This window comes from Lepidochelys olivacea (genome assembly GCF_965140295.1).
Source record: "Lepidochelys olivacea isolate rLepOli2 genome assembly, chromosome: 23".
Taxonomy (NCBI): domain Eukaryota; kingdom Metazoa; phylum Chordata; order Testudines; family Cheloniidae; genus Lepidochelys; species Lepidochelys olivacea.
Window position 1 is genome coordinate 900,684 of NC_140433.1, and position 132,406 is coordinate 1,033,089.

At 67.2% G+C, this 132,406-nt stretch overlaps 6 protein-coding genes and 2 pseudogenes across 18 annotated transcripts; 4 read left to right on the plus strand and 4 right to left on the minus strand.

The window, feature by feature from the left end:
* The first annotated feature begins 2,728 nt into the window (after positions 1–2,728).
* Positions 2,729–15,374, plus strand: LOC311511704 (cdc42 effector protein 2 pseudogene; annotated as a pseudogene). Of its 2 annotated transcripts, none has more exons than XR_014714611.1 (2): positions 2,729–2,949; positions 12,676–15,374. The product of XR_014714611.1 is annotated as a cdc42 effector protein 2 pseudogene (transcript). The 2 variants fall into 2 exon arrangements; XR_014714612.1 differs by lacking the exon at positions 2,729–2,949 and adding an exon at positions 4,426–4,502.
* Positions 15,375–20,974: 5,600 nt separating this feature from the next.
* Positions 20,975–28,828, minus strand: PPP1R14A (protein phosphatase 1 regulatory inhibitor subunit 14A). 2 transcript variants are annotated; one of them, XM_084612298.1, is made up of 4 exons: positions 28,550–28,825; positions 23,410–23,490; positions 22,695–22,727; positions 20,975–21,375 (listed from the first exon to the last, which is right to left on the minus strand). In XM_084612298.1, exons 1-4 carry the CDS (start codon positions 28,754–28,756, stop codon positions 21,283–21,285), a joined length of 414 nt encoding a protein of 137 aa, XP_084468424.1. In that variant the 5' UTR covers positions 28,757–28,825; the 3' UTR covers positions 20,975–21,282. The 2 variants fall into 2 exon arrangements, with proteins under 2 accessions (XP_084468424.1, XP_084468425.1); XM_084612299.1 differs by lacking the exon at positions 22,695–22,727 and having other exon boundaries at positions 28,550–28,828.
* A 6,739-nt stretch (positions 28,829–35,567) lies between these two features.
* Positions 35,568–48,296, plus strand: SPINT2 (serine peptidase inhibitor, Kunitz type 2). The gene is made up of 8 exons (XM_084612297.1): positions 35,568–35,724; positions 43,096–43,266; positions 43,721–43,780; positions 44,862–44,912; positions 45,373–45,534; positions 45,827–45,997; positions 46,256–46,297; positions 46,518–48,296. Exons 1-8 carry the CDS (start codon positions 35,613–35,615, stop codon positions 46,682–46,684), a joined length of 936 nt encoding a protein of 311 aa, XP_084468423.1. The 5' UTR covers positions 35,568–35,612; the 3' UTR covers positions 46,685–48,296.
* A 634-nt stretch (positions 48,297–48,930) lies between these two features.
* Positions 48,931–69,555, minus strand: YIF1B (Yip1 interacting factor homolog B, membrane trafficking protein). 4 transcript variants are annotated; one of them, XM_084612978.1, is made up of 11 exons: positions 69,438–69,555; positions 61,267–61,490; positions 60,932–61,036; positions 60,197–60,275; positions 59,620–59,677; positions 58,480–58,635; positions 57,986–58,079; positions 57,490–57,641; positions 51,367–51,498; positions 50,143–50,187; positions 48,931–49,741 (listed from the first exon to the last, which is right to left on the minus strand). In XM_084612978.1, the coding sequence occupies exons 2-11, from the start codon at positions 61,453–61,455 to the stop codon at positions 49,720–49,722; spliced, it is 1,032 nt and encodes a 343-aa protein (XP_084469104.1). In that variant the 5' UTR covers positions 61,456–61,490; positions 69,438–69,555; the 3' UTR covers positions 48,931–49,719. The 4 variants fall into 4 exon arrangements, with proteins under 4 accessions (XP_084469104.1, XP_084469102.1, XP_084469103.1 ...); XM_084612976.1 differs by lacking the exon at positions 69,438–69,555 and adding an exon at positions 62,905–63,012; XM_084612977.1 differs by lacking the exon at positions 69,438–69,555 and adding an exon at positions 62,905–63,012 and having other exon boundaries at positions 50,103–50,187.
* Positions 50,774–55,826, plus strand: LOC311512006 (immortalization up-regulated protein). Of its 3 annotated transcripts, none has more exons than XM_084612982.1 (4): positions 50,774–51,003; positions 54,268–54,332; positions 54,564–54,632; positions 55,540–55,826. In XM_084612982.1, the coding sequence occupies exons 1-4, from the start codon at positions 50,883–50,885 to the stop codon at positions 55,642–55,644; spliced, it is 360 nt and encodes a 119-aa protein (XP_084469108.1). In that variant the 5' UTR covers positions 50,774–50,882; the 3' UTR covers positions 55,645–55,826. The 3 variants fall into 3 exon arrangements, with proteins under 3 accessions (XP_084469108.1, XP_084469107.1, XP_084469109.1); XM_084612981.1 differs by lacking the exon at positions 50,774–51,003 and adding an exon at positions 51,525–52,247; XM_084612983.1 differs by lacking the exon at positions 50,774–51,003 and adding an exon at positions 52,964–53,520.
* Positions 69,039–75,977, plus strand: KCNK6 (potassium two pore domain channel subfamily K member 6). The gene is made up of 3 exons (XM_084612980.1): positions 69,039–69,696; positions 73,966–74,361; positions 75,601–75,977. Exons 1-3 carry the CDS (start codon positions 69,387–69,389, stop codon positions 75,837–75,839), a joined length of 945 nt encoding a protein of 314 aa, XP_084469106.1. The 5' UTR covers positions 69,039–69,386; the 3' UTR covers positions 75,840–75,977.
* Positions 75,978–78,281: 2,304 nt separating this feature from the next.
* Positions 78,282–82,321, minus strand: LOC311511904 (HHIP-like protein 1; annotated as a pseudogene). Its single transcript, XR_014714614.1, has 5 exons — positions 82,021–82,321; positions 80,493–81,127; positions 80,102–80,236; positions 79,454–79,774; positions 78,282–78,501 (listed from the first exon to the last, which is right to left on the minus strand). The product of XR_014714614.1 is annotated as an HHIP-like protein 1 (transcript).
* A 662-nt stretch (positions 82,322–82,983) lies between these two features.
* On the minus strand, positions 82,984–121,199 carry LTBP4 (latent transforming growth factor beta binding protein 4; the record flags this gene model as incomplete). Of its 4 annotated transcripts, XM_084612246.1 has the most annotated exons (33): positions 82,984–84,052; positions 84,785–84,925; positions 85,213–85,659; positions 86,958–87,110; positions 88,240–88,389; positions 88,551–88,679; positions 89,138–89,206; positions 90,327–90,530; positions 91,814–91,957; positions 92,190–92,315; positions 92,512–92,643; positions 92,931–93,062; positions 93,440–93,562; positions 94,053–94,178; positions 94,251–94,376; positions 95,394–95,513; positions 96,170–96,295; positions 96,981–97,106; positions 97,272–97,397; positions 97,913–98,038; positions 98,161–98,289; positions 98,467–98,538; positions 98,946–99,095; positions 99,351–99,515; positions 99,889–100,011; positions 100,629–100,703; positions 101,149–101,251; positions 102,224–102,435; positions 102,641–102,856; positions 108,962–109,137; positions 110,631–110,853; positions 111,509–111,579; positions 120,979–121,199. In XM_084612246.1, 33 exons carry the CDS (start codon positions 121,197–121,199, stop codon positions 83,898–83,900), a joined length of 4,917 nt encoding a protein of 1,638 aa, XP_084468372.1. In that variant the 3' UTR covers positions 82,984–83,897. The 4 variants fall into 4 exon arrangements, with proteins under 4 accessions (XP_084468372.1, XP_084468373.1, XP_084468374.1 ...); XM_084612247.1 differs by lacking the exons at positions 108,962–109,137; positions 110,631–110,853; positions 111,509–111,579; positions 120,979–121,199 and adding an exon at positions 106,838–107,090; XM_084612248.1 differs by lacking the exons at positions 97,272–97,397; positions 108,962–109,137; positions 110,631–110,853; positions 111,509–111,579; positions 120,979–121,199 and adding an exon at positions 106,838–107,090.
* Positions 121,200–132,406: the final 11,207 nt, after the last annotated feature.

Sequence of the window (132,406 nt, forward strand, 5' to 3'; positions counted from 1 at the left end):
CCCCTGGGCAGCAGATTAAGCCCTGCGCTGGGGAGGGGACCAGTGAGGACGCCGGATGCAGAGGGTGTCTGTCACTTCTGCGGGTGTTGCTCTGGGAATAGAAGAGTTGCAGGCCACCCCCCAGGCCACCCCCGCCCCTCCAGGCCACCCCCCGTGCCCCGCACTCTCCCTTGGCTGGGCTCTAGTAAAGCTAGACTAAGCTCTCCCTTGGCTGGGCTCTCCACGGTGCTGCCAACTCTCACCATCTCTGGTGTTTTGTGAAAGCCCCAGCTCCTGGAGCCCTGGGATGAGGCAAGAATCTCGGTTTAACTGGACAGGGCTCGTTTCCATCCCTGCTGGCTGGGGAGAGAAGCTAGGAACGGGGACGCCCAACGGTCACTAGGAGGCGAAGAGGCAGTGCTGGCTACGATTCAAGCCAGTCTTGTGATTTCAGGGACCTGGATCGTGCTGTTTGGCATGGGGGGTTGGACTCAAAGGCACAGGCCTGGCTGGGGGAAGCGGCTTGAGCCAGTGACCTGAGCCAACGGCATGGCTCCATTGTGAGTGGGGCCGCTGCATGCCGTGGGGAGGCATCCACCCCAGCCCGGCATCAAGAGCTGCACGGGGCGGCTGTGAGGCCCCGTGTTGCGTGGACCCCCATGACTCCACAGGGCTCATTGGCGGGGGGCAGTGAGAGATGCTGGGAATCATAAAAGCTCTTTGCAGCCAGCTGAGATTGGAACATGGGCTGGTTGCAAAGACAGAAATCACAGCTATAGGGTGTGGGGGGGTGGCAGGGGCTGCGGGTTGGGAGTGAGGGGCACCAGCAGAGCTGGGGGGCAGGGCTGGGCTAGCAGGGGCTGCGGGTCGGGAGTGAGGGGCACCGGCAGAGCTGGGTGTGGGGAGCCCTGGGCTGGGATTGCAGAGGTGTGGGTCAGGACTGAGGGGCACTGGCAAACCTATGGGGATGGGTCTGGCCAGTGCTGGGAGCTGGGATCAGGGTTTTTTGTTTAGTTGCAATTTAATTTTCCTGTGAAATTTCCTGTTTTATTTTGTCAGGAAACTGCCCCCTCCTTCTCCTCCCCCTCCTGTCCCCATGGGGTGATTGTGTGTGTGTGGGACGGACGGACGGATGGACGACTTCCGGTTCCTGGGATTCCTCTGCAGGAAACAAAGAAGGGAAATTCCTGCAGTTCCCAGAACAATCTCTCCCCGTCCCACACAGATTAACCCCCCCACCTCCCCGCCCCATAGCTCCACACAACATCAAACTCTTCCCATAGGACACCCCACCCACACCTTCCCACTCAGCATCCCCCAGGGGATTCCCAGTTAGAACACACTGGGGCCCAGGGTCACCCGGGGCCTGTTCTGCCCTGGGGGGTCCAGACAGCCCTGCCCCCCCCCGGCCCCAGTGTCAGGGCCTCACACTCTGTCCAAACTCTGCTGGAGCTGGGGGGCTTAGTGCCTCTTCCACTGGATTTGAAGGTGCCACAGGGGCTGCGAGGCCAAGAGCGGCATTCGACTCCGCGCCCTGCCCCGACCCAGCAACACGCCCCACACATCCCAACCCCAGCCCATGTGGGGCGGGTGTGGCGCTCCATTTGAGAGATGGGGAAACTGAGGTGCAGAGGGATGATTCATTATTGCCCACCGAGTGAGTGACAGCGGGGGAGAGAACCCAGGAGTCCTGGCTCCCAGCCCCCTCCCCCCATCACTAGATTCCACTTCCCTCCCAGAGCCAGGGATATAACCCAGAAGTCCTGGCTCGCAGCCCCCCCCCCACCAGACCCCACTTCCCTCCCAGAGCCAGGGTTCGAACCCAGGAGTCCTGGCTAACAGTCCCCCCCCACTAGATCCCACTTCCCTCCCAGAGCCAGGGTTCGAACCCAGGAGTCCTGGCTAACAGCCCCCCCACCCCACTAGATCCCACTTCCCTCCCAGAGCCAGGGATAGAACCCAGGAGTCCTGGTTCCCAGCCCCACTCCCGAACAGACCCTACTTCCCCCCCAGAGCCAGTGAGAGAACCCAGGAGTCCTGGCTCACAGCCCCCTTCCCCCCCCCCCACTAGATCCCACTTCCCTCCCAGAGCCAGGGATATAACCCAGGAGTCCTGGCTCGCAGCTCCCCGCCCCGTCCCACCAGACCCCACTTCCCTCCCAGACCCAAGGAGAGAACCCAGGAGTCCTGGCTCACAGTCCCCCCCCCAACTAGATCCCACTTCTCTCCCAGAGCCAGGGAGAGAACCCAGGAGTCCTGGCTCCCCCCACAATGCGCCCTGCTTCATTCGCCCATTATTAGCTGAGTGCTGACAGGGTGCGTCTGTCTGTCTGTCGGGGCGGGGGGGGGGATCCGTGTGTTACACAGTCACAGTCCCTGACTCACCCGCGCTCTGTCGCCCCCCACTCCCAGGGGGGTCAAAGACTCAGGAGGGAGAGGAAGCCCTGACTCATGGAACAGTTCTGCAGATAAATGGGTCTGTGTGACCCCCCATAAACACAGCCCCGCACTCTGTGCCCCCCAGATCTCCCCCGAACCTGCCTGTGCCCCTCACAGCCCCCCACCTGCAGCCTGTCCCTCCCAAGCCCTGTCTAAACATGCCAGCTAACCCTGCATTCACACGTCTGCACACTCACAAGTTTGCACACATCGCACGCTCATTGATTTGCACGCCCACTGCACAATCACGTGGGCACACTCCCCCATCCGCACGCGTGTGCACAGACGTTTGCACACGCGCGTACCCTGCCGCTTTTGCGCCGTCACGTGCTTGCACGCACACGTTTGCACTGACATTGTGCACTCGCGGTTGCACACAGAGCTGCACGCGCACTGTGTCACTCTCGGGCGGCCCCTCCCCGCCCGAGCCCCCAGCCCCGGGATCTGGGGGGGCAGCGGCGCCCGAGTCCCGGCTCCAGGCTGCGGAGCCAGCCCCGCGCAGGACGCGCCAGCCGCCGGGAGCGGCCCCAGGCAAGTGCGGCGCCCATGGGGGCGGCGGGGTCCCGGGGGGCAGAACGGCGCCAGCCCGGGCCCCGGGGCGGGGGGAGCTTGGGGCCGGCCAGGGCGCGCGTGTCAGCGGGTGGGTGTGTCCGGGTGTGCGTGTCCGTGCCCTGCGTGCACGGGGCGTTAACACGGGGCAGTCTGCGGCTATAGATTTTGCTGTGGTGTGTTCTGCGTGGGAGCCAGATGTGTATTTGTGTGTTGGCGGGGGGTGGTTTATTTCGGGGGGGGGGTGAGCCGGGGTTGCCCCACGGAGTTTGCGCCCGTGAACCCCTTTCCCTCCCCGTGGCACAGGGCAGGGGGGCTGGCCTGGGCCAGGGGCTGTGGCCGGCGCGGGGACAGGTCTGTAGCTCCGGGTGCTGCCAGGGGCAGATTTCCAGACCCACGTCTCTGTTTGCTCCCTTCACGCCCCAGAGCCCAGAATGGGGGGTTTGCCCTGGGGGCAGGATTAGTCCCTAATCCGGACGCCCTCCCCCCGGCCCTGGCATTAAAGGGGCTCTGCTCCCGGGCGTGCGGTTTATTTATAACCCAGCGTGTCACATCCTCCCCGGGGGCAGGGGGGCCTTGCAGTGTTACACAACGCTGGGGTGTGTGCGGAGGGGGGAGCACCAAGGCCGGCTCTTCTCGGCCAGAAGGGTGGACGGGTGCAGAGGCACCAGCCGGAGGCATCCTGGGGCTCGGCTGCCCTGTGGCGCGACCCAGGGCTTGGCGGGGTCCCTGCGGCCTGGCCAGGGGGTAGGTCTCGCCCAGAGGCTCGTGGGAGGCGCTGGGCCTGGCTTGGTACACCGCGGGTGGAGAACGGTGCCGGGATGGGCCTGGGCGCATGGGGACCAACACGACCGGGGAACGGGCCCAGGGCAAGGAGAGCTCAGCGGGGCGAGGCAAAGGCCGCGTCGGACGGTGGGTGCCCAGCTCGAGATGCAGCGGGGCCTGGCTCCCAGGCAGCATCCCCCTCTGGTGCCACTGGAAGGGCAGGGTGGCGCTCCGCGCTCTGCTCGGCTGGTTCAGCGCCCCCCTGCCATTCCTGGCTTCACATCTGACGGCCAGGCCCCCCTCCCCACTCCTGTACCGGCCCTGAGCCGGGGTCAAGCCCCCCACCCCACTCAGCCAGGAACATATGCCCCCGAGGAGGCAGGACCAAGGGGGGAGCCAGGTGGGTCTCGGCAGGCGGGGGCCCCTCCCCATACATTGGTTAGGAGTGAAACTGGGCTGGGAGTTTCCAGCCAGTCCCTGTTCCCAGGTCCTTGAACCTCAGGGCTGGGGGTCCTGAGCCCCGGGCTTGTCCTGGCAGCTGCAGGCTGGGCCAGGCAGGGAGGAGCGGGCCAGGGATGCGGGGGCCCTCGCACAGGGTGGTGACGGGGTCGGTCAGGGATGCAGGCGACTTGGATTCTGTCCCAGCTCTGCTGCAGACCCCTCCCAGGCAAGTTGCTGCCGATGGCACTAAACCGAGGGGAGAGAGAAACAAAGCCGAGCCCGGGTCACTGGCACAGAGCGATGCGGATCTCTTGGCAAGCTGGGCACAGGTGAACACTGCGTGTTTTAATGCGGCTGAATGCAAATGTAGATGGCTAGGAGCAGAGAACGGGAGCCGTACGCCCGTGCTGACAGGGGAGGGATGCTGCCGGGGGAGCAGGGACCCTGACAAAGGTTTGCGGGTTGTGGTGAGTACTCAGCTGGACATGACCCTGTCTGGCGACCCTGGGCCCCGGAACAGGGGAATCTCCAGCAGGAGCAGAGAGGTGGTTTCCCCTGTGTTTGGCCCTGGTGGGACGCTGCTGGGAGCCTGGGGCCGGTTCTGCGGCCCGCTGATCAATCGGGGGGTCTGAGAAGAGCCAGGAGAATGACTGACAGGTTCGGAAGCTCCTGGGGGCGACAGACGGCAGGAGCCCCGGCTGCTTAGCTGAGCACAGAGACAGTTCAGGGGTGACTTTATCCCCGTCTGTAGCTGCCTGCGGGGAACAAATGTTTCCTGGCCGGCTCGCCATGCTTGCCGGCTGGGATTTGAAGCTAGATAAATTCAGCCGGGAAACAAGGTGTAAGTTTTGCTAGTGAGGGTAATTAACCACTGGAGCAACTTCCCAGGGACCTGGGGGATTCTCCAGCACTGACCATTTGTAAACCAGGGTAGGAGGTTTTCCTAAGAGCTCTGCTCTAGTGATTCCCCTGGGGCAGTTCTCTGTGTTATACCGGGGTCAAGGGGTGTCAGACCAGCCGGTCACCATGGTACCTTCTGGCCTTGGAATCTGGGAATCTCTCTGGGCCTTTGTTCCCCATCCATAAAACCAGGGTGATGAGTCTGCCTTGTCTGATAGGGTTGTTGTGAGCTCTTCAGCATGGAGACAGTCTGGGTGTGGGCAGCCCCCGGCGCGACAGGTCCCCAATCTTGGCTGGGGTCTGGGCAGCGCCTGGTGCGACGGGGCCCTGAGGCTTTGCTGGGATGATGCTCCAGGTGGTATGGACGGGAGTGTAACAGGCCATCGCTCGGGGAACATGGCTCTCACCAGGCAGCGCTGTGCTGTCCCACGGCTGCCCAAGGCCGGGTTCCTGGCACTTTCCTTTGGAGCTGCTGGGCCTGGCTGCAGTGGGAGGCAGGATGCTGGCTGGGTCTTGTGTGCAAGGGGCTGCTCTGGGCCCCTGCTGCAGGCTGACGCTGGGCTGTGTGGACACATCTCCGGCGCCGGGCAGGTTCCATAGGTCTCAGAGTCGGCGGCCTCAGGGAAGGGCCCCCTGGTGAATCTGGTCCAATCTGCCCACCATCTGCGCCACCCCCAGGGTCGAGGTTTGGCCTCGATTTGCCCTGGGCGTGGGACGCGCGAGGGCAGCCCTGGGCAGGACATGGCGCTGAATGAATCCACTGCTCTGCTGGTGCCTGTCGCAGCTGGAGGACTCCGTGTGCCGTCTGCTCTGGGGTGTCTCCTGCACTCAGTCGCCTCCCCTGTTAGATGGCACAGTCAGTGAATCTAACCACCAGCCCCCACCGCCCTCCCAGAGCCGGGGAGAGAACCCAGGAGTCCTGGCTCCCAGTCCCCCCCCCCGCCCTGCTCTAACTACTAGCCCCCACCCCCCTCCCAGAGCCAAGGATAGAACCCAGGAGTCCTGGCTCCCAGCACTAACCACTAGACCCCACTGTGTGTCTCCAGCCCTACAGCACAAAGGCTGGGAGAGGGCGGGCTGGGCCCTGCTGTCCCCAGTGCAGAGATGGGCGGGGGGGGGGTTCCTCCCCCTTAATCTGCCCCGCTGGGTCCATTCCCGGCAGGAAGTGGAGGCAGCCTGGCCATTTATGGTAACAAAACTAGGGACTGGCTGGAGAGCGGGAGCAGGACGGAAGGAGCCGGGTGGCCAGGCCCCCGGGGAGACATGTGTGCACACTTGCACATGGACACACACTCACACATGCACACTCACTCACATGAACATGCTGTCACCGAGTCCCCGGGCGATGCTCTGGAACTGCTCCCTACGAAGCCAGGCAGGGCTCTGGGGGAGTCTCCTCTCTGGGAGCAGCCTGTCTGCAGGACACACAGCTCCCCCGGCTTCCCCCTTCCTGGGTCTGACCCTGGAGCATTCAGCCTCCTCTGCCCCTCCCTGCGCTTCCCACAGCCAGTCCGCCCAGGTGGGGTCCTGGGGAAGCCAGAGGGTCCTGCCCCCAACTCCGCAGTCAGACGGGACTCTCAGCCAGCCAGTAAAACAGAAGGTTTATTAGATGACAGAACATGGTCTAAAACAGCTTGTAGGTGCAGAGAACAGGACCCCTCAGCTAGGTCCATTTTGGGGGGCAGGGAGCCAGACAACCAGGTCTGCACTTCACTCCATGTCCCAGCCAGCCCCAAACTGAAACTCCCTCCAGCCCCTCCTCCTCTGGGCTTTGTCCCTTTCCCAGGCCAGGAGGTCACCTGATTCCTTTGTTCTCCAACCCTTTAGCTCTCACCTTGCAGGGGGGAAGGGCCCAGGCCATCAGTGGCCAGGAAACAGGGTGTCGGCCATTCTCTGTGTCCAGAGCCCTGCACACACCTGCTCTCTAGGGCTCTGCAATGATCAAACACCCTTATCCCACCACCTAGATACTCAAGATCTGCCTAGGGGAAACTGAGGCACCCCACACTATTCAGAGTAAACATTAAGAACAGTCCCACTTCGTCACATCTCTCCCCCCTTCGAGATCGAACTGAGCGGGGTCACTTTAGCCGGTGAACTGGGGAAGTTCGAAGCCACCAACGTTCCCGTGGATGCCCCAGCATCTCTCCCATTCCTTGGTAGGAGTTACACCAGGCCCTTCCAGTTTCAAGCCCTCCCTTAGGTCGGGGGGGTGGTCGATAGCACTCGCAGGCCGCATGTGGGAAGGTTTATGCGGCCTGTGCCCTTTGGACACCCCAAAACTCCAGGGGGTCAAACTGGGATTGGGTCTTCTCCCCAACAAGCTGGCCAAACACAGCCACTTGGTTAGAGGACTGTTTAACTTCCTTAACAGCTTTCACTCCATCTGAGACCTTCTCAAAGCTCTCCACACTGGGTCTTTCAACAGGAAAGTCAGTGGATCCATTCACAACAGAAAATTTCTGGCTGTTAGGAACTGAAACTTTCTTGTTTAATGACAGGTTTCAGAGTAACAGCCGTGTTAGTCTGTATTCGCAAAAAGAAAAGGAGGACTTGTGGCACCTTAGAGACTAACCAATTTATTTGAGCATGAGCTTTCGTGAGCTACAGCTCACTTCATCGGATGCATACTGTGGAAACTGCAGCAGACTTTATATATACACAGAGAATATGAAACAATACCTCCTCCCACCCCACTGTCCTGCTGGTAATAGCTTATCTAAAGTGATCATCAGGTGGGCCATTTCCAGCACAAATCCAGGTTTTCTCACCCTCCACCCCCCACACAAATTCACTCTCCTGCTGGTGATAGCCCATCCAAAGTGACAACTCTTTACACAATGTGCATGATAATCAAGTTGGGCCATTTCCTGCACAAATCCAGGTTCTCTCACCCCCTCCCCCCCTCCCAAAAACCACACACACAAACTCACTCTCCTGCTGGTAATAGCTCATCCAAACTGACCACTCTCCAAGTTTAAATCCAAGTTAAACCAGAACATCTGGGGGGGGGGAGGTAGGAAAAAACAAGGGGAAATAGGCTACCTTGCATAATGACTTAGCCACTCCCAGTCTCTATTTAAGCCTAAATTAATAGTATCCAATTTGCAAATGAATTCCAATTCAGCAGTTTCTCGCTGGAGTCTGGATTTGAAGTTTTTTTTGTTTTAAGATAGTGACCTTCATGTCTGTGATCGCGTGACCAGAGAGATTGAAGTGTTCTCCGACTGGTTTATGAATGTTATAATTCTTGACATCTGATTTGTGTCCATTTATTCTTTTACGTAGAGACTGTCCAGTTTGACCAATGTAAATGGCAGAGGTCACTTTCACACCCTTCAGTGGCAGTAAACTGCTTGCAAAGACTCCAGGAGGATTCCTTTCCCTAGGGCTTTTCTATGCAACAAGTCACCCCTCACAGAAATTCTGCTCTTACCCTCTTTCCCTAGGGCTTGCTCTAGAGGAACGCTTTCCTGAGCAACAACAGACTCTTTCTGGGTCTCCCTTACATCCAGAATTACCTCTGGTCCATCCGGCGGATTCCTACACAATCCCCTTTCAGGCAAACTTACAGACTTCCTAGATAAACGGTCAGAAGCATTCTCCTTCCCTTTGCTACACACAAGTTCAGGAATCTTTTCCTTCTTGCTACAGGTTTCCACACCCTCAGTAGGTAACACAATCACACACCTTCATGCTCTCCTTGTGCCCTGGCTAGGATCTCACCCTGATTAGACAGAGTTGCTACACCCTTTCCCAGCCACACACTAGCATCAGGCAAAATACAAGCACCCAAATTGTCTGGTCTCTGGGATTTTACATAGACACTAACTGGATGCGACCTGTTACAGGGCCATTCTCCCGAGCAGACACAAACTTAGGACCCTTCCCTTCCCTTAGGACCCGTCCCTTCCTGGACTTTAGCTGAATCCAGAACCAGCTCTGAGACAACTGCACTCCCCTCAACCATCACAGGCTGAAAGGCCCCTTCTGTCTGCTCCATAGACAAAGAAGAGCCCGACACACTTTCTCCTTTCCCAGACACACAGCTTGGGATCTCATTCCCCTTGTCCCAGCACACAAGGCTGGTCACAGACAACTGCTTGGAGATCAGGGTAGCTCCCTCCACAGGCAAGTCAATACCCCTGACAGACACAGACACGTTTCCTTCCCTGTCACAATTCTCCACCCAGGTAAGGTCCAGGGACACTCATCTTCCACTCTCCTCGCCTTCCCGCCCTGCTGACTAGACACAGCCATCAGCTCACAAGGCTGCCTAGGCTCATCCAGACTTTCCTTACCCAGCATCTTGCCACTCCCAACAGCTCCCCTGCCCTGCCTGTGTCTCCCCCCACTCAGCTGGGGTCTCAGCTCCCACTGTGCTCAGCGCTGCCCTTGCTGTCCCAGTGGGGGTAGGCAGCGAACTCGCTGCTTTCCTCACTGCATCAGAGCCAGGGTGAGCCCCCTGAGGCTCCCCGCCCCCCTTGCACACCAGAGAGGGGGAATCTCTCTGTCCCACCCAGCCCAGACGGTTACAGGCAGGCAGGTAGCCTGAGCCTAGCCGCTCCTCCCCCCTGCCAGCCAGGTCATCTGCATTTTCACTGACCATTTCCCTCTCCACCGATTGGTTCCCTGGATTCAAATTCAAACCCTTGGCCATTACAGGAGCAGGGCCTGGATCCTATCCCAAAGAGATACAATCACCTCACAACAGGGTCTCGCAGCTGGGGTCCTGGAGAACCCCAACGGCCGGCCAGCCAGCCCCACCCCTCCTGGGTCTGCACAGGGATCTGGGCCATAGGCAGGGCGAGGGGCTTCGTCCCTGGGACCCTCACCCAGCTCACACAGCCCCTCAGCATCTGAGGCTGCACCACCCAGGGCCTGACACCAGTTCCCTCTGTCCCAGGATCTCGCCACCCCAGGAATGTCTCCCCATTGACCATCACCTTCCGCTCCCACTGGGGGTCCGAGGGGCCTGACCCCAGGGAACTCCACACAGACATACAGGTTGGGGTCAGGAGTGGGAGCCTGTCCACCTCCCCACCCATCTGGCTGACGGAGTCTGTGGCCTTGGGACCCAGCAAGGGAGCTAGACACCGGGGCTTTTCCGCAGGGTCCCCCTGGTTCAAATCGCCAGCCTGCTAAAGTCAGTGAGGTGGGCATCCACACACCCCCCCCTTAACCAGGGGCAGCAATTTAGTCTCGAGGTTCCCTGCGGAACTGGCCCCCTAGGGTCTATCCCCACTCACCCCTGGGGGGTCCCCTAGGCCTCTCCACTCCCCCACCGCCTGTTCATGCTGCTGCTGCTTCTGCAGCTCTTTCTCGGGCTCTCGCTGTCTCTCACAGTCCTCTTGCTCTCTCGGACTCAGCTCCAATCCCGTCCGTCTCCAATCCCCGGATGGGGAACCCGATCGTGAAGACCCTCGTCTGGTCGGGGACAGGAGTCTTGGGGGTGCCTGGCTCCCGCTCCAGCTGCTTCCAGATCCTGCTATAGCCCCATTTGGGTCAGGAATCTGTTCCTTAGAGCGGTCATCCTCCTCCAGCTGCACGATTAACTGTGCTTTGGTGAACTTTCCAAGGCTCAACCCTCTCTTTCTGCACAGGGTTACAATGTCCTTCTGAAGGAGACGGTGACAGGCCATCACTCCGCTCTTCCCAAGTTGTTGTGGACTCACAGGCCCGTGTGTTCTCAGCTCCCCACGGTTTCCAGGGAGAACCCCTCGTGTGCCAGCCCTTCTCGAGGTCATCACCTCTTTGCCAGGGTCAAGCCGCAGACTCCTCCGCCCCTTGGACCGCTCACTGCAATCCCCTGGGGGCCCCTGTTACTGCAAAAGTCCTTATCTGGTCACACACTCCCAGGGGTTAACCGCCCCCTGAAACTGTCTCTCTCTGAAGCTTCAGCACACCTGGTCCGAGTCAATCCCCCTTCGTTTTACTGCTCCCCAGTCACTTACTGCAGGAAGCGCCATCCACGGGGTGCAGTACATCCCACCGCTGCCACCAGTTGTCACGGAGTCCCTGGGCGATGCTCTGGACCTGCTCCCCGCGAAGCCAGGCAGGACTCTGGGGGAGTCTCCTCTCTGGGAGCAGCCTGTCTGCAGGACACAGGGCTCACCCGGCTTCCACCTTCCTGGGTCTGACCTCGGAGCCTTCAGCATCCTCTGCCCCTCCGTGCGCTTCCCACAGCGAGTCCGCTCATGCGGGGCTCCTGGGGAAGCCAGAGGGTCCTGCCCCCCAACTTCGCAGTCAGACATGACTCTCAGCCAGCCGGGGAAACAGAGGTTTATTAGACGACAGGAACATGGTCTAACACAGAGCTTGCAGGTGAAGAGAACCAGACCCCTCAGCTGGGTCCATTTTGGGGGGCAGTGAGCCAGACAGCTATGTCTGCCCTTCACTCCATGTCCCAGCCAGCCCCAAACTGAAACTCCCTCCAGCCCCTCCTCCTCTGGGCTTTGTTCCTTTCCCGGGCCAGGTGGTCACCTGATTCCTTTGTTCTCCAACCCTTCAGCTCTCACCTTGCAGGGGGGAAGGGCCCAGGCCATCAGGTGCCAGGAAACAGGGTGTCGGCCATTGTCTGTGTCCAGACCCCTGCACACCCCTGCCCTCTAGGGTTCTGCAACGATCATACACCCTTATCCTACCCCCTAGAGACTTAAGAACTGCCTAGGGGAAACTGAGGCACCCCCACACTATTCAGAGGAAACATTAAGAACAGTCCCACTTCGTCACACATACGTGCACTCACACTCACACACACAAGCACACTCACACATTTGCACATGCACACACGTGTGTGCACTCACACGCACTCACATGCACACACTTACGCATGTGCACTCCCATGTGTGCACACACTCAGCGCCCCCCCCCCCAGTTGAAGGCTCTTGGAAAGCTGCCCCAGGGAGCCCTGGTGGCCCGGGTTGTAGCGGTGCCCGTGGATCAGTCCACGTGCCCGTGGGAAGGATCCCGCTGGCTGCCCAGCGCCCCGCATTGGGGTCCCTCAAGCACAGCCCAGCCCAGGGTTCCCTGGTCTGCTCCTGGCCCCTTGGTGGCTGCAGTCGGAGCCTCGCGCTGCACGGCGGAAGTGGAGCAGGGCCTGACCCCCCGCGGCTAGTGATGCACGTGCCCCGGGCAGGGCAGGGGGCTGCTGGTGGGATGGGGGGGTCCGCACGGTGCTGGGAGCTTTGTGTGTGTATGCATGTGGCTGTCAAGTGTGTGCGGTGTACGTCATTGTGTGTGGGGGGGTGTTTGCACACGTGAAGCCGCTGCTAACCCATCCCACTGGGGACAGCAGGTGTCTGAGCCCGGAGCGCGTTAGGCCGGCTGGGTGGAAGTGGCCCCAGGAACCAGCCCCCAGGGAGGGGGTCGTTCTCGCTGGGGCTGGGGCTGCTCTGTAGCCGCGTCCCTGAGACCCAGCAATGCCAGGTCTCGGCTCTGCAAGTCCCAGCCCCCCCTGCTGCCTTGGCCCGTCTCTGGGGGAACCCAGCCTCAGCCCCGGCCCCACACTCCCTGCTGCGTGGTTCGCGAACACCCCCCAGGCTGGGTGCCCCAGGCAGCGCCGTGGCCCCCCGGTAACGCTCCCTGCTCTGGCTGTTACAGGTGGAGATGCTGCCCCCCGCGGCCGGCTGAGGGGGCGAGAGCGAGGGCGGTCGCCCCGACGCCGGGATCCTGAGTTGGCGTGCCGACCGGGGGTGCCTGCGAAACCCCAGAGGAAGGGGACGTCCTGGGCCGGTCCTGCTGGTGGCTGAGCTCCCAAGGTACCATCCCAGCCGGGCTCCGGAGAGCACCCGCCAGGCCGGGGAGGGACTGGGCCTCGGGGAAGTGCCTGGCCCCCGGGGGCGCCTGCCAGGCCTCAGAGCCGCCGGCCGCCCCGCCATGCCCGCCAAGACCCCCATCTACCTGAAGCCCTCGACGCCGAAGCGGGGCCGGAAGCTGCGGCTGCGGGACGTGCTGTCAAGCGACATGATCAGCCCGCCGCTGGGGGACTTCCGGCACAGCGCCCACATCGGGCCGGCGGGCGAGGGCGACATGTTCGGGGAACTCTCCTTCCTGCAGGGCAAGTACGACCTGCTGCCCCCCCTGGGCCGCCGCCTGGCCTCGCAGAGCGCCCAGGCCGTGGGCCAGGAGCTGGCCCGGGGCCCCGCCGCCAGCGGCTACCGCAGCCTGCTCAAGAGCGCCGTCTCCCTGCCTGTCTTCAGCGGGGCACCGAGCCCGGAGCAGGCGCCCCCCAAGCCGCCCCGGCTGCACCTGGAGGAGCTGCCCAGCAGCCAGCGCTCCATGTCCGTCAGCTGCGGTGAGGGCTGTTTCCACAGCGGGCAGGGCCTGCCCTTCTCCCTCCCGCACTACGACCAGCTGCCCTCCTCCGTCTCCTTCTCCGCCGACTCCTCCGAGGGCTCCTTCCCGGGCCCCTGGGGCCTGGGCTACGGCACCCGGGCCGGCACGGACACCCAGGAGCCCCCGTGCTCCCCCGGGGCCTCTGTCCCGCGCTCCGAGTCCCTGCTGGGGCTGGACCTGGACCTGGGCCCCTCCATCCTGGACGACGTGCTGCGGATCATGGAGGAGTACAAGCTGCCGGGCGCCAAGGCCCTGTAGATCCGTCCTCCACGCCATGGAGGCTCCTTGGCCCGGCAGCCCCCCGCCCAGCTGCAGGGTGCTGCCCACTCAGAAAACGCCCTGACCTCTGAGCCGCCCACGGCCTGGGCCCAGGAGGGGCACCGTGGCTCGAGCAGCCTGGGGTCTGTGGGGAGCTCCCCAGCCTGCTGGGACTGGCCCCCAGAGGGGACCGAGGGGCACGGCTTAGCCCCTGACCCATCGCGGCTCAGGAACCGGCCTCGGGGGTCGCCTGGCTGGAGGGGAACCCGGCGCACGGACACTCGTTCCGGCTCTGCCTGTCACCAACACCAGCTGGATTTCAGGAAGTTTCAGGCCCTCAGCGCTCCCTGCCCGGCTCTGCCCCGGGGCGGGCTTGGCTCTGGGCCGGCGAGGGTACGGGCTGAGCCGTGCGCTGAGCCCCGGGCTCCTCGCTCTGCGGTCCCGCCGCTGGGTTTTCCCGCAGCTGGAGACTCGCGGGCCCTGTGGAACGGGCTGGGACCCAGCTCGGGGATGCGGGATCCTGCCCCACTGGGCACAGAGCCCAGATTTAAACACTAACCCCCCCACCCAGCCTAACCGCAGACCCCTCCCCCAAACGTCCCTGCTTCCTGCCATGGGCCTTGGCTGGCTGCTGACCCCGGTGGGGGGGCTCCCGAATGTTCTGGGGCCAGGGTGACCCATGTGACGCTCCACAGCAGGAAGGTCTGGGCATGTCCCCGCCCAGGCACGCAGCAGCATCCTCACCTCTGACCCCCCTCCCACAGGGAGGGGCTGCCCCTGTCCAGAGCCCTCCCCCACGTCCCCCCACGTCCCTGCGCACGGAGCCCCGAGGCCTGGGGGCCGCCAGGACGTGAGGTGGGAAAGGACGGGGAGGGTTGGTGGCCGGGAAGGGGAGTGGGGAGAGACACACACACACACCCCTGCCCCCCCACATACACCCCTACACTCACGCCCCATGCTCACACACTCCATACACACAAACCCACACACCCCCCCATGCTCACACACTCCATACACACAAACCCACACACACCCTTACACACACCCCTAGAGACAAACCCACACACCCACCCCTACACAGACAAACCCACACCCACCCCATGCTCACACACACCCCCACACACCCCTCACACCCATGCACACAACCCCCCACACACCCCTACACACACTCCATACACACAAACCCACACACACACCCCTACACACACACACACACACCCCTAGACACACTCACTCATACTGTTCTTGGGTTGTTTGCTGCCAGCACCCAGCGGCTCCTGCATCTCAGCCAGCGGATGCTGCTGCCCTTCTGCGGGGGCCAGGCTGAGGGATGGAGCAGGCCGGGGGAGCACCCCTGGGGTTCAGGCACCAAACCTTCCTGCCCCCTTGGGAGGGGGGCCGCCCCACAGCCACAGCCAGGCCCCCCAGGTTCTGCCCTGGGCCCCTGCAGAATCCTTGGCAAATCCCAGCTGGTGACGCCTGCCCCTCTAACCACAGAGGCTGGTGCGTGGCTTCGCGTGGGATCGTCTGGCTGGCGTCTAGTTCTGGCCCTTCAGCAGCTCCTGCCCCCTGCAGAACGGCTCCTGCCCTTCCCTCGTGAGCCCCCTGCAGCGCATCCCCCCTCTGCCCATCACTGTGGCCTCTGAACCCCTCTCTCTCCTGCCACCTGGAGTCGTGTGTCAGCAATAAAAGTGTTTCGTCCCCAGCGCCCGCTTCCTGTGATGGCGCCCGGCCCCCACGGGCGCCACAGGGCCAGCGAGTGACCCAGGCTCCCGACCGGCTGGGCCCCCGGGCGTGCCCCAGCCCCACAGCTCTGCATCCTCAGCAGCCAAACAGACCAGAACCCCAGGGGTGCCTGGGAAGGGGAGAGCCCCTCCGCCTGGGCAAGGCTCGAAACAGCCCCCCCTCGCCGGGAGGGTCGGTTTCCCAGGGCTCTGTCCTGTGCTCCGGTTCGTCTCTGGCCCCCATCACCGTACAGCTGCGGCGTTGCCCTCACTGTGCCGGGTGAGGCAGGGCCACGCAGTTCCCTGGAGCCCGGACTTGGCCCAGGTCTCCCGAGTCCCACGGCAGAGCCCTGACCACTGGGCCACCCTCCCTCTCCACCCCGCTGAGAGCGCCCAGAGGGTTTAGTGCCTTGGTCCCTGTCGCAGCACCTGGGCGGTCACCGCTGAGCCTGAGGGGCAGGGCTTGGCACCCGGGGAGATGCCAGCACAGGGATCTGGGGGAGACAGAATCAGGCTTCATGAGCCACATTTGGCACCAAACTCCCAGGCCTGGTCTAGCCCTGAAGTTACACCAGGCTCACCGACTCTGATTCTTCTACAGCTGAGGACAGAACCCAGGAGTCCTGGCTCCTGGCCCCACCCCCGGGAATTTGAACCGCTGCATTCCAGAGCGGGCGGTGAGTGTCACTGTGGGTGGCTGTTTCCAATGGGTGACCCAGGGCCCTGGCATGCAGCGGATGTGAAAGGCCGCGCACCACATCACCAGCCTGGCATTCCTCGCTGCCCAGCACGCAATCTGGCCCTGTCTGTGCCCTTCACTCGCTGGGGGGGCCCACCTCCTTGTGACCGTGAGAATCAGCCTGGCCGCCCCAGTGTCCTGGGCTCTGACACACTCAGACGTGCCCCGGTGCACGGTGACAGCGTGCGAACTGTGCACAAGTCACCACAGCTACGGGCCCTGCGCTGCGGGGCTGAGACATCCCAAATAGCCTGCGCTGTTATCGTAGGGTCTCCCGTGAGCCCCCCGGGCTGCACACATGGGGCTGTTATAGTGGGGCCTATTACAGGCTGGTGACCCTTTGCAAGGAGTGGGGCTCAGCCTGGCCTGTGAGGGGGCAGTTGGCCCCCAGCTGATCCCGGTCTGAGCAGTAGTTAGCACTAACGAGCCCAGCTGTGGCAGGTTCCTGGGGAGGGCAGCAAATGAGGGGAAGGGGCTGAGTGAAGGAGCCGCAGGGAGTAGCCAGGCCGCAGGGGAGGTCCAGGGACAGCCTGTGAGAAGCAGGGAGGCCGCCGACTGGCAGGCAGGGCCCCAGGGAGCTGTACCCCGCCGGGGGGCGAAGCAGGAGCCCTGCAGCACCCAGGGGTGGGGTGACGAGCAGGGAATGGCCACGTCGCCTGCGGGGGCTGTGCTGGATCCGCTCCTGGGGCTGACCCCGACCCGGCTGGGCCCGGACCTGTGACCAGAGACCAGCTGGCGGTGCAGGGGTTGCTGGAGGTGGGGACGCTGGTGCGCCAGGGGGTGCTCCAGGGGTGAGTTTGGTCTCCCATTCGTCTGGGCTGTTTCTGTAGGGTCTCCCTGGTCGCTGCAGGCCCGGGGCTGAGCAGAGCAGTGTGGGGCTGGGGCTTTCCCTCGGGAGCGTTTGTCTCTGCCCCAGCCTCCCCGCCCCCCCCCCCCGTGCTTTGACCCTGGCTCTGACGGCTGGCTGCTTCCCAGCGACTGAGTGGGCAGGGGGCTCCGCGGGGCTCCCCAGGAGGTACACAGACAGCACCAGCCTGGCCTTCCTGCCCCTTGCAGAGCGCAACGGCAGCCCTGGCCCTGGCACTAGCTGCAGCCCCCCCCACCCGCTAGGCCCCACTCCCCTCCCAGAACTGGGAGAGAACCCAGGAGTCCTGGCCCCCAGCCCCTGCTCTAACCAGTGGGTGCTTTGGGCTGAAGTGGGACTTTCTGGAATGTCTCCCTCGTGTTGGCCCTGTGGCTGAGGGGCCGAGGTTCACCCAGGCCAGTTTAACCCTGGGACGATTTAACAAACCCGCTGGGACCTATAGCTTTAGAATGGCCCATTCCTGCCTGCTCCATCTGCACCCACAGACCCGGCCCCCCGTACAAATTCCTGGGGCTTGGCAGAGACCTGGCCTGGCCGCCAGGGGGCAGGTGCCCCCTCGCCTGCCCGCTGGGCTCCCGGACAGCTGCTTGCCCCACTCTGCCTGGGCGCCTGGGGATTCCGGGCGCGGGAACCAGAACGGAACAATGAAGGTGGTCTGAGGCCCAGGAGAACGAGCCCCCCGTGCCCCCTTCACTGGGCCTTGCCAGCCTGGCTCCTTCCCCAGGCATATTGCAGGGCGGCCTCGGTCCAGAGTGTAACTCACCAGTGGTGTGTGGGCGTGGGCGGGCGTGTGCACACGCATCTCCCCGAGCAGCCCTAGGTCCTAGCCCAGGCTGTGCAGCTCTCCGGCTATCGCTGCAGGGACCCATCGCTCACCCCCTTGGTGGGGAAGTGGCCAAGTCTGGGCCGTGGCTCCGAGCACAGAGCAGCTTGTGCCCCCACCCCTCAGAGGGGGGGCGGGACCCAGGACACCTGGGTTCTCTCCCCAGCGCTGTGAGGGGAGTGGGGGCTAGTGGTCCCCCTGCCCATACCAGACTCTAATTCCCCGTAACACTTTCTTATTTTAAGTCATTTATTTCAGCCCCCTTCCTCTATTAGCAATGTCCAGGGGCGAAGGGGAAGCAGTACCCCTGTTCTGATCTACGTTCCCCCTCCCCACCCCCTCACAGCAGGCATGACAGCTGGGTGCCTCCCCTGGCCCCGTGCTGACCCCAGACCTGGCTGCAGGCTGGTGCCCTGGGGCTTACAGACCTGGGTTTAGATGCTCTGGGGATTTGGGATTCCTGCTGCAGCCAGCCCTCGTCTCCATCCTGCGGCTAGGCGGGATCACTCGGCAGAAGAGGGCTCCTTCCCCCTGCGGGAGGGGGGTTCGGTAGCTGAGTTCTCAGCCCAACTGCTGCCAGGACACAGACCGAGCCCCCTTCCATCCACGCAGACCCTAGTGCTCAGCATGGCCGGGGGGCGGGTGTCAGACCATGCCAGGGCAGCAGGGAGCTAATTACCCTGTGCGTGACAGTAGCACCTACGGGTCCCGGCCGAGACCAGGGCCCCGTCACGCCAGGCAGGACGCAGCCCAGACCCCGGCCGAGACCAGGGCCCCATCGTGCCAGAGCCCCCTCACCCCTCCCAGCCCGCCTGCAAGGACCCCAGTCACCAGGACTTTGTTTCCTTGTAGACAGCCCCCGTTGGTGCCTTCCGCCGAGAGCAGGGGAAGGACGAGTCCTGGCCAGAAGCTCCCAACACCAGGAGTCCCGGTAAACAGCTGATTTGTGCCAGCTGAGGGCCTGGGCCCACGGGTCTAAGGGCCCCCCCGTGACAAGCCCCTGGGTGTGTTTCCAGCAGTAGGTGACCTGGCTCGAGCACGGGGCTTCCCCCCACCCCCCTCAGCTGCGTGACAGTGATAGGACCCCAGAAAGCAGGACACACCATGTAAGGCAAAGTCTGACACGCCCCCCGTGACTGTGCCCAGCAGCGCCTGGCGCACGGCCCCCTGGGGATCGAGAAGGTCCTGGGACATGCTCTGCCGCCAGGAAAGCGCTGAGAAGGGTCAGATAGTCCAGAGCCAGCGGCCCCAGCAGAGCGGTTTACTCCCAGTGTTTACAGGGAGGTATAAACACCGGATGGAGGGTGATTGCCTGATCCCCAGCCCCGCACGCCACCAGCCACAGCTGCTCAGGCCTAAGCAGGGATCCCGAGCAGCGCACGGCAGGCTGCTTTCACCCCTAGGGCAGAGGGCACATAAGAGCAACGACAGCGTCCATTCCACTCACACACCCCCAGCTGCGCCCCGCAGCCTGATTTACTCACAGGATTCGCCTTCACTGGCGGCCCTGCTTTGTCGCTGTGCAGCTGCTCGACCAGCTGCCTCGTTACACCCCAGAGGTGGCACCATTTCAGTGACTAAGCCAGCCTCCATCTGGCAGTGGGAGGCCCTGCTGTGACCTTTGGCTAAGGTAGGACTCCAGCCGGGTGGCTCTGGGGGCCAGGCCCTCTCCCCCCTCAAGTGGAATTGTACCCAGGTGGCTCCCAGGGGAAGGCCCAACTTTTCCAGCTGGCCCTGGGTTCCAGGCAGGGCCACATTCCAAGTCCCACACGGGAGGCAGAAGGGGGAGCATCCAGTTGTGCCAAGGGCCCCGCAGCCAGGCAAAGAGAGGTGAACAGCTCAGGTGAGGTCCCTGCCAGGTGCTCCAGCTGCCCCGCTCCCACAGCCGTTCCCTGCAACTCCCGGCTGGAGCTCGGCTCCAGGCCCGCCCAGGAATGGCTGCCAGGCATGCCAGCTGTCTGCAGGATGGATAGGACCACCGGGAATGCCCAGCACATGGCTAAATATGGAGCTGACCGGGGCTGGCCCGGCCCTTGCTCACCAGCCCAGCTGAGCCGCACAGGGCACCTGGGCGGGCTCCTCGGCAGTGCAGGCTGGGCGGAAAGCAAAGAGGGAGCAGCAGCTGGCTAGGGGAGGTGCAGAAACAGGTTCCTGCACAGTGATGAGCCTGGTACTGGTGCACCACCCAGCCGCCTCGCCAGCGAGGCACCGGCCTGAGACCCGGCCCAGGGAGAGCCGCTCTCCCCAGCGCCACCGGGCGCTGCCCCAGGGCAGGGAGCTACAGCAGCTGCTCGGCCCCACGGAAGGGGGATTTCCCCCGGCCCCTGCCCAGCACCCTGCCAGGCCACGTGCCATTGGCACTGTCCTGTGGGGAGCAGCCCCGCCCGGGGCAGGGCAAGGGAAAACAGGGACAAGGTGCCCTATTGCCGCAAGAGGGGTTCCCTACCCTGCCCCGGAGTCAGAGGGGTGGGGCTTCACCCCCCAAGCTGCCCCCACTGCAGCCTAGCCCAGCATGGCCCCACCGAGGCTGCTGGCTTGGGAATCCCTCCTGCAGCCCGAGAGAGGAACAGAGGGTGCAGGCAGGGCAGCTCCCCCAGGCTCAGCTGAGCGTGCCCCAGGCCCAAGGCCAAGTCCCCGCCAGGTCAGCCCAGCCCCGGGGCTGGCTGGCCGTCTAGACAGTGGCTCAGTGCCGGCAGAGCCACAGGTCCCGAAGGGCCCGGCGCCCGCGGCAGGGACCAGGCCCCCGCGCCCAGGACCGGCTCGAGGCACCAGCAAAGCAAGCAGGTGCTTGGGGTGGCCCCTTTCCAGCCCGCCTTTTCCTTCGGGGCAGCAGCTCTCTTGGCGCTGCGCCACATAGACGGGGCGAGGGCGCCGGGCCCCCGGCCGCAGCGGGAAGGGGAAGCCCCAGCCCCGGGCTGCTGAGCGGCCAGGGCCCAGCCGCTACCTGGGGAGGAGAGGGCGAGTCCTGCCGGGGAGCCAGGGCTGTGCCACCTTGTGCCACCCCTTAGATGGGGGCTTCTCTGCGCGGCCGGGGGGGAGGAGGGAAGCCCCTGCAGGCGCTGGGGGAAGGTGACGTCACTCCCTCCCGTTCCAGGGCTGCCCGCGAGCCCCAGCCCCACCTGAGCGGGGGCAGCAAAAACCCCAGAGCCGGCCCCGAGCGCGCCAGAGCAAGGCTTTATTACAGACCAAAGGCACCTGCTGAGCCCCAAGCACCCAGCTCGTCCGAGATTTACACAGGGGCCAGTCGTAGGCCGGGGGCAGGGGGATACTGTCCAGGGGGCTGTGGGGGGGGGCTCTGTGCACAGCCAGGCCTGTGCCACCCCCGGCTGCAGGGGCACAAGCTGTGGCGTCAGGAGGCTCCGCCGAGCGGCCCCAGGCTGGATTTGCGGGGCCTCGCTGGTCCCATTCCTCTGGAGGAAGCTGCCGCTGCCAAGGGCCGCGGGGGGCCCCCCCCGGGCAGGGGTCACGCTCGCTCCTGCGGCTCCGGGCTGGGCCGCCGCAGGGCCTGCTGCTTCTGGAGCCCCCGCAGCTTGAGGAGTAGCTCCTGCACGAAGGCCTGCGGGAGAGAGAGGCTGCAGAGCATCCTTCCCTGGTCACCCCCCTGGGGGAAGGGAGCCCCGAATAAGCCTGCCCCACATCTCCCCGGGAACACTGCTGCGGGGGGCTGCGGCACGGGAGCAGAGACTCGCTGGAGGCCGATCAGCGCTCCTGCCAGAGGCTTCCCAGCTGGGCCCAACAGCCGGAGGAGCTGACGCGGCCCTGCCCCGAGCCAGCGGCTCTCACGCCACCCAGCCCCTCACTGCCTGGGAAACCCTGGGATGCCAGCTCCCGGGAGCCCCAGCGTGCCCGTCACCAGGACATCTGGGTACCAGGCGTGGAGGTCAGTGCCAGCAGGTGCTGGGGCTCAGGGCGTCCCTAAGAGGGGTAAGATTTTGCAGTCTAGGTGCCCTTGCAGTACCAGGAGGGAAGGAGCCAGGTCTGGGCTGGGAGGAGACCGTTGCTGGGAGAGCAGGGCCCCAGCACCGCACGCTGCAGCCCCACAGCGGGAGGGGCCTGGTCGCAGCAGACACAGGAAGGCTCCAACCCCGACCCCCGGTGCTGCAGAGGCCCCGAGAGTGTCTGGCAGAGCCCGGAATAGGGCCCAGCTCCCCCAGGCTCTTAGCCACAAGGCCAGATGTGCAGCAAGGGGGCGGCAGGCCACAGCTGGGTCTGAAGGGGGAGCCCTCAACAGGGTTCGGTGCAGGGACTGTTGGGGGCAGGGCAGGATGCCAGCCCTGGGCCTTGCACCCCCCGGTCCCTGGAGCTGCCTGCCCCCCACCCGGAGCACTAGAGGGGCCAGAGCTGCCTCCTGCAAGCAGCTTGTCGCCAACCTGGGGGATGGGGCAGCTGGCCGAGCCGGAGATAAGCGGGGGTGGGGGAGGGGAGTTCCAAGGCTGCCCCCCGCCTCCCCCACCCGTTCGCCCCACGCCACCAAGGAGGAAGCAGAGGGACGAATGTTTTTCCCTTTTAAAGCCCTGATCGGCGGCTGTGGTGGGGCCGCGATGCTCCGGAGCAGCCAGGTCCCGTGGGAACCGCTGGCCGGGGTCAGTGCTGGGAAGGCTGTAACTGGAGCCAGCACTGGGCACGGTCTGGGAAGGGAGCTCCAGCCTGCTCCCTTGGGCTGGCTGGCGACCAAGCCCTTGGCTTGAGCTGGGCTGGGGTAGATTCAGGGCCCAGCCCAGGGCTGGCAGCAGCCCTGGGTCCCTTTGCTGGGGAGCTGCGGGCTCTCCCCCAAGGCGGCAGGGCCCCCGTGGGCTGCAAATGAAGATACGGGTGCTGGGGCCCCACCAGGATGGGAGCAGTGACGCGGTTGGGGTCTCGGCAACCGCCACTCACCTGCGTGTTGTTGTGACAAGACTTCAGGATGCCCTGGAAACAGAGACAGGTGGACCTGAGCGTGGCGCCCGGGGTCCCTGCTGCAGATCCATGCCCCGACCCATGCGGGAGGATGGGACCTGCCAGCTCCGGGCCCCGGCAGCCACGGGACAACCCACCCCAGCTCAGGACCTGCCCCCCAACTGGCACGTGCCCTACAGCGGGGGGGCTCAATCCTTCCCCAGACTCCGGCATGCCAAGCCAGGAGGCCTCGAGGGGCAGAGCCGTCCCCCTCACTTGAGAGTGGAGCAGCTTTCCCCATCCCTGTGCTCTGGAGTGATTCCAGTGTAGGGGGCCTGCCTCACCGCAGGTGGCCACTGGCGGCCCAGAGGCAGAAATGCGGCCTGCCAGGCACCCAGGAGAAGGTCTCTCCCTGGCCCTGTCAGCGCCGGCTGTTTCTCTGTCTGAATTACGCAGCCCCTGGGGGGCCCCGCTGGTCAAAGCCCCACACAGCTCAGAAGAGAAGCCGTGGAACAAGTCCTCTGACAGCAGTTGCAACCCATGGCCAGCGCCACCTGACCCCCCCGGGCACCACCTCCGTGCCAGGACAGAGCCCGGGCCATGCCCCACAGTCCTGCAGGCAGCACAGGGCCAGACGCCCCCTTGACAGACAGGCCCCAGGCCAGAGCCCCGAGCCGACAAGAGGGGAGGGGGCTGGCCGGACCCCAGCACCCACCTGCAGCTGCGCGGCCCGTGCCTCGTCTGCGTCCAGCTCCAGGAGTTCGTCAATGTTCACTTCATCCGGCATCTCTGCCTCCTGCAATGAGAGGGGGCTCAGGAGGGTGGTGGGGGGTGTTGCAGCCGTGGGGACATGGCCCGGGGCACTGAGCAGCCCAGACAGCCCCCCCACTTCCCTAGAGCTGCCAGGTCTCTGCTGTAATCTCCTCCAAGCTGCTCTGTGCTGGGGAGTGGATCCCATGCCAGCCCACAGGAGAGCCATGTGCAAGGGGCCCTGTCTGCCCCAACCTCACCCTGGGGCTTCCCTCCCGCCCTGCAGGGTCTCCCAGCACCCTCCCCCCCACTGAAAGCCGCCCTTGCCAGCTCCGGGAAGCTGGGGCCAGAGGATTCCTAGCTCCCGAGGCCAGAAGAGACCCTTGTGCTCATCTCAGCTGACCCCACAGGGCCCAGCCCCCCCAGTAACTCCTAGGGCAGAGCTGCTCTCGCTTTGAGCTGGGGGGTGATGGAGATCCCCCCACCCCCTGGTGAACTGTTCCTGGGGGATTTCGCTCGCCGGAAATAAGGTGCAAACGTTTAAGAGTCTGCATCTGTCTTGCTTCAGCCTCCAGCCTGTGGCACGTCAGATCTTCCTGCACTAGACGGACGAGCCGAGGATCCAGTATTGGTCCCCCGGGGCCCGTAGGTACGGATCAGCTGGGCTCCAGTCACCACAGCCTTCTCTTTGCGAGGCTAAACGGAGCTCGTTCCAACCCAGGGCAAGTTTTCTGACCCTTTGCTGGTTCTCGTGGCTCTTCTCGGACCCCTCCAATTGACCCAGCTCCTCCATGAGTTGTGGGCACCCGAGCGGGATGCAGGACCCCAGCAGCGGTTGTGGGTTGGAGCAGGTGGCAGGAATTTGGGCTCCAGACCCAGCTCTGCCCAGATCTGCAGAAGCACTGGGCACCCCCAGAGCCTGTTAAACCCTGCGCCCCCCAGCCCCGGAGCGCCAGGCTCCAGCCCCTCTGGCAGGCAAAGCCGTGCCCCGTGCACATTCGCGGGGGCCTTCGGCTCTCACGGTGCCCAGCCTGCATGTGACCCCAGGCCAGGCCCTGCTGTCACTTGGGATCTCCTCCCTCCTGGCCCGTTTGCTCATTCAGCACCAGGAAATGCCAGCAATCAGCCTGGGGCATGCAGGCTGCTTCCTGCCAGAGCCCGATACAAGAGCAGCTGGCCCCGGTCTGGCGAAGGGAGCCGGGCCAGGCCCCAAGGCCCACATCAGCTGGTCCATCCTCACACCCAGTGCCAGAGCCTGACCCAACAGCACCCACAGGCACCCAGCCCAGCGGGTGAGGGCAGAGAGCTCGGCCCCGTGGTGGGGTGGTTTTAAGACCCCTTTGTTCCCCCAGTTCTGGGGGAGCCCTTCCCCCCACGCCCACCTCTCCTAGCCTGGCTGGGGCAGAGCCCCCTCCACCATGCTCTCCTGGCCTGGCATCCCGGACAACCTGCCGGAGCCTTGCAGCCCAGGGGCCAGCCCTGCACCCCCTTGAATTGAGGGGCCTGCTAGAGCCTGCTCCTCTGCACACCCCACACCCCCCTGGGCACTCCCACCCCAGCTGGCAGCTGCCCCCTCCCTCGGGTCCAGGGCCAGGCTGCTCCGGACTTGCCCGGTACAGAGCCCCATTGTCCTGCTGGTGCCCTGCGCTGCCAGGTTACAAACCCTGTGCCCGGCACCCCCCAGCCCTACCAGTCACCAGACAGGCTGCAGGCCCCTCCCCCCACACTCCGCTCCTTCTGGGCCATACGCAGCTCGGACTGACCAGCCCACAGCTCGGCTCGGGGGCTGCTCTGCAGGGACCTGCCGGTCCCCCCTCCCCAAGCCAGTGTCCAGGCCCGGAAAGAGGCTCCCATCCCCCACCAGCAATCAGCCCCCAGGAGGAGGGGAACAACTCAGGACAATGGAACAGCTGTTCCCAGTCCCACCCCATCTGGCCTGGAGAAAGGGAGGCTGGGGGCGGGGGAAGCCTGAGCCGGGCATGTGAAGGGTTAAACCAGAATTTCCCACACACTTACAGCCAATGGGATCGAGGTACCACGACCCCTCACCCACCAATGCAGGTCCTTATGCCCCCCAGTGCCCCCCCCACTCTCCAAGCTGGGTGCAGGCCATGGGCAGTCGTGGCGCAGAGCCTGGCGCTGCTCTCGAGAAGGGGCTGGGCGTTGCACCCAGGTTAACAGCGGGATACGTGGAGCAGGCTCCAGCCCTGGGTTTTATGGCATCTGCCTGAGAGCTGGGCCAGGCTCTGGGCCATCAAAGCCCCCCCTTTCACCCCCCCCCCAGCAGAGGATGTGAACGTGGAGGTGGCTGAGGAAGTCTGAGCCATGCCTCCAGCCACAGGCCACCCATGGATCCACTTCCTGATGTGGAGAGCCCAGCCCAGAGCACCTGCGCCTTGCCCAGCCAGGCATCTGCGTGGGAGCCAGCTGCCAAGCCGCCTCTTCCTGCCGGCCCCCGCAGGCTCCTGCCCCACGCGCCAGCTAGAGAGGTGCGTTCATATTGCCTGGGTTGGCGAGCCAGCCCTGCAGAGAGGGATGAGCTCCCTGGACCTGACGGGGGGTGTCTATGGATTCCCCATGGCTTTCCCCTGCGACAGGTTTGCAGCCATTCCCCCTCCCTGCCCGAGCCAGCACCCGGCCTGAGCGCCAGGGGCCAGTCCCTTGCAGGCTGGGCAGCACCAGGCCTCACGTGCATCTGCAGGGAGCTTTGCCTCACCTCACCCAGCACCCAGCCAGGGCGAGCCAGGAGGGCCCCGCTGTCACAACACCCCGCTGCAGCTGCTCCCCAGCATCTGGAGCTGAGCCTCGCTGGACTCTCTTCCAAACAGCTCCCTCAGCGCCACGTAGGAGCTGCCTCAGGGATCCCGTGCTGGGGGCTGGCTTCCTCAGAGCCCTGGCTCGAAGCAGGGGTGAGTTAGAGGGAACAGCTTGGTCTCGCCTACTGGCCCCTTCACACCCCAGGCAGCCGCGTTAACAGCTGCCTTCTCCAAGGCCTGTTCTACGCTGCAGTGGGGCAAACCCTTCCTGCAGACGCTGCTCCGGGGTGGCGTGACAAGGCTGCACCCGTGCACGGCTCATCTGCACCAGGTACCTGCAGCTCCCTCGGTGGGAGAAGAGCCCTGGGCGAGAGCAGAGATCTCCCTTCGCCTGGGAGGGAAACGCAGCTGGAGCTCTCCAGGCTGCCCGCACCAGCTGCTCTCTCCTTTCATGGAAGAGCTGAAGCAAAAGGGAAAGTCTGCTATTTTTGTAGCTGGAGATTCCCGACTCACAGCACTTGAGGCTGCAGGTTCCCCAGGCCGGCCAGCCGGGCGAGGGCGAAAGTGTTTTAGGGTTTGAACACTGAAGGAGAAATTAAAGAGCAGCCTCAAGGTGCATTTCAGGGCTTGGGGGAGGCAGCTAGCCCCTGATTCTGCACTTCCTTGGGCAGCCACGTCCACCTGCGCAGAGCGGAGGGGGAGCGTTTGGCCTGGATTCTAGCGTCTGCGCTGGGTGCAGGACAGCAGAGAATCGGGCCCAATATTCTGAAGCGTGAGACGCGGCTGCTTGTCCCCAGAGATCGGCTCAGCTTGGCAGAAGCCCCGGCGCATGCAGCCCGACATGCTGAACGGACCCCAGCAGAGACAGAGCCAACTTCAGCCTCTCGCCACAAGGGCCAGGCCTGGCTAATCCTAGCCCCAGAGGAAGGCAGAGGTGGGAGCCCAGGTCAGCTGGGCTGGGGAGGTACGTGCTGACTGCAGACCAGCCCCCCAGCTAGAGACATTGCAGTGTTAAACCAGCCCCTGGGGCAGCCCAGAGCGGGCAGCCTGGGCCGGGCGTTCTGCACGAGTACCGGTGCCAGGTGTGCAGCCGCACTAGGAATTCAGACAGTCACGTCCCTGACCAGAGAGACTCGCGTTTCACACAGCCACACACGGGCACCTGGCCCAGGCCCGACTGGGCGGCACTTCGGTCTTGCCCGGAGACACTTAACAGAATCAAACGGCCGATCTCGGGGGGGGGGGGGGGGGATCAGGAAGAAATGGAGAGCGCAGCCAGTTAACAGCTCAGCTGAGCCAGGAAAGCCTGGTGCAGGGGTCTAGCCCTCAGGCCAAGCCCTAGATTGGAGATGGCTCCAGGGGCTGTCAGAGCCCCAATTTGAGACCCCTTGCAGGGCCCTGATGACTTTCCAGACAGCACTGAGGCTGGGGCAGCTCCTGGTGGGTCCCCCACACTCCCTGGTTGCTTTGGAAAGTTGCCCCTAGCCCCTCCGAAGTTCTGTAGCCCTTTGAGAAGCAGCAGGGCAGTGAAGAGACCCACAGGGCAGCCGGGGATGCAGCAGCCCTGTGGAGCCCCAAGAGAGGGAGGGAGCCCCGAGTCTCAGGTCTCCATTCCTTGTTCTCCATCCCTACACCCCAGACCCGGGACAGCCGGGGAGTCCTGGCTAATCACGGCACCAGCCCAGCCCAAGGCAAAGGGTCTTGTCCAACCTGTGGCTAGTGGCCCCAGCAGCCAGCCTGGCCAGGGGCTGCCAAGCCGGCCCTCCAGAGCGGGGCTGACTGCAGTACATACCCAGCGTGCCCCATCATGGCCCCCGAAAGCAAAGGGCTGGGGAGCCATTAGCCTCGAGCTCAGACACAGCCCCTCCAACCTCACAGCCAGAGGCACCTAGTCAGCACACCCCCGCCAGCCGCTGTGCACCCCTAGGAGCTGCGGGCTGCTGTCTGCGTGGGGCGCAGCAGAGACCCCTCCCCCACATCGTTAACAGACCCCCTGGCAGAGGGTGCCTCATACCCAGGGTCACCCCAGCACGGAGCCTGGCTCTCAGGGAAGGAGGGCCCTGGCAGCAGCGGGAGCTCCCCTTTCGGCCACGGGCTCTGGGAGGAGAGTGGGATCTAGTGGTTAGAGCAGGGGGGCTGGAGCCAGGACTCCTGGGTTCTCTCCTGGCTCTGGAAGGGCAGTGGGGGCTAGTGGCTGTCCCATGGCCCTACCCATGGATCTCCATCCAGCGCTAGGCAGGTGCCAAGTTCTGTCCCGAGCTCTGAGAGAAGAAATTCTGCGTGCCCCAGCGCCCCCATCTCGGCCCCGGCGCTCTCCCGTCCCGTCCCGTGCGCCCCGGCGCAGCTCACCCGGCCCCGGTACAGCTCCTCCAGGCGCCCGTCGATCCATTTCTCGGTGTCCAGCCGCCGCTGCAGCTCCCGCCGGTCGTACTTCACCGTCACCCGGGCTTGGCGCTTCTGGATCCCGGGGCTGCGGGCCGGCTCCGCTCGGGTACTCCCCGGAGAGCGCGCCGGGGACCCCCGTCCCAGCCGCCTGCCCACCCGGTTCGCAGCCATCCCTGCCCTGCGCCGCCACGGGAGCCGCAACCCCGCTCAGCCGGCGGCTTATGGCGTGGGGCGGGGCCGGGCGGGGCTTCGGGCCGGGCTAGGCACTGCCCCTCGGGAAGCGCACGGCCCGGGGGCACGGTGCGTGGGGAGGGCGCGCAGCGCGATGGGGAAAGGTTAGCCGGGCACCGCGCGTGGGGGGCACTGGGGGGCAGCGAGGCACGGGAGGGAGGCAGGGCAGAGGGGCAGCGGGGCAGGGCCAAGGCGGCACTGGGCTTGGGGGAGGCAGGGCTGGAGCCTGGGGGGCACTGGTGCTTGGGGGCACACGGCGGGGGGCTCGGTGCGAGGCCAGCGCACTGCCTGGCCTGGGGTGCCCACGGTCAGGACCCAGGCGCTGGGGGAGGGGTTTTCCCAGGCTAGGCCCAGGCACTGGGTGGCAGCCCCCCCCAGTGCATCAGCCATCGGCCTCTGGGCAGGTCTGATGTGGGAGGCTGGCCAGGGTTCTCGGTCAGGCTGGGCCCTTGCTCTGCCGTGGCTCCCGGTCTCACCAGATCCCGTGCCCTGGCAGGTGGGGAAGGGAGGCGCGGGAAGACAACCCTCAGCCGGCGTCAATCCACGCTCACTGTGTGAGGACACTTTGCACCAGGGAGGGTCTGGGCCCTGGTGACTTGCCCCAGGTCACACAGCCAGTTTGGGGAGGCGGGGAATTGAAACCCGGCTACCTGCACCCCAGGCCAGCATCCTAACCACTAGACTGTGCTTCCTCTCCGCAGAGGTTGGTGTCAGGTGCATGCCCAGCGTCGTGGCAGAGCTCGGGGAGCCCCCAGTCCTCCCAGGGAGCACTCAGTGGCCCTACACCTGGGCACACCCCTAGAGAGGCAGGGCCGTGCCCACGGGCAGGCAGGGCAGGGAATCTGATCTCGGTTCCCCGTGGCCCAGGTGCGTGCCCTGACCACGGCCCCACCAGTGCTTCCCCTGGGCTGGGTGAGCTGCTCAGGAATGGAGAAGTGGCCTGGCCCCAAACGTACATTTGCATCGAGACGGCTCCGCTGCTTCCGTCTTTGCGCCATTTTCTCCTCTCTTCCCCCGACCTCGGGAGCTGTGAGCGTCTCCGGGGACTTCTGCAGTCTTCGTTTTTCCACCCGCATCACTAGCGCTCCTCTCCTGATTTCCCGCTCCCTGGCACAGCATCGGCTCCGGGTCGCTCACAAAGGTCCGAATTCCGTATGCCGCCTGCAGTGCAATGAATGGGCCAGAGAGTCCCTGGCGTGACGGGACCCTGGCACCACGCAGAGTTACGCCCGGGGCAGGGGTTTGCGCAGGGAGACACAGCCCGCTCAGTCCCCTGGCAAAGGCACCGGTCCTTGTTTATAGCCTTTTACTACGGAAAAAAGAAGGGCGAATAGTTAGAGCATCTGTCGGGCTTTTGTTTTCCCAGCACCCCCGATCCCTGCGGCTGCAGCAGCGTGCACAGATTCAGAGACCGTTGAAGAGGGTCTCAACCGTCCCTCCGCTGTCGTTAAAGACCATCCCTGCTTCTCCTACAACTAAACAAGCGAAGCCCAGGCAAAGGCAGAGAAGAACAGCCACATGAGAGAGGGGCCCCGGCGTCTGTCCCCACTGCTGACTCTCATATGCAGCCTCAGCGCTGGAGAAACAGGGGCCCGGGCCATGGTCTGAGCAGCCGTGCCAAGACCTGGCAAACTCATACCAACATGGGCTGTTTAGGGCGTTGCTTTTAACTGCCTCTCTGGGCACGGGCTCCCAGCAGCCCTGGCAACCAGACAGGCCCGGCCGGCTCAGATAGGAACCAGCGAGGAAAAAATACACTGAGGAAGACAAACGAAACCAAGGGTGGGCGTGGCAGCTGCAGGAGCCCCCGTCTCGTGGCCCAGAAGGCATTGAGAGAGTTAGCCAGAATTGCTGGAGAGGACGATCTCATCAAGGCCCTTTCTCTGGCCTGGCCAGGACGTCCCATGACTTGGACGGTGAAGGTGCCATGGCGGATGGGATCCTGGGGCCCAGCAGATAGATGACAAAGCTGCTTCTTTCCACCCTCCCACCCCATCCTCACATGGTGGTGTGACGAAGTGGGACTGTTCTTAATGTTTCCTCTGAATAGTGTGGGGGTGCCTCAGTTTCCCCTATGCAGTTCTTAAGCATCTAGGTGGTGGGGTAAGGGTGTATGATCCTTGCAGAACCCTAGAGGGCCGGTGTGTGCAGGGGTCTGGACACAGACAATGGCCAACACCCTGTTTCCTGGCCACTGATGGCCTGGCCCTTCCCCCCTGCAAGGTGAGAGCTAAAGGGCTGGAGAACAAAGGAATCAGGTGACCTCCTGGCCCGGGAAAGGGACAAAGCCCAAAAGAGGAGGGGCTGGAGGGAGTTTCAGTTTGGAGCTGGCTGGGGACATGGAGTGAAGGGCAGATGTGGTTGTCTGGCTCCCTGCCCCCCAAAATGGACCCAGCTGAGGGGTCCTGTTCTCTGCACCTGCAAGCTCTGTGTTAGACCATGTTCCTGTCGTCTAATAAACCTTCTGTTTTACTGGCTGGCTGAGAGTCCGTCTGGCTGCGGAGTTGGGGGGCAGGACCCTCTGGCCCCCCCAGGACCACGCCTGAGCGGATTCGCTGTGGGAAGCGCAGGGAGGGGCAGAGGAGGCTGAATGCTCTGAGGTCAGACCCAGGAAGGTGGAAGCCGGGTGAGCTGCGTGTCCTGCAGACAGGCTGCTCCCAGAGAGGAGACTCCCCAGAGTCCTGCCCGGCTTCGTGGGGAGCAGTTCCAGAGCATGGCCCTGGGACCCCGTGACAGGTGGCAGAAGTGGGATGCTCTGGAACTACTCCATATGAAGCCAGGCAGGACTCTGGGGGAACCTCCTCTCTCTGAACAGCCTGTCTGCAGGACACGCGGCTCACCCGGCTTCCCCCTTCCTGGGTCTGACCTCGGAGCATTCAGCCTCCTCTGCCCCTCCGTGCGCTTCCCACAGCGAGTCCGCCCAAGCGGGGTCCTGGGGAAGCCAGAGGGTCCTGCCCCCCAACTCCGCAGTCAGACGGGACTCTCAGCCAGCGTAAAACAGACAGGTTATTAGTCGACAGGACCACAGCACAGAACAGAGATTGTTATTTCAGACATCAGTGACTTTCAGCCAAGTCCATCTTGGAAATCCTGGGCCAGAGGCCCTGGATTCCCCCCTTCCAGTTCCCCCACGGAGACTGCCAGCCACCAGCCACCCGATGTCCGACCCCCCCCCCCCGTTGCCCCTCCTCCTTCTCTTTGTCTCGCTTCCCGGGCCAAAGGTGTCACCTGGTCGCACCCCCCCCCCCCGCCTAGGTCTCAGGTGACAAAGCTGCAAATAGCTGGGCAGCCTCACCTGCCGCGAGGGCCTCCGCAAACTCACAGCCCCAATTCCCACCCCCGAGGCATTGGCGCAGCACACAGGGACACTAAGGCACGCCCTGTATTCGTATAGGACAGTAGGACTCCCATGTAACAGAGCAAGACGAATAAACCCCCCACTTCGTCACCCCCCCCATCATTTCAACCCTCCCCCCCATCTCTTGCCGAGGACTCCAGAGGGGGAGTGGGCGGCTTAGTCCAGCCTCCTCGTTATGTCGTCCGCCAATTAAGCCTAGGTTTCAGAGTAGCAGCCGTGTTAGTCTGTATTCGCAAAAAGAACAGGAGGACTTGTGGCACCTTAGAGACTAACCAATTTATTTGAGCATGAGCTTTCGTGAGCTACAGCTCACTTCATCGGATGCATACTGTGGAAACTGCAGAAGACATTATATACACACAGAGACCATGAAACAATACCCCCTCCCACCCCACTCTCCTGCTGGTAATAGCTTATCTAAAGTGATCATCAGGTGGGCCATTTCCAGCACAAATCCAGGTTTTCTCACCCTCCACCCCCACACACAAATTCACTCTCCTGCTGGTGATAGCCCATCCAAAGTGACAACTCTTTACACAATGTGCATGACAATCAAGTTGGGCTATTTCCTGCACAAATCCAGGTTTTCTCACATCCCCCCCACCCCCATACACACACAAACTCACTCTCCTGCTGGTAATAGCTCATCCAAACTGACCACTCTTCAAGTTTAAATCCAAGTTAAACCAGAACATCTGGGGGGGGGGGGGTAGGAAAAAACAAGAGGAAACAGGCTACCTTGCATAATGACTTAGCCACTCCCAGTCTCTATTTAAGCCTAAATTAATAGTATCCAATTTGCAAATGAATTCCAATTCAGCAGTTTCTCGCTGGAGTCTGGATTTGAAGTTTTTTTGTTTTAAGATAGCGACCTTCATGTCTGTGATTGCGTGACCAGTGTCCCAGTGTCCTAGTGTCCAGTGGACCAGTTTTGGTCCATTCATTTTCCGCCCCGTTCTCCTTTGTTTACCGAACCCCGTCTCCACACCGCCCTTGGCTGGGACCCGGGTGGCCCAACCCAGTGTGCGGGTCTCCCTTGTGCACCTCGCCCCGTCAGCCTTTATTGTTACCGGTGACTGAGCCTTTCGGCGGCTCTCCCCATCCGGGGGGCCCGGGAGACCCGGTGAGTGGCACAGGCCGTGACCCGCACCGGAATCCAGGGCCCCTTTGCTGGGTCGGGCCCTGCGTTGGGGGCCGTTCCACGTGCCCAAGGAGAACCCCCCTGCTGCCCCCGGGTGGGGGAGGGAGGTCACAGCGTCGAGACGGGCCGGAGCTGAGGCGACACCCCCCCGCCCAATTGTGGGACTCTGTGGCAATGGCAGGTGTCTGTCTCCACTAGGGGGCGCCACCTCTGGCCCAGCGCTGGGTCCGGGAGACTGGTTGGCCCAGGGGTGGGAGGTGGGAACTGGGCCATGCTCTGGCTGGCTCGGGGGGGTGGGACACGGGGCCTTTCCCCCAAGGGGGCCCCGATTCTCCTTCTGCAGTGGGAAGACAAATGTACTTAACCACCATCCCGCAGGCTGGCGTGGGACACAGTCTGGCAGCTTTAGCGCCTCTCCTGCCTAGATGGTCCCTCATTTACCTCCAGCTCGTTAGGACCGGGCATAACCCCCGGCCCCAGCTCAGAGGTGGCCTGGGGTGGGGCAGGCTCTGGGCGTGGCAGGTTCGCTTGGCCAGAGGCTGCAGAAATGTGGCCTGAGAATCGTTACAGCCCTTAGCTGGAAGCGGCTCAAATCTTTAACATGCACATACCCCTCCCCAGGGGTGAAGCCTGCAGCCCCCCCAGGAGCCCTGGCCCATTACTGCAGCCGGGGGCCGGTCTTCCATAGGAACGCTGCCCTAAGCAACACCCCAAGTGTTTTAAACAGCCTGAATTAAAGGGGCTTTGTCAGGCCCGAGGGGAGAGACTTGGCCAGGTTTTGGTGCAGCCCTGGCAGCTGTGTGTAAGGTCCCTCTTTGGGGCAGGGACTGGTGTGGGCAGGGCCGGGTTCGTGGCTGAGGCCCCAGGCTCTGCAGAAACACACCTCATCACGGCTCTGAGGGCATAGCCCCGGGGCTCTCCCCTGGCCGAGGGGGGCTGCCAGCCAGGGCGAACAGGTGCCTGGCCTTGCACCCGCAGGGAAAAGCACCTCCCAGACCAGAACACTGACAAGAAACCCGCTTCCTGTGCCAGGAAAATCCCCCACCCCCCACCCCCATCCTCTTTGCCCACGACTGGCCGCCGGCCGGGATACAGCAGCTTGGCCGGGCTGGTGCCCTGTGGGGGCGTGAGCCCCCCAGTTCATGCCAGGCTCCCACTGGGGCAGGTGTGTGTGTGATTCCGGGCGGGGGCAGGAGGGGTTACGAATGAGGGTGTTAGAGCCATAACACGGCACTAACCCCAGGAGGAGGCTGTGACAAAGCGGGACTATTCTTAATGTTTCCTCTGAATCGTGTGGAGATTGGATCTCAAGTGAAGGGGAGATCTAGGTATGGTGACAGAAGGCCCAGCTAGACTTGCCTGGAGAGCCCTCTAGGGCTCTGCAACGATCATACACCCTTATCCCACCAGCTAGAGAATTAAGAACTGCCTAGGGGAAACTGAGGCACCCCCACACTATTCAGAGGAAACATTAAGAACAGTCCCGCTTCAGTCCCGCTTCGACACAGAGGCCGAGCCCGAGTCAATCATTGGCCCTCTTTGCCGGCCTCCCTCACCCCAGCACCCCGCCTGGAGCCTGGGCCCTGGGGCAGCCACTCCCCGGGAGCCCCCCACAAGCCCTGCACCTTGAGACTGGGTGCTGCGGTGTGCCAGGCCGGGCGGCGCTTTGGGGAGGGGCGGAGAGGCTGGAGCTTGGGGGTGGGTTGCAGAACTGGGGTGAGGGTCCCAGACCCTGGGGTGGGGGTCCCCCTGCAGCCCGCAGCACGGGGGGGCCATAGACCCCATTTCCCCTCAGAACATGCTTTGGGGAGGGGCTGGAGTTTGGGGGTGGGTTGCGGAACTGGGGGGCGGGACCCAGAGCCCCGGGGTGGGGGTCCCCCCGCGGTCCCCAGCACGTGGGGGCCATAGACTCGCCCCCTCTGGATTTGTGGGGTTTCGGCACAAATTGGAGCCGCCGGGGCCGCGGGCAGCTCCTGCCGGGGTGGGGGGCGCTGCAGCCCCCCCCCCACGCGCGGCCCCTCCCCCGGCACCCGCAGTCCCCCGATCTCCCCTCCCCGCCCCCCGCCCGGGCTCGGACCCGCTCCCGCTCCCGCCGCCTCCAGCCGGCCAGGACAGTGGGGAAGAACCCGCCCCGTATGCAAACGAGTGGGCGTGGCCTCCCCGTGCAGGGGGGCGGGGGGCGCGTCCCAGGTGAGGGCGGCTGCGATTGGGTATTCGCTCGGGGGGGCGGGAGCTCACCTGTGTGACGCGCGCGGCCGGGGCCGGGCCGGGCTCAGTCGGTAGGAGCCGCTCGCGGGATGGGGCGCGCGGGGCTGCTGATGCTGATGCTGCTGGCCGCGCTCGGCCCCAGGGTCCGGGGCCACGAGGGGTCGGGGGAGCCCGCGGGGAGCCCCGCGCCGGGGCCGCCGGGTAAGGCCGGGGGGACCTGGGGGCGGGGCTGGGAGCACAGCTGGGGCGGGGGCAGTGTGATAAGGGGCGTGGGTGCTGAGCGGGTGTGGGGAGTGCGCTGGGAAGACTTGTGGGTGGCGTTAGGAAAGTGGGGGCATAGGGGGCCCCCTGGGGAGAATGTGGGCGTGCGATCTGGGAGCATGGGTGAGAGATGGGGGGAGCCCTGTGGGGATAGGGGTGTAGGCCGAACGGGGGCCTTGCTCGTTGGCTCCCCATGACTGTGGGGCGGGGGCGTGTGACCCCAGTTGCTGCCCTGGCAGCCTCCGGGTCAAACCCTGGGGCTGTAGCCAGGGGTGTGGATCGCTTCCCCTCCCCCAGTCCCCAGCTCTGCTGCTGGGGTTTTAACACCTGTTCAATGTCCTTCAGGGCCTGGCTTTTTGCCAGGGACTTCACCCCCTGCCCTGCCCCGGCCCGGGGGCCGCGGGAGCCTCCCTTGGCTGGGGTCCCCAGCAAAAGGGAGCCCGTCTTGACACCGGGGTGGGGGGTTCGCACACCAGCCAGCCCACCCCGGCTTGGTGAGGCTTCCTGGAAGAACCACCTGGCAGGGTGGTGGATGTTCCCTGGCGCTGTGCAGCCAGATGGTGGGTGTGTGAGTGACTCGACTGGGTGGGGGAGCCCTAACAGCCGCCGGAAGCGGACTCTGAGTCCCAGGGCACTGGCAGGGTGTTTGCGCTCGTGTCCCTGGCCAAAGGGTCCCCTCTGCCTGCTGCCCTCCCACCCCAGAAGTGGCTGCACCTCACTGAGGTTTGCCCCTGCCTTTACACTGCGTTCTCTGGCAGAGGGTCTCAAAGCTCTTTACCGAGGCTAGGCCTCCTGTAAGGTCCCTTCGCTGCCCCACTGTGGGCTGGGACCCCGCTGTGCAAGGGGCTGTACAAACAAAGCAAGAAGGTGCCACCTGACCCAAAGAGCTGGTCTGCTGTCCCTAAGGCGGGGTGGTAGAGCTGGGACCTGAACCCAGGAGTCCTGACCCCTGCACCCTGTGCTTTCACCACTGGGCCGAGTATCCTCTGTGTAGCTCTGTGGGTCCCAGGATATTGGAGAGACAATGGGTGAGTGTCTGTTATTGGACTAGCGGCTGTTGGTGAGAGAGCCAAGCTGGTAACAGAGATGGCCTCCCCCACCTTGTCTCTGGGCTATCCTTTCCTGGGGCAGGGGCTCTAGCAATGGGCATTCTCACGCCCTTGCTCATCCCTGGAGGCGGATGGGATCAGGTTTCAATAGGAGAGTGCCTGCCCTCCCCTCTAGTCACTTCCCGCAGTGGTTCTCACCCGGGGGTGTGCTTACCCTGGGGGGTGCCAGGTCCGTCCACTCATCTGGAGACTGGTCTCGTTTTACAACAGGCTACATGAAAAGCCCTGGCACGGTCCGTACGCGCTAAAATTTCACGCAATGACTTGTTTATACTGCTCTGTGCCCTATCCACTGAAATGTAAGTGCCCTGTTTATAGGCCAGTCGCTTTACTGTATAATTATATGGTAAAAGTGAGAAAGTCGGCAATTGTTCAGTACTCCTGTGCTGGGACACGTCCCTATTTCTGTGTCTGATTTTGTAAGCAAGTGTTCAAGTGAAGCGAAACTTGGGGTACGCAAGACACCTCCTTCCCCGCCTCGCCCCACACTAGGGATTGTCAGCACCAGAACTGTTGTTAGAGGGGCTGGAGGGAAAGGGACGCTGGCGGGGCTCTCGGAGCCAGGATCAGGTTACCTGGGCCAGTCACATCCGGCTAAGGGCAGCCCCAGGCAGCTCGCCATGGAGGGGCGCCAAGGCCCAGGCTGCAGGGGAGCCGAGCAGCGCAGACCCTGGGGCGGAACCGGGGCTCACAGGTGAAGAGGGTGCCAGTCGCTGCCATTTCCCTGGTGTACCGTGCAATCCTCTGTAACCCAGAACCAGCCCCCGCGGGGTAAAGATGGCTCCTCTGCCCTGCTGCTCTGACTCTGTGCCGACTGAAGGTCATTGGCCTCCAGCAGGAAGCTTTCTGCAGCTTCCTCTCCCCACCCCACCTCCACCCTGTCAACAACACAACTTCCTGGTGAGCGCAGTCTGCTCTGCGGGCCCCGGCCTCCCACGGGTGAGCTCACCCTGCACCGGTGTAACCCAAGGGGTGAATTTAAACAGGGCTAGTTAAACGGGAGCAACCCTCAGGGTGGCTGCTCCGATTTGGGTTGAAGAACAGCTTGTTGCTGCTTAACCTAACCCTGTTCCCGCCAGCGAGAGGAAACCCGAGTGCTCACACGGGTTCGCACTGTTTAACTGGACTTGGCTTTTAAATAGATATAAATGGCATCGGTTTCCCCCCGTAGATGAGTCTGTTCTGAGGGTGTAATGTGCAGAGACACAGAGGGGCCCCGGGAACGCGATAGCTCCCCAGAGCTAAAACTGGGGGGTGGCAAAGATGAAGGGACTTGCCCTTCATTGAGGCCGTGTGGTCCGGAGACTCGGGACCTGCCGATTCAGGGTTGTCTGAAGAATTTCAGAGGGGCGCCGGTGAGGCCGAAGTGTGAGAGCATCACAGGGGATAGCCTCAATTGTTACTGGACACGTGCAGTCTGTGGGATGCTGAATTCACACACGTGGGGTGGGAGCTGGTCACCCTCCTGCACTCAAAGGGCTGTTAAAACATTGCTAACCGCATCTATTATGGGAGTGTCTAAGGGCTGGCTGAGAACGGGCCGGGTGTGCGAGGGAGGGGCCGGGTGTGCGAGGGAGGGGCCGGGTGTGCGAGGGAGGGGCCGGGTGTGCGAGGGAGGGGCCGGGTGTGCGAGGGAGGGGCCGGGTGTGCGAGGGAGGGGCCGTACGAACACAGGCCAGGAGGCTCTCCTGCAGCGGCCGCATCTCCAGAGCTAGCGCCGTTGCTGTTCTGTGCCCTGCACAGCGCTTTCCTCCCGTGCGAGACGGCCATGGCTCAGGGGTTATTTCCCGTGTTTCTCCAGGCCAGGGCAGCTCGATTTCTGTCCTTGGGGCAGGGAAACTCAGTGCGGGGGGGGGGGGGGTCTGAGTCTCCTTGTGCTGTTGTTTGCACGGTGGTGTGACGAAGTGGGACTGTTCTTACTGTTTCCTCTGAATAGTGTGGGGGTGCCTCAGTTTCCCCTAGGCAGTTCTTAAGTCTCTAGGGGGTGGGATAAGGGTGTGTGATCCTTGAAGAGCCCTAGAGGGCAGGTGTGTGCAGGGGTCTGGACACAGACAATGGCCGACACCCTGTTTCCTGGCCACTGATGGCCTGGGGCCTTCCCCCCTGCAAGGTGAGAGCTAAAGAGTTGGAGAACAAAGGAATCAGGTGATCTCCTGGCCCGGGGAAAGGGACAAAGCCCAGAGGAGGAGGGGCTGGAGGGAGTTTCAGTTGTGGGCTGGCTGGAGACATGGAGTGAAGGGCAGACGATGTCTGGCTCACTGCCCCCCGAAATGGACCCAGCTGAGGGGTCCTGTTCTCTGCACCTGCAAGCTCTGTGTTAGACCATGTTCCTGTCGTCTAGTAAACCTTCTGTTTTACTGGCTGGCTGAGAGTCCCGTCTGGCTGCGGAGTTGGGGGGCAGGACCCTCTGGCTTCCCCAGGAGCCCCGCCTGAGCGGATTCGCTGTGGGAAGCGCACGGAGGGGCAGAGGATGCTGAATGCTCCAAGGTCAAACCCAGGAAGTTGGAGCCGGGTGAGCTGTGTGTCCTGAAGACAGGCTGCTCCCAGGAAGGCAACTGCCCCAGAGTCCTGCCTGGCTTCATGGGGAGCAGGTCCAGAGCATCGCCTGGGGGCTCCGTGACAGGTGCAAAGTGCCACCCTTCTGACATGGGTTGCTTCATGCCCGCTCTGGAATGGGTTAAACGCCTGCACAAGGCTCAGGGCAGCAGAAATGGTGCCCACGGGGCTGGCAGCTCCTCTGGAACCTGGTGTGTGACCCTCCCCTGGCTCGTCAGCCATGCGTGCGCCAGCCATGAGTCATGAGGCCGATGTGAACTGGTCTCCTGAAACCACGGTGGCCTGGCTGGGGAGGGCGTGTGCTGGGGTCACACCAAGGTGGTAACTACGCTGTTGCGTGCCCTGGCTGTGATGTCTCAGTTGCTGGCCGGTCCCTGCCCGGCCCAATGGCAGGTCACTTGCTTCCGGAGGGGCGGGGAGGGGTGTAGTGGAGATGTGAGAAACTCCAGCAGGTAAATACTCACTCCAATCCCGCCTCTCCATTGGCAGGGAGGAAGCAACTTGCATTTAAACTTGGGTGGGCACACTGGAGTGGCCTCTGATGGGGCTAGAATTATTCTTTGCAATCGCCCCGTTGTGCCAGGCGCTGTACACACCTGGGAGCTGCCCACACCAGTGGGTCACAGGGCGACCCAGTTCCTGGCCCAGGGAGGTCACGGTCTGATCGGTGGCTCAGAACTTCCTCTCTCAGGTCCTACGTGTCTGGGATTACAGAACAAACCCTCAGCGAACAGAAGCAGAGCAAACAGGTTCACAGCATCTGTCTCCCCCCCGCCCCTCCCTGTGTCTGAGTGGAGTGAATCATAGCTCCGTCTCTCAATGAAGCCCTCTGTTCCAAGGAAAGCGGGAGGAACTCGGTGTTGTCTAGACTGGAGGTGGGCCTCCTGTTGGCAGCGGGAAGTAAAGGAGTGCACGTCTGGCTCAGGCCCTGCCTGCAGTGGGCAGTGCGTGTGCCGAGAGGACGATGCCGGCCTGGTGAGCTCTGGTGCATTGAACAAACCCCAGCCCCTGGCAGCTTTAGTCGATCAGCGCCACCAAGGAGCACAAAGTGTCACTGCGGCTCCCTTGCTGAGAGGGGCCATAGAGAGCAGGGATTCGGGGCTTTCCCATGTCTCCTGCCTCTCTGCCTTGTTCCACTGTGAGCTGCAGCGGGGTAGGGAGGGGGCTGAGCGAGCTCACAGATAAGGGCACCTCTCTGACCTCACACACGTGGCTTGGGTGCCAGGGGCTTGAGCCAGCAGCCCACTGAGGCCAGTGGGTTGGATCAGGCCCTGGGAGGGGACTGCTTTGGGGCAGGGGGTGTCTCTTGGTTCGTGGGGGGAGAGGGCCTAGTCTGGGACTGAGCCTCTGAGATGCTACCCCCATGTAAATAATGGTGGCAAGCACCCTCAGCAAACCGAGCGTCCGGGGGTTCGGGTTATTGCAGAGCCGCAGCTCCGGGGCGTGAGCCAGAATGAAACTGCGGGTGGCAAAGCCAGTCCAGCCTGTTCTGGGTCACCGAAGGCTCTGGCCGGAATAGCTTGTGCCAGGAACAGGTGCGCCGGTGTTCTCGGGGGGGCTCCAGTTGCCCTGCCTGGCAGCTGGCGTTCCTGGCACTCGCCGCGCTGGAGGAGTCATGGGAGGCTCGAGCCTCTGTTCCCACAGCTTCCTCCCCTCCCCGGCTCCCTGATCAACCAGCCAAAGGGCTGGTGCAGGGGCCCCATGGAGGCTTTTACCTGCCTTTCCTGGGAGCTGCATTAGGGGCTTGTCTTGTCTGGCAGAATAGGTCGACATGGAAAGCTGCTTTGATCCCTTTGTTTTCTAACTCCTCCTTCCTCTTCCCAGCCCCATGGACTGAGGGGTCGGGGACAGGGACACTGGCTGAGGGGCTGGGCACGGAGACTTGTTTCATTGCTACCTGCCTTTTAAAGGTGACTTACAAAGCGGCGGGGGGAGGCCACTGGGCTTGAGTCTTTGCTGCTTTATGGTGGCTCAAGCCTGAAAGGGTTAAAATAAAGGACAGCCGTTGGGGCCTGGCTACCCCCTGGCTGGCCGTGGGCCTGGAGAACAGCAGGCTTAGCCTGCAGCAGGCACTTGGGGAAGTGAGTTCTGATGCACGGAGAGCCAAGGGGTTTTTATGGGGACCCCCCCCCAGGAGCTGGGAATGCAGCGACTGTTAGCTGGCAGCCTCCCTGCCCCTTGTGGGAGGAGTGCGTTGTAAACAGGCCGGGACCTCGGCTCCTCCTGGGGTCACGGTTCTGTGGGAGAAAGCTGGTCAGGTTTGCATCTGGGTCACTCAGGGCTGTTCCCGCGCTGGCGGCCTGTTGTGCAGCCCCTGGCGCAGGGGCTGGGATTGCGCAATGGGGATTTCTGTAAACAAGTCTGGCTCTGGCCAGGCGGGAGGGGCCTGGCTGTGGAGGCATTGCTGGCTCCTGGTGCCCTGCGCGTCTGACCGTTTTAAGGGGGGTTGACACCCCTGTGCTTCGTTCCAAGCAAGAGGAAGGTGCTGGAGAGCTGGCTTGAGCGCTGCTTGTGGCCCCAAGGCTGCCCTCCCGCTGTGCTAGCTGGTTTGGGAGAAGGCTCCCCTGGCTGTATGCAGGCGCCTCGGGTACAGAGTTAATCCGGACCTGGCCCAGACACTGACGGGGGGGGGAACGGAGGAGACCTGCTTCCACCTGAAACAACACAGAAAGGAGGGCGGGCAAACCCCGAACAGCCTCTCTGAGCGTATCCTGCTTTCCCCTCGGCCTCCTGCCAGGCCTTTGCTAAATCCCTGTTTACCAACCATGGAACCAGTCCTGGAACCAGGAAGCACTTGGAGGGTCTAATTTAGAAACTGCTTTGCAAGAAGTGCTGTGAAAACCAGAAAGCATTTTGGGGGCTCCACACGGGGCGGGGGGGGGCAGCCCCTCACCTTTACAGGCAGCCCTGGGGAGAGCTGGGGTTCTCGGCCCGCCATAGCCCTGGTCCTGCAGCTGCGGGAAGAAACTGGGCTCCACCCGGCAGAGCAATGGCTGCAACACTCTGGCCCAGTTCTCGGCCTGGCATCCCAGGCCGTCGCTTGCACCACGTGCAGATGCCCGAACCGCACTGCCCTGGGTGGGGGGATCAGAGCCAAGGCCCAAGGGCTACAGCCCCGGTTGGGGGGCCTCGAACCTGAGCTCCGCCACCCAGGGCTTCGGCCCGAGGCAGCGGGACTCGGGCTTCTGCCCTGGGCCCCAGCGCGTGTAACGCCAGCCCCAGCGACCCCATTAAAACCGGGTCCCGACCCACCGTTTGAGAACCGCTGCCAAACCCAGCGGACGGGACAGGTCTGAGCAGCGTTCGCTCTGCAGTGGTTAGATGGCTGCCGAGGGGGGGCCCCCTCCGCGCAGTGTCCTCTCGGCCGAGCTGCCATTTCGGGCTTTCTCTTGGCCACGGGAGGAGCTGAGGCTGCTTCCTTACCCGCCACGCCGACTAACGCCTGGCTGGGTGGGCTGAGTGCGCGGGTGGCCTGCTGCGCTGACCAGCTGTCTGTAGATTTCCCCGTCCGTCGGGCCGTCTGTGCTGTGCTTAGGTTGCCGGCCGCTCGGGGCAGGGCCCGTCTGGGTCCGGTTTGTGCCGCGGGGTCGGGCGCTTACGAAACGTGAGCTTACCGCTGCTGAGACGCTTCTGCTTTCGTCTCCAGAGCTCTGCCTCTTGCCCAAGGTGGTGGGCAAGTGCCGGGCCGCCTTCCCGCGGTGGTGGTACAATGCCACAAGCCAGGCGTGCCAGCCTTTCACCTACGGCGGCTGCGGGGCCAACCTCAACAACTTCCTGGTGGAGGACGACTGCCGGGCGAGGTGCGTGGCGGCCGGAGGTGAGTGCGCGGGGGGGTCCCGCTGTCGTTTCGGGCTGCGGCCTCGTGTGGCCTGGCTGCTGCGTAGCTTGGCAGAAGGTCTAGGGGGCTGTGGGGTGCCCGGCCGCAGCACACGCCTGCCAGGCAGGGAGCATTAAGGCAGGGTTGGGGACCGAGCAGGAGCAGAAGGAGACTAGGGAAGAAACGTCTCTCGCCCCTGAGCTGCTCAGAGGCCCAATGGGCTCGCGGCGAAGGGGCTGGGACTCAGGAGAGTCTGTGTCACGGACAATAATCTGTCCTGGCTCCAGGGAACCCCAAGCTCGGCTGCAAGGCAATAGATCGCCAGGTGCGGTACCCATAGCCAACGGGCACTGACGCGGCCTCCTCTAGCAGGCTGGCCTAGTGGAGGGGGAATGCTTGGCTTGCGCGTTTCGCTCTCAGCGCAGGCCTGACGTTAACCCCCCTTGATTTCCAGATGGGGAGGACGTGAACAAGATTCCGCAGGCCAGCCACAGAGTTGTGCAGAGTGCAGACGGTGAGCATCAGGAGCCCCTGCCGCTGGAGGAGGGCAGGGGTTTCTGGCTCTTCTGTAGGGACCAATCCTGCTCCCCACCCTGGGACAGAGCCCTCTTAGGGCTCTCCCAGCCCTGACTTTGATAAACAGGACATGCTGAGTGGCTCCTTGCTGGGGACGGGCGCCTTTCCCTTGCGTAGCATTGAGATAAGCAGCTGCCAGGAATGTGCCCTTCTGGTGAACCAGGAACATCTCATGGCGCATTGCTCAGCACCCTGCTGACTGCGGCCCAGCCCTGGTGAGCCCTGCAGCCCGTCTAGGCCTGGTGTTCCCCTTAGCCCAGGGCTTGTGTGGAGCTGGATCGTGGGCACTGATGGTGGCGGCTCGACCCTCCCTTCCCAGTGACTGGCAGCTGCTGTTCCCCCTGGCCCCGGCTTCCCATTCCCTTGAGAGCGGGGGTCTGCATGTCAGACTCTGGAGCCCCTCAGCCCCGCTCTTGCCCCCTTCCTCCCCCACCCCCCGAGGCAGGGAGAATGCTCAGGCCAGGGTCACTGAGGTCTCCTCCCCCCGGGGGCTGCCTCCTGCCCTGCGGTGAGTCCCGGGCTGCGTCCAGGGCTGGGAACCTTGTGCCTGGACAGTGGGGGCAGGACCCACCCCACCCGAGTCTGAATAAGTGGCCAGGTATTGCGGGAGTTACCGGCTGGAGAACGATCTGCAACGGCCGCCATCGGCCTCAGGCTGCTCCCGTGTGACCCCCGCGGCTCTGCAGCATCCAGCCTGGTGCTCTGGGGCTGAGTGGGGGCGTTAAAGCCACCTGGCGCCCCTCCTTAGCAGGGCGCATGGGCCGTGCTTAGGGCATTGGGCTAGGGCCTGAGACTGCTGGCTCTGCCCTGCCTCCCTGTGCCCTGGCGTGAGTCTCCCTGGGCCTGTCTGCAGAACGGGGGCGGTGGCCTGGAAGGACGGAGGTGCACCTGGCTGCAGGGCTCAGTAGGGACCTGCCCTGCAAAGGGAGCCTGGAGCTGGTTCTGCAGCAGCTCTGGGTGCTGGATCGGCTGCCGCGAACCGCCCTGACATGCCTGTTTTCTCTCTCTCTCTGTCCCAGAGGAGTCCCGTGGGCGCGTCCAGCCGGCCAACAACACTTTCACCTACGAAGGTAACGTTTCTCCATGCCTCTGGGGAGGCTCGTCTGCCCCGTGGGCCGGGGCCCCATGGGCTGGGCGGTGAGGCCACGTGCCGGGGGTGGGTGTCCGGAGAACTGGTCACGCTGCCCCCTCGCTGAGCGGCGACTCGCGGGGAGATCTGAGCGGCGCTGGCAGGAGCGGAGACGAGGGGCTCGGTTCCCTGCGCTCCGGGGGCTGTGTCCGTCCGTCTGCTGCAGTGGCAGGACGGACGCTGGCTGGAGCAGGTGACCTGGGGGCGGGTTACTGAGCCTACCCCACTGGGGCGATGCACCAAGTGTGTGAGCCTAGGGAAAGCAAGCCGGGTCCTGCTGGGGCAGCGGTTCCTCTGTCCTGGGCTGCTGGGGGGGGGACCCCCTGGGGGCGGGGGATAACCGTGCCCCCCTGCTCTAGGCGAGAGCTTTAACGCTGCTCCCTCGCCCTGCCTGTGCCCAGAGCGCTGCCTTGCCAAAGCCGCCACCGGCCTGTGCCGTGCCTCCTTCCCACGCTGGTGGTTCGACGTGGAGTCCAAAACCTGCCGCCAGTTCACCTACGGGGGCTGCGGAGGGAACCCGAACAACTACCTGAGTGAGGCCGAGTGTCTGGCCAGGTGCTCAGGTGAGTGCGGTCCGGTGTGGGCCTCTGAGTCCCAGGCCTGCCCCTCCTGACACCCCGACGCCGCGTGCCAAAGGGCGAGGAGCTGGGGCCAGTCCCTGGGCGACCTCTGTCCCTGCCCTATCAAACCGCACGGGCCGTGGCCGGGGCTCCTGGCGCCGGGGGGAGTGCGGGGGTAGGAGCAGGCTGGCTCACCGGCCTCTGTGGGCGCCTCCTTGTAAGGCAGAGCTGGTGCTGTGGGGCAGGGAGTGGGGAGCCAAGTCCCTGTGCTAATGCGCTGACCTGTCCCCCCCAGAGTCCTGTGCTGCGCCCCGCCTGACCGGCCCCTGCCGCGCTGCCTTCCCCCGCTGGTACTACGACCCGGCTGCACAGGCCTGCAAGCAGTTCGTCTACGGGGGCTGCAAGGGGAACAAGAACAACTACCTGCAGGAGGAGCTGTGCCTACGCCAGTGCCGTGGGGCTGCGGGTGAGGGAGGTGCCTGCTCCGTGGGGGCCGCTCGTGGCCCCCCCTGGGCGGCTCCCTGCAGCGAGGCAGGGTTTAGGTAGGGGGCTGGCGGAGCTCTGGGTTGGCCGGCACGGCCCTGGGGATTGCGGTTTGCGTGGGGCGCTGGGCCGGGCCCTCAGCTGGCTGCTGACCCAGGGAGTTGGAAGATGCTCAGGGGGCTAGACAGGAAAGGGGCCGTCTAGGGCGCAGCCCGTCTCAACTCGCCTTTCCCGCTTGCAGGGGGTGCTGAGGGGCCGGAGCCCGGCGTTCACTCCACCAGAGGTAAGCGGCGCTCGAGCGCTCTGTCTGCCACGCGGTCTGGGTGGGATCCCCGTGGCCGGGCTGGGCTCCGCCCTGGGCCTGGGGCTGGGGACGTGGGCAGAGCTGGCCCTGGCTCCAGCTGGGGTCTCCCCACTCCTTGGCCCCTGCTGCTCTGCTCAGGCTGTGCCGGGAGGGGTCTGGCTCCGAACCCTGCGGCTCACTGGGCCTCTCCTCCCCACAGCGGTGGCCCTGGCCGTGCTGCTGGCCATCCTCGTCGCTGTCCTGCTGGGCTCCGTGGTCGTCTTCTTCGTCTGGCTGTGCAGGAGGAGCCAGGAGCTGTCCCTGAGTGTGCCCTGGAGCCCCCTGGACGACAAGGAGTACCTGATGAGCAATGCCTATACGCTGTGAGGCCGGGCGCCGGCCCAGGGGCTGCCCCTGCTCCGCTGGGCTTTGGCCGCGTGTATACAGCAGAGAGCGGCACATGTCCGGAGAGGGTGACTCGAACCGGCACGAGCCGGGTCTGTAGGAATATCCCTGGGTTATAAACTCCCCGCGCCAGCAGCCGCTGCGTGTTTGTGCCCCGGCCACATGGGCGGGGCCTTCGCTGCACCAAGGGCTCTTTTTGGTGTCCTTGGTTCCACTTTTTTAAACTTTTTTTTTAAACTTTTTTTTTTACCAGAATAATTACTGTGAAAACTGCTAGTGGCAGACACCTGGGGTCTCAGACACCTGCCCACCCAGCAGGGCCTCGCTGGGGCTCTGGTGCTGTTCCTCTGCTTAACCAGCCTTTATAATCTTGGGGGGGGGTTGTCTGGTTGGGAAAGATTTAAATAGCCAGATCCCCATGAGTGCTGGCCGCTCACAGCCCATGCCTGCCTGGGGTGCTGTGGGGCCCCGTTCCCTAAAGTGCGGAGCAGCCGCTGGGGGTCCCGCCCTGCGGGGCTGCTCAGGGACCTGGTGGTAGGATGTCCCCGGCATGGGCGTCGTGAGCGTCGGAGGTATAAACGCACGGTGGGTGCCCCACAGGCAGGGGGTCTGGAATTCTGTGAGCAGCCTGCCCAGTCCCCAACCGCCCCCCTCCGCTCTGCCTCCTGTTGCCACTGAGCAGCTGATTTGCCTGGGGGACCCCATCTCCGCCCAGCCCCTGCCTAGCAGGCCCCGAGCTCCTGCCCCACGGCACGGCACTATGCTGGCTGTAACTTCCTGGTCAGACCTGTCCTGGCTCCAGGCACGCTGGTGCCATGGGATCAGGGTGGCAGCACTGTGGGTGGGGTGGGTGACTCAAACCCTGGCCCTGAACCTGGCATAACAACAGGGGCCAGGAAGTTTCTGGGCTGGAGGGATCCAGCACTGCCCTGTGGGTATATTCCCTTCCCCACCCCCCGCTTCCCTAGCAAGTGTCTGAGCCGAGTCCTCCCATGGGCCCAGCCAGGCCCCCCTAGCCCAGCAGCTGTGGCTGCAGGGCTGAGAGACGGGCCGCCTGCCCCTTGGGCTCCCAGGGAGTGGGTGTGTTAGGCCCTGTTAACTCTTCAGGGCTCTGCAGCCGTGGGCTGGGCAGCCGCAATAGGGGCATGGGCAAGTCCATACCAGGGAGGGCGCCCCGTCCCTGGGAGAGCAGGGCCGTTCTGGCCTGCAGGGTGCTCCCAGTGGCTGGCACTAACCGGAGCTCAGTGCAGCCCACGCTCCAATGCCTTTCCATGGCATAAACCTCCTTGAAACACCCCAGGGACCGTTCTGGCTGGGTCTCCCCTGGGCTGGGTCCCTGGAGCGAGTTGTGGCCGTGGGGCACTCACTCCCCCATTCCAGCTCTGCCTCCGCTCGGTGTCTGACGCCAGCCGGCACCTGGGCCCGCCGCAGCCCCCTGGCTCCCGGTACTGGCGGGGGTGGGCAGGGCCCGTTCTCGCGTCTGAGCCCCCTGTCGCTGGCAGTCTGTCTACAGTGTGGGGCGTGGAGCTCGCTGGGCTAGCTGTTAAATTGGTTTTTTACACTGAGATTTCTTTGAATAAAGGAAAGAAGGAAACCGTTCCTCTCCTGCGCCTGCCTGGGCCCCAGCCCTACCCACACACCTGTGAGCGTCGCACCTGCTGGGGTTCTTTAATGGAGACAAGCTGAGTGCACAGGAGCCGACTTTCTCCTCCCCACTCCCCCCCCAGGACAGGAGCCGCTCTCCCATCCCCTGAGCGCTGGGGGACTCGAGAGTAGTTGGGGCCGAGCCTTGGCCGTTGTCTTCCTGCCCAGGCTGGGGGCCAGGGCGGGGGGCCACACAACTCGTCCAGCTGCAGTGACATGCAGAGCAGGGAGATCAGCCCCGGGAGTCCATCTGTCTTGCCCAGGCTACTGGCCCCCAGGGCAGAGCCAGCTGCTAAGGGACACATGCCCAGGGCTGGCACCGTGCTGGATTAGCCTAAGTCAACCTGTGCCAGGCTTTGGGTGGGCACTGAGCTAAGCCAGCCTCGGACCTGGCCCCTTTGGCTGAAGCTTGTGGGCAGGGGCCTTGTGCCACGCTGTGACACACGCTGGGGGGCTGCTGCAGGGCTCCTGGTGCACTCACCAGTGTCTGTCCAAGGCAGAGCAGGGGGTGGCACCGGGCGCGGGGGGGGGCAGAGCTCCCTGGGGGGGACGGGCAGGAGCATTGGTATAAAATGGAAACGAGGTTGGTGCCAAAGCTTTTATTTACACAAGACCCCCATGGGTCATGGAGGTGTCCAGGCCACACCACCTGGCTGTGTCGCCTCCTCAGCCCCCTGGGGGCTCCTCTGACAGTGGAGGGGACCAGTCCCCTAGGTCTTTGATGCCCATGGAGCAGGGTCCTGGGCAGAAGTCTCCACGCCCACAATCGCTGCTCCCTGGTGCCCATGGGGGGCAGAGCAGAACTGAGAGCAGCCCTGAGGCTGCTCTAACTGCAGGGCCCAGCACAAAGGTGTACAGCGGCCTGCACCCCTACAGGGGCTGGCTAACGGCCTTGTGCCTCCCGCAGCAGCTAGCTCCATATTCGCCCTAGCACACAGGGCAGAATCCCTGGAGGCCCCACAAAGGGGAGAAGAACCCAGGTGTCCTGGCTCTGGATCCCAGCCATGGCCCAGGCTGCCTGCACTGAGCCTGCAGCACCAGGCTGCCTCTGTACCTCAGAGCAGGGGGAAGGGGACAGCGTCTGTGTGCCCCTGCCACGCTCCAGCAGCTGGGCAGAGTTCTGGCCCGATGCCCTGGCCCGTGGCCAGGGTTCAATATGGTGCCCGGCTGGCTTCCTGCAGCCTGCGCTGGTTCTGAGCCTGGCGGGGGCACGTGGCTCATGGGGGCGGCAGCAGGAGCCTCCTACCCTGGGATCCCTGCCTCTGACCTCCTGGCTCTGCAGTGGCCGAGCATCCTCCAGCCGCCTGGGGGTTCCTGCTGGCCAGGGACCAGCTGTGTGCTCGTCTTCCCCAGCTGCTGTGCTGGGAGCAGGTCTACAGCTGGCCAGGCCCAGCGCTGCTAGGAGATAAAGCCTGGGTCAGAGACGTTCGGCCCCTTGTGCTCCCGGAGCTGCAGAGCTGGATCTGGATCAGGCCCAGCCCTGCTGCTGTTAGCCGGACCATGAGCAATAGGGGGTCCCACCAGCTGTGCAGCCCTGGACACAGCCTCAGGTCTCCCCCCAGAATCACCCCAGCTTAGCGCTTGGCACAGGCCTGTTCTGCTGCCCTCGGGGGCCAACAGGGACTGTCTTTGCCGGGCAGGGGGAACGGTCCCAGCTGGGAGCCCCTGCTGCGTCCGCTGGCTCGGGGCTGTTCCTGGCCAAGCAGCCTGGGACCCAGGGAGTTCACACAGCAAAGGCTCGGTGCCGGTTCTGTACCTGAACGGCTGGGCGGGGCCTGGAACCAGCCGGTGCTCACCTGACGAAGACGTAGAGCATATGGCCTGGGTCAGAGACGAAGACCCTGCAGGAGGGAACAGTCCGTCAGCCAGGGCCAGCGGGCCATCCCCCTGGCCTCTGGGCCCCACCAACCTGTACTTTCCTCCCGGCCTCCCTGGGGGTCAGTCCCCCTTTCACACAGATGGAGCTGCCCCAGGGGGTGGTGTCAGCGGAGGTGGTTCCTGAACCCAGCTCACGTGGGGCCAGGCCCGACCCTGCCTCGCTCTCCCCAGGGGGCCATGGGGCTTGGTCACAGGAGCAGCCTGCTTTCGAGGCACCGGCTCAAGCCCCGCCAGGTGCATGAGGCACCCGCTGAGGCTGGGGAGAGTCACGGCTAACCCCTGCTATCTATCGACTGCCATGGGAGGCAACTGGCCAGAGGGGTCTGAGCTTGGGGCAGGCTGAGAGCCAGGACTCCTGGGTTCTGTCCCTAACACGGGGAGGGGAGTGGGGTCTAGTGGTCAGAACAGGAGGGCTGGGAGCCAGGACTCCTGGGTTCTCTCCTTGGCTCTGGGAGGGGAGTGGGGTCTGGTGGTTAGCACAGGGGGACAAGGGGGGGCTGGGAGCCAGGACTCCTGGGTTCTCTCCCCCTGTGGATTCCCTGCCTGCAGCTCAGGCCACTCTCCTGTTACTTAGGCCAGTTCCGCTCCCGGCCTGGGCCCCTCGCCAGCTCCGCTCCCTGCCTGGGCCCCTGCCGTGGGAGGGGGAGAGGCAAGGGAGATGCTGAGTCACTGGGGAGCAGCCAAGCCCCGTGTTGCACCAGAGTCAGTGAGCAGCCTTGGGCACCCTGCAGAACTGGCCCCTCTCTGGGCAAAGAGCTGGGGAGGGAGACAACTGGCAGGTGGGCCCAGGGCCACCCTGACCCCTCGTAGCTCTACCCTGGGGCAGGGCACTTTGCACAGAGTCTGGGGTGGAGCTGGGAGAGAACCCAGGCGTCCTGGCTCCCAGCCCCCTGCTCTGACCATCTCCCAGGCAAGGTTACCCGGGATTAACCTCTTGTGCCACTCTTGGGGTTTGCTCAGCTCCTACCAGCTGGGGGTCCCGCTGAGCCGGGCCCTGGGCACCCCAGCTGGGGGTGGGGGTGGGGGGAGAGTTCAAGGCCCATGGGCGGCTGTGTGTGTGGAGGTGACAGGCGGCTGGCCTGGCTGGGGGTGCTCACATGGCCCTTGCCCTGGCCCAGACGGGCCCCCCCCGCGGGACTCACCGCTCCCCCCAGTGGTAGAAGGCTCGGTCCTGGTAGAAGTTGCACAGGAAGAGCCAGAGGCTGATGGTCTCCATCCAGAAGATGACGAAGAGGAACCAGAGGGAGGAGAGGAGGAAGAGCTCACACGCCATCCTGCCAAGGGCAGAGGGAAGGTGCTGGGACGGGCAGCTCCGCACCCCGGGCTGGGGGCAGGGCGCCAAGCCCGCACCAGGCAATGGCTGGGGGCCCAGCACGCAGCCCCCAGCTTCGCACAGGGAGCGAGGCCCGAACCGGGGCCCCTTCGAGGGCGCTACCAGCGCCTGCCTACGCGTGTGCTCGCACGTGGCCCCAGCGTGTGCGGGGCGCTCTGCCCGCCCCAGGCTGGCGGCTCTGTGCCGCCCTGGGAGCTCTCCCGGCCCCGAGCCGGGGGGCGGCGCTGGGGCAACCGGGTCGTGGGGTCGCAGGCTCCAGCGGGGCCCCCGGCCTCGCGCTTCACAGTCGGGGCTCGCGGCCCGGAGGCCAGGGCAGGAGACCAGCGGGGCTCAAAGGGGATTAACAGGGAGGCGGGGGGTCCCTGGCAGCAAGCGGCTTCCAAACCCCTTTGCACCCGGGACAGGGCGATCGACAGGGGCCCGTGGGGCGGCCCCGTGACCCAGCACTGATGCCCCCCGGCAGCCTCGGGCACGGGGGCGGTGGGGGGAACGCTGCGGCCTGGGGACAAGGGAGGGTGGGAGGGGACAGGGGGACTTGCGGCCCGAGAGGGGTTCGTGCTCCCGACCCCAGCTGCCCTCGCACCAGGGCACAAACACACACGTGCCAAAGGGCGACACACGAGCGTCCTCACCGAGCGCACCAGGGACACGCGCCGACCCGGGGCAGAAAAACACAAACCGGCCAGTCAGGTGCCCCCCCCCGCCCTGCTCTCCGCTCCCGGGCTCCCCCCGCCGCCCCCGCCGGTGCCCCCCACCCCCAGCCCCGCCGCTCCCGGTCCTGGGCTCCCCCCGCCCCCGCCGGTGCCCCCCACCCCCAGCCCCGCCGCTCCCTCCGCTCCCGGTCCTGGGCTCCCCACGCCGCCCCCGCCGGTGCCCCCCCCACCCCCAGCCCTGCCCTCCGCTCCCGGTCCTGGGCTCCCCCCTCCCCCGCCGGTGCCCCCCCCAGCCCTGCCGCCCCCTCCGCTCCCGGTCCTGGGCTCCCCCCGCCCGTGCCCCCCACCCCCAGCCCTGCCGCCCCCTCCGCTCCCGGTCCTGGGCTCCCCCCGCCCGTGCCCCCCACCCCCAGCCCTGCCGCCCCCTCCGCTCCCGGTCCTGGGCTCCCCCCGCCAGTGCCCCCCCCCACCCCCAGCCCCGCCGCTCCCGGTCCTGGGCTCCCCCCGCCCCTGCCGGTGCCCCCCCCCAGCCCTGCCCTCCGCTCCCGGTCCTGGGCTCCCCCCTCCCCCGCCGGTGCCCCCCCCAGCCCTGCCCTCCGCTCCCGGGCTCCCCCCGCCCCTGCCGGTGCCCCCCACCCCCAGCCCCGCCGCTCCCTCCCCTCCCGGTCCTGGGCTCCCCCCGCCGCCCCCACCGGTGCCCCCTCCCCCTCCCCCGGGCCTCACTCACCCGCGGCACCGAGCGGGACCCGGGAGCGGCGGCGGCCTCTGGCTCCGGGATCCCCAGACCCGCTCGGGCTCCGCCTCCCCTGGGTCCTAGCGCCGCCCGCACCCCGGCGGGCGCTGAAACCGCCCAGGGGGCCGGCAGGTTCCCCGCCCCCCCCGCTGTAAAACTCCGGCCAGGGGGCAGCCCCCGGCACAGGACCCCGCAGGGGGTAACTCCCCGGCTGCTGCCCGGGGGCCAGGCCCGGGAGCCCCCCCCAGGGCGCGGCGTCGGCTCTGCCCTGGGCCCCGGCGAGTGTCGCGCCCCCCCGGGCCCTGTGTGAGACCCGCCGGCCTGGTGGGTTGGGGGGGGCGGGAGCCCGGACGCCTGGGTCCCCCCCCCCGCGCTGTCTGCGACACGCTGGGCCGCAGGCGGGGACGAGGCGTTTGCACCCAGAGCGGGGGGGGGGGTGACCCCCCTCCCACCCCCAGCCGTGGGGCGCGGCCGGGCATAAGGTCCGCTCGGTCCCGCCCTGGAGCTGCCCATAAAACCCCGCCCGGCCCGGCCCCGCCGCGACTCGGGAGCGTAATGGACTGTAACCGGGCAGCAGGTGAGCTGAGAGCCCCCCCAGGAGCCAGGAACCCCCCGGGGCAGAGACCCCCTAGAGAGTCCCCCCCAGGAGCCAGGAACCCCCCGGGGCAGAGACCCCCTAGAGAGTCCCCCTCAGGAGCCAGGAACCCCCCGGGGCAGAGACCCCCTAGAGCCCCCCCCCAGGAGCCAGGAACCCCCCGGGGCAGAGACCCCCTAGAGCCCCCCCCCAGGAGCCAGGAACCCCCTGGGGCAGAGAACCCCTAGAGCCCCCCCAGGAGCCAGGAACCCCCCGGGGCAGAGACCCCCTAGAGAGTCCCCCTCAGGAGCCAGGAACCCCCCCGGGGCAGAGACCCCCTAGAGAGTCCCCCCCAGGAGCCAGGAACCCCCCAGGGCAGAGAACCCCTAGAGCCCCCCCAGGAGCCAGGAACCCCCCCGGGGCAGAGACCCCAGGAGTGCCCACGGGGGCCAGCCCTCCCCCAGCAGAGACCCTGGGAGCCCACCCCCCCAGGCAGAGCCACCCCAGGGTCCAGTCTTCCAGGTTCCCCCTGCCAGTGCTGAGTGGGGGCCCCCAGCGCTCCCCAGGCTGGGGGGCGGGTAGGCGCGGAATAGGGCCCAGTGCTGGGCGCTGCAGGGGCGGGGGAGAGACACCAGCAGCCCGGCACAGGGGCCCTGCCTGCCCCGCTTCCTGACCCCTGTGCCCCATAGCCATCCATGGGGGAGGGCTCTGGGCTGGGCACAGCCTGACCCACTCTTCTCTGCCCTGCAGCTGTTGGCCCGGACCTCAAGAAACATGAGGAAGGGAAGAAAGTGGGGCACCCCACCAAACACAAGGTATGGGGGGGGCAGGATTCAGGGAGCCAGGGTGGGGTCAGGGCAGGAATCAGGCCCCGTGTCTGGGGGTGCTCTGGGTCGGGGAGGGGTAACCACTCAGGGTGCCTGGATGGGGGGCACCTGCTCTGGGCATCCCCCCATGCCCACTGCAGCGCTGACTCTGCTGCAATGCTGGGGGGGCCCTGGGCCTGGGTGGGGCCTGGGCAAGGCTGAACCTCGTCTCTCTCTCAGGACGAGCACGGATCCTCCTCGGACTCCAGCAGCAGCTCCAGTGAGAGCAGCGGGGAGCACCATGGCAAGGTAGGGGGTGAGGGGCCAGGACCCCCCGGGGGAAGGGCTGAGATAGGCACCCTCCTGAGCAGCTCTGCCAGCCCAGCCTCCTCCTCTCCCTCCCCCAGCGCCTGCTGCTGCCACCATTGCCGGGGGGTTCTGGGGTTCCCCACAGTAGGGAGGGGACAAGGGGGCTGAGCGTTGGAGGAGGGGGGTCGACACTGGGAGCCAGGACTCCTGGGTGCTCTTCCTAGCTCTGCCCTAGCCCCATGCAGTGGGGATAAGGAGAGCCCCCCATGCCAGGGGAAGGGGGCGGGTCTGTTCCCCACCCAGGTGCCAAGGGCCCCCTGCCAGCAGACAGCCCCACAGCCTGTTCTTGCTGGGAGGGTACATGGCCAGCAGCCCCTGCAGGGAGCCCGGTTCCTGGCTCCCCTGGCCCTGTTTGCCCAGGTCTGGGGGCCATCCCAGCCCCCCAAGGGCACTTGGCAGCTCTGCTGCCCGCACACTGATAACCACAGGGCTGTTGGTGCCCCGCGGCCCAGCCTGGGGCTAGAATCCAGCCTCTGCTGCTGTCAGGGCCAGAGGGCGGGACCCGCAGCCCCCAGGGCGGGCACGGCCCCAGCTGCTGGGCAGAGCAGGGCTGGGACTGGCTGCAGAGAGCAGCTGGCACTAGCAGGCAAACACGGTCCTGGAGGGTCAGGGCCTGGGCCCGATCCACCAGGGAACAGAGGTGGATCACAGCAGCAGAGCCTTGGAGATTAGAGACCCCAGGGGACCAGGTGCTACCCCACCGCAGGAGACCGCCCCGCTGCAAGCTCTGTCTGAACACACCAGCCGCAGGGAGGAGGGAAACCGAGGCTTGTGCAGGCCTGGGACAGAGCTGGGCTCTTGGGGAGCCCAGGTCCTTCCCCCCCTTACCCCAACGCTCTCCCCGCAGCCCCACTGCCCAGGCCATGAGCACAAGAAGAAGAAGAAGGAGAAGAAGCTGAACAAGGAGAAGAAGCCGCAGAAGGAGAAGTCCAAGGAAAAGAAGAGCCACTGATGCCAGCACTGGGAGTGGCTGCGTCTGGCCCACACTGCACACCTGGCGCTGGGCAGAGACCCGGCCCGAGAGCAGGGCTGGGAGGAGAACCAGCAGCTCAGCCGGGCACCCGCTGCCCTTATCTGTCCCTTTGGAGCCTGCCCTTTGGAGCCTTAATTGGAAATAAACAAGGGTGGGTCTGAGCTTGCCCTGCGGATGCTGTGTGAGGCAGGGGATTATTAGCCTGCCCTAACGAGCAGGAGCCTAGGGCAGGGCCAGCCCAGGCAGCTTCCTCCAGGTGTGGCCTGACCCACAGAACAGGTTCTGAAGGGGTCAGGAGAAGGTGGCAGGAGGTGCTCTCGGCCCCACCTGCAGGGAAGGGAACAGCAGCTTGGCAGGTGGCCCTGGGGAGGCGAGCGGCCCCCAGCTGCAGAAATGTGGAGCAGTTCCAGGCTCTCCAGCTTCCTGCCTGCACTGCAGCAGACCTGGTGTGTGACAAGCTAGCCAGTTGTGGCAGGTGCTGGGGAGCAGCTGCCCCGCTCAGGGCAGGAGCAGCAGGGGCCAAAGTGTGGGGCTGGGGAGTAGCCGTACGCCCAGCCAGCTCCAGTGTGGACAGCAAATGGGTGCTGGTGCCCTTGGGGATGCTCCAATTGCGCTCCTGGGGGCCAGGCAGTCTCCCTGGGGTGTCCCTGTTGCTGGCTACGTGAGTGACCCCCCCCCATGCACGCCAGCACACGGAGCCACCATAGCTACTGTTTATTGGCTTGTGGATACAGAGGCTCTGGGGGGTGGCTCAGGCCGCATGCAGCCCCGGCGGGCCCCGGCGAGGCAGCCCTAACATGGCCTGCCCCCCAGCCGCAGCAGAGTAACTGAGAAACCACCAGGCAGCAGCACGCATGCATTAACATGCAGCCGGGGGGGTGGGGGTCTAGCAAAGCTGGGGGAGACCTGCCCAGGCATTAGCTGGAGCTGCAGGAAGCCAGCCCTGAAGGCCAGTGACAGGAGGCATTAGACCGGGCAGGGGGGGGCCTACGTAGCACCAGCCCAAAGGCCGTGTCCAGGGCAAGACTGGCCCCAGTGGCCTAGGCCCCAGCCTGGCAGCCACCCCCGGCCAACACCGAGAGAAACAAAAAACAGCTGTTGGTTCAAAATGGCCAGACAGCCAGACGTGCCCCCAGCACCCCGTGAGCCCTGGGCTGGTGCCGCCCAGCCTGGAGGTGGGGGCGGCTCTAGGCAGGAACGCAGGCTGGCATTTCACATGCAAAACTAGCCCCACCCCAGCAGCTTGGTGCAGAACCAGGCAGACCCCGAGGTGGCGCAGGGCTGGCCCACACGGAGCTCCAGGCAGCTGGTTCTTCACGGCCCTGCAGGAAGACAGCTGCCCACGGAGGAGGCACTGGAGGGTAAGGGACACCCCCACCCCTCAGACACTGCCCAGCTGAGGGTCCCACCCCTCCACAGACACTGCCAGGGCAGAGCCTGAGATCTCCCGAGCTGGTCCCCTTCTCAGAGACAAGTCACTTGGAATATGCCAAGCTCCAGCTGCCTCCCCCGTTGACAGCGAGATTCCTTCCACGCCCCAGATTGGGGCCCTTAAACAAAACCCTGCAGTGTCTCTTTACTAAAGGGCTAAACCCATCAGAGAGGGAACCCCGCCCCAGGATCCTGGCCAGGAGCCCCCCCCCCACACCCCGCTAACCCTAACACAAGGACGTCACCGCAGCACAAGCTGGAGCGGACACGGCGTTGTTTGACCCCCGCCATCAGCCTGCCTGTGAACAGGCCCCAGGCAGGGAGCGCGGCTGGGGAGCGAGGGGCAGGGTCCCGGGCAGCTGGAGAGGAGATGCATGAGGGAGGCCCCATCACCTGACGAGGTGGAAGGTCAGCCAGTACATGAAGAGCGGCTGCAGGGCGGCGATAGCCATGGTGAGGTACATGCGCAGCTGGTTCTTGGCCCCCCGCACCAGCACGCCCTCCGCAGCCGCCTCCGACAGGATCTTCAGCCGCAGCGTCCTGATCTGGGGGGAGAGGGGAGAGCGCTAGGCCAGGGCCTGGTGGGAGCAGCCCTGGGCCACTGGCCACATGGCACATGCTGCCGCTTCTTCCCCCCCCAGCCGTCCGAGCCCAATATACTGGGCACCGCTAGCCGGTTGGTCCCCAGGACAAGGGCCCGGCCTGGGACGCTCTCCTCAGCTCCCGCAGCCGGAGAGGAAGCGCAGGGGAGACGCTGATTCCACGGGGCCCAGCACCAGCAGCGCAGTCCCGAGGTCAGAACCAGCCAAACCAGTAGCCAGCCCCAGAGCTAGACTCCACCCCGTGACTGACCCAGGCCACCTGTCCCCTTGCCGCAGCCAGCCCTTACCATGAAGACGAAGATGGAGAGGCAGCACCAACTCAGCAGCAGGTGGTAGCCAGTCTTGCCGAACAGCAGGCCGGACACGATGCCGACAATCATCCTGCCGCAGGAGAGGCATGAAGTGAGCGGGTGTGGGGTGCCACCCCTAGCCCTGGGGGTAGCAGAGCCGTGCCACCAGCACCCCCTCCCGTGCTAGGGCCCTGGCCCAGCACCCCACTGCAGCGTGGTCACTCACAGGCTGGGGGGGGAGGGACACGTTTCCAAACGCATCCCCCTGGCGCTAATTTAATTCGACAGAGATCTGGACCCACACCCAGAGTCAGGCCCCTTTAACTCCACACACTGCACATCTGCGTCAGCCCCAGAGCGCTGACCCCAGCCCCTCTGCCGCTCAGAGACTGGGACACGATCCCCTCTCCCTGCAGGGCACAGGGCTGGTCTCCTCCCCCCATTCGAGTGCGGTGGTTGCAGCTCCAGGCTGGGGAGGGGCCAGCACTCACCCGACGTACTTGTACCCCGAGAAGGCGACGAGGTCGATGGTGGTGAGGTCCGTGTTCACAGTCACCAGGTAGAGGCTCAGCAGGATGGCCAGCACCTCCACGATCAGCCAGGCCAGGGCCGAGCTGGCCTGCAAGCCCAGGATGTCGGGAGAAAACCTGCATTCGCACAGGGGTCAGGACGGTCAAAGGGCACCAGCTGGGACTGGGAGGGTCAAAGGGTGCCAGCCTGCCGATGGGCGAGTTCCTGGCAGCCTAGGCTTGGCAGGACCTACGACGCTTCCCATGCGGCCACCTCCCAGCCCCCCAGGGAGCCTGCAGGCCATCGAATGCCGGGCACCAGCAGCAGGGTCAGGCTGACCCCACGCCCTCCCTCTGGGCACGGAGACACGCAGAGAGCTCCTGTACTGCTGGCTAGAGGCCACCACAGGACGGTCTGCTCCAGGCACAGGAGCATGGCGTTCCCAACTGACATACCTGGGAAGGTGGGGCCGGTTCAGGCTGGGGTCCCCCCACTCCCACTAAAATTCCCCGCCTGGAGGGCATTCCTGGAAAGGATGTGGGCACTCAGCAGCTGCCAGTTTTACCCTGGTCAAGCTTCTGTTCACATGGATCAGCCTGACCTTTGGCGCAGGGTCTGAGAAAGCGCCCACCCCCAGCACGAGGCTGCTGCACCCCCACGCTCAGGAGAACCACACGCAGACGGGGCAGATCCGAGTCCTCAGGACAGCACAGACCCAAGGCTGCTGCTGCACCTGGGACATAGACACCAGCTTCTCCTGGCGCCAGTGGGTGCTCGCGCCACCCCTGCCCGCCCCACCCCCATTCCAACCCCTGCCCCAACTCCGCACCCTCCCTGTCCCTATTGGGCCCCTTCCTCAAATCCCCGCCTTGGCCCCCCCAGTGCACCACGTTCCCGCTCCTCCCGCCTCCCTCCCTCAGCTTGTTTCGCCATGAAACAGCTGTTCCGTGGCAGCAAGCGCTGGGAGAAGCAGGGAAGGCGCGCTCAGGGGGAGAGGCGGAGGTGAGCTGGCGTGGGGAGCTGCCAGTGGGTGCAGAGCACCCACCAAGTTTTTCCTGTGGGTGCTCCAGCCTCGGAGCATCCATGAGTCGGCGCCTATGCCTGGGGAGCACTCTCCTCACCTGTTCTGGGTTCCCAGTGCTAAGCCAGCCACCAGGATGTACGTGATGAAAGCCATGACTGCGAAGGAAAGAGAAACAAGCTGGTGAGTCCCAGAGTCACTGCTCTCATGCAGAGGGGACCAGTCCGGCCCAGAGGATAGGGAATGCATAGACCTCCTGAAAGAGCACATGGGAGATGCCAACCTGGGCTACTAAGCTGAGAGGGCTCCCAATGCCCACAGGAAACTCCGAGATGGTGGAGGGAGTAACTCTGCTGCCTTTACTCCCGAAGAGTTGGCAACAGCAGAATAATTCCCCCACCGTAGCCAGGCCGCTCAGCTTCCTCCTGTAGACAAGGCCTCGGAAACCAGGGAAGGTTTCAGGGAGCCAACTAATCTATATTGCTGCTCGGATCCACAGTGAACTGTGCAACTTTCAACCTCCCATGCAAGCACCCCTGAAAGTCAGGCCATAACACCCAGCGCCCAGTGCTGCATTGGCTAGGGACTGCAGGACTCAGCCTACAAGCCCGGAAGGACGAGGGCCTGCCCTCTGCACAGGGTCAAATCAGACCACACGCTGCTGCCCAGCAAGGTACCTGGAATGTAGAGATCAGGGGCGTTGATGTCAAACCGTGGTGCTACAGGTGTGTCCTGCTGGTATCGCACCTGCCAGTCCTGCCAAGAGACACACCTGTGAGGGGAACCCCAGACACCCGAGTGCTGCAGAGCCAGAAGGGGTGAGCTGGCAAGGGAGGGCAATCTCTGTATGGTGCCCATCCTCCTGAACCGGCCTCACGGTACGAGCCAGCCAGGAAGCTCGTTTAGCTTTAAACCCAGGCCACCCAGCGAGAGTCTCTCGGTGCAGCACTCAGCAACCAGGAGCCAGCGCCCCGGGGCCAATAGCCCTGCACTGGAGAGTCACTTATGTAGTGTGCGGGTCTGGGGGTGCTGCATCACCCTGAGCCCTGCCGGCAGCACAGCCCTACCGCCAGCGTCCCCCCTCCCATGGGTGTTAAACACTACAGCAGAGTGGTTGTAAGGGGCTGCAGAATGGGCCCGGTGGAGTCAGACTGACCATCCAGAGAGTGTGCCCCACACCAGGGGGCGGAGCGGCCCTAGATGCGGACGACCCGCACAACCTTGTATGCGCACTCAGACTTAGGCGCCAGCTGATTTTGGAGGTGGATGGTGGAGGTGACGTCCTGGACTCTTCAATCCTCCATTTGAAGTTTGCAGGCTAAAGAGCCCTTTGCAACTCCCATCACCCAACCTGCTAACGAACAAGGCCGTGGCTCCAGTTACCCAGCTAGGTTCAGCCTTTCTGGGCTTACCTGGTGCATGAACGGGAAGAGAAGCAGCCCCAGCTTCTTGCCCACGTAGACAGTGTCCACGGCAAAGTAATATTTCAGCTTAGTCATGGGAATGAAGCGGTCAATCTGCAAGGAGAGGAAAGCAGCTCAGGGCACAGGGGGGCAGGGGTGTAGGATGGGGGGCCCCATGTGTGGGGGGGAGCACCAAGTGCAGAGCAGGGGGCATCACGAGGAGAGGGTAGGGTCAGAGAGAAGCAGCCACTCAGTCTTCTGTCCCAGCAACAGGACAAACTGGAGGCTGCGCTGTGGATGGGACGTCTCCCCCCGCTACCTTCCCCCTGGCCCCACACACTCACGTTCTTGTCCACAATCTCCTTGCTGTGGCTGGCCAGGGTGCTGCCGTAGGCCATGGCGAAGCTGGACATGGGCTCAGCCAGGAAGGAGCCCTGTGCAGGGTAGCCCACAGGGGGGGACTGCGGGGCAGCGTAGCCCCTGCCCAGGGCGCTGGAGCTGGTGTCATCGAACAGCTGGGGAGGATCAGCCATGCTGGAGGAGGCGGCCGGCAGCCGGCGCTTGGAGGCTGCGGGAAGGAGACAGCAGGTGAGTTGGGGTGATGGGACCCCAGGGCACAGGGACTTGGCACAGGGGGGCACCCCCACGCGATCGGCTTAGAGGCTGGAGAAGCTGGCTCTCCTCAGCCCCTTCAGCCACGGGCTGCTCTGCTGGGGCTGCCCACGAGGGGCCCTCCAGCGATGCCGGCCATGGGGGGGTCCCCGAGACAGCCAGCCCCTGGGGACAGGGCGAGACCCCCCAACCTCATCCCACCAACGAGCTCGCAGGCAGCAACCGCCAAAGGCCACTGCAGGGAGGTGCCCCACGGCCAGGGGGCCTGAACCCGCCCCAGACACCCCCTCGCCGCCCCTCCCCCCGGACACTCCCTCGCCGCCCCTCCCCCCCGAGACAGCCCCCGTCACCCCCTCGCCGCCCTTCCCCCCAGACACCCCCCTCGCCGTCCCTCCCCCCCGAGACAGCCCCCGTCACCCCCTCGCCGCCCCTCCCCCCCGAGACAGCCCCCTCGCCGCCCCTCCCCCCCGAGACAGCCCCCTCGCCGCCCCTCCCCCCCGAGACAGCCCCCGTCACCCCCTCGCCGCCCCTCCCCCCAGACACCCCCCTCGCCGCCCCTCCCCCCCGAGACAGCCCCCGTCACCCCCTCGCCGCCCTTCCCCCCAGACACCCCCCTCGCCGCCCCTCCCCCCGGACACCCCCTCGCCGCCCCTCCCCCCCGAGACAGCCCCCGGGCAGCCCCCTCGCCGCCCCTCCCCCCGGGCAGCCCCCTCGCCGCCCCTCCCCCCCGAGACAGCCCCCGTCACCCCCTCGCCGTCCCTCCCCCCAGACACCCCCCTCGCCGCCCCTCCCCCCCGAGACAGCCCCCGTCACCCCCTCGCCGCCCCTCCCCCCGGGCAGCCCCCTCGCCGCCCCTCCCCCCCGAGACAGCCCCCGTCACCCCCTCGCCGCCCCTCCCCCCCGAGACAGCCCCCGTCACCCCCTCGCCGCCCCTCCCCCCCGAGACAGCCCCCGGGCAGCCCCCTCGCCGCCCCTCCCCCCGGGCAGCCCCCTCGCCGCCCCTCCCCCCGGGCACCCCCCTCGCCGCCCCTCCCCCCCGAGACAGCCCCCGTCACCCCCTCGCCGCCCCTCCCCCCGGGCAGCCCCCTCGCCGCCCCTCCCCCCCGAGACAGCCCCCGTCACCCCCTCGCCGCCCCTCCCCCCAGACACCCCCCTCGCCGCCCCTCCCCCCGGGCAGCCCCCTCGCCGCCCCTCCCCCCGGGCAGCCCCCTCGCCGTCCCTCCCCCCAGGCAGCCCCCTCGCCGTCCCTCCCCCCAGACACCCCCCTCGCCGCCCCTCCCCCCGGACACCCCCTCGCCGCCCCTCCCCCCCGAGACAGCCCCCGTCACCCCCTCGCCGCCCCTCCCCCCGTCACCCCCTCCCCCACTGACGCTGCCGGAGCCCCCCGCCGGGGCCGCCATCTGGGTTCATCGCGCTCCGCCCCGGCGAACTGTCAGCCGGGCCTCGCTGCCGCTTTAAGGGAAGCCCCGCCCACTTAGGGCCAACCGACCAATTGGAGAACGGCACTGTTCGCAGGCGCCGCCAATCAGCGCGCTCCGCCGCCGCCCTACCAATCACGGGTCGGGCCGAGGCGTCACGTGCCGGGCCGCCGCCGCGCTCATTGGGCAAGCGGCGGGGGCCCGTTGCCCGGCGCAGTGTCGTGGCGCGTGCGTTGGACAATGCGCCGGAAGGTCACGTTGCCAAGACGCCGCGCTGCGTGTGCGGTCGCGCGACCCGAAATGCCCCGCCCCCCATCCCTGCCCAAGATGGCGACTGCGGGGCAGTCACGTGGCTGCACGTCCCTGTCCATGCCCCTTTCCAAGATGGCGGCCGGCTACTCTAGCTCAGGCTTTCCCCAGTGCTGTAGGCCCAGGCTCAGGAGCGCCCTTCGCCGGCAGGGCCTGGGGCTGGGACCCCATGGCTGGAGTCGCCCGCCCAGCCTGGGCGTCAGCTGGGCCCTGCGGGGCCGGGGCCGGCCCTGGGGGGAACCTGGGCCTGGGGCCTCAGGCCTCCCGAGAGGCCGAGGAGCCACAGTGGGCAGCCGAGCGCCCTGCCCCGGAGCCTGCAGGCCCCAGCCTGTCCCAGCCCAGCCCCAGAGCCTCCGAGCCCCCGCACCCCGACAGGGCACCCTGAGCGTGCAGCCGGCCCCCGGAGCCAGGCCGGCCAGGACGGCCGCCTCCCCGGCTCGCGCCGTACGACAGAGCCAGGCCGGCCGGGATGGCCGCCTCCCCGGCTCGCGCCGTACGACAGAGCCAGGCCGGCCGGGACGGCCGCCTCCCCGGCTCGCGCCGTACGACAGAGCCAGGCCGGCCGGGACGGCCGCCTCCCCGGCTCGCGCCGTACAACGGACCCAGGCCGGCCGGGACGGCCGCCTCCCCGGCTCGCGCCGTACGACGGACCCAGGCCGGCCGGGACGGCCGCCTCCCCGGCTCGCGCCGTACGACGGACCCAGGCCGGCCGGGACGGCCGCCTCCCCGGCTCGCGCCGTACGACGGACCCAGGCCGGCCGGGACGGCCGCCTCCCCGGCTCGCGCCGTACGACGGACCCAGGCCGGCCGGGACGGCCGCCTCCCCGGCTCGCGCCGTACGACGGACCCAGGCCGGCCGGGACGGCCGCCTCCCCGGCTCGCGCCGTACGACGGACCCAGGCCGGCCGGGACGGCCGCCTCCCCGGCTCGCGCCGTACGACGGACCCAGGCCGGCCGGGACCGCCGCCTCCCCGGCTCGCGCCGTACGACGGACCCAGGCCGGCTGGGACTGCCGCCTCCCCGGCTCGCGCTGTATGACAGAGCCAGGCTGGCCGGGACGGCCGCCTCCACAGGCCACACCCCTCAGCTCAGGATGGAATGTGGTACGCTGGGACTCGCTGAGTTCTGGTTTTTGGGTCAAGCAGGAGCATTGCAAGCTGGGACCTGGCATTTCTGCAGACTTTGTGTCTGGACAGCATACAGCACATTGGTTCCGCCTGCATTATATACACAAACTCCTCGTTAGAGGGGATTGTTTGAGGCGGGTTCCTCTGAGCTCCAGGGCTAGGGAAGACAGGCAAAGGTGCGAGATAGAGTCTTTGATCTGGTGTTGCTTGAAAATAGCAGGCTCTGTCCAATACTTACCCCCTTGGTGGTGATACAAGGTGTTTCCTCCGTTCTCATAGGAACTGTGAGGCTGGGTCAGGCCTGGGGTCCACCTAGCCCACTAGCCCTTCTCCAGCCCTGGTATCCACTGCTGTGAGTCCAATGGAACTTGGAAGAGGTGAGAATGCCTTCAGTGGACCATTCTGCAACCTGCATCCACAGGGAAGTTCCCCCCAACTTCAGCCCACAAGGGGCTTTGCTGTGAGGGGTTTTAGGGGCATTACAGCTTCCTCTTTTTAGTTGAAAAGAGGAAACTTAAAATAGTGAGTCACAAACTGAAAACTCCACGTTTACCTGAGTTTCCATCACCCATGTTGGTATGAACACCACTTAACTTGAATTTATCAAATCCAGATTAACATTTAGTGCTGAAAGAAAAGGAGTACTTGTGGCACCTTAGAGACTAACCAATTTATTTGAGCATAAGCTTTCGTGAGCTACAGCTCACTTCATCGGATGCATACTGTGGAAAGTGTAGAAGATCTTTTATACACACAAAGCATGAAAAAATACCTCCCGTATTTTTTCATGCTTTGTGTGTATAAAAGATCTTCTACACTTTCAACAGTATGCATCCGATGAAGTGAGCTGTAGCTCACGAAAGCTCATGCTCAAATAAATTGGTTAGTCTCTAAGGTGCCACAAGTATTCCTTTTCTTTTTGCGAATACAGACTAACAGGGCTGTTACTCTGAAACCTGTCATTTAGTGCTGAGTAGCCCGTCCCGCCCGGTAAACACAGGTCGTTTAATGCCCATTTCTGAGGTTAATTGCCAAGCTTTGCAGGCCATCTCTCCTCTGTTCACAACTATCCACACAACTATCCAGTCTATCTGCATTTCAAAGAGGCAGCCTGGCTGCTCAGGAATTGAATGATGGGGGACGTGCTGTGTTTGATGCTGCTTCAGCTCTTTATCTTGACATTGTTTCCCAGGAAGCAGCTTCTGAAAGGAGATATGCTCAGTCAGGTCAAAGCCCAGGACCTTGCAGTAGGAATGCTTTCACCCGGGGAGAGCCTAGCAGGGCCTCAGAGAGCACACTAATGGGACAGGCATGGCACCATAGATAAACCAGCCCCTGTGCACAGAGTATGGGCTTATGACGGCTCCTCCTGTGCTGTGATTTTAATACCTTGGCCCAGGTGAACATGTGCTAAAGCCCATTGCCGGGTCTACACTTCGAGCAGTGAAGACACTACCCGTGCCCACAGGAGAGGTTCTCCCCATGCTGTAGGTGCTCCAGCCCCCCGGGGGGGTGTAGCTAGGTTGGTCACGCAATCACAGACATGAAGGTCGCTATCTTAAAACAAAAAAACTTGAAATCCAGACTCCAGCGAGAAACTGCTGAATTGGAATTCATTTGCAAATTGGATACTGTTAATTTAGGCTTAAATAGAGACTGGGAGTGGCTAAGTCATTATGCAAGGTAGCCTATTTCCCCTTGTTTTTTCCTACCCCCCGCCCCATGTTCTGGTTTAACTTGGATTTAAACTTTGAGAGTGGTCAGTTTGGATGAGCTATTGCCAGCAGGAAAGTGAGTTTGTGTGTGTATGGAGGTGGGGGGGGGTGAGAAGGCCTGGATTTGTGCTGGGGGTGGCCCACCTTGATTATCATGCGCATTGTGGGGAGAATGGTCACTTTGGATGAGCTATTGCCAGCAGGATAGTGAGTTTGTGTGTGTGGTTTTTGGGAGGGGGGTGGGGGGGTGAGAGAACCTGGATTTGTGCAGGAAATGGCCCAACTTGATGATCACTTTAGATAAGCTATTACCAGCAGGACAGTGGGGTGGGAGGAGGTATTGTTTCATATTCTCTGTGTGTATATAAAGTCTGCTGCAGTTTCCACGGTATGCATCCGATGAAGTGAGCTGTAGCTCACGAAAGCTCATGCTCAAATAAATTGGTTAGTCTCTAAGGTGCCACAAGTACTCCTTTTCTTTTTGCAAGTACAGACTAACAGGGCTGTTACTCTGAACCATCCTGCAGCAAAAACTTCAGGACCAGACTTCAAAGAGAAACTGCAGAGCTGCGGTTCATTTGCAAATTTGACCCCATCAGCTCAGGATTAAACAAAGACTGTGAATGGCTCGCCAAGGACAAAAGCAGTTTCTCCTCCCTCAGTGTTCACACCTCAACTGCTAGAAGAGGGCCTCATCCTCCCTGATTGATCCTCGTTATCCCTAGCCTGATTCTTGCTTGCATATTTATACCTGCCTCTGGAAAGTTCCACGACATGGATCCCACGAAGTGGGTATTCGCCACGAAAGCTCATGCTCCAATACGTCTGTTAGTCTACAAGGTGCCACAGGACTCTTTGCCACTTTTACAGATCCAGACTAACACAGCTACCCCTCTAATACATGAGTTCCTGTAAGGCTCAGTCAGGGCCCCCCCTCTCCAGGGTCATGACACCCCTGGGGGACCCCAGGACAAATTGCAGGGGGCTGCCAAGGGCTGGGATAGTTCCTTGCGAAAGCTGCCCAAACTGGACTTTCCTGGTAGGTGGCTCTGGCCCAGACGGAGCAATTTCCAGAGTCACATCTGCAGTGTAAGGAGCTGATGGCAGAGGGACGAGGGCTCTCACCTGCTCCCCTATCCCTTGTCCCTCCTTCCCCCAGGGTCGAGCTGGTTCCTCTGTGTTTTGTTCAGATGGTGACTTTGGACTGGGATTTTCTAAACTGCCTGGGGGTTGGGAATGGGGCGCTAGGTTCCTTAGGATGTTTTGAAAAATTCAACCAGTAGGTGGGAGACAGCAGCCTCAGCGTTACTGGGAACAGGGGAAAGAGGATGTGCCCCAATGCCCTCTCTCCTGCACCCCCTGCCAGTTCCTCTACCCTGCTGGGCCTTCCCTCCTGGCAGCTCCCTTTGCCCGCTCCTCTTCCAGGAGTGCCCCTTATGCCCAAAGCAGCTTCCTGGCGCATTCAGGCTCTGACCTCCTGACCCACCAAATCCCTGTCCCCATCCTGGGCTGGGTTCGCTTTGCAGTTTGTGCTGTGCTGGCCTGGCCTGGCCTGGCTGATGACCTCAGAACAAGCCCTGGAGCAGGAATGCTGTTATCAGCTGGGCATGGTTCACTCCACGCTGCTCAGCAAGGGGGCTAGGGCAGGGTCCCTGCCTAGCACCCCCCTTCCCACAGTTGCTCAGCAGCCTGAGAGGATGAAGAGGGGGAAGGGGGTTACACAGGGACAAAGCTCCCTCAGAAGATCCGGAGAACACCCAGGGCTGAATCTCCTCCCATCTGCACCAGTTTTACCCCAGTGCAATTTCACTGACCTTGGCTGCTCCACTCCCAAGTTACCCTGGTGCCTGACCCAGACTGCACAGATCAGGGAACAGATGGGGGGTGGTGAGTCAGAGGGAACCACTAGAAACAACGAGGAGGCCTCGTGGCACCTTAGAGACGAACACATTGATTTGGGCCTAAGCTTTCGTGGGCTAGAACCCACTTCATCAGATGCATGGAGTGAATAAGACAGGAAGCCGTATACATACGTGTACGTATGCAGTACATGAAAAGATGGGAGTTGCCTGGCCACGTGGGGGATCAGCGCTAACGAGGCCAATTCCATCAAGCTGGACGTCGCCCATTCCCAACAGTTGACAAGAAGGGGTGAGTAACAACCCAGGGAAAATTACTTTTTGGAGTGACCTAGCCACTGGGGTACTACTGTCACCCAGCAGGTGACCCCTGAGCTGCTGATCCTGCCTGCAAAGACGTGAGACCTGATTGGTGTGAGAGCCCCCCAGGGCAGAGACAGGGTGCTGAGTTACAGGGTGTTTGTGTGTGTGTTAATGTCACCCATATGCTATTTACTGTGCACAAGAGAACAAGTCTTGCGAGACAGAGATAACCTTGTTCCAGGCTCACTGCACTGGCTTGGGGGGGGGAGTGAGGGGGAGTCCATGCACCCATCTGTGTTAAAACCCATGTCACTTGATTACACGTCTCCTCCCACTGGCCAGACTCCAGAGTGGCTTTCAGAAAGTTTCAGGCTTTTCTCCCTTGGAGGAGAGCGGGGCCTCGTGCTCAGAGCCAAGACTCCTGAGTTCTATTCCCAGCTCTGCTGCTGGCTCTGTCCTTGGACCAACCCCCTGCCTCAGTTTCCCCAGTTGTGGAATAGGAACAGCAGTGACCTGTTTCCCCGGAGGGATGGGAGGCTTGGTCCCTTGTCTGTGAAGTGCTTTGAGATCCTTATTGGAAAGGAGCCGGAGAGCAGCCAAGGATGAGCGGGGAGGGGGCACGGGGGGAGGTCGGTGCATGTGGCCCCTTCCTCCCTCCCCCGGCAGGGACCAGGCTCCTGCCTGGCCCTGGAATCCGCCTCCGCTCCGGGGAATCCCCTGGGGTCCCCCCGAGACCAGGCGGGGCCCCGAGTCCCAGCCCGCCCCGCTGGGCGGGGCTTGTCCCCAGCCTAAGAAGCCGCCGGGCGGCAGGCAGGGGTCGCTGCGCGGCCGCTCGGGGACCGGCCCGGCGGGTCTCTGGGTTCGGGGCTCGCTCCGGGGAGCCGGCGGCAGCAGCAGGAAGCTCCGCTGGAAGGACACGTAGCCAGGGGGAGAGCAGCGGCCGAGGGGCTCCGGGCCCCCCCGTTCCCTGGGGCGCACCGAGGGCTCTGCCCGGGGGGCCCCGGGTCTCCCCTCCCCGCCGTCCTCCTCCTCCGGGGGCCCCGGGTCTCCCCTGCCCGCGGGGCGCTCCGGGCTGCGCTCTCCCCGCCCGCGCCCAGGGCGCACGGGGCTCCGGCCGCGCCATGAACCGCTGCGCCGTGCTGGGGCTCTGCCTGCTGGGCTACGCGGGCTACCTGCTGCTGGGCGCGCTGCTCGTCTCCGCCATCGAGCGCCCCTACGAGAGCCGGCTGCGGGCCGAGCTGCGCTCGCTCAAGGCCGCCTTCCTGCGGGCCAGCCCCTGCCTGAACGAGAGCGCGCTGGAGCGCTTCCTGGAGCGGGTGCTGAGCGCCAACCGCTACGGGGTGTCGGTGCTGCGGAACGGCTCGGCCGGCGCCTCCAGCTGGGACTTCGCCTCCGCCTTCTTCTTCTCCAGCACGCTGGTCACCACAGTGGGTAAGCGCCCGCGCCCGCCGCCCCTGCGCGCCCCCTCGCCAGCCGGAGCGCCCCCCTGCCCAGCCGGAGCGCCCCCCTGCCCAGCCGGAGTGCCCCCTCGCCAGCCGGAGTGCCCCCTCGCCAGCCGGAGCGCCCCCCTGCCCAGCCGGAGCGCCCCCCTCCGCTGCGCGCCGCCCTCCCCAGCTTCCCCCGCCGGGGCCGCCGCCCCCAAACAGCGCGTGAGTCTCTCGGTACCACCCCAGGCGCCCTGCGCTCCCCCGGGGCCCCCAGGAATGGGGTGTCCCCACCAGCTTCCAGACCATTGCGCCCATCCCCCGGGGGGTCCCAGGGCCGTGTCCCTAGAGCCCCCCAGTGATTTTAAACCCGCCCCAGTACACACGCGCCCTGTTCCCAAGCGCGTTAAAGCACCCAGGGCGAATCTCGTGCTTGGTTGGGAGTTTACAAATCCAGCAGCGTCGGGGGACTGGGGTGTGGGGGGGGGGAAGAGGGGACACGCAAATGTCACTCTCTGCTCGGGCAAGCGGGGGCTGTTCCCGATGGATGATGTCCGCCCCCCTCGGGCCGGGCCTGCCCAGAGCCGGAGCCAGCTGGAGAAACTTTCAGAAAGTTTGTTAAGTGTGTGAGGGAAAGTGCCTGAGCGCCCCTTTCCCCTCCCCCGCCCCGGTTATCAGAGTCCCCCCTCCCCCGGCTAACACAGCCGCCCTCTCCTCCCCCTCCCCCAGCTAACACAGCCTCCAGCTCAACCCACAAACCAAACATTGCCCCTCCCCACCACCGCACAGTGGCTCGGATCTGCCCCACCAGGCCCTGACCCACGGGGTTCTCTGCAGGGCCTAGAGTGGGATCGGGTTTGGAAAAGCATCTTAGCAGGGCGTTTGGCCATGGGGCGTGTGCCCCTCTTCCTGCTCTGTGTGGGGAGGGGACCTGGGAGGTCTGTGCTGGGTCCATGGGGTGTTGCTGGGGGCCTGGGGTGTCCCTGGGCCGAGCTCCCTTAGGCAAGGCGGGTGCAGCTGTAACTCTGAGGCCCTTCTCCGAAGTGTCTGCTGGGCCTTGGAGTGACATGGGGTGTGAACGAGGCGCTGGGCCTGGTGACTGGGCTCACGGCATGCTGCGTGCTGCCAGGGTGGCAGTGTCCCAACACCCAGGCAGCGCTCGCCTGGACTCCTCCTTTGCACCTGCCGGAGCAGAGATCAGGTCTGGGCAGGGCCTGCTGGGCCCCTGCCAGCTGTCAGAAGCAAAACTGACTGGAGAAGGTCTCTGGGCTGGTGTCGGCTGGGCTCACTGGGCCAGCTTCTTTGGGCACTGGCTCCGGGCCCTGGGTGATGGTGACGGAGTGGCCATGCCAGGGACTTCCCCCATGCTAGGACTCTGGGACTGGCCTTGTTCCTCCGCCAGGAGCCTCAGCGAGATCCCGCTCCTGCCCTGGGAGGGGTGTGTAGGGGGGTATATTGTGAAATGCTCCCCGGGGGGGCTTCTGAACGCTGCTTTGGAAGAACTGGTTGCACCCCCACCCCCAATCCGGCACCTGGGCGCCAGATGACAAGGAAAGTGAAAGTGCAGAGTTAGCAGCCAGAGCCCAACCCTCCCCCTCCATCCTGGCCTAGTTCCTCTCTCTCTCTCTCTCTCTCCCTCTCTCTCTCCCCTCTCCTCCCCCCCCCCAGGCCCTTGCGGAAATCCTAGAGCACAAAGGTGCTCCTGAGAGGGGAGGGGGCTGGCTGCTGGGCCTTGGATCCCCTGTGGGGCCTTAGCTTCAGAGATTCCTGGCCTGGCCTACACCAGGGCCAGCAGCCCCCGGTGCTCAGACTGGTCCATGTGGCCGGACCCCCAGCCCAGTGGAACCCTCCTACCCTCCCTGGCTTCCGACAGGCTTTGGATCCAGCCCTAAATGAGCAGGTCTCTCAGGTCGGCAGGTCCTGGGGTGGGCACATTGGTGCCGATTACAGCTGGGTCCAGCCAGGATCCAGCCAGAATCCCTGCTCCCCAGCCTGGCCCCCTCCCCTCATCTGGGAGCTGGGAGTCTCTGCCCTAGAGAGCTGCTGCTCTAACCACTAGGCCCCCTCCCCTGCCAGTGCTGGGGATGGAACCCAGGAGTCCTGGCTCCCAGCCCCTGCCCCCTCACTGAAACCACTAGCCCACTCCCCTGCCAGTTCTGGGGACGGAACCCAGGAGTCCTGGCTCCCTGATGATCCCATACAGCTCAGTTAGTCCTTCAGATGTTTAGCCCAAAGGGGTGACAGCTGCCTCTGGCTCATGGGACTCGTGGGTCCGGGCCGCCCTGCTGGCTGTCCCGGGGGAAGTCGTGGCTGGCCCCATGCGCTGTTAGAAACGCTGAGCCAGCTGCTGGCTGGCTGGCCAGGAAAGGAAAGCGGGTCCCAGCCCGGCTGAGCACTGCTACGCTCCTGACAGTGCCGAGCGCTCCTGACAGACAGGGCTGGCGGCATGGGGCTCTGGAGAGCTGCCCAGACGCTGGCTCTTTCCCCGCCCCTGTACTGGGTGTTGTGAGCCAAGCCCTGGCAGGGAGGGGGTTAACCCGGACATGAGCTGGTGCCTCTCCCCAGGGCTCGGGCATTCTGGCCCTGCCTGGGCCTGGCACCGAGCCAGGGAGTCCTGCTGCCTGCCAGGCCAAGAGCGTGTGCGTTACCAGCGCCTGGCCCCAGTGACGCCATGGGGGGGGCACAGCCCATGGGGCTCAGTGCCCAGGGGCTTTGCCACACAATCCCCTGGGTCTGGGTGCTGCCCGGTCCGGCAGCTCGGTGCCTTGGGGGGGCCTGAGGCAGCTGTGTGTCCCCACAGCTGGGCTGTCCCTGTCTGTCCCTGGGTACCACGGGGCACCTTCCTGAGCGCGACAGGTCCTGTGGTGCATCCCGCTGCGGGGGACGGGGGGGTTAGACATGCCCGTCTGTCTGGCCGCGTCGGTCTGTCTCCATGGGCTGGTGCCGAAGCTGAGACCTGCCTGGCTCCGTGCGTGTCAGGACATCAGCCCCTCTGCCCCACCATGGCCCAAGGATAGATTGAGCCGTCCTGGCCCGCAGGGCACTCCCTGCGGGACCTCTGGGTCCGGAGGCAGCTGGCTAGCGGGGGGGATCCCTGGGCAGGGCTCACCCTGCCAGGGCAGGGAGGATGGGAGGCTCCGGTTGATGCAGAGCGAACTCTGACCCGTGCCTGCCTTGGGTCAACACTCAGAGTAAACAGCTCCCTGGCAGCTGGGTGGGGAGTGGGCTGGGTTGCCTCCCCGGGGTGGGTGGACAAGGCCCTGACAGGCCGGCTCTGAGCTTGGGCATCAGCTCTGATGGGGGGGGGGAGCAGGGCTGTCCCCAGTGACCCGGCTCCCCCATGGGATTCACCCCCACCGCACGGGCTTCCTGGTATTCGGCCCCAGCCCCTGGTGCAGCTGCCCCATAGTGCGGATGGGCTAAGGGGCCGGGCACTCAGCCTGTCTGGATCCTGGGGTAGGGGTAGGAAAGGCCTGGGGATGCGGCCATGGCAGGGGGGACGCGGGGCCAGCCCTGCCATGCTGGGGAGCCCTGTGGCTGCCACCCCAGTAGTGGAACTTTGGGGCAGCAGCTGCCCCGTCACCCAGTGCCTTCGCGGTGCGATTGGAGCCCCGAAGCGCCACTGGCTGGCTGCAGTAGTAGGCTGTTACCTGGTATGTCAGCCAGCCTGTGTCACTGTGCTCGGGCATCAGTAGATCCCGGATTGGGGCCTCTGGGTGCTACCATAAAACAGTCACTGGGCCTGGGCGAGACCCTCCCGCGCTTGGGGTCATGTGCAGCTTGCAGCCCCCCGCAGGGCCCTGGCTTTGCCTCTGGATTAGCGGCGGGTGCGGTGCTGCCCCCCACAATGGAGCCTTTCACTGCCCCCTGCAGCCGCCTGATTGCCCGGCTTAGAACTCACCAGGGCGTAAAATCTCATTACCCAGCTCCCCGCGCCGGAGCTGTTCCCGGAGCCGGCCTCACGCAGAGCCCAGGCACATGGGCTAGGGCGGGGATGAAGCCTGGGACCTGCCGGACGGACGGAGCCAGGGGCTGCACAGGGCAAGGCTGGGCTGGGACGCAGGACTCCTGGGTTCTCTCCCCAGCTCTGGGAGGGGAGTGGGATCTAGTGGTTAGAGTGGGGGTGGGGGGTGGGAGCCAGGACTCCTGGGTTCTATCCCCAGCTCTGACACTGACCCCTGTGGGATGCCTTTGCCTGTCCGTGCCTCAGTTTCCCATGGGGGAGACCCCTACACACACATGGGGTAACATCATCTCCTCTGTGCCCTGCATCCAGGCTACGGCTACACCACACCGCTCTCGGACTCTGGCAAGGCCTTCTGCATCTTCTATGCCCTGCTGGGGGTGCCCTTCACCATGCTGGTGCTGACGGCCACGGTGCAGCGCCTGGCCCGGCTCTTCGTCCACCGGCCCCTCGAGTACCTGCAGCTGCGGTCGGGCTACAGCCATCGGGCGCTGGCCCGGGCCCACTTCCTGCTGCTGCTGCTGGCCGTGCTGGTTGCCTTCTTTCTGCTGCCGGCCGCCATCTTCAGCGCCCTGGAGGAGACCTGGAGCTACCTGGACGCCTTCTACTTCTGCTTCATCTCGCTGTGCACCATCGGGCTGGGTGACTACGTGCCGGGCGAGCAGCCCGGCCAGAAGCTGCGGGCGCTCTACAAGGTCTCGGTCACTGGTGAGCAGCGGGCGGGGGGAGGCCTGGGGGGGGCAGCTCCGTTGGGGGGGTGTCTCATGGGTGCGCTCCGAGCAAGGTCAGGCAGGACCCTCCTCCTGGTGCGTCTCCCCTCGGGGCGCCGGCACCAGGGCAAGGAGCCTGCTCGGCTCCGGCACCTCCCGGGTCCGACCTGGAAGCATTCAGCCCCCTGGTCCCCAGGAGGGACGCCTGGGGGAGCCTCGCACGCCCGCAAAGGGCCCTGCCCCCCACTCCCCAGTCAGCCGTGACTCAGCCAGCGTGGAAAACAGGTTTATTAGTCACCGGGAACACAGGGTAGGACAGAGCTCACAGGAAGCAGGAAGTTACAGCAAAGGCCATGGGCTTTCCACCACTCCCCCCACCGGCCTGTCCCAACCAGGAGACTGACCAGCCCAGCCCAGCCCCTGACACACCTGCTGCCCCTCCTCCTCCTGGGCAAACAAGTCACTGCCCCCCACCTCTCGTGGCAGCCACCTGGCTCCTGAGTCCTGCCAGACACCTGCCACCCTGGGTCCCTGCAAAAATCACACCCCCTTGTCCCACCACTGAGGTCATTGTGTCAGACACAGAGGAAACAGAAGCACGCAGTGCTCATGCAAAACGTTACGGGAAACCCCCCCCGCTCACTTTGTCACAGGTGTCTAGGGGGCAGGTACCTGGGGGGGGTAGAGGGGGCCCCAGTAGCCCCACAGGGCACAGTCTGGGGAGACTTGGGTGCAGCATCGGTGTGTCTATTAGAGTCATTTCAAGCCAGCTGGGCTGGTGCCCCGTGGGGACGGCTACATCCTGAACATTACCTAGAGTACACTGCTGTTTGGTGGGTTAGAGCAGGGGGCCTGGGAGCCAGGATGCCTGGGTTCTCTCCCCGGCTCTGGGAGGGGAGTGGGGACTAGTGGTTAGAGCAGGGGGGCTGGGAGCCAGGACGCCTGGGTTCTCTCCCCGGCTCTGGGAGGGGAGTGGGGACTAGTGGTTAGAGCAGGGGGGCTGGGAGCCAGGATGCCTGGGTTCTCTCCCCGGCTCTGGGAGGGGAGTGGGGACTAGTGGTTAGAGCAGGGGGGCTGGGAGACAGGACGCCTGGGTTCTATTCCCTACTTGCTGTGGGGTGGGGCCTGGCCCTGCCGGGTGGCGTTTCCCAGGCACGGCTGGGGCGCAATGCCGCTATAGCTCCAGGGGCTGACCCCCAGTCCCCGCGGTGGCTGACGCCCCCTCGCTCTCGCCCAGTGTACCTGCTGCTGGGGCTGATGGCCGTGCTGCTGGTTCTACAGACCTTCCACAAGGCGGCCGACCTGCACGGCCTCACCGACCTCTTCCTGCTGCCGGCCGCTCGCCGCAGCGACCAGGAGCCCATCCTGCAGCCCGAGGGGCCGCCGGAGGAGCCGGCCCAGGGCGAGAAGCCGCCACCTGCCAGTGCCCAGCTCAACACGGGCAGCCGAGCCAACTACGCCTCCATCAGCCGATAGCGTCAGCCCTGCCCGCGGAGGGGGCTGCAGAGGGGGCTGCGTTCCCGGGGCAGCTCCCCGCGGGGACCGTGCCGGCGGCTGACGCGGCTCCTGTCCGCACGTTGCGGGGGGAGCTCGCGCAGGGTTTTAATAAGCGCGCCCCCGTTTTCAGGGGCCGTTCGCCAGGTTTTATCGCGGGGCAGGTGGCCGGGACCTGCCCTGTTTCCCAGACTCACCCCCGCCATGCTGGGGACCCTGGGCCATGGAGCCGGCTGTGGGGGCCCAGCCTGGGCCAGCCCCCCCGGTGCCGCGGGCTCTGGCTGACCAAGGGGGTGAAGGTGACAGGTTGTGTGTGGGGCTGAGCTGGGGCCTGGCCAGGCCTAGTTTGAGTTTTATACGTGGGGGGGTGATTCCATGCATGCCCGAGGCTTGGGGGCAATGCCCCTCCTGCCCCCCAAAACTCTACCCCTCCACCCCCACCAGCTCAGAGCCCCCCTGCAAGGGGCAGCATGTCATGGGGCACCCGCAAGGGAGGGAAAAGCCCCTTTTCCTGGGGGGCCCAGCTGTCTGTGCAGCTGTGCCAGAGACCCCAGCCGGACCAGCGAGGTGCCGCCTTTGGGGAGGGGAGGGGAGGGGAGGGGCGGGGAGGCTTTGTGGTGCTTTGGCAGGAGCCAGAGGGGGCGGGGAGGTGTGCTGGGTTGGGGACCCCGTGTCCCACCCCCCGGGCATGGGGGGACCCAGCTATGATGCGGTGGCAGCCGCTCTGTACCCTTCCCAGCTGGCGGAGCTGCCTGCCCCTCCTGCCCGTGGCTCTGCCCAGCACAGGCCATAGCCCCAGGCCGTGCTGCCCAGGAGGAGCAGGGGTGGGGGTCCCCCTGCAGGGGGGAAGGGGAGAGGACCCCCCCCGCCCGCACAGCCGCTGGGCTCTGCCAGGATCCCTTTCATGCAAACCCTTTAATGAGCCGGGTTGAACCGTCACGGGGTCTTGCCTGGCGCTGCTCAGGGAGGGGTCTGGGGCTGCCGCATGTGCCTGCCCCCCACTGCAGGCATCTGCCAGGGCCCGCGGCCAGAAGCTGCTGCCCCTCTGTGGCGCCAGGTGTAGGATGGAGCGCGGCAAGACGGGCACTGCCCATGGGGGGTGATGGCCCCTCCCATGCCGCCAAGAGCTGCCCCTCAGCCCCGCTGGGGTGTCGCGGGGCAGCGCCCTCTGCCAGCCCGGGAATCAGCCTAGGGCGGGGGGAGACGTGGAGCAAACACCCCTGTGTCCCTGGCTCAAGCACTCGCCCCTGGGGATCCCCCCCGCCCCCGCCCCCAGGCCTGTGTGTGCCAGCTGTGAGGGCAAATGGCCCCGGGGAAAGATGGGGACCAGGAGTCTGAATAAACCATTGCTGGAAGGAGCCGGTGGCGTGGTATTGTGCCCTCTGTCCCCTCACCCCGCCCTGGCCCGGCGCTCAAGGCAGGGGTAGAGCCAACAATAGAACCCAGGAGTCCTGACTCCCTGCCCCCCCCGCCAGAACCGACACCTCCCGGCCCAGCAGTGGGGGGAGAAGCCCCCCCATTCTTAAACCCCCCGCTGTAAAAGGAAAACAGGAACCCTGAGCAGCTGCTCCTGGGGGCCTCTGGGCCATGTGGCTCCCAAGTCCCTGAAGCTGTGGGGGGAGTAGGGGGCTGGGCTGGATGGGGGTGGCAGGGCCCAGCCCAGCCCCCAACCCTGGCTGTCCGTGTCTCCCGCCTCCCCCCACCAGAGCGCAGAGGGCAAGAAGGAGGCAGAAGTTACAGGGCTTGGCCCCCTCGGCTCCCCCTGGGCAGCCCCTGGCCCTCCCGGTGCCCACACCCCACCCCCACGTCCTCGCTGTGGGCACAGTTGTGCTGCCCGGGGGGGCGCTCCGGCACTCCAGCCGGATGGGCAGCGCGGCCCCTTGCCCGAACTCCGCCCGGCGGGCCACCCTCCGTGCCTGCCCGTAGCCCAGCTGCCGGCACACCACAGCGGCCGCCCGCCCGTCAAAGAAATCGTCGCAGACCGGGCCCCACTGGCCCCCCACCAGGATCTTCAGCCGGCCCCGCCCGGGCCCTGTGCCCCTGTGCACCAGCCGCACTGTGCCAGGGGGCAGCTGCCGGGCGGGGCCCTTTGCACCCAGCCGCCTCCGGGGCCCCATCTTCCTGGGGTGGTGCCCAGCCTCCTGCCTGGGGGGTTGAGGGGTGGCAGGGGATGGCAAAGTTGGGGGGCAGCTGGGGGTTGGGGACTGGAGAGGGTGACCCTGTGCTGGGGGGGCCAGTGGGGGCTGGATGCTGGGTGGGTTGTGGGGGGCGGCCCCGTGCTGGGGTGGAGGTGGGGGCTAGAGGAAAGGGGGGGGTTGTGGGTTGGAGGAGGTGGCCTTGTGCGGGGGGGCCAGTAGGCGCGCAGCCCCCGCGCAGCCCCCGCACAGCCCCCCATGGGTCACCAGCAGGGTGTGAACCCCCGCTTCGCCCCACAGTGTGCTACCGGAGTGCTCCCATGAGCCTGCAGCAGTAGCAGGCTGTTCTCCCTGAGCACGCCGGCCCCAGGGGCCCAACCTACCCGCTCATGAAGTCCCCAAAGATGTAGCGGCCACGCAGGTTGGGGCTGTGGCAGCCACGGTACACGTAGCCCCCCGTCACCGAGCGCCCCAGCTGGTGCGAATAGGCGAATATGGGGGGACGTCGTCTGCAAGACAGGGCACGAGCGCAGCTCAGCTGGGGATCGGGGGCAGCAACCCCGGCTGGACGCAGCCTCCCTCTCCCGCCCCCCAAGGTGCTGGCACTGCGGTCCCCTGACCTGGGTGGAGACAGTGCCCCCCCGGAGGGGACAGGGCCCGTGCCCCACTCCCCGCCCCCCCAGAGGGGACAGGCCCCATGCCCCACTCCCCGCCCCCATGGAGGGGACAGGGCCCGTGCCCCACTCCCCGCCCCCCGGAGGGGACAGGCCCCCTGCCCCACTCCCCGCCCCCATGGAGGGGACAGGGCCCGTGCCCCACTCCCCGCCCCCCGGAGGGGACAGGCCCCCTGCCCCACTCCCCGCCCCCATGGAGGGGACAGGGCCCGTGCCCCACTCCCCGCCCCCCCCAGAGGGGACAGGCCCCGTGCCCCACTCCCCGCCCCCATGGAGGGGACAGGGCCCGTGCCCCACTCCCCGCCCCCATGGAGGGGACAGGGCCCGTGCCCCACTCCCCGGAGGGGACAGGCCCCGTGCCCCACTCCCCGCCCCCATGGAGGGGACAGGGCCCGTGCCCCACTCCCCGCCCCCCGGAGGGGAGAGGCCCCCTGCCCCACTCCCCGCCCCCATGGAGGGGACAGGCCCCGTGCCCCACTCCCCGCCCCCCAGAGGGGACAGGCCCCGTGCCCCACTCCCCGCCCCCATGGAGGGGACAGGGCCCGTGCCCCACTCCCCGCCCCCCGGAGGGGACAGGCCCCCTGCCCCACTCCCCGCCCCCATGGAGGGGACAGGCCCCGTGCCCCACTCCCCGCCCCCCAGAGGGGACAGGCCCCGTGCCCCACTCCCCGCCCCCATGGAGGGGACAGGCCCCGTGCCCCACTCCCCGCCCCCCAGAGGGGACAGGCCCCCTGCCCCACTCCCCGGAGGGGACAGGCCCGTGGGGCCTGGCGCGAGGCGGCCGTACCAAGCGATGCATTGGCACACCGCTCCGGGTCAGCCGGCAAACCCTCCTTCGCCCGCCGGCCATACCCGGCCGCGCCCGGCGTGAGGACGCCCAGCTCCTCGCACTTGTTCTGCCCCACGTCCCCACAGAGGATGCGCCTGGCGCCGCTCACGGGTCGCCCCCGTCCACGGAGCAGCACCACACGTTCCGCACCCCGCAGGCGTAGACCTCGGGACGGGCCCCGGGCTGCCCCACGAAGGGGTTGTGGGGCGGGATGCGGTGGGGGGGCCCCCGGCCCCGGGCTCCACGTCGATCCGCAGCACCTTGCCCAGCAGGGACGAACTGGGAGGGAGGCGGGGAGCCGGGAACAGGCACGGCAGGGGCTGGGCCGGGGGGTTCAGGGCCCTGGGGGTGCGGGGGGAAATCAGGGTTTGGGGGCGCTGCCTGCCCCACACGGTGCCAGCCAGTCTGCGCGTTGGCCACCAGGTGGCAGAAGGGAGCCAAATTCTCACATATCAGGCCCCCCCGCCCCAATTTCCTGCAAGGGGGCATCTCCCCCAACACCCCATGCCGCCCCCTGGGGCCCCCCCAATGCCCCATGCTGGCCCCAGGGGCCCCCCAACACCCCACGCTGGCCCCAGGGCCCCCCAACGCCGCCCCGGCTCTCACTTGTTCTGGGCGTTGCCAAAGGGGTCCCCCGCTCGCCCCCCGTCTCCTGGGAAGATGTAGAGCAGCTCGTCGGCCCCAAACAGCAGCTGCCCCCCGTTGTGGTTCGACGCAGGCTCCAGCACCTCCAGGAGGATCCTGCAGGTGAGAGGAGCCGGGTGAAGTGAGGGGGGGCACCCCAAACCAGTGGGGCAGATGGAGTGGGGAGGCAGGAGCTACGTGACAGGGGGGCTGGCTCAGAAGTGGAGGGGACCAGGGCTAGTGGGTGAAAGTGCGGGGGTGGGCTGGGAGCCCGGACACCTGGTTTCAACCCCTGGCTCCGAGAAGGGAGTAGGGGCTGGGGGCCCGGACGCCTGGGTTCTACCCCAGGAGTGCCCAGGCGGGGGCCACTCACCTCTCAGAGCGGGGGTCGGCGGCGTTGGGGTCGTGGGGCGAGACGCGGAACTGGGAGACGCGGACGGTCTCGTGGGGCCCGGCGCGGGCGGAGTAGTAGACGTCGAAGGTGCGGGTGGCATGGAAGCGGGGGTGGAAGGCCAGGCTCAGGAAGCCCCAGTCGTCGCCCGCCCAGGGTGAGGCGAGCACGGCCGCCCGCAGGTCCAGGAAGGGGCGCGCGGCCCGCGAGCCGTTGGCCTGGAAGACCCAGACGCAGCCCCGCTGCTCGGCCACGAAGAAGCGGTGGGAGCCGTCCCCGGCGTGCACCATGGCCACGGGGTTCCGCAGCCCGTTGGCCACCTCCCGCAGGCAGAGCTGCAGGCAGCCGCGGGCACCCTCCTGCCCCTGGCCCAGCCCCGCGCTGCCCACCACCGCCGGGTAGCAGTAGCTGGGGTCGCCCAGCCCCAGGGTGCCGCAGAAGCGGGCGTGCTCGCTCTCCAGTGCCAGGCTGGCAGGGTCCTCGGTGAGGAGGCTCAGCACAGAGCGGCACCGGAGCCAGAAGGCCGCGCAGTACGCGGGGCACAGGCCGGGCAGCGCCCGCACCGGGGAGCTCATGTCCTCCGCATCGTACAAGTGGGCAGCGTAGGGCGAGCACTCCTGCGGGGCAGGGGAAGGGGGTTAGCTGGAACCCAGGAGTCCGGGCTCCCAGCCTCCCCTGCCCTAAGCCGCCAGAGCCCAGTCCCCTCCCAGAACCAGGGATAGAACCCAGGAGTCCGGCTCCTAGCCCCCTGGGTTGCAGGGCCGTGTTACCCCCTGCCTAAGGTCAGCTTTGGGAAGGGACGGGGCCGGGGGTTCAGGACTCCAGGGTTGTGTTCATGCTGGGCCTGCCGAGACCAGAACTCCAGGGGGTGGGGGGTTGGGACAGGCTGGGAATGGGCCCATGTAAGACCCTCCCCGTCCCCCCGCAATGTGTAGCCTCCAGCTGGAGCTGCCGGGTGAGGTCACCCATGTCCCAGCCTAGACAGGATGTGGTAAGGGCTGGGCCACTGCCAGGAGCCGTCTGGAGCCACGGGGAGGGGGTGCCAAGGGCACCCAGCTGGGCACGTGCCCCACGGAGCTGCTGGGGTCCCCCCGGCTCCCTCTCCGGGCACGTGGGGCAGGAGCCTGATGCGGCCTGGTGCCTGGAGCTGTACGTGCCCCCCCTCACCAGGAACCCAGGGCAGCTGGGCGAGGCACATCTGGGGAACCTGGGCCCCCAGGCTGGGAGCTTGGGGACTCCCCCAGTGCCCCTCTGGCCCCCCCATGCAGTCAGTGCCGACAGGGCCGCCCAGGCTAATGGGGGGCAAGAGAACGGGGCCCCCAGGGTTCCTCCATGTCTGTATGTGGGGGTGAAACAGGAGAGGGGCTGAGTTCCCTTGACCCCCCCATCCCACTGTCTTGCTATGCCACCAGCCCCACAGCACCCCTGCAACCGCCTGTGCCCCCCCAGCCGGGCTGCCTGGCCTGTGGCCCCCCCCAGCCGGGCTGCCTGGCCTGTGGCCCCCACTCACCTGGCACAGCAGGTCACGCAGGAAGGGCCAGCAGCTCCGCAGGCTGGCAGGGGCCAGGAAGGTGCCCAGCACCTGGAACCTGGCGCTTAGCTGGGCGTCCCGCTGGCCGTCGCAGCAGCCGAAGGCCGAGTACTCGGGGCAGAAGGCCAGGGGCTGGGGGGGCTGGAAGGGCGGCTTGTAGTCCAGGCACTGGGGGTCGGGGAGGACCCAAGGGTCCTGGCCCAGCAGCAGCAGCAGGGCCCCCAGTGCTGTGGCCCCGGGCCCCATGGCAGTGCCCTGCGTGGGGGGCTCAGGGCGGCTCTGCCCGCGCCGGCTGGGAACACGTGTGCAGGGGAGCTGGGGCCAGGCCTGGGCCACGTCCCCCCGCCCCGCTGACGGGGCAGCTGTAATAGCAGGGTGAGCCTGGTGGGAGGCGCGGGAGGGGGGAGCATTAACCCCGCGTGCCCCTGCCCGCTGCACGTTGGGGCTGGCTGGGCCCGGGGAGAGGGGTGCTGGGGGCTCCACAGAGCGTCGAGAGCAATCCCTGCTTGGAGGGAGTGGGGTGCAGGGGTTAATGGGGGGCGGGGCTGGGAGCCAGGACTCCTGGGTTCTATCCCCGCTCTGGGAGGGGAGTGGGGTTAGAGTGGGGGTTGGGAACAGGACTCCTGGGTTCTATCCCTGGCTCTGGGAGGGCAGTGGGGTCAGGGGCTGGGAGCCAGAACTCCTGGGTTCTTTTCTGCTACTGAGTCACTGTCCTTTGGCAAATCCCTCCCCTGGGCCTCAGTTTCCCTGCTGTGACGTGGGGACGACGCCTGTGGCCTCCAGGGGTGGGAGGCTCCGTTACCCTGGGACGTGCATGTGGGCCGGGTGCCAGCCCCACGGCCCCAGAAGAAGGGTTGGGGGGTGGGGGTGGAGGCCAAGGGCTGTGATGGGGGGAGATGACCCCGCCCCCCCCACCTCCCCCAACACTGCACAGACGCTGCGTTCCTTTTATAGAAAACCTTTATTCCTGTAACAAGGGGGGGGAGACGAGACCCAGGGGCCGGGAGCTATAGCAACCCCCCAGGGCTGAGGGGGGGCCAGGGTGCTGCTGGCCTGAGCGGGGTGGGGGCGCCCTGGAGCCACGTGCTGTTAACTCTTCGCTTCCCAGCAGCCGCCGGCAGATGCCCCATTCCCAGGGCCAAGTGCACGGAGAACCCCGTCCCTCACCAGTGGGCCCCGAGCCCCCCAGACCCTCCCGCCAGGCTGGGGCCCCCAGGGCTATGCGGGAGGGTGAGGCTGGTTCTCCCAGGGGAGGAAAGAGGAGTAACTTGGACGCCAGCCCCGCAACACACAGGCCCAGGGTACCCCACCCCGTGGGGAACGCTTGGCCAAGGCGCCCTCCAGTAGCCACCTGCCTCCTGTGACCCCTCTGTCCCTGGGGGCCCCCCCATCTCCCCATCCTGCTCTGGGGGGAGCCCCACACCTGTCACCCCACCCGGAGCCTTGGGGGTCCTGGCTGGGTGGGCCGCTGGGCAAATCACGTCAGAGGGCTGTGGGGGTCTAGGCGAGGGGGCTGGGGGGCCCCACTGACTGGAGAGAAGCCTCATGCAGCCCCCGGGGATGGACAGTGACTCCCTCCCCCATGACAGGGTCAGCCAGCTGGAGAGGACAACAGGGTAACAGCCTCCTAGTGCTGCCGGCTGGAGTCGCTCCCTGAGCCCCAGGGGCAGGCTGGGCTCAGCACAGAAGGGCCCGGGGTTCACGGCCCGGGGGGGAATCCCTTGGCTCCAACCCCTGGGGACTCACCCCCCCCCGGGGGGCCCATGCCCCCTGTTCCCAGGGGGCGGACAGCCCTAGAGCCACACAATAAATACCTCCCTGCCCCCGCCCCCCGGCACGGGCTCTCCAGCTGCCCCTCAGGCCTGGGGCCGGGCGGGGATGCAGGAGTGGGGGGGTGGGGTGAGGACGTAGCCGCGGGGGCAGAGGCAGCGGTAGGAGCCCTCCGTGTTCAGGCAGCCCCCGTTGAGGCAGAGCGCGGGGGGGCCTTCGGCCTCGGCGCATTCGTCGATATCTGTGGGGAGGAGAGGGAGAGGGTGAGGGGCGCCGGGGGGCTAGGCGCAGGGGGGGTCCCTGGGGCGTTCACACCCAGGCCACATTGGGGTAGCTTGGCGGGGGCAGGGGGTGGGCTATGCGGGATGGTCAGGGAATCCGGGTCGGGGGAGCTGGCCATGGGGCAGGGGCTCACCCCGGCAGGGTGGCTGTGGGGCAGGCTCACTCAGGCAGGCCATGGGACAGTAGGGGAGGGGATGGCCATGGGGCTGGGCACGGGGTCAGGGCTGTGGGGGGCTGGCCGTGGGGCAGGCTCACCCAGGCAGGCCATGTGGGCAGTGGAGGGGCCAGCCGTGGGGCAGGCTCACCCAGGCAGGCCATGTGCGTGGTGGAGGGGCCGGCCGTGGGGCAGGCTCACCCAGGCAGGCCATGTGCGTGGTGGAGGGGCCGGCCGTGGGGCAGGCTCACCCAGGCAGGCCATGTGCGTGGTGGAGGGGCCGGCCGTGGGGCAGGCTCACCCAGGCAGGCCATGTGCGTGGTGGAGGGGCCGGCCGTGGGGCAGGCCGTGGGGCAGGCTCACCCAGGCAGGCCATGTGCGTGGTGGAGGGGCCGGCCGTGGGGCAGGCCATGGGGCAGGCTCACCCAGGCAGGCCATGTGCGTGGTGGAGGGGCCGGCCGTGGGGCAGGCTCACCCAGGCAGGCCATGTGCGTGGTGGAGGGGCCGGCCGTGGGGCAGGCCGTGGGGCAGGCTCACCCAGGCAGGCCATGTGGGCGGTGTCCAGCCGGAAGCCGGGATGGCACTGGCAGGTGAAGCCGTCGGGGACGCGGACGCAGCGTCCGTTCTCGCAGCCGTTCAGGACCCCGCACTCCTCGGCCTGCAGCCCCTCGAACCGATCTGGGGGACAGCAGGGCATCAGCGCCAGCCCCCCACCCCTGCCGGGCCCTGCTAACCCCCCCCAGCCCCTGCTCCAAGGGGGCCCTCTCGGGGGGCTGTCACGGCCTGATCTGGAGCAGCCCCCCATGCCCGGCACCCCTCCTCCAGCCCCCCCACGCCCGGCACCCCTCCCTCAGCCCTGCCATACCAGGCACCCCTCTGCTCAGCACCCCCATACCCGGTGCTCCTCCCCACAGCCCCCAGCCCCGCCCTGCCCGGCACCCCTCCCCACACCCCCCATCACTCACCGGCGTGGGTCTCGCTGGCCTGGCCCGGCTGCTCGGGGAAGGGGCTGGCAGGGTTGGGGGGGTAGTTCCAGGCCGGGCCGGGCTCAGGGTCCGGGGGGCTGCGGGGCCGGTAGGTGCGGGGGGCGTCAGGCCGCCGGTAGGGGGCGGGCGGCTCCTCCGGGCGGGCGTCCACGTAGGCCACGTCCTCGAAGTCGCCAGCCTCGTAGGTGGGGGAGCTGTAGAGCGAGTCGCGGCGCCCGGCGTAGCCCCCCAGGGCGTAGGGGTCATAGTCGGGGCGCAGGCCAGGCTGGGGGCCCCGCGCCGCGGAGCTGGCAAACAGCTCGGGGCCGTAGGGCAGCCCGTAGCCGGGGACGAACTCGGGGCCGTATTCGTAGGGCAGCCCCAGGCCAGGCCGGGCCGGACCGTAGCTCGGGGGGCGCAGGACGTTGCACAGAGCCTCGAAGTCATCTGGGGGGGAAAAGACCTTCGCTGGGGGGCGCGGGACCCCAGGGGACCCCACTGCAGGGTGCAGGGCCCCCGACCCCCCACCTCACTGCAGGGCCCCCGGCTTCTACCACAGGGCCCCGACCCCCACCTCACTGCAGGGCCCCCAGCTTCCCCCCAGGGACCCCGACCCCCCACCTCACTGCAGGGTCCCCGGCTTCCACCACAGGGCCCCGACCCCTCACCTCACTGCAGGGCCCCCAGCTTCCCCCCAGGGACCCCGACCCCCCACCTCACTGCAGGGCCCCCAGCTTACACCACAGGGCCCCCAACCCCCCACCTCACTGCAGGGTCCCCGGCTTCCCCCCCAGGGCCCCCAACCCACTGCAGGGCCCCCGGCTTCCCCCCAGGGCCCCCAACCCCCCACCTCACTGCAGGGTCCCCGGCTTCCCCCCCAGGGCCCCCAACCCCCCACCTCACTGCAGGGTCCCCGGCTTCCCCCCAAGGGCCCCCAACCCCCCACCTCGCTGCAGGGCCCTCAGCTTCCCCCCAGGGACCCCGACCCCCCACCTCACTGCAGGGCCCCTGGCTTCCCCCCAGGGACCCCGACCCCCCACCTCACTGCAGGGCCCCCAGCTTCCACCACAGGGCCCCCAACCCCCCACCTCACTGCAGGGTCCCTGGCTTCCCCCCAGGGACCCCGACCCCCCACCTCACTGCAGGGCCCCCGGCTTCCCCCCAGGGCCCCTGACCCCTCACCTCACTGCAGGGGCCCCGGCTTCCCCCCAGGGCCCCCAACCCCCGACCTCACTGCAGGGGCCCCGGCTTCCCCCCAGGGCCCCCAACCCCCAACCTCACTGCAGGGCCCCCAGCTTCCACCATAGGGCCCCCAACCCCCCACCTCACTGCAGGGCCCCCAGCTTCCACCACAGGGCCCCCAACCCCTCACCTCACTGCAGGGCCCCCGGCTTCCCCCCAGGGCCCCTGACCCCTCACCTCACTGCAGGGCCCCCGGCTTCCCCCCAGGGCCCGCGACCTCCCACCTCACTGCAGGGCCCCTGGCCGCCACCCCCAGGGAGCCCGCTGCCCCCCACTGCAGGGTGCAGGGCCGCCGGCCACTCCCCCCCAGAGGCCACTCACTGGGGGGGATATAGGAACCGTGGGGCAGGGACCCCAGGCTCCAGCACTCACTGGGGAGCGACGGGGGTTCTGGCCCGTTCAGCGCCCCTCCGCGGCAACCCGGGTACTGAGCCGGCTCCCCCCCGCAGCCCCAGGTCCGACAGGCTCCAGCCGGGGGAGGGGCGGTGGGCCAGGCCCCTCACCTGAGTCTCGGGCGGGGCACAGGGCGCAGTCCATGCCCCAGGCCTCCCCGTACAGACAGCAGCACTCGGTGTAGGTGACCTGCCGGTCGAGGCGCGGGCGGCTGCAGACCAGGTCCGGCCCCACCTCCTGCCAGCACACGGCCTGGTTCTCGTCTGGGGAGACACAGGTGCGACCACGAGTGTGTGGTGGCGGTGCGTGATGGAGCGTGTGAGCCGGACAGTGCCGGGCCGTGAGCGTGCGATGAGTGTGTGTGCATGGGAGTGACGGAGCGTGTGAGCCGGACTGTGGCATGCCATGAGCGTGCGATGAGTGTGTGCATGTGGGTGTGATGGTGCGTGTGAGCCAGACAGTAGCGTGCGATGAGTGTGCACATGTGGGTGTGATGAAGCGTGTGAGCCTAACAGTGCTGTGCCATGAGCATGCGATGAGTGTGTGCATGTGGGCGTGATGGTGCGTGTGAGCCAGACAGTAGCGTGCGATGAGTGTGCACATGTGGGTGTGATGGAGCGTGTGAGCCTAACAGTGCTGTGCCATGAGCATGCGATGAGTGTGTGCATGTGGGCGTGATGGTGCGTGTGAGCCAGACAGTAGCATGCGATGAGCGTGCAATCAGTGTCTGCACATGGGCGTGATGGAGCGTGTGAGCCTGACCGTGCTGTGCGATGAGCGTGCTGTGAGCGAGCCAGGGCCTGCATGTGCCCTGTCACTCTGTATGTGCAAGGAGTGTGCGAGCGCCCCCCGGAGCTGCGTGCCGAGTCTCAGCACGTGTACAAGGACTGTCTGGCCCTCCCCTGTGGGCGCTGGGGGTACGACCCGCAAGTTGCCGGTAACGTTTTGGCGAGGGAGGCGCCTGGCAGACTGGGGACGGCGACCCTGCAGGCTCCGAAGGGTTAAAGCTGCTCCCAGGCCGAGTGGAGATGTCAGGGTCGGTGGCGCTGCTGTGGGGGCTGGACCAGCCTGGGTCACTGTGGGGTCCGGACGGACAAGGGGACCCCTGCGGCCGGGGCAGCCATGCCTCGCGGCCAGCGAGGAAGTAGATTCCCCACCCCCCGCAGGGGCCGAGCTGGGGAACAGAGGGGAAGTGTCGGGGGGCTCAGAGTTGGGCTCCGGGCCACAGAGCCAGGGCCGGCAACATGCCCAGCCTTGCTCCTTTGCCTGGCTGAGCACCAGGTGACTGAGAAACTCGCCCTGGCCAATGCTGGGGCCCCAGAGCATGGGCGGGGACCTAGGATATGGGGGGCCCAGGCCATGTTCGGGCGGGTCCAGGAGGGCATCACTCACCCAGGGCTTGGCTGTCGTTGGCCACGCAGCGGCGCTGGGACCCGTCCAGCACGAGGGGGGGGGTGCAGGCGCAGTAGAAGGAGCCGATGGTGTTCACGCAGCCCCCGCCCACGCAGGGCTCTGCCTCCTCGTCAAGACACTCGTCATTATCTGGGACAGACACAGGGGTCACCGTGGCGTCGCCCCCACGGCCCCTCCAGCCGGCGCGTCTCAGAGCAGCAGCCATTGCGCCAGGGGCCAGTTTGGGGGGCTGGGGTGAGGGGAAGAGGGGCTGCGTTGGGGGGCCGGGGGAGGAGGGGCTGGGGTCTCACCAATGCACTCCAGGTGGTGCGTCTCGTAATAGTAGCCATTGGGGCAGTAGCAGGCGTAGCCGGGGGCCTTGTTGACGCAGACGCCCCCCCGGCACAGCTGGGTGTTGAATAGTGCACACTCGTCCATGTCTGGCGGGGGAGACACACACGGCCTGACCATGGGGGGACTGTCTGGCGTCATCTGCCTGCCTCAGTTTCCCTCTGCACTTGGCCTCGCGACCCGTGGGGGGGGCAGCGCAGAGACGGGAGGGGTCGGTCACAGGGTGTGGGACGGACGGGCCAAGAGCGGGTCCAAAAAGACACCAGGAGCCCCGCGGCCTGAGCTCAAGCGCGGGCAGGTGGAGTCGGGGAGCCCAGTGGGGGGACGCAGAGCTCGGACCTGGGACAGACAAGAGGAGAAGCGGGTCCCATGGCAGCTTGGCTGGGACGAACGCTGGCCTGGGCCGCCCCAATTCTGCCCCGGTGGCTGGAGAGAGACGGACGCTGGCCAGGGGAGTCAAGAGCACCCAGAGGCCTGGCTCCCGCCAGCTGCCACCCACCCCTCCCCCCACTCAGACCCCCACAAGGGGGCGCCAGGCAGCACCGACCTGTGAGTGCGGCAAGGGGTCCTGGTGCGGCGTAGCCGTTCCCACGGGGGCACAGCGCCTGGTACTCCACTAGAGCCGGAGAGAGCGAGTGTGAGAGCCGGGAACCTCCTCCTGTATCCCACGGCGCCCCCCAGCACTCACAGGGAGCCCCCCGCTCCAACCGTGGGACCCATTCCCCTCCCAGAGCTGGGAGAGAACCCAGGAGTCCTGGCTCCCAGCTCCCCGTCCTCCACCAGCCCCGCTCCCCCCCACCCAGAGCTGGGAGAGAACCCAGGAGTCCTGGCTCCCAGCTCCCCGTCCTCCACCAGCCCCGCTCCCCCCCACCCAGAGCTGGGAGAGAACCCAGGAGTCCTGGCTCCCAGCTCCCCCTCCTCCACCAGCCCCCCTTCCCCCCCAGAGCTGGGAGAGAACCCAGGAGTCCTGGCTCCCAGCTCCCCGTCCTCCACCAGCCCCGCTCCCCCCCACCCAGAGCTGGGAGAGAACCCAGGAGTCCTGGCTCCCAGCTCCCCCTCCTCCACCAGCCCCCCTTCCCCCCCAGAGCTGGGAGAGAACCCAGGAGTCCTGGCTCCCAGCTCCCCGTCCTCCACCAGCCCCGCTCCCCCCCCCCCCGAGCTGGGAGAGAACCCCTGCCTATGAGCCCCAGGGTGGGACTGGCACTGGGGCAAGCCCCCCGGGCTGTCCAGCGGGACACAGTGAGCGAGGGCAGGGTGGGTCCCATCTGGGATGCTGGGCCGGGGCTCGGGGCCGGGCACAGAGGCCGGCTGGCTTGGGATCCACAGAGGGGCCGGCTCCAGCTGCCAGGGCAGATTCTGGAGAGCACCCAGCTCCTGAACCTGCGGGCACTGGCTGGGCGAGACTTGGGGGGGCGGGAGGGTTGAACGACACCTGTTTCTGACAGGGAGGGGGGCTGGTGGGGCAGGGTGCTGGGGGCTGTCAGCCCTGGCTCCATCCCCAGACCTGGGCTGGGCACTGGGGGGGCATAGGGCTGGGGGCAGAGGGGGGCGGGGAGGAGCAGGATTAGGGGCAGGAAGGTGGTGGGGGCAGGGCCGGGCCCCCCTCGTACCTGTGCCCGGGCGGGGGCTGGGCCAGGCCCCCCCGTACCTGTGCCCGGGCGGGGGGCAGGGCTGGGCCGGGCCCCCCCGTACCTGTGCCCGGGCGGGGGGCAGGGCTGGGCTGGGCCCCCCCGTACCTGTGCCCGGGTGGGGGCAGGGCTGGGCCGGGCAGGCCGTGCCCCAGGTGTGCCCCAGGCTGCAGCAGCATTCCTGGCGGGTGGCGTTCCTGGCCAGCACCTTCTCGCAGGCCTGATAGTAGCACTCCTGGCGGCTGGGGTCCCGCACGGGCGCTCCAGGCTCGGGCTCGGGCTGGGGGGCGGGCAGGCGACCGGGGCGCTGGGCTGCAAGGCAAGCGGGGGGCGGGAAGCCCCAGTGAGACGGGCAGGCCAGGCCCTCGGCCCGGCCCCACCTGGCCTGGGGCGACGCCACCCAGTTACGCCCCGGGTTCTTCCTGGTCGAATTACGCTACGAGTCTGGGATGGGAGGGTCCCGGGGGGAGGGCGGGGGGGTCGTCGGCAAGGTCTCGACCTGCTGAGCGGATTGTCCTGTTCGGATGAAGGTGTCCCTGCGGCACCCGAGTTGGGAAGATTGTCTGGGCACCTCTGACAAGCGTTTACCGCGGGGACAGCCAAGCCAGACGGCTGGGACGGGCCATTGCGGGGACAGCCGCCCTGAGAAGGGGCTAATCTCGCTCCGGGGCGCCTTCCCGGGGACCCTACAAACCGCCTCTGACTCCTGGCTGGGATGACACTCTGGGGTCATGTGACCACGTGTCCTGGTCCTGCACCCCGCCTTGGGCTACCCGTGTTTCTCCACTGACCCCGCGATGCCACAGCTATTTAAGGCAGGGGAGTGACATCCCCCAGGGTCTTCACGAGGCCTGGAAACACGGGAGAGGCAAGGACTGAACTGGGGAAGGGCTGAATCCAGTCTCGATGGATTTCTAGCCTGCGAAAGGAGCGCCTGGCGTTTTCACGCTGCAAGCAAGTGCAGCCTGCCCCTCAAGAATCTCTGCCAGCTGCCTAAATCAACAATTCGGACACGAGTAGCAAATTCTCACCCTTGCTTTAGTACATTAAGCTTCGTTTGTTTATTTGCTGGGTGATCTGTTCGCTGTCCCTGATAATCACTTAAAATCTATCTTCTGTAATTAATAAACTTGTTTTGTCTAAGATCAGTGTGTGGAAAACATAACCGGGGGCCAAAGCTGTTGCGTCTCTCTCCACATTGAGGGAGGGGGCGAATTTCAGGAGCTCACGCTGTGCAGATCTCTGTGCTGCGCAAGACGGTACAATTTGGGGTCTGCCCTCCAGAGCGGGGTGCGCCTGAGTAACTGGGCAGGTCCTTAGCTGAGTCTTGCCATGCAGGGCTGAGGTCTGCGGCTGTGTGTGGCCCTACCCGTGTGTGCTGGAAAAGTGAAGTGTGCAGGGAGCCCAGCCTGGTGGGTGAGGCGGGCTCAGTGGTACCCCAGTTCCAATTGGCACCCCGGGGGGAACCCATCACACCCCTAACCCCTCCCACTCACCAGCCCCCCTCCCCTTGTGCCCCCCACTCCCTGCCCACCCCCGGCTGACCCCCCTCCCTCTGGTGCCTGCCCCCACTCCCTGCATCCCCCCTCACTCACGGGGGCTGGGCGAGTGGGTGCAGCGCCCCGTCATGGGGTCAAACTCCTGGGCGCTGCTGGGGCAGATGCAGAGGAAGGAGCCCTCCACGTTCTCGCAGAGCTCGGCCCCACACACGCCCTGCAGCGTCTCACACTCGTTCACATCTGGGGAGGTGGGGGGCAGCTGGTGAGCAGGGCGGGGGGGGCCATGGCCCAGCTTCCAGCTCCCCCGCCCGCCCTGTCCCCTGCCTGCCCCTGGCAGCCCCCCGATCCCGACCCCCCACCCCGTATCCTGGCAGCCCTCCAGAATCCCAGCAGCCCCCCAGACCCTGGCCGACCCCCAGAATCCCAGAAGCCCCCCCCGTCCTGCCCCCCCGGCCCCGGCAGCCCCCCAGACCCTGGCAGTGGCGCCCGTCACGGGCAGTCTCGTAGCCCTGGTCGCAGAGACACTGGAAGGAGCCAGGCAGGTTGTGGCACATGGCGTGGTCCCCGCACAGCGTCCCGTTCGCACACTCGTCCACGTCTGAAACACAGCCAACAGCCGGTCACCACGGCTTCCGCAGCCCCCCCAGCCACGGTTCCCACGGCTTCCGCAGCCCCCCCCAGCCACGGTTCCCACGGACCCACTCCCATGGCCTGTTCTCCAAGCTCGAGCCCAGCACTCACCGGCACGGCCCCTCCCCAGGCAAACACCCCCTGCTCCCGCCCCCGGCACTCACCGACACAGGCCCCGGCAGCACCGGCCCGGTAGCCCGGCTCGCAGGCGGGGACGCAGCGGTAGGAGCCGGGCTGGTTCTCGCAGCGCTGGGCCCCGCAGAGGGCACCCCCGTACTCCTGGCACTCGTCCACATCTGGGGGGTGGGGGGAGGCACCGTCAGGATCTGGCCATGGGGGGAATGTGGGGGGGGGGCAGCTCGGCCGAACCCGGGCCTAAGGGGGGGCAGAGCTGGTTCTGTGCCCCTGGGGGGCAAGGACTCTTTGCAGCCCCCCAGGACTCTCCATGGCCAGGGCAGGGGCTGCCCAGCAGCTACGACCCCAGTGCAACCCCCAGAGAACAGGGCACGTTACCCCCAAAGCTCCAGAACCGGAACCCCCCGCCCATGGGCATGAACCCCCCCCCCGCACCCCCGGCACTCACCGACACAGGCCCCGGCAGCACCGGCCCGGTAGCCCGGCTCGCAGGCGGGGACGCAGCGGTAGGAGCCAGGCTGGTTCTCGCAGCGCTGGGCCCCGCAGAGGGCGCCCCCATACTGCTGGCACTCGTCCACATCTGGGGGGTGGGGGGGGCAGTCAGCGGCACAGGCAGGGGTGGGAGGGCGCTGGGCTGAGCCCCCAGGGTCTGTCCCACCCCCCCGGAGCTGAGAAGAGTCCAGCAGAGCGGTGACAGGACAGGACGCACCTGTCGCGGGACCCCGGCGTCCGGGCGGTGCTTAGCCACACCCCAGTGGGAAGGGGACAGAACACCCCAAACACGGGGCGGGGCGGCAGAGCCCCATGTGTCCCGCCCCCGCCCCGGGAGCAGGGGATGTCATGTCCGAGCCTGGATCTGGGGGGTGCAGCGCAGGCTCTGCCCGGGGGGGCCGGAACCAGCCACAGCAAGCGGGGCCCCCAGCCCCCTCCCCACAGAGCTCCCGTGCAGTGTCTCACCCTGGCAGGCGTGCTTGTCGGGGCTGGCCCGGAAGCCGGCCCGGCAGTGGCAGTCGAAGGAGCCGTCCGTGTTGGCACAATGCCCGCCCTCGCACACCCCCCCGAGTTGGCACTCGTCAACGTCTGCGAAGGGAGACACGGCTCAGCAGGCGGGATGGACCCTCCCCTCACACGCACGCTGTCCTCTGCTCCCCGGACGCCTGGGTCCCCCCACAGGAGGCGCTGCGGTCTGCCTGCATGAGGTGCTGTGGTCCCCGGACGCCTGGGTCCTCGCCCATTCCCTCTGCAGGAGGCGCCACGGTCCCCGGACGCCTGGGTCCTCCCCCATCCCCCCGCAGGAGGTGCTGTGGTCCCCGGACGCCTGGGTCCCCCCACAGGAGGCGCTGCGGTCTGCCTGCATGAGGTGCTGTGGTCCCCGGACGCCTGGGTCCTCGCCCATTCCCTCTGCAGGAGGCGCCACGGTCCCCGGACGCCTGGGTCCCCATGCAGTGATTGCCGAGGTCCCCAGACGCCTGGGTCCCCATGCAGGAGGCACCGAATTCCCCGGACGCCTGGGTCCTCCCCCATCCCCCCGCAGGAGGTGCTGTGGTCCCCGGACGCCTGGGTCCCGTACCGAGGCAGGCAGTGCCGCTTGGCGCAGGGGCGAAGCCCGGGGCACACAGGCAGGTGTAGGAGCCGTCGGTGTTGAGACATTCGCCGTGCGGGAAGCAGAACTCGCCCTCCAGGCATTCGTTGACATCTGCAAAGGGGGGTGTCAGCAGGGCGGGGGCCTGGCCCAGCCCGGCCGGCCCCCCCCGTGTCCCGCACTTACCTGCGCAGGGGCCCCCCGGCGCGCCCGCCCGGTACCCCTGGCCGCATTGGCAGCGGAAAGAGCCCTCGGTGTTGGAGCAGCGGCCGTGGGGGCCGCAGGGCGAGCCTGTCGCGCACTCGTCAACGTCTGCAAGCGAGGGGCAGAGTCAGAGTGGGCGGGGGGGCCAGCGCCCACGGAGGGAGGCTGGGGGGCCCAGTTCTTGCGGGGGAAGGGCTGGGGGGGGAAATCGGGGGGAAGGGCAGGGGGGGCCAGCGCCCGCGGAGGGAGGCTGGGGGGCCCAGTGCTTGCGGGGGAAGGGCTGGGGGGGAAATCGGGGGGGAAGGGCTGGGGGGCAGCGCCCACGGAGGGAGGCTGGGGGGCCCAGTGCTTGCGGGGAAGGGCTGGGGGGGAAATCGGGGGGAAGGGCGGGGGGGCCAGTGCCCACGGAGGGAGGCTGGGGGGGCCCAGTGCTTGCGGGGAAAGGGCGGGGGGGAAATCGGGGGGAAGGGCTGGGGGGGAAATCGGGGGGGAAGGGCTGGGGGGGCAGCGCCCACGGAGGGAGGCTGGGGGGCCCAGTGCTTGCGGGGGAAGGGCTGGGGGGGAAATCGGGGGGAAGGGTGGGGGGGCAGCGCCCACGGAGGGAGGCTGGGGGGCCCAGTGCTTGCGGGGGAAGGGCGGGGGGGAAATCAGGGGGGAAGGGCGGGGGGGCAGCGCCCACGGAGGGAGGCTGGGGGGCCCAGTGCTTGCGGGGGAAGGGCTGGGGGGGGAAATCGGGGGGGGAAGGGCAGGAGGGGGCCAGTGCCCACGGAGGGAGGCTGGGGGGCCCAGTGCTTGCGGGGGAAGGGCTGGGGGGAAATCGGGGGGAAGGGCGGGGGGGCCAGCGCCCATGGAGGGAGGCTGGGGGGCCCAGTGCTTGCGGAGGAAGGGCTGGGGGGGAAATCGGGGGGGAAGGGCAGGGGGGCAGCGCCCACGGAGGGAGGCTGGGGGGCCCAGTGCTTGCGGGGGAAGGGCGGGGGGAAATCGGGGGGAAGGGCTGGGGGGGAAATCGGGGGGGAAGGGCAGGGGGGCAGCGCCCACGGAGGGAGGCTGGGGGGCCCAGCGCCTGCAGGCGGGAGGGCCGGGAAGGGGCCCGGGGCGGGGGTCAGTGCCGGGGCCAGCCGGTACCTGTGCAGTGCCCGTTATGGAGCCGGTGCCCATCCCGGCAGGGCAGACACTGGAAGGAGCCGGGCGCGTTGACGCACTCCTGCCCCGGGCAGGCCAGGTGGTTCTCGCACTCGTCGATGTCTGCGCGGGCGAACGGGGACGTGGGCTTAACGACCCGCCTGTCCCCCCCGGGGCCCGCTTAACGACCCGCCTGTCCCCCCCGGGGCCCCTTCCGCTGCCTGGCCGGGCGGGGAGCCCCGGGGCAGCTGGGGGCTCGGAGCAGAGGCCGGGGGCTGCACCCACGTGGCTTTCCCAGGCTAAGGCCCGGCCCCAGGCAGCCCGGCCGGGTCCCTAGGGACGGGGCCACCCGGCATCGCTGCCAACAGGGGCCACGGCCAGGGGCTGGTCCCATCGGACCCGCTGGGCAGCACCACGGAGGCCCCAGGACAGGCACAGAGCCCCCCGACCGTGTACAAGAGAGGACCCCCTGCCCCCAGTCACCTATCCCTTCCTGCCCCCCCAGAGTCCCGTCTCCGCCCCCCCAGAGACCCCCTCCATGCCCCCCAGAGCCCATCCAGTGCCCTACCCCCCACTCCCCTTCCTGCCCCCCAGAGCCCTCTCCCTGCCCCCCCCAGAGACCCCCTCCATGCCCCCCAGAGCCCATCCAGTGCCCTACCCCCACTCCCCTTCCTGCCCCCCAGAGCCCTCTCCCTGCCCCCCCAGAGCCCCCCTCCATGCCCCCCCAGAGACCATCCAGTGCCCTGCCCCCCAGAGCCCTCTCCCTGCCCCCAGCTCACCCTGGCAGTGGTGCTGCTGGGGGTCGAGCCGGAAGCCGGCCGGGCAGACGCACTGATACCCGCCGGGCGTGTTCTCGCAGCGCCCGTAGCTGCAGGGCCGTGGGCTTTGCCGGCACTCGTCCACGTCTACGGGGAGAGAGAGCGAGCGACAGCGGGGGGGGCGCTGCCTGGCACAGCCCGCTGCCCCCAAGCTGCGTGCTTCCCCATAGGGAAGTGCCCTGGGCCCCACAGATTCATGCCCCTGGGTCCACCCCGCCCTGCAGCAGGGATGTGCTGGCAGGGGGGAAGGTTGTCCCAGTCACAACTGCCCCACGCCCCCAGCCCCGCCAGACACCGGGGGCAGCTCTGCACCCGCCCCCCAGCCCAGCTCTTACCCACACACTCGGTGCCCGCGGGGCTGGGGCGGCGGGACCCGCCGGCCACGGTCTCGCAGCGCCCAGGCTCGCAGGGTGGGCGTCAGAGCTGCTCGGCCTCGGGATGGGACCCCCCCGGGGATCCCCAAGCCCCGCCCCCAGGCCCTGCTGCACCCGTCCCTGCTGAGGTCTGTGTCTGGAGCCATGGGGCGGGGAGCCCCCGCAGGGCCCCCGTGCCCAAGGGAACGGCAGCCGGGCTCCCTGCAAAAATGGGCTCGCCAGGGGGTGGGGGCAGGGGACAGGAACCCCGGGGGGGGGAGGGGAACCCCTGGGGGGGCAGGGCAGTGGAGGGAAACCCCCGGGGGGCAGGGGAACCCCCGGAGGCGGGGCAGTGGAGGGGAACCCCTGGACCCGCCCCGGGGGCGTGGGAGGGGAACCCCCGGGGGCGGGGCACCTACCCAGGCACTCGCTGCCGTCCGGACTGGCCCGGAAGCCCCGGGGGCAGACGCAGTGGTAGCTCCCGGCCGTGTTCTCGCAGAGGCCCTGGGCGCACGGGCGGGGGCTCTGGGCGCATTCGTCGATGTCTGCAGGGCACAGGGGGGCTGTGAACCCCTGGTCCCCCCGCACCTCCTTCCCCCCGCCCGACCCTCCCCCATGGCACCGCCCCACCCAGCCCCGTCTGCTCCCCGTGGCATCACCCAGCCCCCCAAACCTAGGGCACGGCCCAGCCCTGGCGGGCTCTATGTTACCGGTGCAGCTGGTGCCAGGGGGGTTGGGCTGGTACCCGGTGGGGCAGACGCAGCGGTAGGAGCCGGGCGTGTTCTCACAACGGCCCTGGGCGCACGGGCGGGGGCTCTGGGCACACTCGTCGATGTCTGCTCGGGCAGAGGGGAGGAAAGGGCAGTGTTAGTGGAGGGGGGGTCAGAGACTCATTCCCCCCGCCCCAGGGCCCTAGCGGTGACAAAGGGGGAATTTTTGCAATACTTTTACAAAGCCTGTGCATGCCTCAGTTTCCCCCCTCTGCGGCCTTATTCCTGAGGTCCATGCTCTGACCTCCCCCGTCTCCACGGAGCAGGAGAAGACCATGGCAGATCCACCCACCGGGACGCTGGCAACCAACGAGCCGGAGGGTCCGGCCACCCGCCTCTCCCCCGGCTGGAGGCCCATCGCCGGGAGGGGAGAGGGCAGGACTGGGGGGTGCCAGAGGAGTTGGGCTCACCTCGGCCTGAGGAAGGAGAGCCGGCTGGCCGGACAGACAGGCCTGGACAAAGGCCTTTGCTCCAGGCTGGCTGGGCTCTGGCGGCCCGGAAGGGCCGAGGCCCTGCGGAGCCCAGACAGCAGGACCCCGGGTCCCCACCCCGCGCCCAGGGGCCCCCGCCCTGGCTCTCACCTCGGCACTCGGTGCCCGGCGGGGCAGCGCGGTAGCCGGGGGCGCAGACGCAGCGGTAGCTCCCCACGGTGTTCTCGCAGTGCCCATCGGCGCAGGGGTGCGGGCTCTGCCGACACTCGTCCATGTCTGGCGCAGACAGACGGAGTCAGGCCCTGAGCCCCGCGAGGGCATGGGGGCCCCCCTCGGCGGCCCAGACGGGGGGGGCCAGGCCGAGACCCCCCGCCCCGCCCCCTGGCGGCCCCCCTCACCGATGCAGTGGGTGCCCTGGGTGCTGAGCCAGAAGCCGGGGTGACAGAGGCAGGTGTAGCTGCCCTGGCGGGGGCCGCACCGCCCCGGGCCGCAGATCTCGGGGTTCCGCTCACACACGCTGCTGGGCTCTGCCGAGAACGGGGGGTGATTGGGGTCTGTCCCCGGATCCCCACCCCCAACAGCCCCCCCCACTCCTCCAAACCCCTCGCCGGGGTGCCCCACCCCTCAGCGCCCCCTCCCCGAGCATCTCCACCCCCCACCCTGCCGCCTTCCCCTCCCTTTCACTCCCTCCCCCCCATCCCTACCTGAGGTCGGCCCCTCTTGGGCAGCTTTGGGGGCAGGTGGCAGGGTTGCGGGGGGCTGGGCACTCCAGCGGGCTGCAGGGGGACAAGGAGGGGGGTGAGCACGGTGGAGTGGGGGGGAGGGGCTGGGCCCATACGTGGGTACGGGGGGGAGGGTGAGACTAAGGGACACCCGGGCGCCTTCACCTCCCCTGCCCCTCCCCCACCAGCCCTGCCCCGGGGTGCGGTGGGGGGACTCAGGCGCCGTGGCCCATCCAGCCCCTCAGCTGGGCCTGCCGGGGAGGGGGAAGAGGAGCAGAGCGCAATGGGGGGGGCAAGCGGGAGGGTGCTGGGGGGGGCGGGGCACGGATGGGGAGCTGTGCTGTGCGGAAGGGGGGATGGGTGGGGGAGGGTCGCTGTTGGGGGGGCCATGGCGGGGGCAGGGCACGGGGGGGGGACGGGGCAGGGGTGGGGGGGGACGGGGCACGGCGGGTGGCTCTCACCTGTGGCGGGCGGGGCGGCCGTGCGCGCCCCCTGCTGGCGGCCGACGGGCACGCGGGGCTGGTCGGGGCCCAGGAACCGGGCATTGTACCGCAGGTCGGAGGCGGAGTAGTGGTAGCCGGGACCCGCTGGGCAGATCTCCTTGAAGCCATCTGCATGGGGGGGGGGGCAGCATCAGGAGCCCAGAGCCCCCAGCTATGCGGGGACCCAGGTGTCCTGGCTCCCACCCCTGCTCTCACCCCTCCCAGCAGCGGGAGAGAACCCAGGTGTCCTGGCTCCCACCCCCTCACCATTAGCCCCCACTGCCCTCCCACTGCCAGGAGAGAACCCAGGCGTCCTGGCTCCCGCCCCTGCTCTCACCCCTCCCAGCAGCGGGAGAGAACCCAGGCGTTCGGGCGGGGGCTCACCGGAGCCGAAGAGCGGGCAGCGCTGGCAGCCCCAGCCCCAGGCCTTGCCGACCCGGCTGCAGCAGCAGATCTGCCGGGTGATGTTGCGCAGGGTGGGGAGGGAGCAGGCCCCGTCCCGCAGGACCCGGTAGCAGGGGCCCTTGGCCTCCGAGATCACATGGTGGGCTGCGGAGAGACAGACATGCGGACAGACGGGCGCTCAGCCCCCCACGGAGCCGCTGCCGGGGCTCCCGGCCGGATGGGAGCCGGGGCCCCCGCCGGGGAATGGCCCCGTGCCCCCCCCGAGCCAGCCCCCCTGCAGCCCGTTCCCCGCCCCCGCCCTCAGCCCCCCTGGCCCGTTCCCCAACCCCCCGAGTCAGCCAGCCCCCGCCCTCGCCCCCCCACCCATTCTCCAGCCCCCACGAGCCAGCACCCCCCAGGGCCCGTTCCCCAGCCCCCCCGAGTCAGCCAGCCCCCCACCCTGGGCCTCCTGGGAGCCTGCTCCTCCCCCCACCGCGCAGTTCTGCGAGACCAAGGACCCCCCCAGCTACCCCCTCACAGATGCAGCTGCTGCGGGAGGAGTCGAGGATGTAGCCCGTGTGGCAGAGGCAGGAGAAGCTGCCGGGCGTGTTGGTGCAAAGCCCGTTCTGGCAGAACCCGCCCTCCCGGCACTCGTCCACATCTGGGGAGAAACGGGAGGGGGTCAGAGCAGGGCCAGCCAGCGCCCCCCAGCCCAGGGAGCTGGCTGCTCTGGTGCCCTAGAGAGATGGGAGGGGCAGGGGGCTGGGGCCATGTGTGGCTGAGTGGGAATTTTTCAGCATAATTTGGATGACGGTTGTGTGTGCCTCAGTTTCCCCTGCATGGTGTAACAAGGGGATGGGAAAAGGCAGTTGGCTCCTCGCGGAGACCCAGGCATGACCGATGCCAGTGGGGGGGCCTGGCCCCACGCCCATGGGGGAGTCCACGAAGACACCGGCCGCTCCAATGGCCCGGACTTTGGGCACCCGACGCCCAGGGAGGGGTGCCCCAGGCAGGGAGGCAGCCGGGCGCGACCCGCTGGGGCAAAGGGCCAGGAGGAGGCCCGGGGACCACGTCTGCCCGGGAACAAGGACAGAGGTGGGGCCCTTGGGGGCTGTTCTGTGGGGGACGCAGGAGATGTTCCCAGCCTGGGACTCGGTGGGGCTGGGGGTCGGCTGGGACTTTCCCGCCCCTCGTTAACTAAGGGCTTGGGATGCTGGGTCCCCTGAGCCCCCCGGGCACACGCCCGCCCCCCCCATCCCAGGGCTCTGCCCAACTCACCCTGGCAGGAGCCATTGACCCGCTGGAAGCCTTTGGGGCACGGGGCCTCCTGCTGCCCCAGGGCGGGTGCATTCGCTGTGGGGAGAGAGGGGGGCTCAGAGCCAGAAGTGCCCCTCCCCCAGCCCCCCATAGACTGCCCTCCCCAGAGCCACCCAAGCTCCCTGTTCCACCCCCAGGGTCCCAACAGCCCCAGGGTGGGCCCCCCCCGCCAGCCCCTGCCCTGCCCCGCCCCACACTGATCCCAGCCCCTGCCCTCGCCCATCACTGACCCCACCCTGCATTGACTCCACCCCAGCCCCCGCCCTTCACTGACCCCACCCTGCATTGACCCCAGCCTCTGCCCCCACCCTGCATTGACCCCCAGCCCTCGCCCATCACTGACTCCACCCCAGCCCCCGCCCTTCACTGACCCCACCCCACACTGACCCCAGCCTCTGCCCCCACCCTGCATTGACCCCCAGCCCCCGCCCCGCACTGACCCCACCCTGGCCCTGCCCCCGCCCCTCGGCCGCAGCCCTACCTGTCTGGGTGGCGCAGGGCAGACACTCGTGGACGCCCCAGGCCACGCCGGCACCGTGGCAGCAGACGTCCTGAGTCCGCAGGCCGGGCAGGGGGGCGCTGCACTGCAGGGAAAGGGGCCGGGTCAGCACGGCCAGCTGGGGGGTTGGGGGGTCCCAGGCTGTGCCGTGGCCCCTGGGCGCCCCCGGCCTGAGACGTTCCCGGCTGCGTGGCTGGAATTCTCCCAGCTGCTGCCCAGCGCCCGTTGATTCACGCGGCCAAGGGTGCTAACGGGGACCTCCGCTGGCGGGAGTGCGCGTGCCGGGTGTGATGAAGCGGGACTGTTCTGAATGTTTCCTCTGAACACTGTAGGGCTGCCTCAGTTTCCCCTAGGCAGTTCTTAAGTCTCTGGGTGGTGGGATAAGGCAGGGGTGTAATTTGTTGCAGAGCAAAGGGCCAGGGTCCATAAATGGCGACACTCTGTCTCCTGGCCACTGATGGCCTGGGCCCTTCCCCCCTGCTAGGTGAGAGCTAAAGGGTTGGAGAACAAAGGGATCCGGTGCCCTCCTGGGAAAGGGACAAAGCCCAGAGGAGGAGGGGCTGGAGGGAGTTTCAGTTTGGGGCTGGCTGGGACATGGAGTGAAGGGCAGACGTGGTTGTCTGGCTCCCTGCCCCCCAAAATGGACCCAGCTGAAGGGTCCTGTTCTCTGCACCTACAAGCTCTGTGTTAGACCATGTTCCTGTCGTCTAATAAACCTCCTGTGTTACTGGCTGGCTGAGAGTCCCGTCTGCCTGCGGAGTTGGGGGGCAGGACCCTCTGGCTTCCCCAGGACCCCGCCTGGGCGGACTCGCTAGGGGACACGTGTGCCAAGGGGGCATGGGCTGGCGGGAGTGCGTGTGCCGGGGATCACACCCATGGGGGTGATTGAGCATCTTTGTGCCACACGAGCCCGGGGGGGTTGGCCGGTCCGGCACGCTCCGCACACACAAGTGCCAGCAGGTGAGCGTCCCACGTGGCCACGGGTGGGAGTGAGGCCTCTGCCCAGCTCCCCCTGCCTGTTGCTGAGCCCCCCCCCATGCAGCCCCCCGGCCGTTACCTCCCCGGCGTGGAGCTGCCGGAAGCAGTACCCGTAGCCGGCGTCCTCGTGGTACCCGCTGGCGTGGGGGCTGCTCTGGGCCAGGACGGTGTAGAGGGCGTTGGCGGGCGGCTGCCCCGGGGCGCTGGGCTCACTCACCCGCTCCACCTGGTGGATGGTCACCGAGGCCTCGGGGGGGTGCTGCACGTGGACGTTCACCATGGACAGGGCACCTGAGGGGGCAGAGAGGGGCAGTGCCGGGGTGGGGGGTGGGGCAGAGCCAGGGACCGGGCCGATCCAAGGGGAGGAGGTTGCGTATGGGGCCAGTCCCTGCAAAGCCCCCAGCTCAGCTCCCACGGTGCACCCCCCCACCTGCTCCCCAGGGAGACACATTCCCCCCCCCGGCCATCCCAGCCTAGCCCCCCCGGGGCCCCTTACCGTCCCGCTCCTGCTGGTGGTTGGCGAGGGGCAGGGTGTAGACGGATTTGGTGAGGGGCTGCGGCCCCCCTGGGCTGTCTTCCTTCTGCGCTGGGGCCGGGGCCTGGGGCCGGGGGGCCGGGATCTGGCAGAACTTGCCGGTGAAGCTGGGGGGGCAGAGACACTGGTCCTTCTTGATGCAGACCCCTCCGTTCTGGCAGAGCAGGGGGCACAGGACTGCAAGGCAAAGGCGCAAGTCAGGGGGTACCGGGGAGCGTCTCCCCCGAGGGGGGCTGCAGGGGTCTGCTGCCTATTGGGGAGCGAAGGGCAGGGCCCAGGGACACCCACCCCCGAGTGCCCCTCCCAGGGCTGCCTGCAGTGGGAGGGGCCAGCTGGGGAGGTCTGGTTGGGTCACATCGTGGGTGGGAGCCAAGCGCCTTCGGTGGGGGGCTGTGAGAGGGCCTGGCTTGTGTCTCGCTGAACCAGCGCGTCTGGATAGATGGGGCTGGGCTGGCCCAGACCCTGAGCGACACACAGGGGGCTGTGGGTCAGGAGTGAGGGGCACCAGCAGGGCCAGGGTAGCGGGGGGCTGCGGGTGGGAGTGAGGGACACCAGCAGGGCCATGGGGGGGCAGGGCCGGGGTAGCGGGGGGCTGCGGGTGGGAGTGAGGGACACCAGCAGGGCCATGGGGGGGCAGGGCCGGGGTAGCGGGGGGCTGAGGGTCGGGAGTGAGGGGCACCAGCAGGGCCGTGGGGGGGCAGGGCCGGGGTAGCGGGGGGCTGAGGGTTGGGAGTGAGGGGCACCAGCAGGGCCGTGGGGGGGCAGGGCCGGGGTAGCGGGGGGTTGCAGGTCAGGAGTGAGGGGCACCAGCAGGGAAGGGGGGGCAGGGCTGGGGTACCGGGGGGCTGCGGGTCGGGAGTGAGGGGCACCAGCAGGGCCGGGGGGGCAGGGCCGGGGTACCGGGGGGCTGCAGGTCAGGAGTGAGGGGCACCAGCAGGGAAGGGGGGGCAGGGCCGGGGTACCGGGGGGCTGCAGGTCAGGAGTGAGGGGCACCAGCAGGGAAGGGGGGGCAGGGCTGGGGTACCGGGGGGCTGCGGGTCGGGAGTGAGGGGCACCGGCAGGGCTGGGGGGGCAGGGCCGGGGTACCGGGGGGCTGCAGGTCAGGAGTGAGGGGCACCAGCAGGGAAGGGGGGGCAGGGCCGGGGTACCGGGGGGCTGCGGGTCGGGAGTGCGGGGCACCGGCAGGGCCGGCGGGGGCAGGGCCGGGGTAGCGGGGGGCTGCAGGTCGGGAGTGAGGGGCACCGGCAGGGCCGCAGGGGGCAGGGCCGGGGTGTGGGGGGCTGTGGGTCGGGAGTGAGGCAGCTCGTCCCTTGTCTGGCCGTTGCAGGCTCCCAGCACAAAGGCACAGCTGCCGGGCGGTGGGGGGCGGGGGGGCCTGGCTGGATCCAGATGTTCCTCCCACGCAGTTCAGCCATTAACCCTTAGGGTGCTGGGGCCAGTTACCGCCATCCCCCCCCTCCCCCGGCCCTGGGCAGGACGCCGTGGAGGGTCTGTCCTGGGGGGACCTTCAGGGACCCAAAGCTCCAGCCCTGTTGCCCCCCAGCTGGGCCGAGATCCCACCAGGAGCCACCTCAGCCCTGACACACTCCCTCCCTGTGGGAATGGCTCAGCCAGGCCCCAGGACGCCTGGGTCCCTCTGGGCTGCGATGGCTGGGAAATGGGCCCAAGAACCCGGCGCCAGGGCTGCGGGGGGAGTCGGGGGGGGGCCCGCGCCAGGGACGGGCAGAGACCCAGCAGCTCATCTCACACCGACCCAGAGCAGCCTGGGGCTGGGCTGGACCCACAAAAGCTGAGTGCCCCCCCCAGCCACGGTGCCCCCCCAGCCCCAGCCACCTCCCCCTCACCCCAGCGCCTCCCCCCAAACTGGCTGTGGTCCAAATGCACAGATGTTCCCAGCCCAGCCAGCTGTGCCCCCTCCCCCGCCCCAGACGTTGGTGGACCCTTGGCAGGCCGAGTCCCCCCCACGCGGGGGCTGAGCAGCTCGAGGAGACGCCAGGAACCGAGATGTGGGGGTCAGGCAGCCTCAGAGCTGCTGGCACGGGGCCCCCTGAGCTTAAACCAGCCCCTCACGGGAAGGGGGCAGAGCCCTCCTGGGGGCACGGGAGGGGGCTTTGTCTGCAAAGACGCTGAGTGCCGGGGAGGGGGGCTCTGCCTCATCCCCTCGCAGGCCCCCTGCCTGAAATGAGCTGGGGGAGGGGGCGTCTGCAGCCCAACTGCCCCCCAAGTGCCCAGGACTGAGGGGAACACCCCCCGTGGCCGGGGACCCCATCAGCCTCAGCAGCTGGGAACCGCTGAGGAAGGGGGCTGCTGGGAACTGGCCCGGGGGGGTATTCCTCAGAAAGCTCCCCCCCCAGTCTGCCCCCCCCCGCTGTTCCCAGCATATCTGGGGCCCCGGGGCCCCGCCACCAGCCCCACAGCCAGCAGGTCCCTATGGGGTGGGCGGTGCCTGCCCAGGGCGTGGCTGTGGGTCCAGCCAGCAAGGGGGCCCCGCAGCAGGACGCGGCAGGGGGGCCAGAGGAGACGCTGTCTGGCACTCGGCAGGGGCTGGCAGAGCTCAGGGGGGCCGTGCCCGGAGGGGGGGTGGAGGGTGCCCCGAGGGACCCAGGCAGCCAGGCCGTGGCTTGCACTCTCCCCTCGGCCCCTGACATTGGGGGCCGCCTCCCCCGGAGCCCTCCAGGGCTGGGGCGCAGCCTGGGCAGTGTCCCAGGGGACGGGAACTGGGCTGGGGACACGGCCCCGGCAGGACAGACACCCCCAGCCCGGAGCGCTGGGGACACGGGGGGCTCGGCTGGGTAACCTCAGCTGGAGAGACGGCGCCTCCGCTCAGCTCCACGCCCAGGGAAACTGAGGCACCGGGTGGGGAAGGGCCTCACTCAAGGTAGAATCTAGGCACCCTGGAGCCCAGCCTGCCCCGCATCCCCCCACCCCCCACTCGCTACAACCACTGGCCCCACTCCTCTCCCCGAGCCAGGCGAGAACCCAGGCGTCCGGAGGCAGCAACTCGGACTCCCTTGCCTGAGGCCCTTGTTTATTCTCCAAATTCCCAGGTTTCGCCCCCGGACGTTTGGGTGGGTCCAGTCGCCGAGCCGGGGAGGGGCTGGCTCCGGACGAGGGGTCCACACCCACCTGGGGCTGGGGCGGGGGGGCGGTCACACACGAGGGGCTGGGGATGAGCTCATGGGGCAGCGTGGGCGGGACCCAGAGCAGCTGGGACAGGCTGGGAAAAGCCTCCCCCAGCTCCCGGCCAGAGCTAAACCTATAGCCCCCGCCAGCCCCCCAGAGCCCCCCACTTCCAGCTGTGACCCCCCAAGAGTCCCCAGCCAGCCCTGACCCCCGCCAGTGCCTCAGAGCCCCCCACATCCAGCTGTGAAAGCCCCTCAGAGCCCCCCCATCCAGCTGTGACCCCAGCCAACCCCCAGCCAGCCCTGACCCCCGCCAGCCCCCCACATCCAGCTGGGACCCCCAACAGTCCCCAGCCAGCCTTGACCTCTGACAGCCCCTCAGCCCCAGCCCCATAGCAACTCCTCAGCCACAGCCCCCCAAGCCTTCCCCCCGCCCCGGTGCAGGCAGCAGGGACAGGAAAGGCCGGAGGACAGTGACTGAGCTGGGGGGGTGGGGGGCATGCTGCATCCCAGACCCCCAGGCTGCCCCACGGCATGGGGGTGCCTGGAGAGAGTATGGGGGGGCATTGCCACTCCCACGCTGTAGGGCAGCCTGGGGGTCCGGGATACAGCATGGGGCCCCCTCCCCCCGCTCAGCCTGGTGGGGCGAGGTGGGGGCAACCCCACACAGGAGCACACGGGGCAGCTGGGTGGGGCAGCCCGGCACCTCCTACCCCACGGAACCGGGGTCCGGGCCAAGACGGGCAGCTCAGCTCCCAGCCACGCACCCCGCAGCCCCCCTCAGCCAGAGATCCCAAAGCTCCCCCTGCCCAGCCCCACGGCGTCCCAGTGGCCCAGCCCCACGCGGTTGTGATGCCAGCCAGCGCCCGCAGGTGCAGGCCCTTGGCCGCCGGGCCGGGAGCGAAGGGGCCAGCGGGAGCCCTGCGGCTGGCCCGGGGGCGGGGGCTGCAGGGCCCCCCGGCGCAGGCGGGGTGGGGGCCCGGCCGCCGAGGGCGCCCTGCAGCCGGGGGGAGCCGGGCGTGGCCCCGGTACTCACAGACGCGGAAGCCGGCGGCGCGGGCGGCGGGGCCGGCGTGGTCCCCGCTGTAGAGCACGGTGGCGTTCCCACGCTCGCAGCGGTGGGCGCAGCGGGGCCCGGCACAGTGGACGCGGCACACCGTGGGGGTGAACAGCACCCGCAGCTGGCCGGGGGCCTGGGCGGCGGCCGGGGGCCGGCGGGCGGCCAGCAGGAGCAGGGCCGCGGGCAGCAGCAGGCAGGCGAGGGCTCCGGCCATGCCTGCGCCTCTGCTCCGGCTCCGCACCGAGTGCCCGGGCGGCTAATTGGAAGCAGCGCGGGGAGCTGGGCTGGGCCGGGTTCCAGCAACAATGTTTGTGAGGGACCTGAGCCACCGCCGGCTGCGTTAACTCTTCCCGGCCCCGCGCCCGGCGCCCGCAGCCGGCCCCCCGCGCCCTGCTGGCCCCCGCCCGCGCCCTGCTGCCCCCGCCCGCGCCCTGCCCTCACCAGCCGCTCACGGGTGTCGCCCGGATTCACCAGTGCAAGCTCATGGGCACCAGCAGCCGTGCCCCCCCCCCAGCACACATGCAGAGCCTCGGCTGTGCCCCCCAGTGACCTGACCGCGGCCCCCCCAGCCGAGCCCCCCTCCTTTGCTGCAGACAATGTAGCAGGCAACGGGCAGGAGACCCTCCTCGGCATTGGTGTGGGGGCAGCGTGAGCAGAGGCTGGGTGCCAGGTGTCCTGGCCGGGGGGGGGCAGGGGGGCTCTGGGCCGTCCCCAGAGGGACAATTCACCCATGAGGTCATGCCCAGTTGCCATGGAGACAGCTGTGATGTCACCTTTTCCTGCCAAAGTCCAGGGGGGGGGAGAAGATGGGGGAGGGGAACGAAGAAGCAGCTGCCCCCCCTCAGTCCTGCCTGCCAGTCACCCAACCCTGCACATCTCCTGAGTGGGAAACAAGAGAGGCCCCCCCCAGCTCCGTGGTGCCCCTCACTCCCAACCCGCAGCCCCCTGCCAGGCCAGCCCTGGGCTCCCCCCAGCTCCGTGGTGCCCCTCAGTCCCGACCCACAGCCCCTGCCAGCCCAGCCCTGGGCTCCCCGCATGCCCTTGTGCGACAATGTGGGACTGTTCTTAATGTTCTCTCTGAATATTGGGTGGGTGCCTCAGTTTCCCCTAGGCAGTTCTTAAGTTTCTAGGTGGGGGGATCTGGGGGTGTGATTGTCGCAGAGCCCTGGGGCCAGTGTGATGGCGTCTGCACAGAGACTGGCCGACATGCTGTCTCCGGGCCGACTGAAGGGGCTGGAGAACAAAGGGATCAGGTGGCCTCCTGGCCAGGAGAGAGACAAAGGCCGGAGGGGCTGGAGAGTTTCAGCTTGGAGCTGGCTGGGGAAATGGAGGGAGGGCCAGGGGGGGCTCTGGGCTCCCTGCCTCCCAAGATGGACCTGACTGAGGGAGTCCCATGGGCTGCACCTACAAGCTCTGTGTTGGACCATGTTCCTGTCATCCAATAAACCTCCTATTTCCCCAGCGGGCTGAGAGTCCCGTCTGACTGCGGAGTTGGGGGGCAGGGCCCTCTGGACCCCCCCAGGACCCCGCCCGGGGAGACTCGCTGTGGGAAGCGCACAGTGGGGCAGGGGAGGCTGGAGGCTCCGGGGCCAGACCCAGGAAGGTGGAAGGTGGGGACGCGTCGTGCCCTGGGGACAGTCGGCGCCGAGAGGGGAGGTTCCCCAGAGTCCTGCCCGGCTCTGGGGGAGCAGGTCCCGGGCATCGCCCCAGTGACTCCCTGTCCCAGTGACCCCTGTGCAGCAAGGGGGGTGGGGCTCTGCCCTGGCTCTGGGGGGCCTCTCTGGTGCCCCCCCCCCCACAGCCGTTTCATTGTCATGTCAGAGCCTGGGAAAAGTGCCAGTTAATTAGCTAAATGCTCGTTACAGCTGCCAGGGTCATGGGGGAGGGAGCCAGGGAGGGAGCAGCAATGGGGCAGCTGGCCCCAGTGAGCCCCCTCCCTGCCAATGGGGGGCTGGAGGGCAACTACCTTCCTGGGGCAAGTGGCAGGGGAAGGACCAGGCTGGTGGGGCCACCCTTCCCCCACCCTGCCCTCCAGACCCTCCCCACTGCCCCTCACCCCCTGCATGGCCCGCCCCCCACCAACTCCACCCTGCCCCTTACCAGGCCGAGGGCTGCGGTGCAGGGTCTGCCCGCTCTTGGGGGGCCGGGTGCTGGGGGGGGGCGCGGGGCGGGCGGCCCGGCCCCGCTGGGCTTCCAGGTGCTTGGCCAGCACCGACGCCATCTTGTCCGTGGGGCCAGCGGCCCGGCGCCGCAGCACAGCCTGGAGCTCTGCCAGCCTGGGGGGGAGCGGGGCATTGAGCGGGGGGGGCACCGCGGCCAGAGACCTCCCTGTTCCCCGCCTCTGCCGACCCCCTAGTGGCCCCCTACCCTCCAGTTCCCCCTCTGCCCCTTCCCCCACCCACTGACCCCCCAGGGACCCCCCTATCCTCCAGTGCCCCCTCTGCCCCTTCCCCCACCCCCAACCACCCCCTGCCCACAGTGACCCTCCTTCCCCTTCCCCCACCTCTCCCCCCAGAAACCCCCTCCCCCTAGTGACCGCCTGCCTCCCACCTGCTGCCCCCCCAGGAACCCCCTGCCCCCCCTGCCCCTTCCCCCACCCACCAACCCCCCATGGCCAAGCTGGGCAGCTCCTTGGTCTTCCCCCACCCCCAGTTCAGCTGGGACATGAGCTCAGGGCCTTGGCTGGCTGCCTGGGCCCCCGCCCCGGCCAGCCAGGAAGGGCAGGGCCTGGGAACCGCCGGGGCCCCCCCAAACCACATGGATCAGCCCCCGCATGGGAACCTGACCCCGCAGCGGGACAGACCCTGCCCCCCAGGCTGGGGGCCCCCCACCTGCAGCACAGGAGACCCCAGCAGCTGGGAGGTGGGCTGGGGGGCATCAGAGCCCCCTGGGGAGAGGCCGAGCAGCCCAGGGGCCCGATGCTGCTGAGCCCCCCGCAAGCCCCCTCTCCTGCCACCCTAGAGCATCGGCTACCAAATAGGGGCCGACAGCAGCAGGCCGGGGGGGGGGTGGGATTTTAATAGGTCTATAAATAGCCCCGGAGCAGCCAGAGAGACACAGCGTCGCCCCCCGGGCTCCAGGTGGGGGAGGGGGTCCACTCTGGGGGCGCTGGCCCCCAGCCATTAGCCCCCCGTGTTGTTCCCCCATGGGGGGGCATGTATCCTGGGGGGTGTTGGGGGGCTCATGGGGAGTCTGCGCTGCCCCTGCCCCCAAAGAACTCATAGCCGATCCACCCCATGCACCCCAAACCAGGGCCCTGGAGCACCCCAAAATCATCCAGGCTAATGGGGGGGGCTCCCCAGCTCCCCATGGGGCATGGCTGGACCCAAGGGAATAATTTGCAGTGAGATTTTAGAGGAACAGATCAGAATCACAGAGGCCCCCCCTCAGTTAGTCCCCGATCACCCAAAAGGCCTCACCCCCCAATCACCCCACGGCCCTTGCCCCGCCCCAATCATCCCTTCCCTACAGCCCTCACCTCCCTGATCACCCCTTCCCCACAGCCCTCAGCCCCGGTCACCCCACGGCCCTTGCCCCCCAATCACCCCCTGGTCCCTGCCCCCCTGGTCACCCCACGGCCCTTGCCCCCCAATCACCCCCTGGTCCCTGCCCCCCTGGTCACCCCATGGCCCTCACCCCCTAATCACCCCATTCCCCAAGGCCCTCAGCCCCCAGGTCAACCCCCTCCCCACAGCCCTCACCCCCTGATCGCTCCCCTCCCCACGGCCCTCGCTCCCCCCGATCACCCCATGGCCCCCGCCCCACTTACGTCAGCGGCTGCCAGTGCACGGACGCTGCCCTCCTAGCGTTGGGGGCTGTGGGGCGCGGGGCGGAGGCGCTGGTCGGGCGGGGACTGGACCCTGGGGGGAGCCCCAAGGGGGGTTCAGGGGGCACCAGCTGCTCACACCGGCGGCCAGCGAACCCCGGGCGGCAGGTGCAGACTTGGGGCTCCTGGCATAGCCCCCCATTGCGGCACTTTGGGGTGCAGATGGCTGGAGGGAGACACGAGAGGTCACGGGGGAGGGGAGACACGAGGGGTCTCCCCGTCCCCCCCAACATTGGCTCCCCCCAGCCCCCGCTGCTTCCCTCCCACAACTCCCCCAGTAATCCCCAATCCCCAACCTCCTCATTCCCCCCTCCACTTCCCAGCCCCTGCCCCCCAGGTCCCCCCCACTTCCCAGCCCCCACCCCGCACTCCCCCCGACCTCCCAGCCCCCACCACTTCCCATGGCCCAGGGGTCTGTGCCCCCAAACCAGGACAGGGGACAGCTTGGCTTCCTCCCCAGGGTCCCCTCTCCTGGCCTGGGAGGTGGGGAGGGTGATGCTGACCCCGAACATGTGGGTGGAGGGAAGGAAGGGGGTCTGGGCAGGCTCCCCCCAGGAGTCACGCCCCCCCCCCCCACATAACCAGCCCTGGGCTTTGCAGGTGGGGGTCTGCTGCCACCTGCAGCCCAGACTGGGAGCAGCAGCGGGGGGGGTGGAGTTGGGGGGGGGAAGTGGGGCAGGAAGGAACCAGGAAGGGGGAGGCACATTCCCGGGGGAGGAGGGACAGAACTCCTCAGTGATTGCCCTGGAGATGGGGGCCCCACTCGGTGTTCCTGGCCCCCCCTCCAGTGTCCCAGGTCCCCTGTCTCCCCCCCCCAGTACCTTTTGTGCACTTCTGGGTTTTGGGAGCCAGGCTCCAGCCTGGGCAGCAAGTCACTCCGCACACGTGGGGGCTGCAGAGGAGACAGATGCAGTGAGGGGGGACCCCAGGGCCAGCCCCACCCCAACCCCCACCCCTGCCCCAGGACTCTGCGCCCCGCAAGGCTCTGCCTGACCTGGCTCCCCTCCCCCACTCAGTCCTGGGGCACAGACCAGATCCAGCCCCCACCAGCAGGGTCCCCCACCAGAACAGCCCCTCAATAGCCCCCCAAGATCCAGCCCCCATCCCCTGCAGAACCAGGCCTAGCCCCCACACCCAGCCTCATGGGGGGTTGGTGCTGAGACACCCAAGCTCTCCAGGATGGGGGGCCAAAGAGGTAGAGGGGGCTGAGGCTGCCTGAGTTAACAGAACCCTCTCCCCATGAGGTGGCCATCAATGCAGGTCCTCCCATTGGGGAGGGAAGAGCCAGGACTCCTGGGTTCTGTCCTGGCTCTGGGAGGGGGCGTGACGAAGTGCGACCGTTCTTAATGTTTTCTTTGAATACTGTGTGGGTGCCTCAGTTTCCCCTAGGCAGTTCTTAAGTAGTGGTGGGATCAGGGGGTGTGATTGTGGCAGAGCCCTGGGGCCAGCATGATGGCGTCTGCACAGAGAATGGCCGATACCCTGTCTCCTGGCCACTGATGGCCTGGGCCCCCCCGCAAAGGTGCCATCTGAGGGGGCTGGAGAACAAAGAGATCAGGTGGCCTCCTGGCTGGGAGAGAGACAAAGGCCGGAGGGGCTGGAGAGTTTCAGTTTGGAGCTGGCTGGAGAAATGGAGGGAGGGCAAGATGGGGCTCTGGCCTCCCTGCCTCCCAAGACGGACCTGGCTGAGGGGTCCTGTTCTCTGCACCTACAAGCTCTGTGTTAGACCATGTTCCTGTCGTCTAATAAACCTTCTGTTTCCTCGGCTGGCTGAGAGTCCCGTCTTACTGCGGAGTTGGGGGGCAGGACCCTCTGGCTTCCCCAGGAGCCCCGCCTGGGCGGACTCGCTGGGGGAAGTGCACGGAGGGGCAAAGGATGCTGAATGCTCCAAGGTCAGACCCAGGAAGGTGGAGCCGGGGGAGCTGTGTGTCCTGCAGACAGGCTGCTCCCAGAGAGGAGACTTCCCCAGAGTCCTGCCTGGCTTCATGGGGAGCAGCTCCAGAGCATCGCCTGGGGACTCCGTGATAACTGGTGGCAGGGGTGGGATCTACTGCACCCCATGAATGGCGCTTCTTGCAGTGAGTGGGGAGCAGTAAAACGAAGGGGGATTAACAAGGACCAGGCGTGCTGAAGGCTCACAGAGGAGCAGTTTCGGGGGGCAGAGGAGCTACTGTGACACAGTAGGGAGCGGTGTTGACCTGGGAATGTGGCAGGGGAGTTTCATTGGGGATGGGAGACCTGAGAGCCTGTCACCTGAGCCAGGAGGGGGAGGGGGAGGGGGAGGTAGCACCTCTGCCTGGGAAACTGGACAAAGGCCGCAGGAGGGAGCCTGCCGAGGGGTTTTGATTTCAGTTTGGGGGTGGGTGGAGGAATGCAGGGAACCCCAGGGCTGGGGTCTAAGCTCCCTGCTCCCCCAGAAGGACTTGACTGAGGGGTCCTGGTTGTACCCACAAGCTCTGTTTTGGACTGTGTTCCTGGTGTCCAATAAACCTTCTGTTTTACTGGCTGGCTGAGAGTCTCAGTGGATCCCAGGAAGAGGGGTGCAGGGCCTGGACTCCCCCACACTCCGTGACAACTGGTGGCAGCGGTGGGATGTACTGCACCCCGTGGACGGTGCTTCCTGCAGTAAGTGACTGGGGAGCAGTAAAACGAAGGGGGATTGACGGGAACCAGGCGTGCTGAAGATTCAGAGAGACGATTCCAGGGGGCGGTTAACCCCTGGGAGTGTGTGACCAGAGAGAAGGACTTTTGCAGTAACAGGGTCCCCCGGGGGATTGCAGCGAGCGGTCCCAGGGACGGAGGAGTCTGCAGCTCGACCCTGGCAAAGAGGGGGTGACCTCAAGAAGGACTGGCACACGAGGGGTTCTCCTTGGAAACCGTGGGAAGCTGCCCGGCCTGCGAGTGGCCAGCAGGGAGATGTACGCTAAACGCCTTAAGAGCGACCTGGTGGAGCTGTGCAGGCAGAGGGGGCTGCGCATTGGGGGGTCCACCAAGGAACAGCTGATTGCCCAGTTGGAGGAGAGGGATCGCTTGGATGACCCGATCCCTGCCCCTGAGGGAAACCCAGTGAATACCGAGGGCACCCTGACCCTGGCACCCAGCAGGGGATCCTCCCTGCGGAGCTCCCCATCCCTGGAGCGGATGCAGCTGGAATGGGAGAGGGAGATGAAAATGAGGGAGCTGGAGGATCATGAAAAGCAGCGTTGGCCTGAGCAGGAGGAGAAGGGGAAACAGAGGCAGCATGAAGAGAAGCAGAGACAGCATGAGCTGGAGCTGGCCAGGCTGAGGAGCAGTGGGACCCCGGCTGGGGTGAGTGAGGGGGGACCCAGGACGGCAAGGAGCTTTGATAAGTGCCTCCTGGCCCAGCGGAAGGAGGGGGAGGACATAGATAGCTTCCTGACGGCCTTTGAGAAGGCCTGCGAGATGCACAGGGTTGACCCTGCAGACAGGCTCCAGTTTCTCACCCCCGCACTGGACCCCAAAGCTAACCCATGATGCCCCAGGCAGCAGCTGCCGCAGAACTGTGACTGGCCCCGAGTCTGGGATGTGGCCCAGTGGCACGGCAGGTCCTGCAACCCCGGCCAGAGGGAGGGGGAAGGCTGGGATCAGGGTGAAGCCCCCTTGAGACCCCGACCCATCATAGAGGAACCTTTCCAGAAGGGGGCTATGGATATAGTGGGGCCCCGCAGCAAGGCGACCCGGGCAGGGAAGAAATACGTCCTGGGGGTGATGGATCTCGTCACCCGCTACCCAGGGGCGGGGGCTCTGTCCTCCACCGAGGCAGACACCAGGGCAGACGCGCTGCTGACCATCTTCAGCAGAGGGAGGGTCCCCAGCGAAGTCGTTACAGACCAGGGGTCCAATGTCCTGTCAGCCCGGCTCTGGGGCTGGTGGGAGAAATGGGGGGTCTGGCCCACCTGGGCCTCTGCAGGTCACCCTCCACCCCACGGGCTGGTGGAGAGAGTCTATGGGACCCTGGGGATGATGCTGAGGACTTCTATGGATCAGCATCCACAGGACGGGACAAGTTCCTGCCCCACCCGTGGTATGGGGACGTGCCCCAGGAATCCACCGGGTTCTTCCCTTTGAGCTGCTGTGTGGGAGGAGAGTGAGGGGACCCCTGGACCTGGAAAGGGAGGATTGGGAGGTGAAGGGGGGAGATCCCCTGGGGGATCTCTTCCCTGTGGTGGGAGCCAGTCCTCCCATCAGGTGTCCCCCGTTCAGAGTCACTGGGAAAACAGCCCAGAGCCTGGAGAGAGAGGTCAAGGACATGCGGGCTTTAGAGATGATCCAGCCCTTCAACAGCCCATGGGCCTCACCCGGGGGGCTGGTCCCCAAGAAAGACGGGTCGATCTGGTTCTGTGGGGACTATCGGAAGCTCAATGCCATTACCGTGTCCAATGCCTACCCCATGCCTAGGCCTGGTGAGATCCTAGACAAGCTGGGGGGGCTCGTGTGACGAAGTGGGCCTGTTCTTAATGTTTCCTCCGAATATTGTGGGGGTGCCTCAGTTTCCCCTTGTGACGAAGTGGGACTCTTCTTAATGTTTCCTCTGAATAGTGTGGGGGTGCCTCAGTTTCCCCTAGGCAGTTCTTAAGTATCTAGGTGGTGGGGTAAGGGTGTATGATCATTGCAGAGCCCTAGAGGGCAGGTGTGTGCAGGGGTCTGGACACAGAGAATGGCCGACACCCTGTTTCCTGGCAACGGATGGCCTGGGCCCTTCCCCCCTACAAGGTGAGAGCTAAAGGGTTGGAGAACAAAGGAATCAGGTGACCACCTGGCCCGGGAAAGGGACAAAGCCCAGAGGAGGAGGGGCTGGAGGGAGTTTCAGTTTGGGGCTGGCTGGGACATGGAGTGAAGGGCAGATGTGGTTGTCTGGCTCACTGCCCCCAAAATGGACCCAGCTGAGGGGTCCCGTTCTCTGCACCTGCAAGCTCTGTTTTAGACCATGTTCCTGTCGTCTAATAAACCTTCTGTTTTACTGGCTGGCTGAGAGTCACGTCTGAATGCGAAGTTGGGGGGCAGGACCCTCTGGCTTCCCCAGGAGCCCCGCCTGAGCGGACTCGCTGGGGGAAGCGCACGGAGGGGCAGAGGATGCTGAATGCTCCGAGGTCAGACCCAGGAAGGTGGAAGCTGTGTGAGCTGTGTGTCCTGAAGACAGGCTGCTCACAGAAAGGCGACTGCCCCAGAGTCCTGACTGGCTTCATGGGGAGCAGTTCCAGAGCATCGCCCAGGGACTCCGTGACAACTGGTGGCAGCGGTGGGATGTACTGCACCCCGTGGATGGCGCTTCCTGCAGTAAGTGACTGGGGAGCAGTAACACGAAGGGGGATCGCCGAGGACATGGCCTGCTGAAGGCTTAGAGAGGAGCGGTTTCGGGGGGCGGTTAACCCCTGGGAGTGTGTGACCAGCGAGAAGGACTGTGCAGTAATGGGGTCCCCCTGGGGACTGCAGTGAGCAGTCTCAGGGGAGGAGGAGCCTGCAGCTTGGCGCGGGGAGAGAGAAGGACTTTTGCAGTAACAGGGTTCCCCTGGGGATTGCAGCGACCAGTCCAAGGGGCGGAGGAGTCTGCAGCTCGACCCTGGCAAAGAGGTGGTGACCTTGAGAAGGGCTGGCACACTAGGGGTTCTCCCTGGAAACCGTGGGGAAACTGAGGCACCCCCACAATATTCGGAGGAAACATTAAGAACAGGCCCACTTTGTCACAGCTCGTTACCTCTTTACTATGGATGTCACCAAAGGCGACTGGCAGGTGCCTTTGTACCCAGCTGCCAAGTTGAAATCTGCCTTCACCAGCCCTTTGGGGCTCTCTGAGTTCCTGGTCCTGCCTTTCGATCTCAAGGGGGCATTGGCCACCCCCCAGCACCGGGTGAATCCGGTACTGAGGGGGATGGAGAACTTGGCCCTGGTGTACGCTGAGGATATCGGTGTCTTTAGCCAGGCCTGGGAGGAACACGTGTCCCAGGTGAAGAGGGGGCTGGGTCGCCCGAAGCAGGCAGGACTGACGGCAACAGCTGGAAGGTGGGGATGACAGAGGCGTCATACCTGGGCCACAAGGTGGGGAGCGTCTGCCCAAGTGCAGAGCCGACCCAGGTCAAGATGGGGGCTCTTAACCAAGAGAGCCCAAATCGCAGCCCTCCAGACTGAAGCGCTGAGAGCAGACCCGATCCCAGTTTGACCCCCTGGGGTTTTGGGGTGGCAAAAGGGCACAAGCTGCATAAACCTTTCCACCTGTGGCCTGTGAGTACCATCGACCACCCCCGACCAAAGGGAGGGCATGAAAGTGGAAGGGCCTGGTGTAACTCCCACCAAGGAATGGGAGAGATGCGGGGGCATCCATGGGAACGTTGGCGGCTTCGAACTTCCCCAGGTCACCGGCTAAAGTGACCCCGCTCAGTTCGGTCTCAAAGGGGGGAGAGATGTGACGAAGTGGGACTGTTCTTAATGTTTCCTCTGCATACTGTAGGGGTGCCTCAGTTTCCCCTGTGCCGTTCTTAAGTATCTAGGTGGGGGGATCAGGGGGTGTGATTGTGGCAGAGCCCTAGGGGGCCAGTGTGATGGTGTCTGCACAGACAATGGCCGACACCCTGTCTCCTGGCCACTGATGGCCTGGGCCCTTCCCCCTGCAAGGTGAGAGCTAAAGGGTTGGAGAACAAAGGAATCCGGTGACCTCCTGGCCCGGGAAAGGAACAAAGCCCAGAGGAAGAGGGGCTGGAAGGAGTTTCAGTTTGGGGCTGGCTGGGACATGGAGTGAAGGGCAGACATAGTTGTCTGGCTCACTGCCCCCCAAAATGGACCCAGCTGAGGGGTCCTGTTCTCTGCACCTGCAAGCTCTGTGTTAGACCATGTTCCTGTCGTCGAATAAACCTTCTGTTTCCCCGGCTGGCTGAGAGTCCCGTCTGGCTGCGGAGTTGGGGGGCAGGACCCTCTGGCTTCCCCAGGACCCCGCCTGGGCGGACTCGCTGTGGGAAGCGCACGGAGGGGCAGAGGAGGCTGAATGCTCCGAGGTCAGACCCAGGAAGGGGGAAGCCGGGGGAGCTGTGTGTCCTGCAGACAGGCTGCTCCCCGAGAGGAGACTCCCCCAGAGTCCTGCCTGGCTTCGTGGGGAGCAGCTCCAGAGCATCGCCCGGGGACCCCGTGACAGGGGGGTTGGCAGGGGCAGAGCAGGGGGCTGGGCTGAGAGCTGGTCTCTGGTTCTCACCCCTGGGACGCCTGGTCAGTGGACTTATTTTGCCCTGACCCTGGGGCTGGAGGAGACCCTGGGTCCCCTCTCACCAGGGGGGCTGCATAGACACAACCCCCCCCCAGTCCTGCAGGAACTGGGGGGACGGGACTGGTAGAGGGGCTGGACGGCAGCTCAGGGTCTCCTGGCCCCAAGGCCCCATCACAAGTTAGAGTGAAAGTGGTGGGGGAGGAGCATGGTCAGCCCCTCCCTCTGTGGGCAGCACAATGGGTCCGGGGGCGGGGGGTCACCTGGCTCCGTGGGGGGGACAGGAGGAGGCAATTCCATAGGACAGATGGGAAAGGAGTGGCTGGAAGGGGTGGGGACAGCCCATCCTGGCTCTCAGCCCCCCACCCCCAACCACTAGCCCCCACCCCCTTCCCAGAGCCAGGGAAAGAACCCAGGAGTCCTGGCTCCCAGCCTGTGCCTAAGTCCCCTCCAACCTGTGGGGCGGTGCAGCAGGCTATCAAGGGTGCCCCTCCCCCTGCACCCTAAACCCCTCATCCCCGGCCCCACCCCGGAGCCTGCACCCCCCAGCCAGAGCCCTCACCCCCCCCCCGCACCCCTTGGCCCCACCCCCACCACACATCACCTCCACATTGGGGCACATTATACAAATTCATTTGCATGTGGATGGGAAACGTTAGAGGGAACATTTGCCCTGCGGCCCCCCCAGCAGATCCGGGGTGGCAATGGAGAGAGGCAGGGAGTGCTCTGGCTGGGGAAGGTGGGGGGGGCTGGAGGGGGCAGAGTGGGGGCTGGGGACACCCTGGATGGGGAGGCTGGAGGGGTGGCGGGGGGGCTGGGGATGCTCTGGGGGGGAGGAGCGGGGCAGGGAGTGCTCTGGACGGGGGGAGGGCTGGGGACGCTCTGGACGGGGGGACTGGGGGGGCAGGGGGCTGGGGACTCTCTGGGTGGGGGGGGATGGAGGAGGGCAGGGAGTGCTCTGGACGGGGGGGGCTGGAGGCGGCGGGGGGGGGGCTGGGGACGCTCTGGACGGAGGGGGGTTGGGGGGGCAGGGCTCTAGCAGAGCCTCCTGTGCCCCAAATGGCTTTTGCAGCTGGGAGCCACGTGCAGGAACCGGCCCGCAGCAACTGAGCCACCCCCCCGGCCTGGGGCAGCCCCCCAGCTGTACTGGCCAGGGCCCCTCCTTGCCCTGCCCGGCCCCCAGCCCCACCCCCACCCCCACCACGCGCACGCAGAGGCGGGGGCTCCTCTCCTGGCAGAATCAGGCCCCCCCGGCGCTGCAGAGACGTGGTGGGGGAGGGGCGGCTCCAGAAGGCGGAAACTTGGCCCCGAAATTCCTCAGCCACGTTTCCTCCAGGAGCTGCCAGGGCCCCCCCCCCTGCAGCCCCCCAGCTGCACGGAAAAGCCATCAGCCGCCTGCCCCCCGCCCCGCAACACGCAGCCTGGGGGCCAGGCCTGGGGGGGTGCAGCGGGGCAACCCCCAGACCAGCCAGGGCATCTGACCCCCGCCCCCCCCCGGCACAGGGCCCCGACTCTCAACCCGTGGCCAAGGCTGATCCAGTTCCCAGCCCACTGACACCCCCCAGCTCTGCCGATGCCCCTCACTCCCGACCCGCAGCCCCCTGCTGCACTAGCCCTGGGGCCCCCCAGCCCCAGCTATGCTGGTGCCCCCCAGCCATGATCCCGTGGTTACATGATCCCATTACAAGGTGGATTTGCAGCGGGAATGGAGGGCGGCGGGGGCAGGAGTGAGGGTTAGAGGCAGGAGTGGGGGGCAGGAGTGGGGGCCCCTGCATAACCCAGGATGTTCCGAGGCAGAGCCCCAGAGCCAGGTCCCTGTGGGGCAGGACACTCTGGGACCCAGCCTCCCTCAGCCCCTCTTTGAGGCGGGGGTCCAGCAGTTCTCCCCCCACAGCTCCTGCCGGCTTGTCCCCGGGCAGGACGCCCCAGACTGGGCCTAGCCACTCCAGTGTGCCTGTTGGGGGGCAACACCCCAGAGAACCCCAGACACTCGGCTGGGGCAGTCGGGTCCCAGGGCACTGGGCCGGGGGCTGAACGGCCTGGCTGGGGCCTGGGTGTGTGTCATGAGCCCTGTAGTGCTGAGCCAGTGGGGAGAACTGGAAAGGAGCAGCGCGGACAGGGGGCGCAGGGCTCGGTCTCTATCCCCCACAGCACCTCGCCCTGGAGCCTGAGCCGCTCCCTGCCAGGTCTGGCCTCATCCCCTCTGGGTGCGGATTGAAGGCATTTCCCTTTGGGGCAGCCATGGGCCAAAACCCCCTCAAATGCAAATTCCCCAGACCCCCCTCCCTCAGCACTGGCAGAGCTGAGGGGCCAGGGCCGGGCAGGAGGGAGCTGCGGGTCGGGCGGGAAGGGCCAGTGCCGGGCAGGCGGGGGGCTGCGGGTCGGGCGGGGGGGGGCTGGCGGGGCCCAGGGGTCACGGCTCTAGGACCTCGCGGGGGTCACGGCACCTGCTCAATTTGGGTGGGAAGAGGCCTGTTCTGGTAAGGGAGCTGGGGGCAGGGGAGGGGCGGGGGGCGAGGCGGGGGGGGGGCAGACAGGGGGCGGGCACAGCAGCCCCGCCCCACGGGGGGGGCTGGTCTGCCAGCTCAGCGCCTGCCTGGCCCCTGAGCGTGTTTCCAGATGGAGCCGAGCCCGGGCCCCGGCCACCCCCCGCGGCCTGACGAGGGGAACAGACGCCGCCCAGCCCCGGCACGGAGCGTCCCACCCTGGGATTCCACCCCCCACTCGGCCCCTGCCCCCCAGCTCTGGGCTCCTCCAGCCTGGGCGCTCAGGGAAGCTCGGCCCCCTTAGGGCCCCCCTTTGCTCCGCCAGCCCGGGGGTCCCGGATGTGGAGCCAGCCCCTGCCAAGCCCCCCATGCCCAAGAGGCTGGGGGTGTCGCTCTCCCTCCCGGCCTGGGCTCTGGGGCTGGAGTGCCAGGCGAGGGGCAGGGAGCGAGGGGGGATGGGGGGCGGAGGGGGGCCAGGCGAGGGGGAATGGGGGGACAGAGGGGGGCCAGGCGAGGGGCAGGGAGCAAGGGGGGTGGGGATGGAGACAGATCTGAGCCCATGGCCCCTGGTGGCCCCCAACCTCCCCCCACTCACCTGGCTGCCTTGGGTGCTCGCTGCCCCCGACGGGCCAGGGTCCGGCTGCGCTTCTCCAGGCGGGGGGGTTGGGGCCCGGCGGGGACGGAGCGGCCAGGCCGGGGGGGCTGGTCCCTGGGGGCGGGGCTCAGCACCTGGGACCCAGCGGTGCCCTCCCCTCGCACCTCCAGCAGCTGCAGCGAGGCCAGCAGGGTGAGGGCAGCCAGGGCGGGGGGCTGCATCCTGGCGGGGAGCCCCAGGGCATCCCCCGGGGCGGGGGCGGGGGCAGCGGCAGCGGCGCGGGGAGGGGAGGGGGCCCTAGAGCTCACGGTTTGGGGGGGCCAGGGGCTCGGGGTGCGGGGGGGCCTGGAGCGCGCGGCTCAGGGGGCCCCAGGGGCTCGGGGTGCGGGGGGGCCTGGAGCGCGCGGCTCGGGGTGCGGGGGGGCCCAGGGGCTCGGGGGGCGCAGCTCGGGGTGCAGGGGGGGCCTGGAGCGCGCGGCTCGGGGGGGGCGCGGCTCGGGGTGCGGGGGGGCCAGGGGCTCGGGGCGGGTGCGGCTCGGGGTGCAGGGGGGGCCTGGAGCGCGCGGCTCAGGGGGCCCCAGGGGCTCGGGGTGCAGGGGGGCCCTGGAGCGCGCGGCTCGGGGGGGGGCGCGGCTCGGGGTGCAGGGGGGCCCTGGAGCGCGCGGCTCAGGGGGCCCCAGGGGCTCGGGGTGCAGGGGGGGCCTGGAGCGCGCGGCTCGGGGGGCAGGGGGGACGCGGCTCGGGCTTCCCTCCGGCAGGAGACAAGAGCGAAGCGGCGGAGCCGGCTCCTCGCCGCCCGGCCAATGGGAGCCCGGCCAGGCCCGGTCCCCGGCCCTCCCTCCCCGCAGCCAATGGCCGGGGGCCGGGGAGGGGCCCCGCAGCGCAGGTGCCTGGAGGGGGCTGCAACCCTGGGCGGGGCCGAGCGGGAGAGGGGGAGTCACCCCTGAGCCCTGGGGGGCAGATTGGGAGAGAACCCAGGAGTCCAGGCTCCCACCCCCACGACCACCAGCCACCCCGCCCAGAGCCGGGGAGAGAACCCAGGAGTCCTGGCTCCAGCCCACCTCCCACCCCCTTCTAACTGTTCCCACCTGTATTGTCTCTGGGCTGCGGGGTGGGGGTCAGGCCTCATCTGCCAGCCTGTGGCCAGAGCGGGGGCCAAGCCAGCCCCACGGGACAGGAGCTGGCCCTGCTGTCTGGGCTTGCTCTGCAACGCCCGCCCCCCCATGGGCAGCCCCTCCGCCCCTGTTGTAGCCAGTGGCAATAGGAGGAAGGCGAGGGGCTGACAGAACAGCCAGCATCTGATGGTGCCAATGCGTGCCTCAGTTTCCCTCAGCACTTGGCCTAGCTACCCAGCGGGTGCAAAGGGTTTAAAGCCGCTCTGGAGGGTGGCACAGAGATGGGAGGGGCTGGGACGGATGGGTCCTGAGCCCAGCCGGGTCAATGGAGGGTCCAGAGAGAGAACGGAACTTCCCGGCCTGACTGCTGACCCAGGAGGCCGGGAATCCCCAGCCGCTGGGGCCCGGGAGCTCAGCAGGGCTCTGCAGAGCTGGACGATGGGGCCGCAAGGTGCCAGATGGGGGGCGGGGACAGGCAGAAGACAGACAGACAGAGGAGAAACGCCAGGACAGAGGACATCTTAACCTCGGGGTCTCCAGGCCAAGCTGAGAGCTCCCACTCCTGGGGCCCAGTGAACCTGCCTTTGGCCAGGCGGCCTGGGTGCCCCCGGCTCCGGGCTGGGTGCATCAGGCCCTGTGGAGCGGATGAGCCCCTGGCCTGGAGCCGGGCCCGGCGGGCCTGACCGGGAGACTCCGGCCAGGAGGCTGCGTGGCCAGCCCTGGGGCTCTGGCATGCTGGAGACGTTCCTCCTCAGGACGGCGGATCCGCGACACGGAGACACCCAGCCAGAGCCGGGGGGTGGCCCAGGGGCTCCATGCACCCGCTCCCGCCTCCAGCAGAAATTCCAGCACCCGGGGGCTGAAGTCCATCAATATTTCATTGTGATTGTTTCACACCCCCCCCTTGCATATAAAACTACCAATTCCCACAGGATAGGTACAAAAGCTCCCCCCCCCCGGCAGGAGAACAAAGACCCCCCCCACCCCCCACACACGTGTTTGGCACAATTCCCTCGCCAGAGCAAATGCTGGGCATGGAAGAACAGGGGGCAGGGGGTAAAAAAGTCTGGAACTCTTCCCAGCTCAGGCCGTTGTGTTTTGGGGGTCGAGAGCCAGGGCCCCCCCTGGGCAGGGGCCTCGGGGACTCTCCTGGCTCTCTGGGCCGGTGATGGGCTCACCCTGCAGGCTCACTCGGTGCCCCCCAGACATGCCCTGCTGGCTGCAGCTGGAAAGGGGCCCAGACTCCACCGGACTTTGCAGCCCCCTTGCAAGGAGCATTCACCCCAGTGCCGGCCTGGGAAGTGGGGAGCAATTCTCCTCCCCAGGGAGGAGTTGGACTGTGTTCATTCCCCAGGCTCTGCACAGCGGGGTGGGGGGCAGGGATACCCCCCCCCCGAGTGCTCGGAGAGGAAGGGTGGAGAGTGCCGGGGGCTGCACAGAGCCCCGCCGAGCCAGTGCAGCCGTCTGACACCCCATAAAGCACTTGGATGGGAAGAGCCCCCGTCCCCTCCTTGGGGCAGTGGCAGCTGGACCCCCCGTGGGGTAGATGCCCCATCCTGTGGGGCGGCTGGGGGTTAAGGCTGCGGGTGCAGGGCAACTCCCTCTGACGAGCCAGGAAAGAGCTGACAGCCCACAAAACCAGAGAATCTCGACAACCGACCACTGGGGGGGATGTGACTGGAAGGGGGCAGGGAATGGGGCCCAGGGCCTTTCCCCTCGGGGGCGCCGGCTCCCACCCGGCCCCACAAGCTGTTCCAGAGGCTGCACTTATAAGCCATGGGCCTGGCATTTGCTCAGGGTCCCAGGGGTGAAAAGGGGCGTCTCAGCCCCCCAGCCTGGCGCAGACTCAGCTGCTGGGGGGCTCTGGGTGGCCTGGACAGGGGTTGTGGGGTCGGGATTGGGAATGGTGGGTGCTCAGCACTTCCCCCAGAGCCCGCAGAGCGGGTCCCAAGAGTGCCAGGCCGGGCTGGACTCCACCACCTCAGAATCACCGTTTAGAACAGACCCTGTCCCTGGCATCTCCGCCAGGGCGAAATCACCCCAAACGCCCCCTTGGCCCCCCAGCTCAGAGCCCCGTGCACGTCCCCCACCCACAGCACAGCCCCTGTCCCGGCTCGCGCTGCTGGTGTCTCCTCTCGCGGGTCCGCGGGCTCCGGGCTCTGGGGGCCGGGCAGCAGGCGCAGTCTGGGCCCCCAGTGCCCCCTCGCTGTCCTGGGGGGCCAGTCCCTTGTGCTTGTTGCTGCGTGGGGGTGGCCAGTCGCTGGGTGCCTGGCAGGGGCAGATCTCCGCGTGCCCAGGGGCAGGGTCTGGGGCAAACACACGGAAGGTGGGAGAGCGTCTCATTGCCCGGTGGGCACCCTCCAGGCCCCATCAGGCTCCCGGCATGGCTCTGGTACGGGTGTCTCTGGTTGGTGGGGCCCTGGCATGGCCGGGGCATGGGTGTCTCTGGCTGGCTGGGCAGGCCCTGCTGTGGGTGTCACCGGCTGGCTGGCCAGACCCCGGTGCGGCCCTGGCGCGGGTGTCTCTGGCTGGCGGGATCCCGGCGCGGGTGTGTCTGGCTAGCGGGGCCCTGGTGCGGGTGTCTCTGGCTGGCGGGATCCCGGCGCGGGTGTGTCTGGCTAGCGGGGCCCTGGCGCGGGTGTATATGGCTGGCGGGATCCCGGTGCGGGTGTGTCTGGCTGGCGGGGCCCTGGTGCGGGTGTCTCTCGCTGGCGGGATCCCGGCGCGGGTGTGACTGGCTGGCGGGATCCTGGCGCGGGTGTCTCTGGCAGGCGGGATCCCGGCGCGGGTGTCTCTGGCTGGCGGGATCCTGGCGCGGGTGTCTCTGGCTGGCGGGATCCCGGCGCGGGTGTCTCTGGCTGGCGGGATCCTGGTGTGGGTGTCTCTGGCTGGCGGGGTCCCGGCGCGGGTGTCTCTGGCTGGCGGGGTCCCGGCGCGGGTGTCTCTGGCTGGCGGGATCCTGGTGCGGGTGTCTCTGGCTGGCGGGGTCCCGGCGCGGGTGTGTCTGGCTGGTGGATTCCTGGCGCGGGTGTCTCTGGCTGGTGGATTCCTGGTGCGGGTGTCTCTGGCTGGCGGGGCCCTGGCGCGGGTGTGTCTGGCTGGCGGGGTCCCGGCGCGGGTGTCTCTGGCTGGCGGGATCCTGGTGCGGGTGTGTCTGGCTGGCGGGGTCCCGGCGCGGGTGTCTCTGGCTGGCGGGGCCCCGGCGCGGGTGTCTCCGGCTGGCGGGATCCTGGTGCGGGTGTGTCTGGCTGGCGGGATCCCGGCGCGGGTGTCTGTGGCTGGCGGGATCCCGGCGCGGGTGTCTCTGGCTGGCGGGGCCCCGGCGCAGGTGTTTCTGGCTGGCGGGATCCCGGCGCGGGTGTCTCCGGCTGGCGGGGCCCTGGCGCGGGTGTCTCCGGCTGGCGGGGTCCCGGCGCGGGTGTCTCCGGCTGGCGGGGTCCCGGCGCGGGTGTCTCTGGCTGGCGGGGCCCCGGCGCGGGTGTCTCTGGCTGGCGGGGTCCCGGCGCGGGTGTGTCCGGCTGGCGGGGCCCTGGTGCGGGTGTCTCCGGCTGGCGGGGTCCTGGCGCGGGTGTCTCCGGCTGGCGGGGTCCCGGCGCGGGTGTCTCTGGCTGGCGGGGCCCTGGCGCGGGTGTGTCTGGCTGGCGGGATCCCGGCGCGGGTGTCTCCGGCTGGCGGGCCCCCGGCGCGGGTGTCTCCGGCTGGCGGGGCCCTGGTGCGGGTGTCTCCGGCTGACGGGGCCCCGGCGCGGGTGTCTCTGGCTGGCGGGATCCTGGTGCGGGTGTCTCTGGCTGGCGGGGCCCCGGCGCGGGTGTCTCCGGCTGGCGGGGTCCCGGCGCGGGTGTCTCTGGCTGGCGGGGCCCTGGTGCGGGTGTCTCTGGCTGGCGGGGCCCTGGTGCGGGTGTCTCCGGCTGGCGGGGCCCTGGTGCGGGTGTCTCCGGCTGGCGGGGCCCTGGTGCGGGTGTCTCCGGCTGGCGGGGTCCTGGCGCGGGTGTGTCCGGCTGGCGGGCCCCCGGCGCCGGTGTCTCCGGCTGGCGGGGCCCTGGTGTGGGTGTGTCCGGCTGGCGGGGCCCCGGCGCGGGTGTCTCCAGCTGACGGGGCCCCGGCGCGGGTGTCTCTGGCTGGCGGGGTCCCGGCGCAGGTGTCTCCGGCTGGCGGGGCCCCGGCGCGGGTGTCTCTGGCTGGCGGGGCCCCGGCGCGGGTGTGTCTGGCTGGCGGGGTCCCGGCGCGGGTGTCTCCGGCTGGCGGGGCCCCGGTGCGGGTGTCTCCGGCTGGCGGGGCCCCGGCGCGGGTGTGTCCGGCTGGCGGGGCCCTGGTGCGGGTGTCTCCGGCTGGCGGGGCCCCGGCGCGGGTGTCTCTGGCTGGCGGGGCCCCGGTGCGGGTGTCTCTGGCTGGCGGGGCCCCGGTGCGGGTGTCTCCGGCTGGCGGGGCCCTGGCGCGGGTGTCTCTGGCTGGCGGGGCCCTGGCGCGGGTGTCTCTGGCTGGCGGGCCCCCGGCGCGGGTGTCTCCGGCTGGCGGGGCCCTGGTGCGGGTGTGTCCGGCTGGTGGGCCCCCGGCGCGGGTGTCTCTGGCTGGCGGGGCCCTGGTGCGGGTGTGTCCGGCTGGCGGGGCCCTGGCGCGGGTGTCTCTGGCTGGCGGGGCCCTGGTGCGGGTGTGTCCGGCTGGTGGGCCCCCGGCGCGGGTGTCTCCGGCTGGCGGGGCCCTGGCGCGGGTGTCTCTGGCTGGCGGGGCCCTGGCGCGGGTGTCTCCGGCTGGCGGGGCCCTGGCGCGGGTGTCTCTGGCTGGCGGGGCCCTGGCGCGGGTGTCTCTGGCTGGCGGGGCCCTGGTGCGGGTGTCTCCGGCTGGCGGGGCCCTGGCGCGGGTGTCTCTGGCTGGCGGGGCCCCGGCGCGGGTGTCTCTGGCTGGCGGGGCCCTGGCACGGGTGTGTCCGGCTGGCGGGGCCCTGGCGCGGGTGTCTCTGGCTGGCGGGGCCCTGGTGCGGGTGTGTCCGGCTGGCGGGGCCCCGGCGCGGGTGTCTCCGGCTGGCGGGGCCCTGGCGCGGGTGTCTCTGGCTGGCGGGGCCCTGGTGCGGGTGTCTCCGGCTGGCGGGGCCCTGGCGCGGGTGTCTCTGGCTGGCGGGGCCCTGGCGCGGGTGTCTCTGGCTGGCGGGGCCCTGGTGCGGGTGTCTCCGGCTGGCGGGGCCCTGGCGCGGGTGTCTCTGGCTGGCGGGGCCCTGGCGCGGGTGTGTCCGGCTGGCGGGGCCCTGGCGCGGGTGTCTCTGGCTGGCGGGGCCCTGGCGCGGGTGTCTCCGGCTGGCGGGGCCCTGGCGCGGGTGTCTCTGGCTGGCGGGGCCCCGGCGCGGGTGTCTCTGGCTGGCGGGGCCCTGGCGCGGGTGTCTCTGGCTGGCGGGGCCCTCGCGGGGCCCGGGCCGGCGCTAGACGGTGGTGTACACGTAGACGAAGATGATGACCAGCAGGTTGAGCACGGTGCCCGCTATGCCCAGCATGGCCAGGACTCGCTCCTCATGGTCCTCCTTGGCCTCCTGGCCCGGGCCCGGGCCCAGCCCCTCGCTGCCAGCGCCCCCAGGCACCATCTTGACATCCAGCTTCTCCACCCGCAGCTCCAGGTCTACCTGCTGGGGGGGCGACAGGGTGAGGGGCGGGCTCCCCAATTCCACCCGCCCCAACTGCAGGGCGAGCCCCTCCCCCTCCTTCCACAACGACAGGGACAGACCCCTCCCCACTCACTGTCCCCTTCCAGGCCCCACCCCCCCGTCTCTCCGCATGGGGATCCCCAGTTCCCATGGGGCTGGGGGGAACCTGGGGCTGGCTCCACGCCCCTCTGGACAGACACGGGAGGGGATCAGGTCCCCACTTTGCCCCGAGCTGCTGCCCCAGGCCAGGTGGGTCGGCAGCGACCCCTGGACTCCCCCGCCAGCCCTGCCAGTGCCCCTCACTCCTGACCCGCAGCCCCCCGCTTTCCAGGCCCTGGGCTGCCTGGCAGAAGGGGGGGGGACACTCCAGCTGCCCAGCGCCCCCCAAAGGGGATCCCAGATTTGTGACCTGCTCCCTCACTGCACCCCCAGCCCTGCCCCTCACCAGGGCAGGGTCCCAGACCCCCCCCATACCCACCCAGCGCCAGGCAGGAAGAGATGTGACACCCCCACCACATGGGCCCCTCCATCGCCCCCCAGGCGTGACCAGCCCCGGGGAAAGGGCGGGGGGACACGGATCCAATGGGTGCGCCTGCCCCCCTCGCTGCCGTCAGCAGCCCCCAGTGACATGAGCACTACGTCAGCAGGGACAGCGGGACTCCCCCCAGCCCTGCCGCTGCCCCTCACTCCCGACCCGCAGCCCCCTGCTCCCCCCCAGCCCTGCCGGTGCCCCTCACTCCCGACCCGCAGCCCCCTGCTCCCCCCCCCAGCTCTGCCGGTGCCCCTCACTCCCGACCCGCAGCCCCCTGCTCCCCCCCCCAGCTCTGCCGGTGCCCCTCACTCCCGACCCGGAGCCCCCTGCTCCCCCCCCCAGCTCTGCCGGTGCCCTCACTCCCGACCCACAGCCCCCTGCTCCCCCCCCGAGCTCTGCCGGTGCCCTCACTCCCGACCCGCAGCCCCCTGCTCCCCCCCCGAGCTCTGCCGGTGCCCCTCACTCCCGACCTGCAGCCCCCTGCTCCCCCCCCAGCTCTGCCTGGGCCCTCACTCCCGACCTGCAGCCCCCTGCTCCCCCCCAGCCCTGCCGGGGCCCCTCACTCCCGACCTGCAGCCCCCTGCTCCCCCCCAGCCCTGCCGCTGCCCCTCACTCCCGACCTGCAGCCCCCTGCTCCCCCCCCCGAGCTCTGCCGGGGCCCCTCACTCCCGACCTGCAGCCCCCTGCTCCCCCCCCAGCCCTGCCGGTGCCCCTCACTCCCGACCCGGAGCCCCCTGCTCCCCCCCAGCCCTGCCGGTGCCCCTCACTCCCGACCTGCAGCCCCCTGCTCCCCCCCAGCCCTGCCGGTGCCCCTCACTCCCGACCTGCAGCCCCCTGCTCCCCCCCAGCCCTGCCGGTGCCCCTCACTCCCGACCCGGAGCCCCCTGCTCCCCCCCAGCCCTGCCGCTGCCCCTCACTCCCGACCCGGAGCCCCCTGCTCCCCCCCAGCCCTGCCGGTGCCCCTCACTCCCGACCCGGAGCCCCCTGCTCCCCCCCAGCCCTGCCGGTGCCCCTCACTCCCGACCTGCAGCCCCCTGCTCCCCCCCAGCCCTGCCGGTGCCCCTCATTCCCGACCCGGAGCCCCCTGCTCCCCCCCAGCCCTGCCGCTGCCTCTCACTTCCTACCCGCAGCCTCCCCCGTGCCCCTCACTCCTGGCCCGCAGCCCCGCTGTCCCAGCCCGGGGGTCCCACAGTTCTATGAACACAGATTTTTCACTGTGGGGGGGATCCCCAAGAACCCTCATCCCCAGCCAGGGGAGCCTGGGGGAGGGGTGCGGAGGGGGGCAGTTCCTGGGAGAGAAGGTGAGGGGGGTAATTCAGGGTCCCCCCATATCCTGAGGGCAGGTGACAGTCAATGTCCCCATTGTACCGACAGAGAAACTGAGGCCCAGAGAGAGGAAGGGTCAGGGGAGAACCCAGGAGTCCTGCCCCTCTCCCCTTGTGAACAACGACCGGGCTCTGAGCCGGGGCTTGTTGCAGGGCCGGTACCGCGCAGCGGGGCTCTGCCCCATGGGGGAATCGGGGGGTGCAAAGGGAGCTGCTGTCTCCGGGGCTGGCGGGAGAAGCTGGGGGGGCCTCTATGCGCAGTGGGGTCCCCCCGCCCCAACCCCGCGCTCGCCCCCCCCCCGGACGCCTGGGTTCGCGGCCCCCCACTCCCGCAGGGGGGCACCTACCACGCACTGCATCGGGAGCAGCCGGCGCGTCGCGGCTCCTTCCGGGCCGGCTGGAGCGGGCTGGGGAGACGGAGCCGCGCGTTGGGGGGGGCGGCTCCAAGGCCCCCCCCGATGGGCTCCAGCCGCGGAAGGGCGAGAGCGGGCCTGGGCAGCGGCCGAGCCCCGCGCGCGTGAGTGTGCAAAGGGGGCGCGTGCAAGGGACGAGCATCTGGGGGGTGAACGTGAGAGGGACGCGAGAGTGTCGGGCCGCCCGCTGGCGGGGAATGTGCAGGGGGGCTGGAGTGAGTGTGCAAGGGACGAGTGTCCAATGGGGCTATGAGCGAGCGTGCAATCAGGATGGGGAAGAGTGTGCAATAGGGAGGGTGGAGGCGAGTGTGCGAGGAGGCCCTGGGGGTGTCACGGGGGGGCTGTCTCCGTGGGTCGGTCCCTGGCCGCGCTCCAGCCGGTACCTGCGGCCACGGTGGGGGGCGGGCTCTGAGCCCCACCCGCCGCCTGGAAGCTCCTAGAACCGCCCCGCGCAGCCCGGCCCGGGGACGCTCCAGGCGAACCCGGGGGCTTCCCCCCCCAGTCTCCATCTGCAGCTGCCCGAGCTGGTTGCTAAGCAACTGCCTCCGGGAGCAACATCCTGCATCGCAACCAGGTGCCAACGGCCGCGCGGAGGGAGGGGGACCTGGGGGAGGGGCAAGTGGGGAGCAGGGGGGCACCGCCTGATCGAGGTGGAGGTGGTGGGGGGCCTGGCCCACAGACAGCAGAGTCCTCCCTGCTGAGGACCCAGGCGTCCAGCCCCCCAGGGATGCAGAGGCTCCCTGCAGAGGGGGCTATCCCGGAGGGCTGAGCCTCTGAGCCTGGGGGGAGGGGGCCTGAGGGGCTGGGAAGGGAGCAGAGGGAGGAGGTGCCCTGTGGAAATGGAGTGGGGGCTAGTGGTTAGAGCAGGGGGGGCTGGGAGCCCGGACTCCTGGGTTCTCTCCCTGGCTCTGGGAGAGGAGTGGGGGCTAGTGGTTAGAGCAGGGGGGGGCTGGGAGCCCGGACTCCTGGGTTCTCTCCCTGGCTCTGGGAGAGGAGTGGGGGCTAGTGGTTAGAGCAGGGGGGGGCTGGGAGCCCGGACTCCTGGGTTCTCTCCCTGACTCTGGGAGAGGAGTGGGGGCTAGTGGTTAGAGCAGGGGGGGGCTGGGAGCCCGGACTCCTGGGTTCTCTCCCTGACTCTGGGAGAGGAGTGGGGGCTAGTGGTTAGAGCAGGGGGGGGCTGGGAGCCCGGACTCCTGGGTTCTCTCCCTGGCTCTGGGAGAGGAGTGGGGGCTAGTGGTTAGAGCAAGGGGCTGGGAGCCTGGACTCCTGGGTTCTCTCCCTGGCTCTGCTGCTACCTCAAATGTCACCATGCCCAAGTTCCTACCCCTCTCTGCCAGTGGGCGTCTGCTGCCTCCCTCCCCAGGCATTGCTGCTTGGATGGGATCCCCCCCCCTTTTGCTCTCTAGGCGGGGGCACCAGATGTTCTGGGTTTTGTGGGGAGCTGGGCACCCAGAGACAGCGGCGGGGGTCCAAGGCTGACGGGAGGGTGCAACCCCTAGCCCTGCCTCCTGCAGTCAGACTGGCTGGAGTGGGTGAAGCAGAGAGATGGGCCTCCCCGTGCAGGGCCCCCCCCCCCAAAGCGCCGGGGAAGCCACGGACGCCCCTGCTGGTGCACAGCCCCCCCAGGGTCCAACACATGCCCCTGGCTCACTCCCCCCCAGACGCAGTGTGACCCTGGGCCTCAGTCCCTCTCTGCCATGGGGAGAACAACCCACCCGCTCTGCAGGCCGGGAGCTCTGTGGGGCAGAGGCAGAAACCGGCCGACGGACTAGCTCAGTATATTCTCACTTCTGTTTTAGAAATGGGGAATCAGAAGTGCAAAGGAGGGGCAGGGGCAGGGATTTGCCCAAGGCCCTGCAGGGAGTCGCAGAGATAGGAACAGAACCCAGGTGTCCGGGCTCCCCCCCAGAAGCCGCCCCGGTATTGCATTGGCCCCGGTTACTAGCCCTGCACAGGCTCTGGTCCAGCTGACTCACAGGCTGTTACAGAAACAGGCCGGAAGGGCCAGGGGGGTGGGGGTGGGGGTCCCGTCCTGGGCAGCCTCAGACCCCTGCTGCCAACCTCGCCAGCTGCCCACAACCTCCCCCTCACCCGGGGGTGCCCAGCGAGCCCCCCCGGCAGCAACAGCTGAGGCACCATTGCAGGCCCCGGGACAGAGTAGGTGGGGGGCCTGTAGGGCGGGCGCTGCTCCCCTGGGCCAAACTGGGTGTTCGGGGGCGAATGGAGGTGGGCGCAGGGACGGGGCTTCGAGGGCCAAGCACGGGGTAGTTTCAATGGACTTTCAATGGGGCACATAAGTGTGAAGCGTGTCCAGTGTGCGCACGGGGCGCGTGCGGCTTGCCGTGGGCATGCATAGTATAAAATCCCACTCTGACATCCCTGCTCCGTTTCCCTGCACGCTGACCAATCCCACT

Bases quoted from the DNA above. Each gene is read 5' to 3' on its own strand.
- PPP1R14A (XM_084612298.1), bottom strand. From the start codon at position 28,756: ATGGCTGCGAACCGGGTGGGCAGGCGGCTGGGACGGGGGTCCCCGGCG. The intron at 23,491-28,549 runs GTGAGCTGCGCC...CTCTCATTGCAG, and splicing joins AGGAGCTGTACCGGGGCCGG to GAGGCAGAGATGCCGGATGA. The intron at 21,376-22,694 runs GTGAGTGGCGGT...TCTCTCCCGCAG, and splicing joins CTTGTCACAACAACACGCAG to GCCTTCGTGCAGGAGCTACT.
- SPINT2 (XM_084612297.1), top strand. From the start codon at position 35,613: ATGGGGCGCGCGGGGCTGCTGATGCTGATGCTGCTGGCCGCGCTCGGC. The intron at 44,913-45,372 runs GTAACGTTTCTC...GCCTGTGCCCAG, and splicing joins CAACACTTTCACCTACGAAG to AGCGCTGCCTTGCCAAAGCC. The intron at 45,535-45,826 runs GTGAGTGCGGTC...TGTCCCCCCCAG, and splicing joins GTGTCTGGCCAGGTGCTCAG to AGTCCTGTGCTGCGCCCCGC.
- LOC311512006 (XM_084612981.1), top strand. From the start codon at position 52,007: ATGCCCCCCGGCAGCCTCGGGCACGGGGGCGGTGGGGGGAACGCTGCG. The intron at 54,333-54,563 runs GTATGGGGGGGG...TCTCTCTCTCAG, and splicing joins GGCACCCCACCAAACACAAG to GACGAGCACGGATCCTCCTC. The intron at 54,633-55,539 runs GTAGGGGGTGAG...CTCTCCCCGCAG, and splicing joins GCGGGGAGCACCATGGCAAG to CCCCACTGCCCAGGCCATGA.
- YIF1B (XM_084612976.1), bottom strand. From the start codon at position 62,944: ATGAACCCAGATGGCGGCCCCGGCGGGGGGCTCCGGCAGC. The intron at 61,491-62,904 runs GTCAGTGGGGGA...TCCTTCCCGCAG, and splicing joins CGGCGGGGGGCTCCGGCAGC to CCTCCAAGCGCCGGCTGCCG. The intron at 58,636-59,619 runs GTGAGGAGAGTG...GTGCGAATGCAG, and splicing joins GCACTGGGAACCCAGAACAG to GTTTTCTCCCGACATCCTGG.
- KCNK6 (XM_084612980.1), top strand. From the start codon at position 69,387: ATGAACCGCTGCGCCGTGCTGGGGCTCTGCCTGCTGGGCTACGCGGGC. The intron at 69,697-73,965 runs GTAAGCGCCCGC...CCCTGCATCCAG, and splicing joins CACGCTGGTCACCACAGTGG to GCTACGGCTACACCACACCG. The intron at 74,362-75,600 runs GTGAGCAGCGGG...GCTCTCGCCCAG, and splicing joins CTACAAGGTCTCGGTCACTG to TGTACCTGCTGCTGGGGCTG.